Here is a 144,179-nt window from a genome sequence, read left to right on the forward strand (position 1 = left end):
TTACAATATAATATGTAAAATGTGAAATGATGCAACAAACACACTCAAATAGTCAATGTCTTACACCATAAATCAATAAAGGTATTCTGTGAGCATTTTATAAGCGATTATAAATAAATAAACATGTATATATCCATACATATATATATATTGGGTGGCCCACCCAAACCGGTCAGTATGGGGATTTCAAAATATATCACACGGTAAATATATAGAACCCGGTCATTTTGGAAAAAAAATACATTTTTGTTTTATTGCCATATTGATAGTGTAGGTTGTAAGGAGTGACTGTTGCTATGAAACCTTGTGTCTTAAATTAATAGATATTTATTTTTTAAATATTATTTTAATTTTTGTTAAATGTTCAAAATGGCAACCATTTTCTTGAATGCAATAGACAACTCGTTTAGGTAACGATTTTGTTATGGTGTTTTGTACTTTGAAGTTCTAGTTACGATTATTGTAATTTTTTGAGAAGGTGTCATCCAATATTGGTTTGTAACTTACATAGTTATAGGTGAGATGTGCTTGAGTCGTAAGTAGGCGAGAGGCGAGTGGGGTCGCGGCGGAAGGACACCGATTCCAAAAATTACAATAATCGTAAATAGAATTAGATTAATTAATTAGATTGTATAAAAATACGCAATTATTTTTATATTTTTTAGTGCATATTATATTTATTGTTTTGGGATAGTGTTTTTGAAGTCTATTGATTTTTTTTTTGGTAAAATATTTTTATGCTATACAATTTAGGAGATTTTAAAATATTCATAATTATTGTATAAAGCATCATATTTATATAAATAATCTACTATCTAATCTAGGTTTTTTTTGTCAAGCATTTTAGTAAATCGTTTTTTGTCTCGCATTTTTAAATTTGGACGGATAATTTAAATATTGATAATAATAACGAATGTTTGAGTTTAATTGTTTTTATAAAGAAACAGTTTGATTTGTATATAGATACAATTTTTAAATTATGGCTAGATTATGGGTACCACAATGGTGCCTATTTCTGCCGTGAAGCACCAATGTGTGTGTTTCTGTCTGAAGGGTGCCGTACCTAGTGAAATTACTGGGCAAATTAGACTTGAGAACTCATGTCTCAAGGTGACGAGCGCAGTTGTAGTTCCGCTTAGAATTTTTGGGTTTTTCAATAATCTGGTACTGCATTGTAATGGGCAGGGCGTATAAATTACTATCAGCTGAACGTCCTGCTCGTATCGTCCTTCATTTTCATAAAAAAAATTAAATTGAAATTTTGACTTTTTTTGAAAAAGCTTAAAAACCTAATATAGCTATAGCTGAAAAATGGTTCACTTTTGCATTATGTAATATGAGGGTTAAAATTTTTGCAAATAGTCACCTACTAACGGGAATACGTCGAATTACCATTAGCCCTGTTTATCACCATTTTTAAGTCAGCTGTAAACTATTTAAAATAAATCTCAGAAAAATAATATTAAACGAAACTATTTAAAACAATATTTAAACATCTCGACGACGGTGAGATTAAGTTTTCGAGGCAGGAGTCTAACTTCGTGCAAGTTCGTCGCCCCTCGTGTGCCTCTGACACTTTTCTTAAACTAAAAGGAAGAGTAATAAATCTTACTAGTTGATCCGTGACAATCATTTGTAGACAAAAACCGATCACACTGAAAGAATCTATAATTTAAAACGCATCTATATTTATAAAATTATAGGCCTGCTGCGTCTGTACACTAAAACAATTAGGTAATAAATTGGAGCGTTTCCAAAAAAAATAAAAAAGTTTGTCTGTTCAAAATAAAAACAACATGTGCTTGAGAATATACGGCAGAAGCGAAAGCAAAAACAAGACGTGATTAGCAAAACTTAATACAATTTTTTTTTATTCTAAAGCTGTGTATAAATACTCTAATAAATTTTGCTCTTACATTGGGTACGAGCAAAATTTGGAGTGATTGCACTTGTATCATGTACGAGAAAGATTTAATTTGTGGAGACTGAGATTTGAGATGAATGGTTATGATTGAACATTTGCTCAGTATCTAAAAAACGCCACTAAACTTGCTGTTCCATATTTTGTTGTACTTTCATTAATTGTTTATTTCATTTTATTCAAATCAACTCAAACGAACTTAAACGAGACGACTCAGTTTTATTTAACACCCACAAAGTGTTGGCTGTGTATGTATAATTGCATTCATCCATGCTTTCAGTTCCAAAATTTAAGTTAAAATTGTAATTTAATGCCTAGATTTACTAGGGTAAGTCTGTTTGTACTTATCATGTCATAAGACCACAATATAACTAATAGCACAATAGCTTAACTCATCAGTCTCCTTGAAATTTATACCTACAACCTTTTATTTTTCAGAGAAGGAAAATACACATACTTATTGAAGACCCCGAAACGGGGCGCATATGTTGGACTCACTAAAAACCTCCTATATGCTGTCAGCCCTGAAGGCGATGATTACAGTGACATAGGACGTGGGCCGTGGAGACCGCAAAGACTACGCAACAACAGTCACGGGACGTCTCTTAAGGAAATTCGAACCTTGGACCGACTGTTTGCTTGTGGGAAGCAGAGGAAATGAAATGAAATGAAGTGGGATGAAAAAATGTATATAATACAAATACTTTTTAACTTACTTATTTAACTCGGCCAGTGACGACCAGTCTCCGCAGCGTATAGCGTGGCACTCAATAATTTTGTCATCCTAAGATTGCTTAGCAGTTGTATTAGTTGTGTGTATGTGTGCGACGATTCAGGCGCTCCAATATGTAGTTAAAGTACTATTCTATTACTCTATTATAATAATAATAATAAATCCTTTTATTTCAGGCTACAAAGCCCATAAAATAAATACTTTATATAACATATAACATACATATTATATATATCTTAAATCTATGTCACATTTTCGCGGCGATGTGAGGTGCGGGCTCGGTAGCCTCTGGCGGTCGGCGACGTCCGCGATACTTGCGGAACACGACCCCCTTCGGCCACAGCTTCATGTCCAGGAAGGTCGATGTTCTGTTGGGACGCGAACAACAAAAGAGTTGAAGTCTACTGCGTGACGCGTCACCAACTTTTCGACCCCCAACCGGAACCTAGTTTTCTCCACCAAGTCCTGAACAATGTCGGAGGCCCTGATGGTGTGGTGAAAGCGAGAGACGTAGATATACGTCGCTGGGATAACGGGACGCAGGAGCTGGTTCTGTCCTATCGGTGCTGTGCGAAATTGGTTATGACTAGTTGGCCCCCTCTTCTTCCGCTCCACCTTAATGATGCCATCCTTGTCGGTCAGACCCTTCTACAAGCGGGTTCGTTGCGTGCCCGCTTCCACTTATTATTAAAATACGCCACTTTAAGAAAACAAGCATTGGATCTACAGACAAATGTTTTGTTAATTTGTCATATTATTTAAGAGCTATCAACATTATAATTCTTCTATAGAAATACCTACCTAATAACCTCACTATTAATTATACGCAATATATTATTAAGGTTGCAAAGAATAGGGATTTATTACGGGCGGCAATCTCACGACCGGCTATAAATCATGACGGGAACACTTTATCATAGAGAATATCTTGGAATTATGATGCTCATAATTATTATTTTTAGATGGCGATCACGATTTTCTCCTTCTTTTGTTACTTCTGATTTTATTATGGACTTTATTTGTAAGTCGAATTTATTCATATTTCATTGGTATTTCCAAGGCTTTAGTAGAATTAAGTGATAAAGATGCCACCAGTCAATAAAATAATATTCGTTGACTGTAGGCCGCTATATTCTAGCTCCCAGTCATTGTAGTTTACATGATTTTAATTAGGTAGTCTTATTTTGTTATATTGACAACCCGTGAGGCCCAGTGGGTAGTAACCCTACCTACTGAGTTAGTATAGTAATAGGTGCTGGGTTTAAGTCCCAGTAAATATATATATATATGATGAATAGCTTTTTTGTTTCCGAGTCATGAATGTTTAAATTATGTATGTTTAAGAAAGCATATTGAATTAAATATATTGTTGTCTATTAGATATTCTTAAGTATATTCAAAACAAATCTTATAACTATATTTACAATACTACGACTACATACAATTAAAACTATCACTACGTGGAAGCGTACCAAGAATACTGGCAGCATTACCGCGTTGGATAACAAGGCTGATCCGTTGACCGAAATAGCTGCCAGCGCTTGGGTTTCCAGTAGCCTTATTGAGGCGCGAAGATAGTATTTTGAACATTCTCCGCGCCTCTGTTGTTGTCTTGTACCATTAAGTGGTAAGATAAGTGAAGCGTAAAAGTGTGTCAATGTTATTATTTAGGTCCTGTAAACGAACACTTACGGGATTATTTCGTTTTTCGTCTATACATCTGTGAAGAAGTAAAGTAATCAAAGTGAAATTATCATCAATATAAACCTCTTGATGTCTTGCAGCTTCAAACATCAAATTTAATCTTTGATAGTAAAGTGGACATTATTTCTTAAAAGTGATTTTTTCAGAACCTCCTAATTTCAACAATTTTTTCATCATATATTTTAGTGATTGAAGCAAGCTTATTTTTGCTATAAAATGCATGATGTTTATTGAAAATACAACTGCAATAAAGTACAAGTCTTAGTAGTTTTTTTGTTTTAAGTATTCGATTTATAAGTAAAAACCATACCTGGTTGATTCTAGATGGTAAACCCAAAGTAAACTGATCTAACTTCCATTTAGATTCGTTTTACGTACAATGCAATAAAAGTAATTTTACTACAAAATCTGGTATCAGTTTATACTAAACAAATATTATATTTTTTAAGTAAAAATGAGGACAAACCAGCGTACGGGTCACCTGGTGTTAAGTGATCACCGCCGCCCACATTCTCTTGCAACACTAGAGGAATCACAGGAACGTTGCCGGCCGTTAAGGAAGGTGTACTTTTTTTAAGGTACCCATGTCGTATTATCCTGCAAACACCACACAAGGAAGCTCATTCCACAGCTTTGTAGTACGTGGAAGAAAGCTCCTTGAAAAAACCTATATAATGAAAGTTGGAAAGTTTAACAAGCATATAAGATATCCTGCCTTCTCTGCGATTTGGAGATAAAGTTTTCGTCGTGGGAGCGTAACTTTATGCAAGTTAGCGGTCCCTCGAGTACTACTGACGCAGTTTTTAACATTATATGAAAGAGTAATAAATCTAACAGCCACATTGCCAGGCACATGACTAAATTGCTTTTTTATGGGATTAGGAAGTCAAATGAGCCTACGGGTTGCCAGATCGTAAGCTATCACCGCCGCTTATAGTCTCTTGTGGCACCAGAGGTATCACAAGAGAGTTGCCATTCTTTAAAATACTAGAGTTTTTAGAGTTAAGCTAACCAAAGTCGTATCTTCTTAGAAATATTGCGAAAGAAACTTCCGATTCATATTTGAATTCAAATACACGCCTTTTTATTCGAAATAGGATTTCAAAATAACTGATTGAACACAGAAATTACTATAGATTACATTACATTTGATAATAGATACCGCAGACCTGATGATTAATGGTTAACTCGTTGTTCCATATTTTGTTGCTTAGACAATTTATACATAGATAGGCTATGACAGCCGTAAAAACGTCGAAAAAAAGTGAGTTTAGACTTAACCTCTATTTTGACCAATGCGCGCACACTAACACAAATCGTCATAGAAATAGACGTTGCTTGTCACGTACACACTTCCCTTAAAGCCTCGCCTAGTATCGGAATACTGGGTCTCGAAATCTCGAGCGATTGCCAATTTCGTGGTCATCTGGAAGGCAAATCCAAATTGGCTTCAAAGAAACTGGGCATCATTAATAGAGCACGGCAATACTTCAAGCCGGCCCACATACTAGCGCTCTACAAAGCGCAGGTCCGGCCACACATGAAGTATTGCTGTCATCTCTGGTCTGGCGCACCCCAGTATCATATCGATCCATTTGACCGTGTGGAACGCAGAGCAGCTCGAATTGTCGAGGACCCAGTGCTCTGTGAACGGCTTGATCACTTGGCGTTGCGTAGAGATGTCGCTTCATTGTGTGTCTTCTATCACGGGGAGTGTTCCGAAGACTGATTCCTGCCGCAGAATTCCACCTTCGCACGACACGCTACAAGTTAGGATATCATCTTCACTATCTGGTTCTGTGGCGGTCCTCCACAGTGCGGTTTTCAAGGAGCTTTCGTCCACGTACTACAATGCTGTGGAATGAGCTTCCTTGTGCGGTGTTTCCGGGACGATACGACATGGGTACCTTCAAAAAAAGTACACCTTCCTTAAAGGCCGGCAACGCTCCTGTAATTCCTCTGGTGTTGCAAGAGATTGTGGGCGGCGGTGATCAGGTTAAACAACAGGTGACCCGTACGCTCGTTTGTCCTCATATTCCATAAAAAAAAACATACATTAGAGTATTAAACTTAGCCTGTTTTCATCGGTTGTGTAATATAGCAAGAGACTCTATGTAGACGTATAAATTATCAAAGGCTTTTCGCTTCATTCCGTGCCCCATATGTATCTTGCACTTTCTTAGATTATTAGTTTTTAGAGATTACATCAACTATTACACTACCATTCATCTAAATTACTACACTAAAATCAATGTTGAAGGCTAGCTATGATGTCTGATCGAATGCTATACTAGTACTTAAGAACCTATATCTAATATATAAAATTCTCATGTCATGGTGTTTAACTTTGAAATCCTTCGAAACGGCTTGACCGACTCTCATGAAATTTTGAATGCATATTGGGTAGGTCTGAGAATCGGACAACATCTATTTTTCATCCCCCTAAATGTTAAGATTTTTTTTTAATTTTTTTGACATTCTTTTTGACTTTCAATAAGTGATGTCACATCCTATTTTGAATAAAAATATTTGAATTTGAACTTGAAAGTATACCATTAATAAAATACTATCATTTGTAAGTGCTACCTATTGATAGGTTCGAAGTCGGTGCCAAGCCAAATGTAAAAGCATAAAAAATACCAATCGAATTGAGAACCACCTCCTTTTTGAAGTCGGTTAAAAAGTAAAAGCAGGGATGGTGAATAAAGTTAATATTCACTAATATTGTTCAATAAATCTTAAGTCCATTAAGGGAGTATAATCTTTAATGTAATAAAATTAAAAAAACATTTGGGGAGATTTAGCGGTCAGATTAAATGCTAATTTATTCATTGTAAAATAAGGCCGGTAGGCTTAAAGAATAATTATAGTCTGTCTTTGCAATGGCTTTGATGTACTCGTAACGTTAAGGCTTTTCAAAAATCACATAAATAAGACCACATTTTCAAGACATTAGGGATTGAATAGTTTTTTTTCTTGGAAACACTTTTGTAAGGTAAAATATGTCTATTTAATCGAAAATGAACATTTTTAACTATTTTTTATACAATTGTGATAGAATTTTTGGGATTTCTGGTAGCAATACATGCGTTGTTCTGTAATTGATTGCTTACATTGCCGTATTAGGCTGGCAACGCTCCATGAATCATCTGGTCTGGTATAAGCAGAGGCGATCACTTACTCATTAAAAAAAACCTAATCAGTAATGCTTTATTATTTATGATAGATATTCCTATAGTATGATTCCTAAAGCATTCAGCGACTTAGTCGTATAAACGAGTCTTAAGAGAAAATATTTTAAAATGGCGTTACTTATCATTCCCACTCAGCCCAAGGGCAAGCCCTTTATACACAAGCATGCGGCAGTACTGCATGCAAATAATCTCAGAACTAAAACAATGTTGCAAAATCTTAATGTCAATCAAAAAGTGGAATTGTTACTGATAGCCTAGTATTGTTAACATTGTATATATGCTCATTGTACTGCTGTTATTTCAAGTACAAAGTACGAATTACATATTTTTTTCAAGTGAAATCTTCTTAAGCGGTGTTGAGCACTTTTCTTGAGATGGGTATAAAATGTTAAATTCACGTCAGGACACGTGACCTGATCGAAAATTCGTTAGACAGTCGTTGAAATTATGGATGAAGTTGATTTTTCGAGAGATAAACTTTTTAATGTAAAATAATTGTAATAGTTCTGAAGTGTCAAATCGTTTATCTACATATATAAAAGAAAGTCGTGTTACTTACACCATTTATAACTCAAGAACGGCGAGACCATTTTTCTGTTGTTTGATTTTTTAGGTTACTCTTAGTCCCGAATCTTCTTTCCCGACATAGACGTAATGCAACTAGGATTCGAAACATTGCGAATTGGACTGACGAAGAACAAGAAATTGCAGGTAAAAAGCACCGCGTATGGGCTCGATGTTGTGTTTCTGAATCACAAAAGCAAAGCGAGGCAGCCAGTAAACCTCAGAGTTCAACTACTAGATAATTTTCGTCGCACAAGAAGAAATTTATGAAGTACTGATTTGAATCGAGCAGCGTTTCGATACGATTGCAGTACTGATTACCGCTTGCATATGAGCGTTCACATTGGGTCGATGGACGTTGTTTTCAAGTATTTTCCGGAGAAACGCCAGGACTGTGCTGCCTTAGTAGGAAACAACCGAATCACGACATTTTCTAGCAAACACTCAAAAATACAGTGTTTGTTTCCAAATTTCCTCATTTGGGGCAGACATTGCCTAAGAACGACGATTTAATCCGATATTCAGGGTATTAATTTATTTATATTCTTACACACAATGCAGTAGTTGAATAACCTACCTACTATACTTGTTCCTATGTATTATGTATGCTAATTCTAAAATTTTTTTTTAGAATTAGCATACATAATACGTTCTAATTCTAAAAGACTTTGCTTTTGATTTTGTAGATACAAGGACAGATTCACCATCGAATTGGATCATTGCAATCTCTCGAAGATGCACACCATAAATTTTAACATTTCATAGGCACCCTGGAGGAACGACATGAAGAGATCAATGCAGCAATGGTAATAGCAATTCTTCATGATCTGCAGCAACTACTTCATGAACATTTTGCATGTCGAGTTAGATCCGTCTTGCATTCGCCATGACCATTAACAAATCTCAAGGCCAATTTTTGATAGTTTGTGGTCTGAATCTAGAAAATCTATTTCCCATGGTCAATCTATATGAATATATATATAAGAGATTTCCACGTATATAGTCACTCATCACGATATCTCTGGAACCATAAGGTGTTGAGACTTGAAATTTGGTAGGAATTTTCCTTTCGTCGAGTAGAGGTCAGCTAAGAATTTATTTTACGAATTTTACGAAATTCCGACGGCGAGTTTTTTTTTTTTTAACAGAACAACGTCTGTCGGGTCCGCTAGTATAATATAAATTGTCATTTTTGTGTATGATAGCGCATTAATATAGTATTTAACCACATAAATTAAATAATAAATAAATTGTCGGAGACCCAGTGCTCTGTGAACGGCTGGATCACTTGGCGTTGCTTAGAGACGTCGCTACATTGTGTGTCTTCTACCGCATTTATCACGGGAAGTGTTCCGAAGAGCTGTTTAACCTGATTCCTGCCGCCGAATTCCACCTACGCACGACACGCCTCAAGTTAGGATATCATCCCCACCACCTGGATGAGTGGCGGTCCTCCACAGTGCGGTTTTCAAGGAGCTTTCTTCCTCGTACTACAACGCTGTGGAAAGAGCTTCCTTGTGCGGTGTTTCCGGGACGATACGACATGGGTACCATCAAAAAAAGCGCGTACACCTTCCTTAAAGGCCGGCAAAGCTCTTGTGATTCCTCTGGTGTTGCAAGAGAATGTGGGCGGCGGTGATCACTTAACACCAGGTGAACCGTACGCTCGTATGTCCTCCTATTCCATAAAAAATACTAGTATTTTTATACAGCTAAATACAGCAATTAGTGCGAAATTGTTCCCTCACAATTCCAAAATATACAAAAATGCACAACGTTTATGTTCTTGTTTTACTTCTACGGGCACTCGCGGAGTGCAAACCCGATTTTTTTTTAATTAGCTTATTTTTTTCGATTAAGAGATTTTTAAAGAATTTAGATTAAAGATTTTCTATGGTGAATATGATGCGACTTGCTTTTTAGTTCAACGATTATGAATATTTATCATAAACTAAAACAATTTTGTACTTATATTGCATGGCTTAAAATATTTAAGAGGTAGGAATATAAAATATCATGTAAAGAATTTAACTGAACTGCTACTCGCGTTAAAATCCTCCTTTCCAACGCAAATGAATTGCTTTACTAACCGCTTCGAGCAAACACTTTTATTTAAAATTGTAACTTCACTTAAAAACTCATTAAACCAAAATCACCCAGTTTTTCGATTTAACATAACAAAACGTTAATTTGTATTGCGTTAAAGTTTATTTGATTTATCTACTGAGTACTTTGCAAAGAAGGAAATAAAATAATATTCACCAAAATAATTTCCGATTGAAAATTAGGGTTCTTTTTTGATATTTAATTCAAAATAAGGTGAAGAAATAAATATTTCAAATCAAAAATATTACAGTGTATCTGTGATATAAAAAGGTAACTTTACACCGAATTATCACCCCCTCACTCACTTGCACTTCCCGACCTCTGATAACCCGTAAATTATTTTTCCTTACAACTTTGTTATACTCTCGTCCTTTTCCCTTGAGATTTATTCTACTATTCTTTTTCACTTTTTATCATTTTCAAAGGCTTCAGCCTTCGTCTATAAATGCAACTCAAAAGTTGTTTTTGATTTTTTTATAACGGGCTAAGGCTCACGTGATAGACAGTCGTGAGACAACCGCCCATGGACATCCGGAACACCAGAGTCAAGGAATGCGTTGTCGGACGCCATGTCAATATTATAAATAAAACAAATGCTAGCGTACGAACACAATATAATATGTCTATTGATAGAACTATTTACAATCCCTGAAGGTTATCAATGTAATTACATAAAAATGGAATTTAATTCTATACAAAACATTGTAAATGTTAACACACATAAAATAACATCTAATTAATGCCTATATTATCTTAATACTACTCTTAGATATCACAAAACTAGAAGTAGCTAGTAATTACTACTGATTTGATGATCTTGCGTTTAGGATAGCTGATGTAATCAAATGAAAATAATATATTTTCATGATTATAATTTATAGTTAATACGTTACTGAATATGGGTACAGAGGCAACGCAGCAAATGACATTAAATGTTAGTGATGTAAACAATAATGGGCTTTATACACACATGAATATATATATTATGGATCAAAATACAATCGAACTTTACTACGCATACAATTTAAATAAAACACTTTTAAAGGATTCAACCGCATTTAACTGTTTTTTTACATTACATTTTTGCGTAAAAGGTACATTTTATTATTATTTTAGCAAACCCGACGTTTCAAGAGCTTTCCAGATCTCGTTTTCAGGGGGATCCTGACTGAGATCTGAAACGTCCGATGAGGATTCAAAGCTACGATTCCTCTCTGGAACCAGAGTAGTGGCGCCTTAGGCTGGTCCTACATTGGAAGCGGAATTTCCCCCGACCAGACAGTCTGGTCAGGACTGAACGAAACTAACCGGAGCCAGTGCTCGCTCCGGGGAGTCTGACAAGTCTGAACTGGTCTGAAAACAACCAAACAGATTTGTTTTTCGTCTATATCAGACTTACACACTCGACACCTTTCCACGTCAAGATTCCACATAGTACTGACTCTGGAAATGGATTCTGACTGGTTCGTCCGCTCCTGTCTAGCTGCAGTGTAGGAGCGCCGAGTCTAGACTGGTATGGTCTGGCCGGGTCGGGCCGACCGACTCCGCTTCCAATGTAGGACCGGCCTTAGACTAGTCGAAAACGGACCTTGAAAGCAATTGGAATTAATATTTCATCCCTACTCTGTTGTGCGGCTGGCTGTTACGCGACATGCGATAGATGGACGAAAATTGGGGCGATATAATAAGTGTATCACTTAAAAAAATTGTGAAAGTATTTAAATAGTATATCGTATTATATTCGGTAATTCACAACTCTTCATGTTAAAGTCCGTTTTGTATCCCTTTGTTTCATTGAGAAGTGTGGATTCATTAAACAATACATTTTACCAGTAATTGTGTTCAATAGGTACTGAAAACAGACAGATAATATTTCAAGCATCATTAAATTTATATTTCCGTTTGTTTTTTGCTTACAATGCAATATTATAACAGCTTATAATATTGAGACAGCTTCAATGGATCTGTAAATCTGTCAATAATTCAGGCATATCATGTAAATTAAATTATTGCTACTTCATGTTACAAATAATTAATAAATTAAATAAATATATTTTTGGATAATCTCATGTGAAAATTTTCTTCTACATATTCAAGCAAAACATATCATCATAAAATTGGTCGATTCCCAGATGCTTCGTAGCCAAGAATTCTTCTTACGTCCAACCGGTCGCTTACCATCTATGATTATTGTATTGAGAAACAACCAATTAATATTTTAAGTTTCATCGAGTATGAATTCCCAAATTTTTGCCAATCCCAGAATTTGGCGAGTCAACATCTCCTGAGGATCCCTCGTGTAGAGGCGAAACCCGTGTCGAATTGATTAGAAACAAATCTTAGAGGAATTTACACTCAAGACAACTCACAATTCACATTTGAATAATTATGAATTTCTGCAAAATAACTCAATTCAATAAATTTTAATAAATTATTTTAAAAAACTTCCTAAGGAAAATTTTTGTTGTTAATAGCACCAACCTATTTGAAAACACTTTGGTGGTATTTATATTCGGTTGATTTAAACTGTTTGCAAAACTATTTCGTTTAATTATCTCCATGAAAAACATTATATAAAGTAATTAAAAATATGCCTTAGCGTAGTAATATAAACAGCGTTTAAGTTGTTGAAAAAAAAACAGTTTGTTAAGACTTGGATAATATACTGTTTACAAGAACATCTTATCAAAAGCTTGTATTTACAAATACGTTCACAAATTAATTAGTTATTTATTATTTCATATTGCGTGAAGACACCCGTCACCTGGCTTGAGCACTGTTTGTGGGCTTGGCCAGATCTTGGCACTAAAACCAACTGCTCCAAGTCACCCTGGGAACAAATATAATTATTTTACTATAAATGAAGGATAAATTTACTAAAACTTATGCTAAGGAAGCCACAACCTAAGAGTTGAACAAGGCATACAAGAATTATTAACGATACTTCACTCGCACGGTTGGCTCAATGGAAAGAGCGCTCGCACAGAACGCGAGCGACCTGCATCGTTCATAATTTTTGTTTTCAAATTTAATTTTTGTAATTAATCCCAGAAGTACTTTAAAAAATAAAAAATTGTTTAGATTTGAAAGAGCGACATCTCAAGTCAATTTCCTAGTAAGCAAATATTGGGGTTTAGCAGGTTGGGAACTGTAAAGTAAATCGTGTAGAGTGTAGATGAAGCCACAAACTCTCAGTTGAACAAGACATACAAGATTTATCAACGATACGTCAATCGAACGGTTGGCTTAGTGGAAAGAGCGCTTGCACGGAACGCTAGAGGTCGCGGGTTCGAGTCCCGCATCGTTCATAAATTTTATTTTCAAATTTATTTTTTATAAATAATCCCAGAAGTGGGGGTTATCACTTTAAAAAATAACAAATTGTTTAAAAATTATGCTATAATACCTCTGTATTTATACAAAACAAAGTAATGTCTGGTAAGTAAGTTAAATTTCTTGATTTTAATAAGTGAAATTCATAAAAACGAAGCATTATTTACTCGTCCAAGCTATAGTTAAGAGTTAGAAACAAAAAAAAAAGAATCACGCTATAACATAGAAAGGAAGTAAATAATGTTCGAAAGTAATTGTAAACATTCCAGTTGGAAACAGTTTAGTAAATCAAACAAAAGATAACTCTAATTAATCAGAAAAATAACCCAATTACCCAACTATCCACTAAAATGAACTAAAATACGTTCTGAGAAAATATGGATTAAATATAACTATTAGTATTGTAGTAATAGAAATGTTTAATATTACATTTTTACAAATCTCCATTTATTTAAGATTATGGCGAATATATTATGTTGGTTCTGAATATATGCAGCTTATATAATATAAACGATGAGACTGCTAATGAATACATAAATTCCTAACGAGCGAAATATTACTGCTAATGACTAAATTTCTGCTCGCTCATTTGGAAGCAAAACATTTGCTAAAATGATAAAAATGCCTATTCACGCCTGTGGCTTCATTATCAAAATCACTGTTTATTTTGCTGTATTAATGTCACTTAGTGATAATTAATTAGGCTGCATTTATATCCCTTATCTTACATTGGTGACGCAACGTCATAAATCTTCTTTCAAATTATTCCTTGGATTTGTATACTTTAAGTACATTTATTTTTGCGATAAAAGCCTCAGAGAGCGATCACGATTCATCATTTGTTGCGAATGTATCTGTTTATTGAAATCAAACGAATTCTTTTATGTGAATATTTTCAACTCTAGTATTTGTTTGTTTTCTCTCTTTATCGATGAGAATATATATTCTGCACTTGTCAGTTATAAATTTAATTTAACTGTTTAATTTTGATACTGTTAACTTGTATTTACTTTTTGTTATACCTTCATTCATAACTTCCTGTTGCGTTTTTAAGCGGTTCACTTTCTATAACTTTGTGCTTATTGCTAATTTCGTCCGTCCATGCTAAATAAAATAACGACTTATTTAAACACCGGAGTTTTTATCAATAAAGAGAACGGAATACGGATAGGAAGAGTTTAAAACAAATATAAGAAATAGTAAGTGTTGTAATGCTATCGCTTACAATATCGCATATATATATATATATATATATATAATATTAGGGGATAAAGTATGAAATTGCCGATTTGTACCGAAAAAGTCAAATTCGTTTTTTTTAATTTAACATATTTATTTATTTAAAATAATTACTCTTATTTTTATACATTGCTCGCATCTAATAGGAAGATCACTTATGCCCCTGCTGCAGAAGTGTGGTGATCTAGATTCGATAAACCGTGTGAAATTGAAAGTTGAAAATCGAATGTTGCACATTTTTTAAAAGAAGAACTACGTAGGTACCATGTGAAAAACTGTTTCACGCCAAAATCTCAAACCATGAAGGTTCTATGTCAATTCGAAGTACCTATTACATTCATACCTTAACCCCTATTATTTTGTTACATTTTTGACTTGAAAATGTCCATTTATATCTTGCAAATATATATTCAAAAACTTTTTTTGTCAGCATATTAGAGTAAAACATTATTGATAATTTAAACATTAATAATAAACCACCAATACACATGGTTAAGTCAAAATAATATAACCCAAACAAACATACTTGTGATTGATGTTTTAGGATTGTACATTTATTCCAAAGATTGAAACATCTAAATTCCTTAAAAGCAATACAATTTTATGAGCACATACAAACGTAACAAGTGTTCAATAAAGGGTATGAGAAGGGACTTAGGCAAATGTTTACGATGTCCCGATATATTAAATCAATTGTCCACTTACAGAGAAGAGATATCCAATAATGAGATCGGCGTCCCTCGGAGTATCGAGCGCGTCCTTCTCGAGAATATCTGTTCGCAGCCAGCGGCAGTCGACGTATATTCGAACTGTGTTGTCGTCATGTACACTGCGGATATGACTTCAATATAAATTAAACATGCAAAAATAAAACAATTTCAAAATGCACTTCCCTTTAAGATTTTAATAAAAATACTTATTCAAATTTCAAACGTAGTAACGCTGCAGATTACTGCATATAGATATTATTAATTTTCGCAACACTAGGGGTCAACTATAGCGTTTCCGGTCTTTAAGGAGAATGTATACTCTAATCCTAACTCGTATGCAACTGATAATTCCACAAACTGTCTGTGCGATGCAATAAATTTCTTGCAAAACGCTCGCTTGTAGAATGTCAGACGTCAAAGTGATGCGGGTCGAATAAAAGTGGCCAAATAAAACTAGACAGTTATGAATTCTAAAAACGAAAACACATTAGTACGTGGTGGGCTTTGCGTATCCGACGTTGTAAATTATAACGAAGGCGCCTTAGATTAAGGATTGATCTCTGCTGAGCTCCAACTACAAAACGCACTACCTAAGAACAAAACAGCCTTTTTATTACGGCAACTATTAGGTGCTTGTGTGCCTGGCATCTTAACATTAAACTTAACTTAATTAAACTTAAAAATTTGGTAACATATGCTTCGTGTTATTTTACGTTGAAATTAATAAAATATAAAATACTTACTGATGATTTTATGTTAGTGTCCTTGTAATTTTGTTGTAGTATTATTTTTACAAAGTTGTACTACGCAACCAGGCATTTTAGTTTCAATTATTATTAGCAATAGTTTAACAGCACATGTGGCACGTCAAAGTTACAAATTGCTCGAGAATGGCTCGAGAACGCCCACTTAGGCGTAGTATTCGTTGCCGCACTTTGCGACTTCGTCCGTGGTATCTAATGGAGCGAAGCGGAAGACTAATTCTTAATCTAAGGTACACGTTATAGATTCATTTATAAACAATCTCTAGAACCTTCATGTCCTTTATTCTTACAATCTCGGTATAAACCCAAAAGATAGACTAGTTATGTTTTCAAACTTTTATCATCGCGGAACTTTAACATAAGCAATTATTATGGCGGGTATTCACCGCCGATATTTCGATCCAATTGCATGAATCGCGGTCGCGACGGAATTTCGGAGGCGGCGAGAAACTCTGGACAGATTGAAACTAATACTACATCTGTCCACAAGGCGTCTAATTCGTTTTCGGCATCAAATTAATAAAATAAATATCGTGACTATCCGTCATAGTAATAATTATATAATAATATTTTTATAATATTGACACAGCTTTACACAAGTTATCTAGCCAAAACTAGGCATAGCCTGTAAGGTACGACTTTACCAGTGGGAGGCTCCTTTGCACAGGATGCTGGCTAGATTATGGGTACCACAACGGCGCCTATTTCTGACGTGAAGCAGTAATTTGTAAACATTACTGTGTTTCGGTATGAAGGGCGCCGTAGCTAGTGAATTTACTGGGCAAATGAGACTTGACATCTTATGTCTCAAGGTGACGAGCGCAATTGTGGTGCCGTTTAGAATTGTTGAGATTTTCACGAATCCTGAGCGGCACTGGACTGTAATGGGCAGGGCGTATAAATTACCATCAGTTGAACGTCCTACTCGTTTCGTCCATTATTTTCATAAAAAAAAAACTATGGGTACAAGACAATGATATAAATAATAGAATAAACCTACTAAAACATAAATAAATACATAAATAATACTATCAATTAATTATTTATTTCAATCTAAAAGAGGAATGTACATTAACTCTCTGTTTAATCTAGAGAAAACATATCACCCCTTTAAACTTGAACGATGCCGAATTTCAGATTCATTGTGCGGACAATGTATAAAACGAGTTTCGAAGTTTTTCACATATTGATACACGAAAGAGGAAGCAATATTCTCAATAGTTAATATCAGCCAAAACCCACATCCTGCTACAAATACCCCAGGGCATTCTGAATGCAATATCGACTTCGATCTAGAGCATGTTTGCCTTCAAATATTTAACCGAAACTATTTTGAATATTTAACTTGCATTGTGGGATTTCTTTTACAAAACGTAAAGTAGTTCGATATTTAGGTTACTGTTGTTTATATTTTAAGTTCACTACTGAAGCGGTATGCAAAAGGAGGTCACAGAAAAATTTGTTGGTGGATGAGAATTTTTTTTATAATTGAGCAACATTTTAGCAAACAAAATGACCGTATTTATGCTCAAAGCTTAGCGGCTTCTCAGTAAGTCGACAGAATGCACCAAACCAAAAAAGGTTTGGTGGGGTAGTAGCTATGAAGGAGTGATTGAGCCTGCTTTTGTGAAAAAGATATAAAAACATCGGCAGAAGTGTATGAAGATAATAAATTCTTGAGAAGGTAACGAAGCCCCTTAACAACACCATGCTCAGTAACCAAGAATGGTCATTCCAGCAAGAGTCGGCGCCTTGTCATTAAGCTCGGTATACGCAGTTTTGGACTTCATCAGAGCTGAAGACTGGCCGTCGTCTAATCCCGACCTTAACCCGCTGAATTATGATTTTTGGTGAAGAATTTTCCCATAAAAAAAGAGTGCGTGCTTCTATTGTTAACTGGCCTCAAAGTATAAAGGACTGTATTGCAGCTAATGGAGACCACTTCGAATAAGCTTTTTATACTTTAAATTGTTTTATATTTATGTATTAAATAAAACGCGTAATATAAAAGTTATTTGCAATAGAATTTTTCTTTCTTGTCAGTTTTAGTATTTATGGCAATAGTAGTATATAAGTTACTCAACTTTTTTTGGGTCCCGATATCCACAATAGGCCTTCACCAATGATAATACAAATACCTGAAATTATATTCAACGTATACCTTATAGCAACATGATGCCATCGGAAGTCGTACAATGGTACAGCAAGGTAGATGGATCTTGAGGAACCCCCACCGGCATGAACCAATCTGGCTGCACCTCGACCGGCCAGCTCCAGTGATAGGAAGGATCCCGATCGACGACGGGATCGCAGCGAGATTAGGGTTCCTTGACCGTAGCCACCGCTCTACAAAGTGATTTAAGTGACATATCAGAATGAAAAATACAATAAATGAAATCAGATATAAATCAGGAAAAAAGATATGAATTTTAATTGTAATATACTTTACTATATTCGCGAGAAAGGTCGAGCTTTAATGTAAAGAAGAGAAAATGAATTTATTGCTATTCTATTCAACAATTATTTACAGCTTAATCATTTTATCAATTATAATAACAATATTTTGATAGTGGTGCAAGATTGATCATTTTGTATAATAGGGGTTAAAGTATGAAATTGCCGTTTTATAGGTACTACGAATTGACATAGAACCTTCGTGGCTTTAGATTTTTGAGTGAAACTTATTCACACGGTACCTATGTAGTTCTTATTTTAAAAAATGTGCAACATTCGAATATTGACTTTCAGTTGTTTTTTTATTCAGCTGAGACAAGAAAGATGGATGCTTCGAAAATTCTATTGATTTTTGAATAAGAGCTCCGACGCGGAACTTACGCGGCACCAACAGTTCACAATATCAATATTGCGTTTGGAGAGGGGATCCTAATGAATGCACCGATTTTGTGCTGGAAAATTTGAGTTGAAAACCGAACCACATGGAAGACCGCCCACACAAGTGAATAAAAATGAATTGAAAAAGATGGTGGAAGCCGATCTGAGCCAAACTACCCATGATTAGCGGCATGGTTTAACGTTACCTTATCAACAATATAGAATCATTTGCGTCAAATCAATAACAAATTATGAAAAATGGGTGCCTCATGATTTGACAGATCTGCAGAAAGAAACACGTGTTGAAACTTGTCTTGCCTTGTTGAATCGATACAGAAATGAAGGAATATTGGATCGAATTGTGACGTTACGTTATCCGTAAAAAACGTGGATTCTTTATGATAACCGAAAGCGAAAAATACAATGGCTGACCATAGGTCAAACGCCGCAAAAGCAAAGTTTACTAATAAAAAAGTAATGGAAATGGTTTGTTGGTCTCAGCATGGTGTTATTCACTATAGCTTTCTCCGATCTGGTCTAGCGATAATGGCAGAGATCTACTATGCCGAATTCTGAACTATGATAGCAAAATTAGCAGTGACTCATGAATATTGATCACCATTATTACTCCATGATAACGCGAGACCTCATATAGCCTTAGAACTGCTTCGTCCGTCAACCTCCGTATTCGACAGACCTTGCTCCAACAGACTACCATTTATTTCGTGATTTGGACAATTTCATAAGTCGTCATAAAAAGTTTTCTTCTCAGGATGCAGTACAAATGCTTTCACACAGTTTGTCGAATCTAGATCACCACAGTTCTATTGCAAACCTAAATAACCTTCCTATTAGATGGCAGCAATGTATATTTAATAATGGCAATTAATTTGGTTAAATGAATTTGTTTAATCAAAAACAGACGAATTATAATTTTTCAGTACAAATCGACAATTTCATACTTTAGCCCCAATATTAATATTATTATAATAATATTTTTACTAAAAACAATTGAAAATTATGGCACTTCATACCTTATTAGCTATTTTGTAAAACCAAACGAAATTATGAATATAGGTAGTATGATATGATCTGTCCCATAGTCTAGCATAATTAGCCTGAAATTGGCCATAAACAATAGATAAGCATATGGCTCGATGTATGACAGATTAACATTTCTATAAATATATATATATATTGTAGTATTTTGCTTCGACTGTAACCAGGTACAATGTAACTTCTACTGTGTGATTGCTAATATAATCAAAATCAGACTCGATTGTTAGGATGTCTAATCACTTAGATGTATTGTTGAGTTAGTGCCGGACTAACCAGGCCCTGCGTAAAACGGGGCCCTAACTAAACTGAATTCTTAAGCATAAATTGCAGCTGGTACCTACTTTAGGTCAAAAATTAATTTTAGTGTATCCGCAGGGCAGTCAGTTCAACTCTTTACAGCAAAGTCCTGGTCATTAATACTAAAACTGTATTGACACTTTCGTAGTTTCTTTAAGTTAATATTAGTTGTAAACTATATTTAATCCTAAATCTGTATTTTAAAATTTTGTAAATCTTTATTTCCAAACCCATAGTAAGGAAAATGCTTATCTGTCACATTTTTAAATAAATTTACATACCAACTGTATCACAAGGTAAAACAATTAATACGTCAATCCATCGATTGGTTGAAAAAGAGATCAGCTAAACTATTCCATACATAGTATCGTATGAAATTTCAAATCAAAGATTATAATAAATCTCCGATCACCATTTTTTCATTGCTTTCGAATAAGTAAATCGGTTGAAAGTTGCACCTCTGAGATACAATCAACTCAATAGCATCCATCTTAATATTAACACAAGTTAAATACGCTCTTAAATATAAAAATATATAAATTATATGATAAAATGTTCTAAATAGAGATTTTCATTTTCTTTATTATAACACTAGAAAAAGGCATTGCTTGTAACTATTTCTAGTAGGGTTCATGAGATGCATTATATCTTTAAGGGTAAATGTATACATTTTTATAATAAAATCCCAGCCACTGTTCAGACATTATCAATAAATAAATTTAAATGTTTTATTAAAAAATGGCTATGTCGTAAATTCTACTACACAGCTGAATATCCAAGTGATTGGACAGCCTGGGTCTGGATTTTTTATAGCAATAGCAATGACAGTACAATATTGTAAATTTTATTAAAAATAGCACAAAAAAATGCTGGGAGAGTTTCTAGCGCCACTTCTTCTCTCTCAGAGCGCCATTTGTTTCTGAAGCGAAGAATAGAAATGACATTTAAAATAATTCTAAAGGAAACAATTTTGAGAAAATAAATGCCTTTTTATGATTACGTAGCAGACTATTTGGTCAGTAGAGTCACGCCAATACAGCCTTCCAATAAACTTATAATTATTTAATCAGCATCTATATCTGCAATAAAGACTTTTCAAAAGAGAAATGAACGATTGGATTCAGCTGCAGATAATTGATTAAACCTCAACTGGGGCCTCGATGAAACCATAATTAATTGAATATCACTTGTTGAATAAATAATATTTTATGACAAGCTTAACTTTAAATGCCTTAACGAATAATTCAATTTTAATTTATGTTATTTTATTAGTAAAATAAATAAATTAATGGTTTTGTAAAAGCTAAAATGAAATACAAGAAAATCAAATATATGTTTTTCCTATTTGTGCCAGTTGTCCGCATCAATAACATATCTCGCAATGCAATGCAATTAGGAATTCAAATTCAAATTCAAATATTTTTATTCAAAATAAGATGTGAAATCACTTATTGAAAGTCAAAAAAACTACTACCCATTCCAAAGTGAATGCCTCGGGCCTGAGAAGAAAGGGCGCAAGAAACTCAGCGGGCTTTTTTTTGTCATCAAAAATATGTTTTACAATTAAAGTAACATTTACAAAGTAACATTGTACAATTAAACTTATTATTTAAGGGCGGTCGCTCCATTCCCAATCAGTGGTATCATTAAGAAAGTCATTTATGTTATAGTAACCTTTACCACACAAACGTTTTTTAACAATTCTTTTGAATAACGTAACACCTTTGTTTTGAACATTTTCTGGGATCTTGTTGTAAAAGCATATACATCGCCCCACAAAAGACTTACTAACTCGACTAAGCCGTAGTAGGCATCATCAGTTTATGTCTGTTCCTGGTGTTAACATTATGGTTATGACAGTTTCTGGCAAATTCACTTATGTGCCTATGAACATACATTACATTATCAAGAATATATTGAGAAGCAACAGTCAAGATGTTAATTTCTTTGAATTTTGCTCTCAAATTTGAAGAGCGAGGCTTCCCACCAATTCGTATCGCCAAGTCCAGAGTGGCGTGCCCTGTCCGTCGCCAATTTTTTTTGCGAAAGCTGCATGTTAAACGTTCGAAATGTGTGTGGTCGTACCAAGTCACTGCAGCTGCTCTCGAATAAAGTCAAAGTAAAAAATATTTTACTAACATTGAATCAAAAGATTGCTCGTCAACATCAATCACGAAAAATACCATCTCTGCATTCCAACCCGCTATTTAGTACGTCATCGCTGAACTTGTAAAGCCACCACATTTATTAAAATTCTTTTGATTTTTTTGCATTATTTATAAAAATTAATATTACTTATATTTAATCCTGGCGTGTTGTTGACTTAAAATTACAACTCACCCGAACAAAATAAAAAAAGTCAAACAACACAATTTTAAACAATAATAATATACAAATGTCCTAACGAAACAATTATGCTATTCCTAGGACCTCTAAAAGAGGATAAGAAAAAGAAGAGGTTCTTATAAAAAAATTGAATTAGCTACTTTTGCGGAAATTCACAATTCCAGATCTTAGTGGAATAACACCCAAGAAAACTCATAAAATTTCGATAGTTTCTCATATAAAATTAGACTAACAACCCGTCTGTCTGTAGCATGTCAAAATTTCCTGATATAATCGTATAAATAATACAATAATAATTATAACCCATAAACGCAAAATTTCTCGATTCCAACCCTTCACATGTATAATTCGAAAACTTTTCATTGAACATTGCCAAAGAAAAGTTTTAATTTTCGTAAAGTTACTGAATAAAACATACCTCGGGCCGCAACCTCAATGAGAGAAACAGTGTGAACTCGGTCGGGAAAGTATTCTCAGCGGGAAAAAGTTCAGAAGACGCGATCCAAATGTATGAGTTCGGTCGCAAACTAAAGGCGTGAGGTCGATCCGAAACTCGGCCCCAATGCGCTTGTGCTGGGTGAAAATTACGTCTTGCATCTGGTGCGAGAGGGTTTATTGTACCTGCCGACAAACTTAATATTAGATAATATAATAAGAGTGGCGAAATATTATACACTTTCATAAAAATTGTTTCTTGTCGCTTCCATGCGGCACTGCTACGATTTACGCTTTAATTGCCGCCGATTTTATGAGATGTACGTTAGAACTTATTGCATAATATAATAAGCATTATTCCATTTATTCTAAATCCTTTACCAATACACTATCTACAGATAGAGATAAATTACTACCTTCTACAGTCAGTAATTAGTTGTCAATAATCTGAAGCTGCCTCAATATACCCGATAAGTCATTCTTATCGCCTTACATCGGGACGCGTGAATTGCCATTTCCATCCAAACTTTTTATCGCTGGTAAGCTATACGTCGTCCCATTGACAGACAGCGTGCACGGATAAGGTGAGTAACCGTCGATTAATTTATTGGTACAGAAAAATCAACGATAGTTACGATTTTTATCTCAAGTAAGAGATAGACTGAATATTGGGAACGGCCGTTAGGTGGCTTAGATTTGACGTTTTAAATGTCACAACTACAGATACACTTTCGGGCCATTTCAATAACCTATCTACCCTTAGTTTAACTTACGGATATATTGCTGTCACCGTTTAATGACAAGATCTTATGTATCCATAGTTATGTCCAATATAGTTATAGTCCAATGCTTAATGTCGATAGGTTATTGAAATGTAAGTACGCGTAAAAGGATAAATTTGTCTACCTCTAGTAAGATAAACTAAAGATAAATAGGTTATTGAAAACGGCCGTTAAATGATTTATATGTCTAGATAGAGTCGCATGCTGTTAGACAACCAATAAAAACGGGCGAGGAAATTAATTTAATGTGCGTGACAAGCTACGACTTACACTCGCGATTCTCTTGATATCTAGATTGTTAGTGTGAGTGATTTGCTCAAAATAAAGATTGGTCTAAACTATATACCTAGAAGAATAATCAATGATCTAAGACGATAAATGAGCTTTTGAATTGATGTGTTTCTCAGTGAATTAAATATGTAATTTTAAATTATTGTAAAATTTGAAATAAGTAATGGGTTAAGATCTGAAATTTACCAATCTTTTATTAAAACTGCCCTGTTTTTTTTGTTATAAGAAAATATACTTTAATATTAGTAAATTTTGTTTCTCCAGTACCTAATAAAATAAGAAAAGTTTCAGCTCTTTTCGTATTTCCTGACATTTACTTTTGATGCTCAATATAGAGTTAAAGAATATGAACAACTATTATATATTATTATTGGTACGTCATTTTCTATTTCATTGGATTATTTTATATAATGGGTGTCCTTAAATAAAGTAAATTCACCTTTACTTTTTAACGGTCAACTGCCCATGCTATCCTGTTACACCAAAAAAAATCTTAGGAGAAAATGGGCTGCGTCGATCACAAACCTTTAGATGACCCGTATGCTCGTTTGTCCTCTCCTACCATAAAAAAAACATAAGTAGATAGCTGGCCTTTATGGTAGTACACCTGTTTTGAATGAAGCCATTTTTAATTCACTTAGAAACATTGAGCAAAAAAATTTATGTTCTTAACTTATTCCAACAATTTGGGTGTGCGTAGCAAATCGCAGTGTGGTGAAAACATACAGTTGATGAAGACGATATTAAAGTTAAGCTTAGACTTTGCTCAGACTTTACTTACGTAAAACTTAGCTGAGTGTGATAAAACGCGAACTTGTCTTTTGCATTGGGCTGTTTCAGCTTTAACTCAGTATAATTTGAGCTGTCAAATTAGAGCAACGTAGAGCAGCTCGAATTGTCGGGGACTCAGTGCTCTGTGAACGGCTGGATCTCTTGGCGTTGCGTAGAGACGTCGCTTCATTGTGTGTCTTCTACCGCATTTATCACGGGGAGTGTTCCGAAGAGCTGTTTAACCTGATTCCTGCCGCCGAATTCCACCTTCGTACGACACGTTACAAGTTAGGATTTCATCCCCACCATCTGGATGTGTGGCGGTCCTCTACAGTGCGGTTTTCAAGGAGCTTTCTCCCTCGTACTACAAAGCTATGGAATGAGCTTCCTTGTGCGGTGTTTCCGGGACAATACGACATGGGTACCTTCAAAAAAAGCGCGTACACCTTCCTTAAAACGAAAAAAAACGTTTTACGTAGATAAAGCGTAGCAATGTTTAAGTACGCTCTAATGATCTCAGCCTAAGAGAGCCGTTTGCACAGTATTCAATCCATCCATTGGAATCACATAATAGTTGTATGTTATCGTTTAATATAGGTGAACGCATTTTATTAGTCATGGGATACTCATCCCAACTTACCTGTCCGGAAGTTGTGGTATAGTATACGGGTATGCGACCCCGGCTCCCCTAGCTATTACTGTCCTAATCCTTGCCCTCCTGGGCGGTAATATTCTACATTTCCTATTTCCCACTTTAACTTACCAATCTTCCTTTCACACCACCTATCTTTCCCTTTCCCTATTCCTACCCTCTCCGCCAATCCAACGTCTGCCGCGTGGATGGATGCATGGTTAGGGGCAAGCCTAGTCGTTAGCGTACCACACTGCCCTGGGACCGGGCGACTCATAATCAGGCTAGCCTTACCCTGGCATGCGGGGCTCTGCTGGGGTGGACAAACCTTTCCCTTGCTATTCGTGGGAACGCAATGGAGACTAATAAAAATAGGTTATTTCACCAAAATGGCGGCGATGTGGTTCGCCACCCATCACGTCTCGTTTCTCGCGGGGGCGAAAAGCGGCCCATGGAGAGCCGCTTTGCTACGTTGAATGTAAGAGGAGGAGTGGATGATAAGGTAGATGAAGTATTTCAGATGATGGATGAACGATCCATAGATATTCTGTGCGTGAATGAAACGAAGAGGAAAGGATGTGATACCACGGTTCATGGTCCCTACACGGCATACTGGTCCGGAGTCCCCCAAACCAGCCGAGGCTGTCAGGGAGTTGGTGTGATTCTTTCCGCTCGAATAGTAGAATGTGTGATAGAGCATGAATGTGTTAGCCCAAGACTCCTCTGGATTAGGTTAAAAGTCGGACTCACTCGCTTGTTTATCCTTGGGGTCTATGCACCGACGGATCTGTGCGGAGGTGGGTCATTAAAAGCCAAAAAAGAGAGAGAGGAATTTTGGGACAGTATGAGAGAGGTCTTGAACGAGAGAAAATGAACGGATCGTGATGTTAGGGGATTTTAATGGGTGGGTTGGAGTAAAGCGTGATGGGTATGAAGGAGTTCTAGGTACGTTTGGGGACGAGAGAGTGAATGAAAATGGGAAAAGCCTGCTTGAAGTATGTTGGAATGGAATCTTTGCGTGGCCAACACAATGTTTAACCACAAAAAGATCCATTTGTATACAAGAGATGAGGGTGAGTCTAGAAGTATGATTGATTTTGTAATTGTAGATGAAAGACTGAGAAAGAAAGTACTAGATGCTCGGGCATACCGCGGTGTAGGCCTCGATACAGACCACTTCCTGGTCATAGCCCGAATGCGCGGCCTTTTTAAACGTTGCCGGCACCGATGAGCTGAGCCTACGAGTGTTTTGGACAGAGTAATAGTGGAAAATCTACAAGAAAAAGAAAGGAAAGACGAGTATGTAGAGAAACTGAAAGAAAGTTTTAAAGGCATAGAAGAGATAGGTGTGATTGAAGATTTGTGGGAGACATTTAAGAAAGGGGTCGTGAATGTTGCTGTTGAGGTATGCGGGGTAGCTAAAAGAAGGAAAGGAAGAAAGAACTATAATTTGTGGATGGATAAAGAGGTACAAATGGCGGTTCAAGAAAAGAAGAAAGCTTGGTTGGATTGGTTAGCAACAAAAGCTAACCAAAAAGTACAAAAGGCAACGGATGACGAGATAAAGGAAGCAAGAACGAAGTATAAAAGATTGAAATCAGCAGCGAAAGCAGTTGTGTATAGAAAGAAAGAAGAACGAAAGGATGATTTTGATAGGAGGCTCACTGAAGATTTCCAGTCAAACATTAAGTTCTTCTGGAAATCCATCAAAACAGCCAGAGGAAAAACGTCTACCTCGGAGCTCAGTATAATCAGGAGTCAAGATGGGAACATTATAAGAGGAGAAGAATGTGTGCTAAAGAGATGGAAAGAGTATTTTGAAAGTTTGTTTGAAAGAGAGGAAGTGCATGAACAACATCCGGCAGCTTCTATTGAAACTAATATAAATGTTGATGATAGTGAGATAAGCATGGATGAAATAGTGAAAGTATTGAAAAGTTTGAGATTAGGTAAAGCTGCAGGGTATGACAGGATTACCGTCGAGATGCTGAGGGCTGGTCAGGGCATAGTGGCTAGCCAGCTGTACCGCCTCTTCAATTTGTGCTGGCGAAATGGGCAAGCACCAGGAGACTGGTGCAAAGCTGTAATCGTGCCATTGTATAAGGGAAATGGGTCACGACAAGACTGCAGAAATTACCGCGGTATAAGCCTTCTCAGCGTCGTCGGTAAATTGTTTGCAAAAGTGTTGATTGAAAGAGTTGTGAATGAAACAGACGAAAAAGTATGCGGTGCATAGCCAAAAAGTTTTGGCTAAAAACAAAAAGGTCTATTGCGCGTTCGTGGATCTAGAAAAGGCCTATGATAGAGTGGCGAGGAATGAATTGTGGTCAGCATTGTCCACGAGCGGTGTGAGCAGTGTCCTCATACGAGCATTGCAATCTCTTTATAGACATTCTAGTGCTTGTGTAAGGATAAACGGGGCATACACTGAATGGTTTAATATCGAAAAAGGTGTTAGACAGGGATGTGTAGCGTCACCGTGGCTGTTTAATCTGTTCATGAACAATTGCTTGATAGGTTTAAAAGAGAATGACAGTGGTTTGAGAATGAATGAGTTACTCGTCAAATGTTTTCTCTATGCTGATGACCAAGTATTACTTGCATCTTCAGCCGAGGAGTTGCAAGAGATGGTAACTGCTATGAATGGAGCTTTTGGTATAATGGGAATGAAGATGAATGTAAAGAAGACGAAAGTGATGGGGCTTGAAAGAGATGAGGTAGTGACAGACTGCAATATCGTGATTGGAGAAGAAAAAATTGAACAGGTGAATGAGTTTGTGTATCTGGGTTCTAAATTTACAAGAGATGGAAAGTATGAGACTGATATTGAAAGAAGAGTGAATGCAGAAAACATGGTGAATGGAGCTTTGCACTCCTTTATGAACAGTCAGAAGGTGTCTAATAAGGCTCGCTTGGCTGTGCATGAGGGGGTGTTGGTTCCAACACTCATGTACGGAAGTGAAAGTTGGGTATGGCAGACGAAACATGAAAGCAGAATCAATGCAGTTGAGATGAGAGCGTTGAGAAGTATGATAGGAGTTAAACTGAGTGACAGGATAAAAAATAGTGAGATAAGAAAACGTTGTGGTCTGAAAGAAGATGTTGTGACAAAAATTGAGAAAGGTATGCTGAGATGGTTTGGACATGTCGAGAGAATGAATGAAGAACGATTGACGAAGAAAGTGTATAAGGCCAGTGTGAATGAAAGTGTTGGAAGGGGTAGACCTAGGCGGACGTTTCAAGATCAAATCAGGGACGTCTTGAAAAAAGGCCAGGTCAAGAGTACCCTAAACCGGAGAGCATGTATGAAAGGAATAATGAAAGTGGACGAAGCGAAAGAAGTATGTAAGGATCGTAGCAAGTGGAAAGAAGTGGTCTCTGCCTACCCCTACGGGAAAGAGGCGTGATTTTATGTATGTATGTATGTACGCATTTTATTAAGAATTACGTGACCTCAAAAAGGCCTTAATCATAAATAAAAACTTCTAGAAAACATGTAGTCTTTGATATACATCATAAAATTAAACAAAACTTTCTTAATATTTCTAATTCTAAGAAATTTATTAACTCTTTTATTATTTGTTTGATTCAGTTTCTTATTAACATTAAAAAATAGCCACGAACTTAATAATAAATATACAAGCTGAAGCATTAGTTAGGTCTGTAAATAAAACGATTAAAATAAACGATTAAACCTGTTCCACATCTCACTAATATTTCGGAGTGATATAGATAGATATCCACTCAATGTTGGCTCGTCAAAGTTGATTAAAATGAAGTTTTTTGTTTTTAAATTGAAAAAGGCTTTTCAAAACTGCGATTGAAATCAAAACCTATTGGGTAGACGGATTTTATCCCGTGAACGATTTTTTTATTAATAAAGATTTAAATGCGAAAATATTCATATTTATTTTACGTATGGTTATTCAAGTAAGTGGAAAAGAGTATTTAAAGCACAGCATATAGATTTCAAAAGCATTATAATTCAGGAAAATAAGATTTTATTTTTAATTTCGCCTACACTTCAGTTTTTTACGAAGGTATAACTATAGCGAAAGATTTTACACCCGCGATTCGCTTGTGTAAGATTAATTTTCATGGCCGTTTAGTTCTAAATTACGTGGGTCGATCGTCATGGCGATCTGACAGCTGAAAATTAAAATGATACCAATTAAAAAAAAACATTAAATCGTTTTTTGAATTTGGTGGGTATGATTATTTATTAGTATTATTATTATTAGTAGTACATACACAAAATCATAGCTTACAATATCAGAAATTTGTTCCCTCATAAAAAAATTGTAATCATAAAAATACATTAAATATCACATACCTTCACAATCAAATGAGTTACATGATCTCCATTCTTCACCATAACCCTCGCAGTTAGATTTGGAACAATATCGTCTTCTTGTTTGCCGTCCATTGCCGCATGTTGTACTGCAAGCTCCCCATTCACCCCAACCTGCCCAGCCTTGAAAAAATTAAGAGATTTAATTTATATTACAATTCAAGCAAAACAAGTATGGGTTCGATACACCTACCAGATACACCTAAATAAAATTATTAGAGTAAAAGAATACAATGAATGAATATAATTGCTTGTTTGATTTCTTAAACTCATACCGTTATCCAACACTTATCCTTCCCCTATTTTTCCCAGAGATAAGAACAAAAATAGGTTTTGTCTGTTTGAGGTATATAAAGAGTCAAATGTAAACAAAATACTTAACATTACACATAGGCACGTAGACAACTTACGTAGGTAATTCTTTCTACTCTTATCGTACGAGTTGTATGTTGCTTTGGCCTTGTGTTATTGGTCATCGGCCATAAGGAAGTACAAAGAGATCGTAGTATGCGTAAACTAATTATTATCAATGTATTATAAACCTACAACAGCTGCGAACTATATATAATAAGCTGGCAATTAAAGTGGCTATTTCTTCTAAGGGTGTTGACTAGGTGAACTTTTTGTACCATCTTGTTTTGTGTCCTCTTTATTCTGTTACCACGATATGAAATCACCGGGTGGTTGCACTGACACACTTCGGAATCACCGCGTGATCACGACCACTTGCTAAGGATTCTCCGCGTGTCTTCACCGACTTGCTTGGGAATTACCTCGTGAACGCGAAGACTTGCTATGGAATCTCCGAGTGACTTCACCGACTCACTTCGGAATCACCGCGTGATCACGACCACTTGCTAAGGATTCTCCGCGTGTCTTCACCGACTCACTTGGGAATCACCGCGTGAACGCGACGACTTGCTACGGAATCTCCGAGTGACTTCACCGACTCACTTCGGAATCAACGCGTGAACACGACGACTTGCTACAGAATCTCCGATTTACTGCACCGACTCGCTTTGGAATCGTTGCGTGACAGCGAGCGCTCGCTATAGAATTTGTATTAGCACCTGACATATCATAGCACATTCGCCGCAACCTTCCAGTGAGTGTCCAGATGTGGTTGGCGAACCCGTAGAATAATCTTTTGCTCTTTAAAAATAAACCATTGCCAATGAATACAGCCTTAAGCTTCTGTATCGAGTAGATTTTCAAACTTGGTAGCTTGCCATATTTTCCGATAGACTTACTTTGAAATAAAGTTTATGGTTCAAATCGAACTCTAAGATTTACGTGCAGCTGATACTCAATATCTTGAAATATTTTACCAATTTTATTGGAGTAGTTTTCAACTTACTGGAAAGTCTTGCGATGAACTAAACTTTCACAAGAAATATACTCTAATGAGCTGATATTACGTTTTTAATAAGAATATTTTATATTTGCTCTTCAATAATTTGGAATAAGAAAAAATAGGTTTCCACCGTAAACGACTATTTTAATGTATATTTCAAGTAGAATTTGATAAACTGAAGCAATTTCATTAATTATACTTATTCTTTATTATAAATACCCGAAATGGGAATGAAATAAATGTCAGCAAATTAAAATACCCGTCGCCTCGTGAAATAGATAGATTTATGTAAATATGTAGATTTTAGAATACTCCATTTTAAATGTTACTACTGTATTACTAATCTGTATCATTAGACTTGAAAGTCTTATAAATTATAAAATAAGATTTATTTTTATTTTTCTATTATCTCTATAATTTGAATTATTATTATGCTAAAGCAATATTTTATTTCATCACTGAATTTATTATCGGTTACATAAATTCCTTCAATTCGGAATTTCTAAAATATTTTTATAAGAAATTGTAAACTTTTTTTTGCTTTATTCATTTTATATTTTGAGAATTAAGACTATCTCTAGTGGATCAATTGATTTATGTTATGGTAGGAAGGTGAGAAGGGTCGTCGGCATGAGAGGTAAATACTGTGACGTCAAAACCAGTAACATGTTCTGTCATATGGTATAATTCTATTAAATTTATTTAATTAAAAAGACCACAAAACAGAATGTTCTCAGAGTTTATTGCGAAATTTCTTCTCTCTCAGTGCACCATTAGTTTCCAAACCGGTGGTAGTGTTCGAACTGACATCAAAAAGAATTCTAAAGGAGATTGAGAAAATAGATGTTTTTATGTATTAAATGCATCATTAAAACTTTTAACAGACGATCGATTAATGAGACATTTTCTTCTAAATTTTCCTTACGCTTTGATAAAAAAACGGCTTTTCTTTTCAAGTTTAGTCATTGTGAATGCCGGTTTCATCTAGCAAAGTGACGTGTAAAAATATCTAAATTTTTTTTTACTGAAATAAGCATAATTTATCAATAAACTTACCAACTGCACTCCATATAGCAATATCGACACCTAAGCTCCAAGGCACAGAAGCAGACGTAGCTTCCAACCACGGTCCATCTGGAGGTGTCGTCTCCAGATCAACTGCTGGATCACTTACTCGTGCAAACACCACCAACTCCTTCTGTGTCGCTGTACTCCAGTTGAAACATGGTGATATTTGCGGACTGATCTTGAGGTTCACTTGCCTACAAAATTATTTAATATTTAAAGTAAGGGTACAATTTAATGTTACATTTTAATGGATTTCAGCCCGTAAGGATGCTTCATGATGGAAAAGGGGCTTCATGATTAAATAATTAGGAAGGTATAACGAAGTTGTATGTTACTCTTATATCAACTATGGCTTAGTTCCATTGTGATATTTAAAAAAAAAAACAAAAGAACTATAAATGATATAATAACACCGTCGCATAACCTATTTCTATGTTCTATTTATTACAAATATTATATTATTAAGACCATTTTAAAATTATGAATACTATATGTTATTACGAGATATTTCTTATATTCAACCGCGTGCATGCCACCCGAGCCGAAGGTTGAAATGGCCTACTTCTCTCCCTAGTGGCGTAATATACTATATTAATATTTAGAAAGTTACCTACCTCTGAAGTTATATTCCCACTAAGTAGAGATTAAGTACTAAGTGTATATTTAAATCAATTAAAAAATATAATAAGTTATTAAGATACCTTAAAAGTTTCGCAAACATAGATATATTCACCGTCTGAAATTTAATCTTAGACGAAAGATACAGTTCGTTTATAGGTACTAAAATAATCCTCATCTATCAATACGATTGAGATAATTGCTAACAGATATTAAGGGCACCTTTGCGATATTGATGTCAATGATCTGAATGTAATGACGAAGCTTAGAGTTGGTCGGCCTTCGTCCCTAAAGTAATAGCGGCTACCTTCGTCGTCCACTACAACGTGGAAAGGATAATTAACATCTGCGGACGTGCCCAAACTTTAGCAATTAGAACTTGGCTCAACTGTTCAGCCGTACACCGTTATTGGATTCTCCAGTTGATCTACACGAAGCTGAAGTATGTGTTACGTTCTCATTGTTATTTAAATACTAATGGATAAGCCTGGCCAACTTTCGGTCAGCTTCAGTTTAACGTTACATGATTCGAAAATTGAATTAGGATTTCTAACGAAAATAGAGTTTATGACAAATAGTACTAACCTTTCTGAGATTGACTTGTATTTTTACACGCATTTTATTAGCTCTCTTGTATGTTTGTTTGTAACCGACTCATATGCGTGCGATTTTGACCCACTTTTAACGGCCAGATTTCGTTCAAACTTCTTAGATTTATCGAGGACCGATGACAATACATTAATTTGATAAAATTATTCCATTTTTCAATTTGCAAAATAAGATTTTTGATAATATATATTTTCATCTATCGTCTATAAGGCAGGAATTGATGTTAATTTTAAATTTCAAAATAAATTTTCTATTCTTAAGTTCGGCTTTCTATAAAAAGCGTGTTTTTTGGTTTTCGTAACCACTATTTAGTATTTTAAATATCGAACTAGGTCTATTTAAATAGAGGTTAACTATTTCAAGTTTAAATTTATTTTACTTTAGACCGGCGCGTATTTCAATATAATATTACAATTAAAAATATAAATTTAATCAACTAACTTAATAACATAATATGTATAATATATACATTATTCAAAAACTATATGAGCAAAATAAAACACACACCTTCTATTTAAAATATTAATTGAAATCTTTAATGCAAATTTAAATAAAATAGAAAAAATTCTAGAAATATATAAAGAACTTTCCTGCTAAACGGAGCTGACTAGTACATTGTTGTGTTAGTGCAGAAGACACCAACACAACACTGGTTTTGAGCAGCCCCTCGTGACATTGGAAGTTGAAAGTTGCTGTAGTCTTTCCATTGTAATTATTTTTTGTGTCAAAGAGATGAATATTATATTATATAGATTTTATTATTTATTTATTTTATTTATTTAATATATTATATTGGTACAATTTTATATAAATGTAAATATATTTTTTGAAATGACTACCTACCAATCGTTACATGCTAAATATAAAGAAGTTATAAAGTTATTGGAACCAAACGAAATAATCATTTAAAACTATTTGGTAATCACGCATTTTATTATCAGCCTGGTACAAGTTTTAAACGTAAGCGAGGACCCATATAAATCCCGTGGTTAGTGATCGTGTTGGTGCAAGCGATATATATTAAAATGTATATTTGTTTCCAAATTCTGAAATTTGCATGTGTTTTTGTATGTTTAAGTATAGTTATCGTATTGTCTACAGTATTGTCACAGCACAGGGTATGTCTAGTTTGAGTCTACACAACTTATATAAAAGTGTGTCAATATTATCATATTAAGTATCTATCCCTTCCATCAACAGGATGTAGATGAAGCCACAACTGAGAGTTGAACAAAGCATACAAGATTTTATAACGATACGTCACTCGACGGTTAGCTCAGTTGGTTAGAGCTCCGGCACGTATCGCCGGAGGTCTAGGGTTCGAGTCCCGCATCGTTCATAAAATTTTGTTTTTGAAATTTTATTTGTGTATCTATTCCTACTCTGTGGTACGATTAAAGTATGAAAAGACACTTCTTTGCAACATAGACAGTGTAAATAGCACGCATAACATTTTTGTTGTTTATCTTACCAGTTTGAGCGTGAAGCTTTTATCGGCTACAACGTAAAAGTTCTAAGTTTAACACACTTCTTATGGAACTTTGACCGTAGAAAACCTGAAGAGGCTATTATGTCTGTTTTGTGAGCGCTTTAAGAGTAATAAATAGCCATGAAAGTTTGATCGTTGGCAAATGTTTTGAATAATGGCTATTACACTTTTGATTCTGAGCGAGAAACAAACGATATAATCAGTTGAACCAAATTTAATACCTTACCATTGTATTAATATTTTTCCTGATTTTAATTTATTTACAACATCACAATCTTTAGAAGTATTATTTACAATACTTTACATGATTACATTTGGTAAAAACTACAAGTATGAGAATTTGTATCAAGTATACCTACGGGCAGCTTCTCCGCGTTAGAAAGCAAGGCTGATCCGTTGGCCGAAGTATCTGCCGGCGCTAGGGTTTCTAGTAGCCCTATTGAAACGCGGAGATAATACTTAGACAACCGACGAACCTCTGAGCTCTACGAGCATCGAGGTAAATGTGTAAGAGTCAGACCGACATATTTGTCACGTTTGCTACCTTCGGCAATCAAAGCAGAATCTTTACCATATAATGTAATTCAAATAAAATTAAATCAAAACCATCTATTCAGTTTGATAAAAACAATGGGAAAGCTGAGCTTTAATGAGAATAAGTCGCAATGAACCCACACAATCAAAATAAACATTAAGGTATTTTGTGATATCTACATGCCAACATTTTAAATCATCCCTAGTAAATATTTACGGCCTTACAAATAAACTTGGTATAAAGTTATAACTGATGATAAACAAAGAAAATGCAAAATGTTTACAATATCGTTGACAACACTGTCAACGATATTGTAAACAACAATAATTCTGAAGTTTTCCGAATGACAAACTGCCTTGCAAATAAACGCGGGAAACGTTATACGTCCGAAGAAACCATTCGTGTCTATTTGTAAATATTTTACATATTCTCGGTTTATGCTTAGTTATAACTTTATGCCAATTTTATTTGTAAGGCCGCTAGAGTTTTTATAACCTTCAAAAGTAGAGGCTTCAAATTCAGGATCGACTAATCACTACAAGCAGTGGATGTTCACAGCTATTTTTATATATTTATTTGTTGTCCAATCAGCAAGGCAGTGCCACTTACACTAATTATTAGACGAAACACAAAAAGGTAAATTACAAAAAAAAATAATGATGAAAGTTTTTTTTAAATTTTCAATTATGACGCATCGACTAGCAATCTTAGTGAATGGAATAACCAGCATATGCCTGACACGGCAAATCTTTCTTCATATTTATTCCTTCGATCGTTTCGAAGCTTTGTTTTGGAATGAAGATTTGTTTTAACGAAATCTTATCTAAATTGGTTGAGTTTCTTTAGCGTGGGTGTACAATGAACTTTCAGCTATACAAACATTTTCATAGTAGTACATACCTGTCAGTTGTATTATACGGCGAACCAGAGTACTGGCTAACTGAAGCAAGCTCCACACCTCCTCTGTATATTGATACCAAAGCTAAATCTAATGTTTTTATCTGAAACATAATATATTTATTATGAATTGGTTACTGTTGTGTTTCTAGTTTGATTTTACAACTGGAATGATCATCATGATCATAAGGAACAAACATAAACTTGTTATGCCTACTACTCGGCTAAGTCGAGTTAGTTAGTCTTTTGTGGGGTGATGAGTATGCTTTTACAACAAGATCTCAGAAAATGATCGAAACAAAAGTATTATGATATTCAAAAGAATTGTTAAAAAAAGTTTGTATGCTAAAGGTTACTATAACATAAATGACTTTTTTAATGATTCCACTGATTGGGAATGAAGCGACCGCCCTCAGGCTTTTAAAGTTTAATTGTACAATAGTACTTTGAAAACATATTTTTTGATGATAAAAAAGCCCGCTGAGTTAGTTGGGCACATTCTTCTCAGGTCTGAGGCATTCTCACCGCTGCGCATGCTGGAATCGAGCCTATGGCGCATTTTAGCTTCGTGGATTCATTGGTTCGACAACGTAAGACTACGTTTCCACTGCAGCACACACTGTACAGGAATATGAACCCACCACTATGTATAACTATAGCGTAGGTCATCACCGTGGAGCACGGAGAGGCTACGCATATTCCACTGCAATTAACGGACACATTATGCATGAATTGATTGCAGTCTGCTGTAGTTAATAGTCATGTATAGTTTGTACTTCAGTGGAATCGAAGACCCACGTTGTCAAACGGCAATAAGACACGCTTTGTATATGTGTACCGCATGCACAGCGTGCATGAAGTTAACAATGTTGAGCTATGTAAGCGCCTATTGTATGAAACGCATGTATCAATGAGGTCAATTGATGCTTAGCGTATCCGTGGGCATGGAACACTTAAGCTATAATATGCTCGATGGGTAGTAGTAGGTCTTAAAATGAGCATGGGCAAGAAGAAGATCATGTCAAATGTCCATGTGGCACCTACTCCCATAACAATTGGGAACTGTGCTCTCGAAATTGTTGACGAGTACGTCTACCTTGGACAAAAAATTCAGTTGGGCAGGTCCAATTTCGCGAAAGAGGTCACTTGTCGAATCCAACTGGGATGGGCAGCGTTCGGGAAGCTCCGTAAAATCTTTTCATCCCCTATACCACAGTGTCTGAAGACGAAGGTTTTCAACCAGTGTGTGTTGCGAGTGATGACTTACGGTACGCAGACATGGTCGCTAACTATGGGCCTTATGAGAAAGCTCATGGTCGCTCAGAATGGAGAGGGCTATGCTCGGAGTTTCTTATGCTGCGAGATCGAATCAAAAATGAGGAGATCGATTGGAGAACCAAAGTTACCGACATAGTCCAAGTGATTGCGAAACTGACATGGCAGTGGGCAGGGCACTTAGTTCGACGGACAGATGGCCGTAGGGGCAGTAAAGTCCTCAAATGGCGACGATTAGGTCAAGATCGCCGGAATACATTGGATGAGGGTAGCGCAGGACCGATCGTCGTGGAAATCTTTAAGGGAGGCCTTTCTCCAGCAGTGGACGTCTTCCAGGTGATGATGATGATAATGATGTGTCCGTGGGCTGCATTGGACACAATTAAATACATTTACTTGTAAAGCGAATCTTAACACACGTGCGTTTCTCCTTGCGACGCGGTGGGACAGCGGCTTTAGTTCCCAGAAATTGAACAAAATACCTGTTTTCAACAATTAATAATTGTTAAAGACCATTTGTGTTGTCAAAGTTACTATAGCATGAATCACTTTCTAAGCGGTTCCATTCCTGCGAATGGAGCGATCGCCACCAGGTTTATTTGTGAAATAGATTTATTTTTACAATAAAAGATAATATTTCATGTAACACAATGGCAAGAGGCCTGATGGTATGAAATTGATTTCATGGAATCTTGGAAGGCCACTGGTGTAGCATCTTATGCCATCGCACTGAGCACGTTAAAGGCAGTGGAACAATAGTGATAGCTGTATAATACCTTATAACCTAGCGGAGGAAATATTCTTCTCAAGATGATGGATACATAATACTTCTTCCGTTTGTAGTGGAGAGTTGGAATACATAAGCTCCGTCAGAAAAAACTCTCATAAGAAGTTCCCCATTCGACTTAAATTTGACATATCACATATCTAAAGGTGATATGGCACTTATCTTTGCCAAAGAATAAATATAGAAATTCAAAAAGGCGACATTGCCAGCTTTTCGGGCACCTTACCTGCAGACTGCGAACTATCTTATTGCGCTTTTTTTTATTTGATAGTTAGATTAAATTTTATTTTGATATTTATATTACAATTTGAATATTTAAAAAATGCTGCTGACTTTTATGCGCCCGTTCTTCTTAGGCCTCAGGCATTTCTTAAGTTAGAAATAATTTCCCACAGCATGATCCAAGTTGAAACAAATCGCAGAATGATGCATTAAAAACACTCAATTAAACTAACGTTCATAAGTGAATAAATTTAAAATATAGATAGGTATCATTTGAGTTGCTTATACAATATCATTCACAAACATTGCTCAAGCCTGATTCTACTAAAAAATCTAGAGATTCAAAGTTAAATCTCAATTAACAACGAAAGGAGGCTTGCGGTGCCGGGATTGACCAGGCACTCCAAATATCTCCCATTCATTCATAAGTAGCATAATATAGACTTTAAGAAGTTGGTTGTGTTTGAAGTAGTATTTTATAGCCTCACTTTTGCAGATAATTTCTTATCAGTCTTCTGAGAGAACTTACGTGAAAATTTGCTTCAACAACGACCGCCCTAAAAACAATCGAAGCGTCCTGAAGCCTTGTCTCAAGTGGCCTCTCAGCGAACTTTGGACACTGGCTGTCACAAACTATTGCCTGACACAACAGTACAACTATAACTATCAAATCTCTATTGGATACTTTGCCCAGCGGACGTGTCGATGCCATTTTAGTTTTCATTGCACACACACTTAAGTCACACATTCCCTTAACATCATTTTATTGCACTACGCTCTCTTCTACTCTTTCGCTGCCGTTTTCTGCTTGGCATTTTATCTGAAACAATGAAAATAGTAATGAATTAATACTATGTTTATTCTGTAATGTAAATTATAATCTACAGTAATTGTGCTTGCTTAAATAACTCATTTAATATAAATATATTATAGAGCGTTTTCCAAAAACAGTTTATGTAAAAAAATGAAATACAATTTAAGTTGATCCGACATTATAAAATTTAATTTGTGACAATCTCAAGTATTTCCACTAATTGTACATTTAGTTCAAAATTTAGGGAATGCATAATACAAGTAATTTATAAATTTTACCATTCTCGTTTTGTTCTTCACATATTTCCATCCGTGAATATTTTTTATGGGATCAAGAGGACAAACGACTAGTTTGACCTGATATTAAGTGATCACCACCGCCCATGTAAATGGCCACCCCCAAAAAGCGTTGCCGGGCTACCAAATGGTTGTATACGCTTTTCTTAAGAGTATCAATGTTACATCGCTCTGGAAACCCCGCCCAATGAAGTTCATTCCACAATTTGGGTGTACGTGGCAGAGAGTTTTATAAGTATGTTGTGGCATTACCGCAACGCATTGTGCCAATGAAGAAAAGCCCGGGTATTAATATTATATTCGAACGATTGGCTCAATTGGTAAGAGCGCTTAGGCGAAACTTCAGAGGTTGCGGGTTCGAGTCCCACATCGTTCATAAATTTTGTTGAGAAATTTAATTTGTATAATCAATCCCAGAAGTGAAGGATATCACTTTGAAAATAACAAATTGTGTAGAATTTAAAAAACCACATCTCAAGTCAATTTCATATTATGCAATTATTTGGGTTGAGCAGGTTATCAACTGTAAAGTAGATCCCGTAGCCATCACTTGAGAGTTGAACAAGACATACCAAGATTTACGAAAAGCGCGTACACCTTTCTTAAAGGCCGGCAACGCTCCTGTGATTCCTCTGTTGTTGCTAGAGAATGTGGGCTACGGTGATCACTTAACACCAGGTGAGCCGTACGCTCGTTTGTCCTCCTTTTTCCGTAATAAAAAAAGAACCATGCGTCAGTCGAACGGTTGGCTCAGTTGGTAAGTGCACTCAGATGGAACCCGAGAAGTCAAGGGTTCAAGTCTCGCATCGTGGTTACAAATTTAATTTAGATAATTAATCCCAGAACTGAGGGATATCACTTTAAAAATAACAAATTAACCACATTCATCATATAAATGTGTGCACATACCGGGATTCAAACCCGGGACCTCTAGCTCAATAGAAAGGGTCGCTAACTATTGGGCTTTATGGGGTCATCGTAGTCGCATATAAAACCAGAAAACGTTAATATACAATATTAGTATCAGACATCATTATTGTTCCGACATTCCTCTCATCATTATTATGAACCACAATTAAATATAATTATGTCTGCCTACCTGATGGAGGCAGAGATTGCGCACCCTGTGTTTCATCAGTTTATTGATTTTAGGAAACGCAACCCATAATGCCTTTGTATATTATAATTGGAAGCATAATTATCCCTGGTCAAGATCGAATCTTAAATGATAGCTATCTATCTGATATCATTATAAGAAAGACTATATGTATGTGTTATAACTAAAAATAAACATAATCTTGTTCTGATTCATACAAGGCTAACAAAAATAGACAAATAATTGAGGGGACAATGTGACAGCTTTTATTACAATCCCTGAAGAAATATTTAAATTATTATAAAAGATTCGTTAAAGAGAGACTTTAAAAAAGCTTATTATAAAATTAAAGATTATAATATTAATTAACAGATAAAAGTGCATTGGATTAAAGTAATGTAAATAATTGCAAGTCCTGCATATTTTAATTTATTAAGGACTTAAAAAAATCATCCAATTATCATATTTTGAGACATAAACAATTTGAAATTTAATTTAATGTAGGTAGATTTATATTTATTACTGGCAAGTATGTAAGTCTATAATAATATATTATGTGTAGTTATAATAGATGTACCTACATAAGATCGGTCATAAGATAGCTCTGGTATGGAAAACTTGACTTTTGTTTAATAATCCCCGAACATTTAAATAACTTACACGCATTGACGTACAATAACCAATTACGATCAAAAAATTGTCTGAAGCAAAACTGTGCCTACGCGTCTATTACGCAGAGTTTTCGTACAGTTGTGTTTCGACCGCGCTTTGAATACAACACCACGCAATGAAAAAGTGTTCGGTGAAAAATTGTCAAAATAACGGCATATCTGAACTTAAACATGATGGAATGTCGTATTTCAGGTAAGTGCCCCTTTAAACTAACAAAATTGTATAACGATCTTGACGATTTTAATCATTCTGCTAAATAAAATTTTTAATTGCTAAAAGAAAATGTACATGCCTCGTGTTCGCATGCGAGCTTCTAATGAGCATATACAATAGACTTTGAACATTACTGCCACGAAATAAGTTGTTAATTTGAATGAATGTTTTAATGTTATCCGTATAAGTTGATGTATATACACCGCGTTACTTTTTGTATAATATATGTAATGTAAACAAAATGATAACCCTCACTTCTGGGATTAATTACACTTTAGTGGTAGTAGTTCTGGGTTTAGTTTCTAGTTTAATTAATCCCAGAAGTGAGGGTTATCACTTTAAAAAGATCTCAAATTGTTTAGATTGAAAGAGCGACATCTCAAGTGAATTTCCTAATATGCAAATATTGGGGTGGAGCAGGTTATCAACTGTAAAGTAGATCCTATAGATGAAGCTACAACCTGAGAGTTGAACAAGGCATGAAAGATTTATCAACGATACGTCACTCGAATGGTTGGCTCAGTGGAAGAGCGCCCACACGGAACGCGAGAGGTCGTAGATTCGAGTCCCGCATCGTTCATGTCGTTATCAAATTAATTTTTGTGATATAATGTAATTGACCAGAGTAAAATTCTAGCAGTCAATTATTTCTGTGTAATCTCGTAAGCGCCAAGTTCGTCGTATCTGTAGACACAGCTAAGGGTCTTAAGGATCATCTATGACGTGAACACGAGGAGGGTGATCTTGATTGATGAAGGACCGGTGTTTGATGTATTGTGTCGATTACGTAATGGTATATTTTATAGTTTTAGCCTCTGACATTCTGTGGAGATAATAGGATTCGATATTTGTAGTTTTTATTAAAGTTAGCTTGGTTATTCAAGAAAACTTGCAAGGAATAGCAAGCAGTGCATAATTAAATGGAAATAAACGGACGCCTATCACAATGTGTCTGCTGTCCGTAAGTCTGTCAGCAGACTGTATATCATAGATCGTAACACTTAGAGAGCTGAATGTATAATTTATTATTATTATTGAATTTATAATTAAAGTTTGGCAAGATATATCAATAAGTTAAGAGTGTACTTATTTAATTTAAAAAAAAATAAGTTGCTATTTTTACTACGTTGGGGCAGTAAGGTCCTCGAATGGTCATCACGTACCAGAAGCCGCAGTGTTAGTAGGCCCCCCACTAGATGGCCCTACGATCTGGTCAAGATCACCGGAATAGGTTGGATGGGGGCAGCGCAGGACCGATCGTCATAGCGATCTTTGGGGGAGGCATTTGTCCAGCAGTGGACGTCTTCCGGCTGATCATAATGATGATGATGAGGACATTTATAATAATAAAAAAGCATGGAGAGCGCAATTAGTGCCACTCAGAATTTTTGGATTTCAATTATCCTGAACGGCACTGCATTGTAATCAACAGGGCGTATCAATTTCCACCAGCTGCACGTCCTGCTTGTCTCGTCCCTTATTGTCATAAAAAATGGTAAATTGAAAATAATTAATTACGTACATAGTATGTTATGTTACACGATGGTACCAAACTATTACATTTTATGCTGAACCGCACACTAGAAGTAGCCTGTGTTGTGGGGGAAATAGTAAAATTAACAGAAAATAAAATTAACTGACTTGCAATTTACAGATTTTTTAAATATTGTATCCATCGTAAGAACCTGTACAAATATCACGGAAATTTTTTGAAAAAGTTCCTTGAAAACATGATTACCTTCACTGTGTGGTGAAGGTAATCAAATAAATATTTTTATTTACTATATTTTTTTAATGAGAAAAACTAACACACGAATTGATTGATTTTTTATCTACCAGTCATGAAATAAATCAAAATAATTTGCTATTTGCTACCTTACTTTGGGAGTAACCTTAACTTTTATAATAGACAGAATATGACAATTATACTACCTAGATAATAGTAAAGCTTAGATTAAGGATTGGTCTCCGCTGCGCTCCTACTAACAAATATAAGATTATATGGAACATTAATATTAAAAATAATTCAGTATCTAACCCCTAAAGAATAGCAAATGAATTTAATAATTACTTTATCGAATTGACTGATGACGTTTTGACTACAAATGGACATCCACAAGCACCTACCAATCAAAGCTTTTTGCGAACTATTTTTTTAAGACCTATGTTGGAAGTTGAGGTTTGAAACGAGATTATGTCATTAAAAAATACTAACTCCGAAGGGTATGACGAGGTGTATACAAAGGTTTTGAAGGCAAGTTGTGGTGGTCTATTAAGTGTTCTGACATTTTTAATAAGCTTATCTAGCCTATATATAAACTTATCTAGGCATATGATAAAGCCTATATTTAAGAAAGGTATAAGTCTGATATTAGCAACTATCGTCCAATAACATTAATTTCAAACTTCTCAAAGGTTTTTGAAAAATGCATTCACAAAAGATTGATGGAATTTTGTTTCAAATGTAATGTAATTAGTACTGATCAGTATGGATTCCAGAAAGAGAAGTCTACGACTCAAGCAATGTTTTCTCTACTACAGAATATCTTATCTAATCTCAACAAGAAAAACTGGACTACGGGCTATGTTTTGATCTTTCAAAGGCTTTCGACAGAGTATCTCATCCTATATTAATTAAAAAACTTGAAGATATTGTATAAGAGGAACCACCCTTGAATGGTTAACTTCATACCCTTCAAATAGACCTCAATATGTTATCATCACGAAACCTGATGAAAATAACGAGATGAATTCATAAGCATCTGACCATAAATTAACTAAATTATGGGTTCCTCAGGGAAGTGTTCTTGGCCCGTTTCTATTTCTAATTTGTATAAATGACATCATAAACATAACAAGATACAAATGTGTCCTCTTTGCAGATGATATTTCCATTGTTGTGGCTTCTGAAAAAAAATGCCTCCGTAAGTGATCATGAAGCTGACATAAACATGACGATGAATTCAATTAGTCAATGGATTAGACATAATAACCTTAAGATAAATCTGGCAAAGACAAATTATGTTCAATTTAACACAACTAAACGCGAAACCCCAATTCTAAATGTTAATTATAATACCACCACTGTTAACACAGAAAATCAAACAAAGTTTTTGGGATTGCTCCTGGATGACACCATTAGATGAGAATCACATATTTCTAACGTTTGTAGCAAGATCAACAAATTTGTTTATGCTCTTCGGCAAATAAAAAAAGTTACTTGTTTACAAACAACATTATTAGCTTATCACGCTTATATTGAGTCAGTTTTGCGTTACGGACTGTTCTTGTGGGGTAATTGTACAAATATTTCTAGGGTTTTTATAAAATGAAAAAAAAAATGTGTGAGAGCTATTTGGAACGTGCCACCTGATGAGTCTTGCAGAACTCTGTTTGGAAAACTTGGACTATTACCACTTGCTTGTCTTTATATCTATGAACTGTGTGTATTTGTGAAATTCAATAGTGATTTATTTAAGAATGTTTGTGACACTAACCCTCAAAGAAACCGCCGAGATCCAAATAGACTAATTTTTGACGAAATCCCACTGACCTTGCAGTATGACAAGAGTTGTCTTGCTATGAGTGTCAGAATATACAATAAACTGCCCATTAATTTAAAATTATTAAATAAAAGACTTTTTAAGAAAAAACTTAACCACTGGTTAAGTGAACGACTATTTTATACGATAAATGAATTTCTGAACGCGAGTAATGTCATAACATAAAATGTGAAACTATTTATTATTATGTTAGTCTGTTATTATTTTATTATTATGTGAGTCTGTAATTCAATATTATTATTTTTTTGTATTATGTTAATTCATATTTATTATTTCTGACATGTACACATATATCATCTAATCTGTTACGTGTTATTTACCTTATACTATTTACTGTATTAAATTAATTTGCAAGCCTAGTTAAGCCTGGCGCAACATGTAAAACTGTAAGATTATACTATCGTAACATACCATGTTTATACCCAAATAAAGAATTTGATTGATTGATTGATTGATAAATACCGCAGGCGTAGTTGCAAAGTGCGGCAACTAATACTATGCCCAAGTGGGCGTACTTGAGCCAGTCTCGAGCAATGTGGGAAGTTGACGTGCTACATGTTCTATTAAACTTTGCTAATAAAGGAAACTAAAATGCCGGGTTGCGTAGAAAAACTTTGTTAAAGTAATACTACAAGAAATAAGAAAGACACTCGGATCAAATATAATCAGTAGGTATTTTGTATTTTATTAATTTCAATGTAAAATAACACGAAGCATATTTTAAAAAAATTTAAAGAGGCCATTGAATATCAAGATGCCGCGCACACAAGCATTTAATAGTTTCCGTAATAAAAGAGCGATTGTTATTAGGTAGTGCGGTATCTAGTTGGAGCGCAGCGCAGACCAAACCTTAATCTAGGTAGTAAACATTAAATCGAGATTCATATGGCATCAAGCATAAAAGGAATTTATTTTTTCTCAAAATTGATTCCTTTAGAATTCTTTTTGATGTCATTTCTAATAACTACTAGATACTACTACCGCTTGGGTAACAAATGGCGCTCTGAGAGAGAAGAAGCGGCGCAAGAAACTCTCCCAGCATTCTTTTTTTTTTGCGCTCTTTTCAATAACAATATACATTTCTATCGCTATAAAATAATCACAATCTAGTCCCAGGCTGTCCGATCACTTAGATATTCAGCAGTGGAATAATAAGATTTACGTCAGAGCCATTTTTTTATATAACATTTAAATTTATTTATAGATAATGCCTGAAGAGTGGCTGGGACTTTATTATAGAAGTGTATACATTTACCCTTAAAGCTATTATGTATCTTATGAAGCCTACTAGAATTAGTTATAAGCAATCCCTTATTTCTAGTGTCATAATAATGAAAATCACTATTAAGAGCAAAAAGGTGACGATGATCTGTGATTTATTTTAACAAGTTTGCAAATAAAAATAAAAATGTTAAAATGACATCTATGCACCAACCTATTGATCTATAACATTTCCGCATTTGAGTGCGTCGACCTATTGACAATACGACACGAAACAAGGCTTCTAAAGCCTTCTCGACCTATAAAGCTAACTGGATTTAATTATAGACACTCAATCAGTTTTCAATCAGGAGACTTTCAATTAAATAATTCATTTTGTTCCCTCAAATAACTTAAGACGAGTAATTTATTACATTATCAAGAATGCGCCCCCGTTCCTTTTTTAATTTAATTTCAAGTAGATTCTCAGAATATTTCACAAACCAATAAATAAGAATTATAATTTATTAAAATAACTAACTTACTTTTATAAATTTATTGTAAAACACGTTGACAAAATTCTTGGTTTTTGTGAAATACTGGGAGAATTTATTTTATATTTTTTTTAAATTTTAACTAGTCCTAGACTATTTTAATAGTTTAATAGTCGCCATATTAGTCAAAGTCTGAATCGAACAGTCTCGATTGTAGAGATATAATTAGTGAATTGCCATTATATTCTGACAGTTAAAAATAATTTTTCAAAGGTTTGGAATTACTGTTTATAACTTTTTAACACACAGTCCTTACTAAAGTAAGTACTTACTTTTTTAACTTACTTACGTTACTTAAATAAGTGAAAACTTCATCGAAGAGAGGATTTATTATATATGAAAATTTTCACAGCAACCCACAACTTTTCATTTCATATTACACATCAAAACACACAATAACATAATTTCAATTTGCACAAACACTGGTAAACTGCAGAGGAAATATTGACAGTATCAGATGATGTTTAGGAAGAGATGACGTCACAACATCACATAATATTCTGATTGGAGTTTATTGTGATTCAGGGCTGACGTAATTTGATCACTTAATTTACCTTTCTATTGTTCATACTTCATAGTAGTAAACATGCCAATTGCGGATATTTCTAATTCATAAAAAGGATTGTTTGAATGCATGTTTCACAAAATTTTTAAAGCCCTTGCTCAGCATATAGGGTGACTATAAACTGATTTGTTAAACCTATAACACAGGCTATATATATGCCTTATTTGGGGGAAGATAATTTATGTAAAAAATGTGTCAATATTATTACTATTATTCAAATTTTTGAAGTGATAACGTCTTTTAAAGTTCGTGAAAATTCCAGCACCACAACCCTTTCATCATAATTTATTTTTTTCTTGTCAATAGTTATTTAATTACTATCTAGCAGCTGCCTTTGTGTTTTACCATACTATACCATAGTTAGTTTGCTATATGGCAATGGATGAGTCAATACTTAAAACATAAGGTGGCAGTAATATAGAATTGCCACAACCCTGGCAGCGGTCTTATTTCGCACATCAAAGAACCCTAGTTTACCATTTCTAGAGGAAATTTAAGCGATAATTATTACCGTAATAGGACAGTAAGGTAGTGGGATCATATTAGTCTCAGTGAGACAGGAATTTGATGAAGCCACTTTATAAGTCATAACCATATTATGTAAACAAATATTAATCCATGATTTCAACGACTGTCTTACGAATTTTCGATCAGACCCCGTGTCCTGACGCGAGTTTAATATTATAAATTAATATTTTATACCCCATCCGAAGAAAAATGCTCAACGCAGCTAAAGAAGTTTTCATTTAGTAATTTCTTTGATTAACGCGAGTGTTACACATTTAAATAAAACACTTTTAAAGGATTAAAATGCGTGTAATAGTAACCGTTTTCACATTTGGTTTTTGCGTAAAAGTTAAATTTTTATTTTAGTTAACACGACTTTCATGGCGCTAAATTTCATAATGACAACTATGACAAAAACTATCTTTGGCTCATTTCATATGTAGCCCCCCTGAAAACGAAATCTGGAAAGGTCTTGAAACTTCGGGTTAACTGAAATAAAAATGTAACTTTTACGCAAAAATTTAAGGCAAAAACAGTTAAACGCGTTTTAATCCTTTAAAAGTTTTTATTTAGAAGTTTTCACTTCAAAAATATTGAAGAATATAATAACAATGTACACAATTTTATTATGTACTAAGAGCCTAAACAATAGTGTTCCAGACGTAATAAATCAAGCCTTAATTGGCTGTGATCGATGGATCTGGTTGCTAGTGTGGCGGAACGAGCCTAATTTACTTCAACTTGACGTGCTAATGTTTCTTACTTTATCAGCTTAAGTCACGTACAAATAACATTCGTACAATTAATATGGCTGTATCGGATAACCTTATCCAAATGTTTATAAGCTGTCTTAAGTCTTAAGACTCACTCTCATTTTAAAGTTTGGCAAGTCAACATCTCCTGAGGATTCCTCCTATTTTTTATGACAATAATGAACATAAGGGTAATGCTCAGGAATCTTGAAAAATCCACAAATTGAGAGTTGTTTTTATGAAACTAAGGAACGAGACGAGCAGGACGTTCAGTTGATGGTAATTGATGCGCCCTGCCCATTACAATGCAGTGCCGCTCAGGATTCTTGAAAAACCCTAAAACTCTGTGCGGCTCTACAGCTATGCTCGTCACGTTGAGACATAAGATGTAAAGTCTCCTTTGCCCAGTAATTTCACCCGCTACGGCGCCCTTCAGACCGAAACACAGTAATGCGTACACATTTCTGCTTCACGGCAGAAATAAGCACCGTTGTGGTACCCATAATCTAGCCGGCATCCTGTGCAAAGGAGCCTGGTGTAGAGGCGTTTCGTACATAAGACAACTTATAAACATATGGATGATATAACACGTAAACCAATAATTTTTAAGTAACCTTACCTAAGTGATTTTTCGAAGCATGCTGTTATATTAATATTTTTATTGCAATTTATTATTATATTTATAAGTGTAAGAGTGTTACAACAAAAAGCGTCTAGATAACATTGATAGTAAAGTGTACATTGAAAATTTAAAACAATTTGTACGCATTTTTTTGTAAATGTTTTAATACGAAAGTTTATTCATAATTTTACATATTTAATGCGTGCATTTCTCATATAATGACTATATTATGAGTAATTATTTGTTTTATTATTGAGGCGGTTTTGTAAGCAAGAATGGATGGAAGTATATTGATTGCGTGAATAATTAAAATCAATGTTGATGGCGAAAGTTTTGGGAAAGGTCGACGATCTAGGTGTTAAATTGAATAAAATTGTTGGCGTGCTAATGATTAAACATCCCTCATTTCTGCTTTCCCTTTTGCGATAGGTGTGAGTGTTATTTGAGTGTTTTTTTGTCAATATTTTAAATAAACTTGCCTTTTAAGCCAATTTATATATGTTGAGTTGCCTCAAGCGTAACTATGCAAAAGGTTTTAACTTTAGTCAAGGGATAAAATGTCTTATGAACAATTTATGGACGGTGCGGGACTCAAACCCGCGACCCCTCGCGTTCTGTGCGAGCGTTCTTCCACTGAGCCAACCGTTCGAGTGACGTTTCGTTGATAAATCTTGTATGACTTGTTCATCTCTAAAGGTTGTGACTTAAACGTTTCGGTGTTGAAATAGTTTGACAAACTATTTCCACCCTATTGCCCCCCTAACGTATTAGTGTGTTTTCAGTTTTAGAATTAGTAATAAAAACTTGTATCTATGTATTTATTTGAAACTATTTCTATTCGGTTTTCGAATTAGTAATAAATACTAGTATGTACCTATTTAAAACGGTTTCCTCACGGTTTATCGGTGTAGGTACTGACTAGTTAATACTGTATATAACTATTGCATTAAAATTGGTAGGGCGTACCATCAGGTAAACATCTGCTCGCGTCGTCACTTTATCCTACAAAAAAACTTTTTTATATTTATTTGAATGGCAAATGCCCAAGCGACTGGAAGGCGGCACCGGACTAATATTGAACAGTGTATAATGTAGCAGAAACATTTGAATAATTTGCTATACCAAATGTTAAAGAAAATGCGTTAATGTCCTAAAATTCAAAAGATTATAAAGAGATTACCAATTAAACGGACTATCGAAGGAAGTGTAATTATAATACTGTAAAATATTTTAGTTTGATTAAATTTTTAGGGTTCCATAGCCAAATGGCAAAAAACGGAAAATTTATTGAAGTAGGCGTTACTTAGCGGAAATCCATAATTATACAAATGATTTGAGTTTTCTTTAGTGTTAATGCAGTCTCGTGCCATATTTTGGCGAGACAACACGTCCTGAGGATGCCTCGTGTAGATGCGAATGCGAAGACAAATATTGGCGGAATTAACACTAAAGAAAACTCAAATCATTTGTATAAAAAACGGAAACCTTATAGATTCGTCATGTCTGCCTGTCTGTCCGTGTATGTCATAGCCTCTTTTTCCAAAACCATAAGAACTATACTGTAACTAACTTGTATAAGATGTATTCTGTTAACTTTTATATTATGTTACTTACTGTCATGGAACCCTTCATGAGCGAGTCCGAATCGCACTTGGCCGTTTTTTACTATATTAAGTGTAAATCGTACCAAAATTTAAACTTATCATTTGTAAATTTAATAATATTAAATAAATTATATATTTTGATTGCTAAACAAGGCTTCACGCTGTATAAATAGGTAGATTTGTACTAGGATAGCATGTTGATAATACCCCGATGTCGGCAATGAGGTCAGTTTACAAAAAAATACTAAACTCTCCTAAAGTAGCCTTCACTATAGTTAATAATGTCTCTCAAAGTCGATTCTAGGCAAGTTTACACGAAATAATTTTACGCCATAGAATGACGGCCCAGACGCACTGAATACTTACATAATAAAATGTTTTAAGTCTGAAGAAGAATTTTAATTAAAATAATGCACAAGATAAATAGGAGAGGCATGAAGAAAAAAAAATATTTTTTCATTCCTTTAACAGTAACATAGCGAGCACAATAATCATTTTTCAAAATATCATGTTATCGAAAAAATACAGCGAATATTTTTCCGCAGTCGGCAATTCTTCAGTTATTTACAAACTGACGAGTTATATTCTTGTTTTTTCATGTTTTGATTTCAATACTGCACTAATTGAAAAACCTTTTAACTTTGACTTGTAAACAATATTACCTTTCTACGTAATGTTTTAAACATAAATCATTTATAGAGATATAGAGAATCGCATAGAGTTAATGTGAAAGCTGTGAGATCGTCGAGGTTGATAGTTAAACTAAAAAAAAGACTAACATATTTTAATATACACATCTTGAGCCAAAGATGAGATTTGTTGAATTTGATGTTTCTTTAAGAGAGTCTTAACAACATCTATGATCCAGATTTAGTTTCCAAGATTAAATTTAATATTCCCTATCGATATCCCCGCAAAACAATAACACTTCTTCAAAGACCTTTTCGAATAACTGTTCTCGGTAATAACTCACCAATTTCCAGAATATCTAAAATAGTAAACGATATTTGCAAAAATTTGGATCCTTTTGGGGAGTCCCCAACTCAAAACATTACGTCCGTTTTTTCGGTATTTGATTATACTATATAAATATTTGTAAGCTTCAAAATAATTGCACGCTGTATCTGCCTTAAAAGATAATGCATTTAGAATTAACTTTAGATTAAATATTGTATTGTTGCTTGAGTTAATGTTATTATAACTGGTGGATTGAATAAATAAATAAACTCTATTTTGAACAATGCACGCACACTAACACAAAGTGACATACATACAAATCGCGAGTGTAAGACGTAGCTTGTCACGCACCCTAAAGTAATAAACCTGGCCTGATTTCATCGGTTGCCTAGAAGCAAGAGGCTCTATCTCGAACTTTAAATATATAATATAATATTGACACGCTCTTACATAAATTATCTTGCCCCAAACTAGGCATAACCAACCTGTTGGTTATGAACAGAACACTATGGGTGCAATACAACGATATATTTAATACAATATACATTCATGACTCGGAAATAACCATTCATATTCATTATATAAATGATTGTACCTACCGGGATTCAAACCCGGGACCTCTAGCTCAGTAAGCAGGGTCACTAACCACTGGGCTATATGTAAAAAATAAATTAATTACGTAAGGTTTTAAACATAATGATAAATTTCCATTTCATGAAGGAGAATAAAATCGTAATACGATTTCACAATCACTATTATTGTTCAATCCTTCACGGGACGCAAATCAAATCGCTTAACAATAAACTTATTGAATACACAATTTTCACAAATCCTCAGTTGTATTAATAGGTAGATGTTAACAGCGGCAATGAAATCTCCGTTCCAATACATAAGGAGCTCTTGAGTCTATTGTTTCACTGAAAATTTCTAAAGATTCCGAGAAGTGAAATTTCTAAGCCACTTTCTCTTAGAATCCGGAATGTTATTCAGTTTGAGTTTGACGTCGGAATTACAAACAGTTTAACAAATTTCGGTCTGGGACAAAGTTGGGCGATTGTTTTTGACTCCGCGAAATGAGCTTCAAAGTTCTTCGCTGGCAGCGAATTGTCAATGTTGAGATTGTGCGATATTAAATTATCTCTTACTTTATATAATGAAAATGAGGTCTTTGTGGGTATTTTTGAAGTAGAACTTCTTGACTTGGAAAATAGACTGGTAAATGCGTGACGAGAGCGCTACAAAAAGATCGCGCGAGGCGAAGGGAAGTTGAGTTTTTTGAAATATGTTTTGAAATATTTACATTTGGAATGTGTTGAAATAATTTTATTTGAAAAATGTATTGAAATAATTTTTTTTAGAAATATTATTTAAATAAAATTTTATTGAATTTTTTTTTTATATTTTTCATTAAATTATTTCTTTTTAAACTTTTTCCGTGAAGTTTTTACTTCTACTATGTGTTAATAATCATGGACATCTATTACCTTTAAATATATTCGGATATTTTAAGTACAATTAACTTGGTTATATACGGCATAATATGTATGTAGGATAAATACTCAAGAATAATTGATACAAACCTAAATAAAAAGAGATTTTATTTCGATTCGTGACCCTTTAAATTTTTTAATTTCAAATTTTATTTCTGTTTAAAACATTTTATGAAATAGATAATATTTCACGCACAGTTCGACAGTTAAAGTTAAAAAAACATTGAAAAGTGAAATAAATACTGTAATGATTGAACTTCCACAAATTTGGTGATCAACAAAAAAAGATTAAAATTTTTGATACGAAGTTTTGGATAGGTATAATTTTTTTTTTATGGAAAAGGAGGACAATCGAGCATACGGGTCATGTTATTATCATTAAATCATGCAAATGTTTAAGTGAAGCGAGGAGCTACCAGCTAGTTAAATATTATAATACAAAAATTTAATTATTTGAAACACTCAATGTGATCAACATCAAAAATATAAATTAAACCTCGAAGCTGTATAAAACAATCAGCCATGATTCGAAACTCAGTTAAATTCCTGTCAAACTTTGATGAAATTGGTAAATACCTTAGAACTTTTACTTCACCAACAATAATTTAACTAATCTACGTTGAGGGAACAGCTTTTATTATTCTAAATTTTTCGAAGTATTTTAAGTTGAATGGGCACATGCTTGAAGGCTTGAAGATACAAAAAATTTTTTTTTTTATGAAAATAAGGGACGAGACGAGCAGGACGTACAGGTTATGGTAATTGATACGCCCATTACAATGCAGTGCCGCTCAGGATTCTTGTAAAGCCCAAATATTCTGAGCGGCACAACAATTGCCCCCGTCACCTTGAGACATAAGGTGTTAAGTCTCATTTACCCAGTAATTTCTCTAGCTACAGCACCCTTCACACCGAAACACAGTAATGCTTACACATTACTGCTTTACGGCAAAAATAATCGCCGTTTTGGTACCCATAATTTTGCCGCAGTCCGTGCAAAGGAGCCTCCCACTGGTATATATAGTTTGAACATAATGTATCCATCGAAAGATTGAGTAGCATAGTAATATTGTAATAAATTGATAATCATACGCGTAGTTATTTGGGTAGCCAATCGTTCATAATAATATTAATGTGATCTAGTAATAACATGCTGTGATCTCAATTTGTGTATTCAACGGAATAATTAATTGCTGTTAAGAGCAAAATAAACACTCCATTAGGTAACCTATTATGAATTGTATCCTAGTTTACATCATGATCAAACCCGTTGATGGCATCATGGCTAGTCGTAACCGTGCTTAAAATATGATGAGGGAAACGATAGCTGGTCAAGCGTCAAGCTCGTTATCGGTTTGTACTTTCGGTTCCCCGGCCGATCATTTAACCGAGGACGGGTTTTTCATTAATTTCACTTGTTTGATTACGCGTTTGCATAATATACATATTTATATAATATTTTTAATGATTTATTAACTTTTTTTAAGTAAATCAAGTAACTTGCATAGTTTGTATAAATGTTATGCCTAAATTAAAAAAGCTAAAGCTATAAGACATTGTTTTAAAAAAAACGGCAATAAGTTCCTTGTTATTCAACTTTTCCGAAGTGTTGGTTTATGGTAAACATTGCCAGATGATAAAATACTTACCTACACGTGCTTACATTCCATTAAAGCATTAATAATTCTAAAACACGAAGCAATAGGGTTGTCATGTTATTTTTTTAACCGACTTCAAATAAGAAGAGGGTTTTCAATTCGACTGTATTTTTTGGAACGATGTTCCTTTTGGGGTATTGTGGAGGGTTGTAGCCGGCTTACAAAGTATTATTACAACGTGACCAGTGCCTCGTGTTGGCGCGACACCCGCTACTGCAAGACCGCGAATACCGCTTAGGGTCGTCGATTCGCATCTTTGTGTGAGTGTGTCATTTCGAACGTTTGTAGGTAGTTTTGATACTGTTACATATCTCTACTGTGACATTGACCTTCTTAAGAGTCATTTATTGATTTAATTGACTTAACGTATCCTTTGGGCAACTTATGGTAACCGTTTAGTAAAAATTCCGCTATCCGTCTGTCAATCTGTCTGTAAGTAGGCTGTATCTCATAAGTCGTAGTAATTACAAAGCTGAAATGTGGACAAAATACGGCAGAAAATAATAACTTGCACTTTATTTTATTGTTACTGAATGAGACTTAGCCGTCATGCGTTGTATATGTAACGCTCTTGGCCAGCTTGAGTCGGCTTAATGAGTGTGAACATTTCTCTTCTTTAGTGTAGTGAACTGACAGTTTTTAAATATAGATTTTGTATATGAAAATCTATTATTTCATTTATGATTTTATTAAAATCAGTATTAAATATAACAGTGTCTCTTGTACAATATCTCAAATGTAAATTAAGTTAAATTGTAGCAGGCAAGAATAACTCATAAATATGAAACAACCTCGATTTCCCTAGCGGGGATCTTTTCAGCTCTAAATAAATCTTCATGGAATGATGTAATAGTTTTATTAAAATATTTTGTAAAATATACGTAAAGAGGATTCTACATTTCTCTTTTAATAAAGGCAAATCAATACAACGTCGGTAAGATTGTTTTTTTTTCTTTTTTATTAAAGACAAGTATAAACGAGCGTACGGGTCACCTGGTGTAAAGGAATCACAGGAGTGTTACCGGCCTTTATGGAAGGTGATAGTGATGTGTATTTTAACTTTAAGGTTGTTTTGAATAATTTATATTTACGTGTTGTATGTTGTACGTGTGTAATAATTTCCATCACAGAACAGTTTATGTCTTTTACCTGTTCTGTGGTTTCCATCGTCATATGTACGTGTGATATTTCGTGTTTTTGTTGTACAAAGTTTGAGAAAAGGCATCACAACAACCGTGGTGTTTCGTATACGTGTATGTGTTATATGTTTGTAGAGATTTTTATAATAAAATTCGTCATCATTTTTGGGGGTTTCACTTCTAGCACATGTACACATGTCTTTTTATGTACTAAAAAAATAATTGAGCTCTAAACTTTCAAACGATTAATACTCAAGCTTTATCATTATTTATTGTATGAACTATGCAAGTAGGCAGGAATTACTGTCCTCAAATGTAAAAACGGTCATTAAATTCGATTTGTTCCTGTTTCGACTCGAGTTTTCGTCCCACTTTACTTTTTCGTCCCAAGTTTATTTTTATTTCTATTTCGGGTCACTTCATAAAATGTTATTTTTGTACAGCCAGAAAAAATATTTAATACTTTATTTTTAATATATATATGAGCAATAGCTTACTCGAGACTAAACAATGGCATGGAAAGAGTTCATAAGCGTATTGCAGGATATGTTCCTGCAGATTACGGCACAGTTATCTCATGTTTTCTCAAAAGTAGAACAATAAACTTGGCAAACATATCATAAACTGACTAAGTACATAGTAAAATTAACTTGATTCCTAAATCCATGCATCAAGACGAAGATCGAGAAAGTGGCAAATAAAAGATAGGATTTTAAGCATAAATAAAATTGTTTAATGATCATAAAATAAAGAATGTTTATTAAGAAATCACAATTCGAATAACAGACCATTCTATTAACTATTCTATAGACAATTTAAAATTATCATCCTAATATAGACAGCAGTCTACAATATGTACAATGTGTGCCCGCTAGAGGGTTTTACACGTTTTTTTTAAAGAGAATGATGATTAAATCCAATTTATTTTACAATTTGAATTTTTATATTTTTATAAAAGTATTATATTGTATGCATTTAACGGTTAAAGAAGGCCAGGAGCCTTCTTGCTATTAATTGAACGAGTTAGTGATAGTCTAGTCAATACTAATGTTGTTGTAAGTTGATTAATACAATTGTCAAAGATAAGATTAATTAAAATATTTGTACGCTGTCTGTACAAAACATGTTGCAAAACACATAAATTACTTAATTAATTAATATTTTCGAGACGAATAAGGAATACAATCTAGTTCGAAAAAATATTTTTTTGTGTGGGATGAAACTTTGCGAGGCGAATGAGGAACAAATCTTAAATTAAACTAGAACTTAAGCCCAGTGATGGTTCTTACTGACTAATTTATAAACCTTCAACCAAAAGTCTTCCCCGCACTGTATTTAAAGATCACAAAGAAAATGCAATCTCAGAATGAAATTAAAAATCGTTATTATTCTATGATTAATGCTTCCCATTCATAAAATGCAAATATCCCGCCGCTTCCTTTGAATTTGACCGTAATTTGTCGTGACGTGGCTCCGAACAAAAGGATTCAGTTTTCCGACAGCGTACGGGGTATTACAGCGTCAAAGCCTTTCTTGTAAGACATAACGAGGTACTATCTACTGAATTTAGATGATATTATGTTTACAGATTACTCTTTCTTTTGTCAATGTATTTTGATCTTCAGATATAAGAGCTGGAAAATTATTGAAGGGTTGTGTTTGTTCTTTTTCTCTTATATTTTTTTTGAGCACAAATAGAGTATTTATGTACCTATTGTTCTTATAATATAATTTATTAATATTATTACACCTTGCAACGTGCCAGACTCTATACTTTTTGCAAAAAAACTTGCTGTGCTGCTAAAAATATATTTTGCAACTTCGATCCAAATTAAATTTAGGAAATTCCAAACCTCCACGGTATACAAGCTTTATTTCCTATTACTATTTCGTCTTCGATTAAATTCGACGCCCGAACGAATCAACTTTTATTCCTGTGGGATGACCCGACTCTCAATTTTGGCAGGATTTTATTTTTACATGTAATCATGAAGCGATCTTTTGAAACTAACGCAGCTCAAAATGTCGTTTATATTCCGTTCAAGTGCTTATGCAATATTTAAACATTTAAGTTTTAGCATTAACCATTTTTTTAAATATAACTAAAAAAGTTAGGATAATTCCAGTTTCCATCATCATTTCAGCCGGGAGACGTCCACTGCTGGACAAAGGCCTCCCGCAAAGATCGCCATGTTGATCCAACCTATTCCAGCGATCTTGACCAGATCGTTGGTCTAACGTGTGGGGGCCTACCAACACTACGTCTTCCGGTACGTGGCCATCTGTTGAGCTATCCGCCCTGCCCACTTCAGTTTCGCAACCATCTCGGCTATGTCAGTGAGTTTGGTTCTCCTACGGATCTCCTCATTTATAATAAGATCTCGCAAGAAAACTCCGAGCATAGCTCTCTTCAGCTCATTCATGCTTCCTGAGCGACAATGAGCTTTCTCATAAGGCAGTTTCCATAATTTTATAAGAAAAACATTATGTTTTATACATTCCGGCAGGTCATTACGTCGCTAGCCATTACCTCTGGAATACCTTAATTAGGGTTATTATATTAGAGAGCTCCTAGATCAAGTGTCAAACAAAGTTACAAACAACGGGGACTTAGATAAACAAGTCCGAGGTCTCTGAATTTAATTAATTATGTTAAAATACACACAGTTTGCAGTGACGTCACTTAGTGTTGTTATGAAATGATAGTGATGAAGTGATAAGGTTTGTGGATATTTTTGGATTGTAAATGAAAAAAGACGTTCAGCTGATGGTAACTGATACGCCCTGCCGATTACAATGTAGCAACACACAAGATTCTTGATAAACCCAAAAATGAGCGGCACTACAACTGCGCTAGTCACCTTGAGACATAAGATGTTAAGTCTCATTTGCCCAGTAATTTCACTAGATACGGCGCCCTTCAGACCGAAACACATTACTGCTTCACGGCAGAGATAGGCACCGTTGTGGTACCCATAATTTAGGCAGGCTCCGGTGCTAAGGAGCTTCCACTGGTTCAATTAATATTGTATTTTTCACCAATATCCAACTAATACTACTTATATTAAATGCCATTATGTATTATTACTATCTAGTTTATGAATTGTTTTTTTACTTTAAGTGATTCGGTCACTTATAGATACTATAATGTATAGATTTTCAATGTATTGACGGAGGATGCGGGATAAGAATGCAAGCACCTGGAGATGATGTTTATAATAATTTTATTATTATTAACGTATTGATACAAATTGTATTGTGATGCGGAACCCATCGTAGCGGTCGTAAAGGTTTTGATATACTTACCAGCACAGATGCTTAAAAAATAGATTCAACTGTTAAAAATTATTTATTCCCAAGCGATCATTTTTTAAAGCTGAAACACGAGTTGGACATGCCCACCGAGGGCTCCCTACATTTTATTATAAAAAGGGAAAAGGATTTCTTTCAGTCTTGGTCATTAATCAAAATCATTATCTGTCTAATCTTGTGCCAACTAAGCCCTTTGATACGATAACCCACATGACACAGTGAAATTAATTCAAAACTTTTACCGCATTCCTTACATAAAGAACCTGTTTTTTATGATTTGATTACAAATGTATACACAAATAAAATTTGATATAGAAAATATATATTAAAATTTGAAAAAAAAAAAAATATTTGTGTAATTAATCCCAGAAGTGTGGGTTATCACTGACCAACGCCAGACCAGAGATGATAGAAATACTCCATATGTGGCCGGACCTGCGCTTTGTAGAGTGCAAGAATGTAAGCTGGCTTGAAATATTGCCGTGTCTATTTATGACGCCAGCTTCCTTGGAGCCGAATTGGCTTTGACCTCCAAATGACTGCGGGATTGGCAATCGCATTGGAAAACTGGGTCTCGAAATTTCGAGACCCAGTTCTCCAATACTAGACGAGGCTTTGTTGAGGGAGGTGTTGTCGAAGAGCGGTGACGAAAAATTGAGTTTCTTAGTGATAAACGCGCAATTTTGAGTTTTCTGGGATTTAAATTGGACAAGGTTCATTTTACCCCATTCCTCGACCTTCTGAAGAGAGCACTCAATAGAAGACACAAGTGTCTTCGGGCACTGGCTAACGATTTCCTGAGAGAGGCCTGCATGGGCCGTGTATGCATGAATCCCTTGTACTATCGTTCGCATAGCAATTTTGCAAGTGTCCAAAATAATATCTATATGCAGAAGAAACAGTGTAGGAGATAGCACACAGCCTTGGGGCACTCCAACATTCAGGGGCTTCGGGTTCAAGCAATAACCGTCGACAAAGACCTAAATCTAAAAACATCGACTAACTCAGTAACCGAGCGAGTGGAAGTAGCCAGACCCGTATGTCAGGACAACGCTTGTAAATCTCCAGATAATTAGTGAATTACTAGTGACCCTACTTACAGTCTGGTGATATAGTTGACGCAACTGATGGTATTGATTCGCCCTGCCCATTAAAATGCAGTGGAGCTCGGGATTCTTGAAAAACCCAAAAATTCTGAGCGGCAGTACAATAATTGCGCTCGTTACGTTGAGACATAAGATGTTAAGTTTCATTTGCCTAGTTTCACTAGCTATGGCGCTCTTCAGACCGAAATAGTAATATTTATACTCTACTGCTTCACGGCAGAAATAGGCGCCGTTGTGGTACCTAAAATCTAGCCGGCTACGTGTGCAAAGCAGACTCTGGTAAAAAAATCTACAACTATAATTTGTATCATTTTTATTCAAACATAAAAGAGTAAATCATAATGAATAGAATGAAAATTTTAATTGGATATTAATGTCAAATTTTAATATCCTATTAAAATTTAACATAGTTTAATTTCTTACAAAAACATCAAAGCTTCCGAAAGAGTAATATCTAATACCCTGTTATAAGGCTCCTCAAAGGCCTTTCGCTAAACCTTTAAAGAATTTTCGACGTAAATTTTCATTGCGGACTAAGGAAATATTACACAAGCTTGTGTATAATTTCAAAATATTCTATTAATGGAAAAATTAAAACAAATAATTAATATATGTTTTTTTAACATGTTAGCGTAGGTTTAAGGGTTATGTAGATCTGGGGGCTGCTAAAAATCAGCGCTGTGTTGGTATTATTCCAATGCAGCATGACGCTGGGTCAGTTCCTTTTGATAACAATAACTGCTACACCTCGCTTTTTACCTCTAAGTCTTTTTTAGTTGTATTATTCTGTGTGGTTTGTGGTTGTTATTAATAAAGTTTTCATTCATTCATTCATCTAAAATGAAGGAGATAATATAATAGGGTTACTTTATCTGTTTTTCTATCTATCAAAAATAGTATCAAATATTATGTCTGCGGCACCATAAAATCAAGTTTCTACAAAAATTCATTCAAAAAAGTATTTGAATTTTTAATATTCGAGAACATTTAGCAAATTGATAATAAAAAGCAACCAAGTGCGAGATGGACTCGCTCAAGGGTTCCGTAGCAGCAAGTAATACGATTTAAGACGTATTAAAAAAAACTCCTTACTAGATCTCGTTTCAAACCAATTTTTGGTGTTATCTGATCTGATCATTCTGTTATTTTACAAGTTACAGGGAGGGAGGGAGGGGACACACAAATTTTACCACTTTGGAAGTGTCTCTCGCGCAAACTATTCAGTTTAAAAAAATGATATAAGAAAACTCAATATCATTTTTAAGGACCTATCCCTAGATGGGTATGGGTACGTATGGGTTTTATGAAAAAATAATTTGAGTTTCAGGTGTAAGTATGGGGAACCCCCAAAATTTATGGATTTTTTTCTATTTTTCACAGTATTTTTAACAGTATTGTTCTTATCATTTCGGAAAAAAGTGGCTGTAACATACGGACGGACAGACAGACATGACAAATCTATAAAGGTTCAGTTTTTTGCTATTTGGCTACGGAACCCTAAAAACGAAGACCGCCTATAATAATATTTATTACAAATCATACATTGTGCTATTTTATTACTTTTTGGAAAAAACAACTGATTTTATTAACTAAATCAAAAGTTTCTGTACATTAGAGGCTCTACAAGGACTCTTAATAGTGGATGTGCAGTTATTTTTTTTATATTTGTATTTATTTTTTTATTTTTTTATATCTGTATTTATCTGTATCTGGTTTCGATTACGATGTTACGAAAGTTTACATGAATAGATTTACTTTCTTTAAGTTTTATTTGTAAATATAATTATTAAAATTAACTAATTAAAGCTTACCAATGTCCATGATGAAGAATCGAGCGGAAATTGTGAAGAATTTCTTTTCTTATGTCCCTCTTATCAATTTACAATCATATGATCATAACTCAATCAAATATTCACACTCACTCAAAAAAAAATTAAGAAATAAATATTATGACCGTTCATTGTCAGTACATTTATGAAAATTTAATATATTATTATGTTCACAGAAATCGTTAACTTTTTGCTCTTAAAAGTGATATTCATTATTATAACACTAGAAATATGAGATTGGTGTAACTAATTCTAATAGGCTTCATAAGAAACAATATAATAGCTGTAAGAGTAAATGTATACAATTTTATAATAAAGTCCCAGCAATTATCTAGTCCCAGCATTATCTATAAAAAAAAAGTTTTATTAAAAATGGCTCCGTCGTATATCCTACTACTCCTACAGCTGAATAACTAAGTGATCGGACAGCCTGGGACTAGATTATGATTATTTTATAGCAATAGCAATGAAGTACATTATTGTATATTTTATTAAAAAGAGCGCAAAAAAATAATACTGGGAGAGTTTCTTGTGCCTCTTCTTCTCTCTCAGTGCGCCATTTGTTTGTAAAGCGGTGGTAGTAGTATTAGAAAAGACATCAAAAAGAATTCTAAAGGAATCATTTTAAGAAAATAAATGCCTTTTATGCCTTTATTTTATATCAAGGACACAAACAAAATACGTACACTGAAAAACAAGAATTCCATAATATCATTTTCATTTTTAAAATGTATTTCGTAGCCTCTGCAAATGTGATTATTCCAATGTTTCTTGGAAAAATACAAGATTAAATAATAAACAACTGAGTCCCATTAATCGCAAACAAGATTAATGCTTTTAGGACACATCCAGTGAGTGATCATATTTTAACTTTGTTTCCCATGCCATTTATCATCTAACTAATGAATTCTTCAGAATCTCGCATAAAATATATTCTATGAGTTTATTATTATTTTCACAACCTTGTGTTTTAAATTTCTAATAACTCGGAGCTTTAACGATAGTTCAATGGCGGTAAATACTTATTTAAGAAATATGTTTTAAGTGGGAGGCTCCTTTCCATAAGCATTACTGTGTTTCGGTCTGAAGGGCGCCGTAGCTAGTGAAATTACTGGGCAAATGACATTTAAGTTCTTATGTCTCAAGGTGAAGAGCGCAGTTGTAGTAGCGCTCAGAATTTTTGGGGTTTTTCAAGAATCCTGAGCGGCACTGCATTGTAGCAGGCCGGGCGTATCAATTACCATCACCTGAACGTGCTGCTCGTCTCATCCCTTATTTTCATAAAAAAAAAATTCATTTAGTTTTTCAGTATAAGTTTACTTGAGTAGAATTGTTTTATATTATGTATGTAAATTACATTGTTTGTGAATGTATTTTTCTTTGCACTGCATTTAATTGTACTTAATTAAATTTTAAGGACAATTATATGGACATAAATAAAATATAAAAGACCTATGGGGCCATTCGACTAATATAGTTAAATACATACATTATAGCACCTGAATTAGCAATAATATTTAATGATGCATTCATAGATAGATGAGGGTGTGTTCCCTGACCTCATGAAATACAGCAAAGTTATACCTTTGTTTAAATCGGGCAGTTCTTTAGACCCTGCTAATTTCAGACCTATTTCAGTGCTGCCTGTTTTTAGTAAAATTTTTGAAAAACTTTTGCTTCAACAGCTACAAATGCATTGTTGTAAATTAATGAACAAAAATCAGTTTGGTTTCACTAGGGGCTTATCAACAATTAATGCGGGTACTAGACTCATTGAGCACATCTTTGACGCCTGGGAAGAGTCACAGGATGCATTGGGCATTTTTTGTGATTTGTCAAAAGCATTTGACTGCGTCCACCATGAAACTTTACTCCTAAAACTAAAGCATTATGGAGTGAAAAATAGAGCCCTAAATCTGTTAAAATCATATTTAAGCGAAAGAGTTCAGATAGTCGATGTAAATGGCAAACGGTCTTCGGGTAAACCTGTGGGAATAGGTGTTCCACAGGGTTCTATTCTCGGTCCTTTCTTGTTTCTTATATATATTAACGATCTACCGTTTGTGGTAGATGATAGCCATGAGATTGTATTGTTTGCTGATGATACTTCACTTATTTTTAAAGTGAAGCGACGTGCGGATATTGATGACGAGATAAGCAATGCACTCTCAAAGATAGTGCGTTGGTTTGAGACGAATAATCTGCACTTAAACAGTAAAAAAACAAAGTGTTTACGGTTCATTACACCAAACACAGCGGAGGTACAAACCAACGTACTTATAAATGACCAGAGATTGGAACTTGTGGACACTACGGTCTTCTTGGGTATCACGTTAGATAAAAAGCTTCAGTGGGGTCCACATATTACCCATCTAGCAGATAGACTCAGCTCTGCGGCATATGCAGTTAGAAAGATTAGAGAGTACACGAATGTTGCGACCGCTAGATTAGTGTACTTTAGTTATTTTCACAGCATCATGACGTACGGTATATTACTATGGGGTCATGCTGCTGACATTGATATAGTGTTTGCACTGCAAAAGAGAGCTGTTCGTGCTATATATCAGCTTGGTTATAGACAGTCTCTCAAAGAAAAATTAAAAGAAATAAATATTATGACTGTTTATTGTCAGTACATTTATGAAAATTTAATATATGTTCACAAAAATCGTCACCTTTTTGCTCTTAATAGTGATTTTCATTATTATAACACTAGAAATAAGGGATTGCTTGTAACTAATTCTAGTAGGCTTCATAAGATACATAATAGCTTTAAGGGTAAATGTATACACTTCTACAATAAAGTCCCAGCCACTGTTCAGGCATTATCTATAAATAAATTTAAATGTTTTATAAAAAAATGGCTCTGTCGTAAATCCTATTACTCCACTGCTGAATATCTAAATGATCGGACAGCCTGGGACTAGATTGTGATTATTTTATAGCGACTGTACAATATTGTATATTTTTATTGAAAAGAGCGCAAAAAAAAGAATGCTGGGAGAGTTTCTTGCGCCGCTTCTTCTCTCTCAGAGCGCCATTTGTTTCCGAAGCGGTAGTAGTATCTAGTAGTATAAGAAATGACATCAAATAGAATTCTAAAGGAATCAATTTTGAGAAAATAAATGCCTTTTATGCCTTTTATAATTTACTAGCTTTTACTCGCGACTTCATCCGCGTGTAATAGTTACTTTAGGCGGCATATTGGTTTTTACACGATTTTTATTAGCTTCACCTGTATGTTTGTAACCGACTTCTTGGGCGCGATTTTGACCCACTTTAAACGGCTAGATTTCGTTCAAACTTTGTAGATTTATCGAAGACCGATAACATTACACTAATTTGACAAGATTATTCCATTATTCAATATGCAAAATAAGATTTTTGCCAATTTATATAATTTTAGAATAAATGAATTTGTGTTTCACGCCATCTAGCAGCATTTTATAAACTCTTAAGGCAATTATGAAATGATATCATGGAATATACGCGTATACAAATGATTCTGTAATGATGAAGTAATGTTTATATTTACGAAAAGATGACGCTGCTTAAGTATTTTGTTTCCATTTTAAATTATTAATGCGTGATTTAACTGAGCTACTTATTATAAGAGCTAGTTCGGTAATCTCCGGCTAGCTGAATTAAGTGATCTTCCAATTAACTTAAATATTATTCTTCGCTGTTATTAAAATCCCTACATTCAATCTTAAAAATTTAACTAAAAAATAAAAAATAGTTTTAAAAAAACTAAAAAACACGCTGTAAATAAAATTCAACAAAAAAATAGAAAATAAATTTTAATAAATTTAAATTGAAAATATTGTAAAGAAATATATTTAATTATAAACAAAAGCGTGGGGTGTAGAAAAATTATTATAAAAAAAATATATTTCTATGTAAAAAAAAGCGTGGGGTGCTTTTTAAGATATTATTAAAATAATAATTCTTCTACACCCCACTCTTTTGTTTATAATGAAATATATTTCTTTACACTATTTTCAATTTAAATTTATTAAAATTTATTTTCTATTTATTAGTTGAATTTTATATAAAGCGTGTTTTTTAGTTTTTTTAAAACTATTATTTTTAGGATACTTTGCAAATAATACACATACAAACTGCTATTTCCACTACTGGTAGCGCTCTTCTAAGATACAGCGGATATCCTTCTATGATATTATGTCATTGTGGACAGTATTTCCCTACGAACTTTAATATCCTATTTCAGCCCCATATAAGTCAAAGTTTCAAAAATGCTCGAACAAATGTTTATAAATTACTACTAATCAAGTGCCTAAATATAAAATTTATGGTTTTATCTCGGAAAATGACGGATTCCCATACAAATTTCCATACCCTACTTCAAACCCTCCATCTATTTTTTCGGAATTAAAGGTAGCCTTTGTCCTTTTCCAAGCTCTAGCCTATCTCTGTATTAAATTTCCTCAAAATCGGTTCAGTTGTTTAAGCGTGACAGCGTAACAACTTACATTCACATTTATAATATTCATTTGGGATGTACAAGAAATATAAAACTCCACCCAAACATGTCATGCTGGTTTATACCAAGCTTAGCAAAATGTATTATAAATTGAACAGTAAAAAAATTATATTTATATATTTTTGACTTAAATAATATTTATGTATTTGGGTACATAATATATTATTTCGTTATTCGTTAAATAAAACGTTGATCTTGTTAAGTACTGTTATTTTTTAATTTGTTTAGTAAGTTTGGTTATACATAATATATTAATGGCAATTTTAAATATTTGAAGAAATTGTAAATTTTCTTGAGTACCTAGGATATGTATAATTTTTAAGTTATTATGAAAAATATTTGAATTATTGAATTTAAAGCATCCCTTAGGCTGAGCACTTTCTTTGTGGGTATTGAATGAGACTAAGCTATCACGTTCAGCTAAGTAACTCGGCATGTATGTCGAGTCGAGTCCACTGAGGTAAAGTTATTGGTGAGGGTAAAAAATTGCACATAGAGCAAAATATATACAATAATAGTGACATATAGTAAATATTTTCTATACGAAAAAGTGACGAGACGAGAAGGTTGAACCTGATGGTAAGTATTCAAAATTTGTTCCTGTGCACATGATGCCGGCCAGATTATGGGTACCACAACGGCGCCTCTTTCTGCCGTGAAGCAGTAATGTGTAAGCATTAGTGTGTTTCGATATGAAGGGCGCCGTAACTAGTGAAGTTACTGGGCAAATGAGACTTAACATCTTGTCTGAAGTCGTAGTGCCGATCAGAATTTTTGGGTCTATCAAGAATCCTGAGCGGCACTGCATTGTAATGGGCAGGGCATATCAATTACTATCAGCTAAACGTCCGGCTCGTCTCGTCCCTTATTTTCATAAAAAAAAACACTATTGCGGTGCATTCACGTCCGAGTAGTTCTGTCCGATATCGGCCGGAAAATTCGGTTTTGATGTACGCGTAGCGTGTTACTATCTCAGAAAATCGGAAAAGAGAGCCGGCCGAATGACTCGTATATTTCTTAGATATGATGGTCTCTTCCAGGTCTTATAATGTAATTTGTGTCTAGATCATGTTGCTGTGCAGAATCTTGTTGTACCAGTTCCAAGCTCGTAAAATGTATCATTTGTTTTTGTGCATCGGTAAGCATTGTGGGCTCCGAACGCGTGGTAATTTTTCTTCCCTATTGGTTTGTGGAAAATACTATGGACATTACCAGAGGAAATCTTTAAGTCTTCGGCTAAAAAACTCACTGTGATGAAATAATCTGCTTAAAGAATTTTTTCAACTGTTTCAACTATTTGTTCGGTCACTATTATTGGGCGAGTTGAGCGAGCGTCTTCTTTAAAGGTCTTTCTTCCATGTTTAAATACGGCACACTAACTTGCAACTATAGACGGTGGAGAACTCACACCTAAAGTTATCATTCATAATAATTAATAATCTCAGATCAAATGTTTATATAATATTCAGTAAAGAGTGTCCATTGTCCAAATGTCCAAGGTTGCTTTAACTCTCTTGCTTTTAACTTGTAGTAAGGCAAAATAATTTGAAATCGGAGCAATTTAACGCGTTTCTTAAGAAAAAAAATCTATTCAATGAGAAGCTAAGAATTCTGGATGAAATTAAATGAATTTTGTAGAAAGCTTTTCGTGCTATATTATATTTGTACGCATTTGTCATGTCAGCTTAAAGTAAGGGTAAGAAATTACACATATTTTTAATTCTGTAGAGATATATCCTAATTCACCATTAAAATATCTATCTGAAAAATATGAAACAGTTTGCTAATCCTAATATTACTATACCCGTAGTATTATTCAAAATATCCATGCGATAACTTAATAATCATCGATTTAAATATAGCCATTGCTTGCAAGAATGGTTGTGGTGCACTATACTATGGTTTTTGTTCAGTTTTAGATTTCAAAATAAATACTTTAATATAGTGTATGAGTGAAAAGATCAAAGAGGTTCTTATCATTTTACATAAATTATTAACTTAAAGCGAGCAAAATAATGAGTTGGGGAAATTGTGAGTGGAAAAGTTTAAATAAAAAATAGTAAAAATAAAGATAATAACCAACCACTTGTAGGCATAAAATTGATGTAAGAATATTAGGTACTTATTAATGAATTTTATAAACAAAGATATAGTATTATATGTTTTAAAACAAATGACTTAGTGAATCGCTATTTATATGGTTATTAAAAAAATAATTGTTACTTAACTATGTGTATCTTTTATTGGTTACCTATAAATACGGGGGCTAACTCACTCATACTCAACTAAAATATTTTGTTCATAAATTTAATTCGTTTCATGTCAAAAGTAATACAATGGCCTTCAAAAGTAAGTATCACACTTTTAAAATTGGGATAACGTTTTAAGTACACAATATATACTTTCGAAATAAAAAGGACTCCAAAGAGAATTTAATTTTGTACATAAAAACTTTATAGTCAGTAACATTCTTTTAAGAATTAGCTGAAAAAAAATGTTCAAAAACAAAACCATTCCTTTTTCAAAGTGGACGCTTCCGAATTACAATTTTACCATTCACATTTTTCTTTCTGTTTTAAATTTTTTTCAAGACCGATGGGTCTTGTTTTAAAAATTTATGCTAAAAAGCACATAACATTTATTTATTATGCCTCTTTCAGTTGAAGAATGTGCTAGGATCATGGCTTTTCTGGAACTAGGCATCAGTATGCGTCGCACTGCAAGAATGGTGGGTGTGACGGTACGAACGGTCCAGAAGGTAAAGCGAAGGTACGAAGAGACTGGACACCATCTGAGGAGACTTTGTAATGGTAGACCCAGGTGTACCAGTGCCCGAGAAGATCGTTATATTATTTCCACTGTGTTAAAAAATCGCCACCAAAATGCAAAAGCAGATTTGAAACCCCGAAGACCAGCGAGTGGCCCAAAACTCGAGAGACAGCACCGAGTAGCGAGACTGCGATACGCCCGTGAACACATGCAGTGGGATGAAGAAGAATGGTCAAGAATTTTGTTTGCAGATGAGTCTCGATTCTCCCTTTACACTTCTGATGGAAGGCGAAGTGTTTATAGGCGACCTGGTGAGCGATACCTTCAATCCTGCATCTCAGAAAGAGTCCAATACGGTGGAGGTAGTGTACATGTGTGGGCTGGCATATCTTCAGAAGGTCGCACAGAGCTAGTAGCCATAGAAAATGGCACCCTCACTGGGCAAAAATATGCCCAAGAGATTCTCAATGAGTATGCAGGGCCGTATTTAGCAAATATGCGTGATGGATCGATGCTGATGCATGATAATGCCCGGCCACACACGGCTCATATCGAACAAGAGTATATTCAGGAGGTCGGTATCAGCGTGATGGCTTGGCCATCACGAAGTCCTGATTTCAACCCGATTGAACACGCCTGGGATGAGCTTGGGAGGCTAGTCAGAAATCGCAGACCACCACCTACTACCCTCAGGGCACTAAAGCAGGCCCTGGTAGAAGAATGGGAGGATATTCCCCAACATCGGCTCCGAAACCTAGTGTTCAGTATGCCAAACCGGCTCGAAGCTGTAATCAGAGCTCGAGGAGGCAATACCAGTTATTAAAAATTAAATAACATGTAATACATTTTAGTTGAATTTTTTTACACTAAACTAAAAATGTCAATTTTCATTGTTTTATCTTTTTTAAGTTAAAAATGTTACTAATGTATAATTTTAGTTTCTAAGAATTAAAGCCTATAAAATTTGCAACAAAACGTTTTTAATCTTAAGTCTCTACCTTCTATAGTTAAGAAAAAAAAAATTGAAAAGTGTGATACTTACTTTTGCAGGCCAGTGTATTATAATGTTATAATTATGTATTAATTTCAAATATTAAAAATATAAATAATTAATAATGATAATTTTATGTACATTTAATGATTATGAAATATATTTGACGTAAGTTAAATAAAGTGCATTCCATCCACAGAAAAGGAATGTCTGTTCCGTGATTCCATAAAATACTTCACATATAATTTTAGTTAAAACCTTTTTTGTGTTTAAAAAAAGCAGAAACGAGCATACATAGGTTCTTCTGATTAATTGTGATCACCGTCAGCCGCGGAACCCATTATTACATTTTATTCTCACTTACACCAAGTAATTAAAAATAATGCAGGCTCGGTCTATTGAGTCTCTATTATTAAGGTTTCATAAAAGGTTTTAAATATTATAATCATGAAGAATTATTTAGTATCAATCTATATTTAACAATTAATAAGAATTAGAGTAAGAAGTATTTCTACTTTTTCTTATTATTTAGTTAAACGATTATTTCAACATTACAAACTTATAAAATAATTATTCGGTTTGTGAAATGATAAAAATGCTGCGTGAAGTAATTTAATTAAGGCAAATACTTACAAAGTACTGATATGAAAATCCGAAGAGAAACACTGATGATATATTTAGTAATTCACTAACACTTACACTAGTTTTATTACGTTACGTATGAAATTGTCCGCTACACAGAGTACGTCCTTCACGTCCGCTCGCTACTGTAAGACTGAACTCTAAAGCGCTTTACAGCTTTTGTAGGGGTTGGGGTAAAGAAAGACAGATGAATCGCTTAACAGAGAGGTAAAACTTTGAACTTTATTTCATGAATAGTGTTTAGTTTGATACTTGACAAAAACAATGAAGTAAACGCTTCTGGTAAAGCAGCTGTTTATGGATTATTGATTGTTATTTTGCCACTTTTTGTGTCAATGTCTTTTTAATCTCTTACCTTCTTTGCTCTAAGGTGTCAGATACGGTGATAGTGCCTATTTTTTCTTCTCTACAATAATTCTGGGATAATCATGCTTGGTTATAATTATAAATTAATATAAATAAATATAAGTTATAGTTAAAAAGTACTTTTTACTAAATCCTTCATTTATATTATGCAGTTAGCTAAGTAGACAACTAATTTGTAATTATTAACGTTTAGTCGACATTTTTTTTATACTACTTTGTTGATAATAAAATCCTTATTGTAATAACTGCAATTGAAAATAATTCTACATTTCTTTTTGATTATAATGTTATTTAATTTCAAACGGCTTCTCATACAGATTAAGCTTCTTACGGCCTTACAAATCTCACACACCTCGGCACAAGACACCTCGCTATAAAAATTATCTTATGCAAACTAACTCTAAATTAACATTACGCAGTTCTGGTCCCTACCCAACATCAGTTAAAATTTATAATAAGTTACCAGAACACTTAAAAGCCGCAACCAATATTAAAAAATTTATAAGTTGTTTAAAAAAAAACTTTTGGAAAAATGTTACTATTCTATTAATAGAGGAAAAATATATTTGAATGTCTGCCCCTCTATCGTTCATTGCTATGCCTTATTAGGAGGTGCATGTGATAATTATTTAGGACAACAATTTTGTTTAGTAACTAAGTCGCATGTAACGCAATTTAATTAAATAAATAAATAAAATAAAACAAATAAAATTGGCATAAAGTTATAACTAAACATAAACCAAGAATATGTAAAATGTTTACAAATAGACATTTTGCTTACGAATGGTTTATTCGGACGTATAACGTCTCCCGCGTTTATTTTCAAGGCAGCTTGTCATTCGTAAAACTTCATAATTATCATTGTATTGACAGTGTTGTCAACGATATTGTAAACATTTTGCATATTCCTTGTTTATCATTAGTTATAACTTTATACCAAGTTTATTTGTAAGGCCGTTAAAGTTTAAGTGTGTGTTATTATATTTTAAGCTATAAACTACATTGTCTTTTAAATAAATATTATAAAACAAATCTTCACTTTGTAAGATCTGAAGAGCCCTTCAAATGGCAGTGCTCTTATGCTGTTATGTTCTAGTTTATGGAGCACATAGGACGTTCAATCTATACCTAAGTCTTTATGACGGACGCAGACTGAAGTTATCGGATTTATTTTGTGATGCGTTAAACCCTCCCTGTTATGGGGAGATAGTGTCATTTCAGATCAAGGTGAGACTACCCTCTATCTTATAAAAAATCTCATCATCAAAGTCATAATTCTCATTAGGCCCCGTACTTTTGATTCAAAATATACATACTGTATACAATGACACAGTATATTTCAAATATATGTTTAATCTTTCAAAATAGTTAAAATATTTATTTTACTTTTATTTTAACTTATTCATGGTAAAATGTAAGTGAAATACTCATAATTTAATAGATATGCTTATTGATAGCAAATAAAAACGAATTAAGATGGGGGAAGTATTTTTTTTAATTACAGTTACAAAAGAAAGTATTTACCTATAAAATACCTATTCTTATTTAGATGCTCTCTATTCAACCCAAAACACTCAAAATATTATGACCATTCACAATCGCATTAAAGAAATGGCTTTAATCGCTTCATAATACTCAGCAATCTGCTTCAAATGCTGAAAATGTGCACATATTTGAGGTAACAGTTGTTTTAACAGCTAAGAATTTAATTATCTAAACATGGAGTGCTTAATTAATATTAAATATGGATTATTTGTTTTGAATAAACATGAATCCATTATTATTTACACAATAATAATTGCTTCTAAGCATCATTTATGCCTAAACAAATATATATTCTCTCAATGTCTATGTTTTAGTAATAAGCATGGGATCACTTGATAATAAGGGATCACCTTGTGACGTGTCTGTGATCATTTTTATAAGAGATCTCAAGAAATTAGGATAAAAAGTTATTTTTATATATTTTAACTCGTATATAAATTATATGTTAAAAACCTAGCTTCAAATATACATTCTAAAAGAACCAGTGGGAGGCTCTTTTGTGCATCGGGTGCCGGCTATATCATGGGTACCACAACGGCTCCTATTTCTGTTGTAAAGCATTACTGTCTTTCGGTCTAAAAGGCGCCGTAGGTAGTGAAATTACTGGGCAAATGAGTCTTGACATCTTAACATTAAACTTAACTTGACATTTTTTTTTAATAATCCTGAGCGGGACTGCATTGTAATGGGCAGTGCGTATCAATTACCATCAGCTAAACATCCTGCTCGTCTCGTCCCTTATTATCATTAAAAAACAGTTTAAATTAAATATCACAGTCTCTGCAACAATTTGATGTTGAAGACCTGGTAAGGCTGTTGATGACACATGATTTATTTACACTAATTTTGTTAATTCTTATAACGTAAAGCAGTAATGTGCAAATCTTAGAATAAGGATTAATCTCCGCTACGCTCCAACTAGATACCGTACAACCTAAGAACAATGGCATTTTTATTACGACAACTATTAGATGCTTGTGTCCGTGGCATTTTAACACTCAATGGCATATTTCAAATTAACTAACAGACGCTTCATGTTATTTTACATTGATATTAATAAAATACAAAATATTTACTGATGATATTATGTGAACCCAGTGTCTTTCTTATTTCTTGTAGTATTGTTTTTACAAAGTTTTATTATGCAACTCGGCATTTTTTTTTCAATTATTACCAAAATTTAACAGACCATGTGGCACGTCAACGTCACACATTGTTCGAGACTCGCTCGAGTACGCACACTTGGGGGTTTGTTCGCACTTTGTGACTACACCTGCGGTATCTAGTTGGAGCGCAGCGGAGACCAGTCCTTAATTTACGGTGCAAACTAATGTGTTTCATTTTAAAGGGCGCTACTTGAATTACTGCCTTGCCTGCCTAATTAGAGTTAAGATCAATTGTGTCAAAGTGACAAGCGCATCTGCATCTGCTAATTCAAATTCAAATATTTTTATTCAAGACTAGTTGACCCGACAGACGTTGTTCTGTATATAATAATTAAAATAATGTTTTTATATGATTTTGTCAATTATATTATCATAACATCAAAAATTACTTCGTAAAATATGCACCCTGCTGTCGTAATGAATTTTTTTCACAGCAGAACTGTCAAACCATGCGTCAATAAATTCTCTCATAGAAATTATGTATGGACACATCAAAGGAAAAACAAATTTGTTATTTCTATTTAATTTAGCAGCATTTTCCTATTTATTCACCTTTTAAACCTTCTCTGGACTTCCACAAATAATTCAAGACCTAAATTTTCCAAATCAGTCCAGCCGTTCTCGAGTTTTAGCGAGACTAACGAACAGCAATTCATTTTTATATATAAAGATAGTATATAATATCACTTATTGAAAGTCAAAAACTACCACCACTCATTCGAACAGGTATGCGTCAGACCTGAGACGATCGGGCGCAACAAACTCAGCGGGCTTCTTTTTTAAAATAAAAATATAGTTAGGTACAATGATCGCCATTGGGGTAGTAAGGTCCTCGAATGGCGACCACGTACTGGAAGGCGTAGTATTGGTAGGCCCCCCACAAGATGGACCGACGATCTGGTCAAGATCACCGGAATAGGATGGATGAGGGAGGACCGATCGTCATGGCGATATTTGGGGGAGGCCTTTGTCCAGCAGTGGACGTCTTCCGGCTGAAATGTTGATGAAGATTGTTACAATGTAAAATCGTAATGTAAAATTTATTATTTAATAGCCTATGGGCTCGGGGTCGCTCCATTCCCAAATTAACATAACAATTCTTTCGAATTTTGTAATACATTTGTTTTGAACATTTTCTGGGATCTTGTTGTCAAAGCATACATCGCCCACAAAAGGCTTACTAACTTGACTTAGCCGAGTAATAAGCAATTTTATGTTTGATTCTGGTGTTAAGATTATTATTAGAACTGTTTCTAGAAAATTCAATTACAATGCCCCTAATAATTTTAAATTCAATCAAAAATCCTGAGTGGCACTGTATACATTATGTATGCATCAAACAAACTTTCGAAGATTTTTTTATTTTATTAATTACACTTTTAACATAATGATAATTTTATATATCATCATAGCTATACTTTACTTTATCAATATTGAGTAGCATTAGTTAGGTAGACTTATTCAATGCTATTAAACAGCCTAATTTTCAGTTTAAATGTTACTGCATTTTTTTAAGTTTGGGAAAACTCCTCAATCTATACTAATATTATAAAGCTGCAGTGTTTGTTTGTTTGTTTGAACGCGCTAATCTCTGGTACTACTGGTCCGATTTGAATGATTCTTTCAGTATTGGGTAGTCCATTTATCGAGGAAGGCTATAGGCTATTTTTTCAAAATTAGGGATCCGTAATCAAATTGCTATTTTGTAACACAAGGTGTAAAATCGAAAAACTATTTTTGCGTGCGCTGCAAAAACTATTGACAATAGAACAAATTATGTACAGGCTAGAAGCCTTCTCTATTTAAAAGACATCTTAAAATTTTTTTAGTTTCAAAATGCTTCTACGATTTACCCGAATTTTTTAATAACAAGTGTGAGAATTAGTTACAATATAGTATAAGAATGTAAAAAATGTATATGACTTCTTTTTTTTTTATGTATAACGTTGCTGTGCCCTTGCAGGGCGTCACATATTGTCTACCTATTAATGTACCAACCATCCTACTGTAAAATGTGACTTGCAATAAAATATTTTGATTTGATTTGATTTGAAATATAGGCAATATTTTATTACTTATAAAACTATCGCGTGAATTATACTTTATATGGCAAAACAACGTTTGCCGGGTCAGCTAGTTATGTTATGCTATATTGCTGTTGCCGTATTTGCTGTTAGACAGATGAGTTTGGGAAAACTTAATGATAGTGTCATCTCCTTTTTTGATATGAATAGTTTTGCTTGTTATCTTGGAGATTATTGGATCCCAGGTGAATAATAATTTTTAATTTATATTCAACTATAAAGAAGTATAGAATCGGTTTAAAGAACTTTAATTTCTCATTAAGACTGTCGTCACTTACATGAGAACATAAAATCAGTGAGTGAGAGGCGAATTTGCTCATTGCTGCTTTCCGGTTTTTTAAGGCGGTGGTGCAAGTTACAAGATATAGTTTATTGTTATAATGATAAGATGTTTTTATTCATTGCTTTGTAAGTGATATAGCAGCCTTTTTTTGAAGATGTTGAGTGAAGTCGCTTCTGTAACAGTTTTCGGTAGCTTATTGTATAGCTGTGCTCCTGCAAATGTTATATTATTTTTACCATAGTTGGTTCTAATACTAGGTAATACAAGGTGTCTGGCGCGACGTAATACATATTTGTTGGTATTGTGTTTTGTTGTGAATGTTGTATTTGAGTGAATGAGTCTATGAGTTATCTTATATATAAGTATGCATGTGTAGTAGTTGTAAAGTTTAGTAATGTTCAATAGTTTCGTTTCTTTGTAAATAGTTTCTGTAGGAGTTAAGTAGTCATAATTATGAAAAATTTTTATTATTCGGTTTTGTAGCGTTTGGATTGGTTTTATATTAGTCTTACCTGCATTACCCCATATTTCTATGAGGTAGAGTAAGTGTGGCTTAACTAGGACATTATATATCAATAGTCGAGCTTGTTTTGGAATACACCGAACTATTTTGTGTAGAGAGCCTACTAGTGATGAAAGTTTGTTTTTTATATTTATTAGGTGTGATTTCCATGTTAAGTGTTTATTGAGTGTCAATCCAATATACTTATCATATCCTTATACTTTACTTTATAGAATATTATTTAAATACAAAAGCCTTTTTTAAAAACGCTTACGTGGTGATGATAGCTATAACATAAATCACTTTCATAATGATACCACAGATTGGAAATAGAGCGACCAGGCATCAGGCATTTTAATTACTAAACTTTATTGTAACGAAATTTTATTCAAAAAAGCCCGCTGAGTTTCTTACGCCTCATTGTTTTTCTCAGGTCTGGGGCATTTTCGAGTGGGTCATTGCTTTACTTTCAATAAAATATATATTTTTTTTTAAACCATTTATTTCTGATACAACATTACAAAGCGATGTATACATATTATTCTGCCAAACTGCGCAGCAGTTTGTCGGCAGTAATTCTCGTGTTTCGCAAATTATCAAATCAATATTATGTTTTTGTGTGTGACAATTTAAAAGTCCCAAGCAGTATTTCTTAAGTCTATTTATTATGGACATTGTGCTAAGTAGAACTTTCGCAATAAGTTTTTCACCTGATTTTTTGTTTTACAATTCGACAATTGTGACGCTATATGGGTAGTTAATTCATTTATTAATGTAGGTATTACCCATTGCATGCTACGCATACCGTAATAATTACATATTTTAGGTACCACTAGCTTGTTTTTGTTAGATAGCCGAGTTGAGTAGGTATGCACTCTCTGTACTACAAATTTATTTATATCTCGATATTGTTCGATTAACGTTAATAATTTTACCTTTTTATCAATTGGAATAATATTACATATTTTAAACAAGCGTTCATAGTTCCTGTTAAGTTAGTTTTTTATATTTCTGTTCACTAAGAGCTTTAATGTTCTTATTTGCAAAGTTTTGATTTTATTTTTATTCGTAGTAAAAGTTAGTCCATAGTTACTCAATCCGTAACTAATTGTTGCCTCGACCAAAGAGTGATACAGGGTGTTCAAAATATTTTTACTCACCGATGACTTTAAGTGATAAATTTTACCAAATACTGTGCGGAGTTTCAAACATACTGAGTTAACATGTGCATTCCATGAGAAATTTTTATCAACAATGAGCCCTAGATATTTATACGACGTTACCTGTTCCAACTGACTACATTGACATATTTGTGAGGAATTATGCAAGCAAGATTAACTATGTCGTATTATTTTAATTTTAATATCTTTATATTGACTATATGGTGAGAATATAGACATACATTTTGTCTTTTCCATATTAATAATAATTCCATTGTCATGTGCCCATTTATTAATATTATTAAAATCTTGTTGCAATATGATTTGAATAAGATTTGGGTCTCTACTACTATACAATAAACATGTGTCATCAGCATACATATATGCTTTACAATTTTTTATAACTTTGCTCATACTGTTCACATGAATACTATATCCTATCGGACCAAATATGGAGCCAGTTGGAACACCATTTAATACTGTACCTGGATCACTCTCTGCTCCAAGGACATTTACTTTAAGTAGCCTGTTTTTGAAATAGTTTTGGAACCAGATTTTAATAGGCCCTCGCATTCATCCATAGACTGCAATAAGGCGTCGTGCTCCAGCGTGTCAAAAGCCTTTTTAAAATCTATAAAAATAGGTACCACCAATTGTTTTTCGTTTAAATAAGTATTAACATCATTAGTAAAAGAAGTAAGCGCTGTTGTTGTACTTCTATTTGGTCTGAAACCATGTTGTATGTTCGATATAATATTATTATTTTCCAGAAATGCTACTAATTGGCCGACAATGACTTTTTCTGTAATTTTATTTATTGTGTTTAGGATTGCAATGGGTCTGTAATTTGTATAGTCTGTATGTAGTCCTTGTTTGTAAATTGGTCTAATTAATGACAGTTTTAACTCTTCTGGGTACATTCCTTTCTTAATGCTTAGATTGATAAAATGCGCTATAACCTGAGATATGTCTTTTTTAATTAATTTAATATCCCGAACCCTTATACCATCCGAGCCTGGCGCCTTATTGCAATCTAATTGATAATTGACTTTTTGGTATCTAAAACTAATGTTGGATTCCTTAATATATGTTTGCCTGTCTAAAAACTTGTGCTGACATTTATGTTTTATTTTATCTATTTCATTTGTGAAAGTATCACAGATTTTATTACATATAGTTTTGGGTGTTTCATTTTTACCCATATATTTTTCTATTACACTATCTACAGATAAATTGTTCTTACCTAGCCAGCTGTTTATTTCTTTCCATTTTTTACGCATATCACCCTTACAGCATTCAATTGATTTTTTTCTTTGATTATCTTTAGCGACATTTATGGCTTTCTGTAATTTATATCTATATTTATTATACTTAAGTCTAAGTAGATTGTTATCTGGTTTAGCTTTCCATTGCCTAAAAAGTAAATCTCTGTATTCCATCATATTTTTCAGCTCCTTGGTAACCCATTCCTTAGTTTCACGTTTTTTTCTATTGTTGGTATGCATTTTTGAAGAGTCATATATTTCACAAAAGATTTCACTTATTTTATGATATATTTCGGTACTATTATTACACTGTAGCAGTTCTAACCACTGAACATCCTGTATTTTGCGTGCTATTTCTTTGTTATTGTAAACAAGATAAGGAGCTGTCGTGTTGAAAACCTGTTTCGGAACTTCGACCATAAGTCCAATTAAATAGTGATCGGCCACCTTACTCATTACAGTATATGAGTGCAGTGAAGCGGCTGTTGCATTCCGCACAAATATGTGGTCGAGGCAGGACGCCTGCCGGCGACCCGCAACAATAGCTTCTCGAGTCACATCTTGTATGCCACATTGTAAGCCTAGTTCCGATAATGTGTTTAAGTATTCATTTGCGGTCGAGTTTAGCTCGCTTTGAAGGATGTTAATATTGCAGTCACCAACTAGAATAATATTTTTAAGTGTAGAAGTACGGTGAAGTGTTCTTCTGATTTCCGTAATGAATTTGTTTTTGTTCATGTTCGGTGGTCTGTATATGACCATTAATTTTGTATTATAACAAGATTCGCTAATAGTTATTTGTCCGTATATAGTTTCAAACGATGAACAATGCACGGTTTCAGGTAGAAATTGAATATTATTTTTTATATACATGACAATACCCCCTCCTCTTCTATTCTGTCTTGTGTTCGAATACATAGTATAACCATCTATATTGTACATGCATGTTTCGTCTTTTCTAATATTTACCTCCGATAAACATATAACGTCTAGGCTAGATAGGCAAGGGTTTAATAACATTAATAGCTCGTTGTAATGTTTACGTAGGGAGCACACATATGAACAATATGTAATGCCAAATTCGCTTTTTGTATATTTTCTTGCCAATTTTGCAATTTTGTATAATTTGAAACATAAAAATCGTTTAATTCAATATCCATTGTAATAATTACTTTTACTTTTATAGGGTATATAATAAATATAACTGTCTAATTTAGATAAATGCGTGGACAAAAATAAATACCTTACTTTTGTGAGTTTTCCAGCAAATAAGTATTAATATCACTTTCACAACGCACTTGGAATATCTTCTTATCATTTACATCTTTTCTTATCAATATACGACCTTCTTGAATCCATATAAACTTGTAAATTGCTTTAAGTTTTTGTTTCGTGGTATAAAACAAAAGATGCTTTTGATAGGTCAGATGCTCATTAATATAGATTCGTGTGTTGTCATTATTGTTGTACAAAGTGTGCATAGTTATTGGTGTTTTACGGCATTTTAACCATTCACTACGGCCAGCTGTTGTTTTAAATCTAATTATTATTTTCGATCGTAAGTTTTTTTCGCCACCCACTCTCCAGGCATTTTCAATGTCACTTGTGCCGAGTTTCAGGTTCTGTGCAATTTTTATAGTTTGCTGCATTACACTTTCATCACTAATTTTTTTCAAATTCACTATTTCTAAATTTTGTTTTAGTTTTGCTCAAGAGCTCCAAGCCGTTCTTCCATCACGTTATTACATTTCTCGAGGTGAATATTTTTTTGTATAATATCTTTCATTCTACTCTCACATTTTTTGTCACTTTGGCACATTTTTGATTTAAAGTTTCCATTTCCTCAGTTTTAGAATGCAGGTACTCCAAGGATTTTTCAATTTCGACGTTCGTATTTTTAAATTCACTTATTTGGCTTTTTATGTCAGCCATTTCTGACTGTAGACTTAAAAAACGAGTGTCTTGTTCTTCTTTCATTGAGGCTAGCATGCTGTTCATGCTTTTCATTTCATCTTTGATCATTTTTAAAGTTTCACTCAGAGCATCGGTTGGATGACAGCTTTTATACCTTATCGGATCGGCCGATATGGTACTCGAGTCTGAATCCGTATCTTCCTTACTTCGCTTCTTTTTTGGCTGTCTCATATTTACCCATTTAGCCATAGAAACTTGCTTATCCTGTTTTCCCGATATACTTGAGTCTGACCCATAACATTTGTTTGTCTCTTTGTTGGGTGTGCGTTGTATATTCGGCATTGTAATACGCTCAGCTGGTAGATATATTGTAGGTACAGTAAAATAAACGCAACTTATTTTTACAGCACTCGACACACGTCCGTCCGCTACAGCGAAGCGCGAGAAACTTGAATTTAAAATCCTATTTTGAATAAAAATATTTATATTTGATAAATACAGAAAATGGACTAGAATATTAATCTGCAATTGGCATGCGTTTGACTGTTAAAGTGGGAGGCATAAAGCACAAGTTTTTTTTTATAAACCTTAGTATTTCATGCTTATTACTACTATCAGAATATGTAACAAGAAAAACGTAATATTCTAAAGGAATTCTAAGGATCGTACTTTTCAATCATTAAAATTTTAACAAGTAATCATTTCGCGATTTTCAGCAATTTTCCTAAAAAGGTAATTTGAGCCAAATTGGATAAAGAACGTTAAACAAAAGAATTGTATTAAAATGCTTTGATGGATTTATAATAGGCGTCCTTCTATGCCCACATAATACTATTTCATAAAGATCGTTTAAATTGGATTTTGAAATGAACAAACCGGCGAGCGATATTGAAATGTTTTATTGTGAACTCTTTGTGTTCAGAGTTGTAAATATTTCCTTTTATTGCGCGTTTTATAAAATAAATTAATACCTATTCATATTATTTACACTTTTATTTTCATGATAAATATAAATAAAAATCCTTCTATGCACAGGATGTCGGCTAGATTATGGGTACCACACCGGCGCTTATTTCTGCCGTGATGCAGTAATGTGTAAGCATTATTGTGTTTCGGTCTGAAGGGCGCCGTAGCTAGTGAAATTACTGGGCAAATGAGACTCAACATCAATATCTCAAAGTGATGAGCGCAATTGTAGTGCCACTCAAAACTTTTGGGTTTTCAAGAATCCTGAGCGGCACTGCACTGTAATGGGCAGGGCGTATCAAAAAATATCAAAATCACTTTATCCATGTAGGTCACATAAATACACTTATGAATGTCAAATAAAAAACATTTTTTTTCTTATTGAATCTTCCGATACTTCATAAAGGGTTGAGCTAATGAGAATAAGTAGCAAGAAACTCATTACCAATCTTTTTCATCAGATCAATCAGATTACTCAATTATCATCAGATGAACGTCCTGCTCGTGTCGTCCCTTATTTTTATAAAAAAAAAAAAACCTGTCTGTGGAAAATTATCGGAAATTTTTCCATCGTAACGGTCTTGAGTGCATTTTCCTTTGTTTTAATCCTAGATCAGAAAACAAATTTATTTTGTACTAAAATTTATGGAAGATATGGGATTCGAGCTCGCTCCTCTCGGGTTACGTTCGGATAGATCAAAATGACTCATATAGGTTGCTAATAAAAGCTTAGTGTACAAATAAAACACTCCAACAAGAATATTTCATTCCTATACAGTTTTCCAAAATTTCATTAAGATTCCTTAAGTCTTTACGCGACTGAAATAATAATAATAAATATCTATTTATTTTCTCCTCACAAAGATCTTATAGCTTAAACAGTACAGTAGTGTTACATTTTGAACAGCTGGTATTTTGTGAGGAGCTGGTGTCTGAAGTAGGTTAACCTTGTATTACACATCACCAGGACCTCACCCCTAGATATAAGGATCACAATTACTAAAACATTACACACCTGTACTGATTAAACTTGTATATTACTAGTAAAATAATGTGTGTGTGTGTGTGTTTGTGTTCGAGTGTTCGAGTGTGTTTGTGTGCGTGTAAGTATATTATACTCTCAGTTACTATCAGTTTAGAAGGTTTTCAGTGGGGGTATACTGGCTTACAATTTTTTTTTTGTTAGAATTCTTAAATCTGAGTTAGGGCAAAGCTAATATTACCTCTTTAGTTGTTCCACTTATTTTCAATAAAAATTACTAGTATTTCTGCTTTCCATGTGTCTACAAATATACTGTTTAACACCGATGTATTGTAATAAAGGATCATATTATATGTTTGTTTGTATATCGATAGTATCTCATTGTACTATTTGTACATACTCTCTATAAGTATACATTACTTTACTCATTTGATTTCTTTTCCAATAAAAATTATTAGGTTAAGTTTCGAGGTTGATAAGTGTGTGTATTAGTCACTGATAATTTTATTTTAAAAGTTTTGGTTAATACTATACTCTTTTAAGAGACTAAAGTAAGTTTTGATTGCTCTAATAATATTTTTAGGTGATTAAAATATGTCTTTATATCTAAAATAAATTAAACGAGCTAAATTAAAAGATTATAATATAAACCAGCGAATATAAAAGTTGACGCGGTTACTACCATGGTAGAAAATATCATGAATTCTTTTCGAATTAATTTATATTTTACTTTTGATATCAAATAATATATTTTAGATTCTTAACAATTCTTCTCGTTATATGCAGCTGGTGGAATTGGTTGTTTAACATTAATATAATATTGTGCCAAAAGTGCTTAAATTATGTCTTTGATAAATATATACGGTCACTCGCTCACAAAGCAGTATAAAAGTAAATATAATTATAAAATATACAGAGCGGATCCAACGAGCACGTTTCAAATCCCCCGGTCATCTTTGATGAGTTAAAACGTTCAACGAGCCGGATACAAAATGGAATCGGTCGTAAATCATTGGATTATACTCGCGCCAATTAACCCTCGTTTGTCGTATTATAATTCGCTATAATATCTCATGGTCAAACTATATCGTTTGAAATCCATTGTATAATTTCATAGTCTACTTTCTTACTAACCGTGTTTTTCAGACATATATTAAGATTAACATGTGTAAGGTCTTGAAAATAATAAATTATTCTATAAATAACAATAAATTTTTAAAAATCTATTCCTAATTCTACATTCTATAATGATCATTATAATGCAGTTACAATTATTGTTATTTTAAGTTGTAGAAGAATACGCAATTATTTTTTTACTTTTTAGTGAACATTTTAATATTTTGGAATAGATTTTTTGAGTTGGTTGTTTTTTTGGTAATTTTTTTTATGGTAAAGGAGGAAAATCGAAAGTATGGGTACCTGGTGTTAAGTGATCACCATCACCCACATTCTATTGCAACATCCGAGGAACCACAGGCCCGCTTATAAGGATGGTGTATGCGCTTTTTTCGAAGGTAGGTTACGGAAACCCCGCACAAGGAAGCTCATTTCACAGCTATGTAGTACGTGGAAGAAAGCTCCTTGCAAACCGCACTGTGGAGGACCGCCACAAATCCAGATGGTGGGGATGATAGCCATATTTGTGGCGTGTCGTGCGAAGGTGGAATTCGGCGGCAGGAATCAGGTGAAACAGCTCTTGAGAAAGGGGAGTGCCCCTTGATAAATGCGGTTACACACTGAAGCGACGTCTCGAAGCAACGCTATGTGATCCAGCCGTTCACAGAGCAGTGGGTCCCCGACATTTGCTCTGCGTCGCACGCGGTCAAATGGATCGAGCTGTCCGGGGTGCGCAAGACTATTATAAATGATTTTCAGTAAATCTGAAGTTCACTAACTTATTTTTCTATGCTGCTCATGAGACAGCATCATTTAAATGAAACAAATGAAGTCGGAGAAACGCCTCTCTCAACAGAGGATACAGAGGATAATTTCAAAAGAGACTTGTGAAGAGCGCAGAAATAGACGGTTGCCTCATGTTGCAATGCAGATACGAACGTAAGCGCATTGTAATTTTAGTACAGACAGAAATTCTGCCATAAATAACACTGTAAGCCGTTAAAGAGTTCCATTGATCATAATATTCAACTACTTCATAATTACTTGACGATAACAACATTACGGTAGGTGACTTAAATATAATAAATATATAAATATATATATATATATATATAAAAAGAAAATATAAATATATATAAATAAAATAAATATATAAAAGATTCGGTAGAGTATCATTAATTTGCTCGTAAGAATTAAAAATTTCCATTATTTTGTCATAGATACCATAGACCTAACCAAACTCTCATCAAACAACACTTGAAATACATCCTTTCAAATAAAAAAAGAATCATCGAATTCGTCTATTTGTGGCGCATATACTTAATGCATATTTAAGATTTATATGGTTTTCTCATTGATTATATCGTCAGAACTAGATCAAATTAAAATGAAAATGAACTCACGGGAAGCACCAACTTTCAAATAAAACAAGAATCATTAATATCGGTTCACCCAATCGAAAGTTCTGAGATAACAAACATATTAAAAAAAATACCATCGAATTGAGAACCTCCTCCTTTTTTGAAGCTGGTTAAAAATACTTAAAATATACTAAAATTGTTCCTGGCATATTTCCGCCCAAGAACTCAGACAGTGATTTACTCTTATAACTTGTGACAAAGATTCTTGCCGCGTACTTTTGTTTATAAGAGCCGGTTTATTTATCTCATTAGCATACACCAGTGGGAGGCTCCTTTGCACAGGATGCCGGCTAGATTATGGTTAGGTACAACAACGGCGCCATAATATGAAAGCATTACTGTCTTTCGGACTTCGCCGTAGCTAGTGAAATTAGTGGGTAAATGAGACTTAACATCTTATGTCTCAAGGTGACGAGTGCAGTTCTAGTGCCGGAAGAGTCAGTCAGAATGTTTGGGTCTTTCAAGAATCCTGAGCGGCACTGCATTTTAATGGGCAGGGCTTATCAGTTACCATCAGCTGAACGTCCAGCTTGTCTCGTCCTTTATTTTCATAAAAAAATACGTCAAATAAACTTCATTCATAATGGGAAATCATACTGCAAAATTTGTACATATATAATATATAGAACTTTAAGAATAAAGAGCACCAACTCAAAAATTTCATTCAATATAATATACTACAATTGATTATAGAGCTTAAATGTAACATGTGTATGAATATATTTAGAATAGCTCGATTTTATCTTTAACACGACGATATAAAGCGGATTCGAACCGTTGTGTTCTTTAATCTCCTAATCTGTATGTATAACCTTTTATCAGAGCTATGACCTGACGTAGCATCTTATTGCGTATTTTATAACAATAGCTTTGACACAATACCGGCTTAAGTAAGTCTTAAATTGAAAAGAAAAATAATATCAGGATGTTGTCTTTTGTTATTACGCCTTTTTCTACTGGTGATTGCTAAGCAAGGCTCTGTAAATAACAATTTTATTATTGGATTTTTCTTTGTAGACTATTTGTATGCCTATTCGAGTGGATATAAAATCTAAAATTGTGGAACTCTAGTTAACTGTATAGTACAAATAGAATAATAGCCTTTTATTGGAAAGACTATTTATAAATGATCATCATGTATCGTCATCATCACGTAGTGGACATTGTGGGTACATTCTGTGCATCCATGAACACAAATAGTGACACAGTGTCAGTGATACCGTGCTCGTAATCACCGGCGCATCCCGCACCCTCTGCGCTGGCCAGTCGCGCACTACGAGCCCAAGTCCGCAGTTAGAGGTGGGACGTTATCGCGAACCCATCACACTCACCCTGATGAAGGACTTCCGAATGGTCCAAAACTAGTCGGTATCGATACCGACAAAAACGTGAGTGAAGCCGTATTAATAAATAATTTAATAATGACTCACGAAAGTTTTAATAATTTAAATGGAAAATTATGGATAAGGATTCTTATTTTTTCTATCAAGTCCTTTGTTGACAGGTGGCAAAATGGGGTAAATAATCATTTGCAATTTAACCCACTAGCTGCGTGGATAGTCGGGTATCCAGTAATCAGCTCGACCACGTGACGCTGCGTAGAGACGTCAATAGGTTGTGTATATTCTACCATCGATGCCTTTTTATCCGAGCAGTGTCCTGAAAAGCTGTTTAACCTCTTCCCTGCAAAACAATTCCACCTTTACACATTCCTTAATCTTTTCGTTCCAGGAAACTCTGATTGCGCGCGGTATTAGTATGCCGTACGGTACTTTCGATTTTGGTTTATCTGAAAAATCTACTGCCCTGCCCTAATCACTGCCGATTTAGAATAATTTATTGGGGTACAATATTAGTTACATAGTTGTTACAGAATATTTGTTACAAAGTATACATTGGTACAAAGTAAGTAACTTTAATTTTACAAGTTAATTCTGGTCTCACACTAGGATTCCCTGTGTCGTGAGGTCCAGTCTCTTCCCCTATCTAAGTACAAAATAAAAATAAAAGAAATTCACGTGTGTGCGTGTGTATGGATGTGTGTGGATGTGTGGGTATGTATGGATATGTGTGTATGTATGGATGTGTGTGTATGTGTTTGTGTGTGTGCTCAGTAAGAAAAGACAATTGATAACGTTGGGATAATAATTTCAATTGTTTTTTAGTTTAGTACATTTATAAGTTTTTCTGTATCATCGTAGTTTAAAACTTTTAATCATTCAAATATTACTTTTTTACAACTGCTTTTAGTCTTATCTCTATAGATAACGAGTAATCTAGAACTATTTTGTTTGTATAAGTTACTGTAAAGGTAAGGCCCCAGGAAATAATATGTTCTTCGAGCCAAGAAAGAAAACACCCTTGGGCGATCCCACATTAGCGCCCTATGAGAAATTCGTGCCTGTTCTTTTGCATTTTTGTGGAATTTAAGTAGTGTAGCGGAGATAAATAATTGTCTTATTCGAAGATAGTTTAGTTCTGAGTAGAGGGTGTCTGTTGAATATCGCCACGGCTTATTGTATGCTATTCTTAATATTGCACGTTGGGCTGTTTCCAGTTTAATTTGAAGTGTCTTTATTGCGGCTCCCCATGAAATAAAGGATAAATTACGGAAAATTAAAGACCGGCAACGCTCCTATGTATATTCCTCTGGTGTTGCTAGAGAATGTGGGTGGCGGTGATCACTTAACATCTGGTGACCTTGTTGTCCTCTTCTTCCATAGAAACCAAAAAATACTGGATGTGTGGCATAGAGATGCATTCAAGAAACGTCCTACGAGCTACTAAGGAACTAAGGAATAATTATAAAAATAATATTCCTGCCGTGGTTTTCCCCAGGTGACAATGCGACGCCTATAGTTCGCAGCAGCTGACCGTGTAGTATATAGACTATTACTCATTTGTGCTCCACGCTATTTTGTTTATTTTTGTCAGTTTTTAATGTAAATGTTGTTTGTCAGTGTTTAATGTAAATGTTGTTATTTATTAAAGTGAAACTTTTATTTGCTTTTGGTAAACAACGACACAGCTAGTGAGTCCAAAAAACTGATCAACGAGGAAAAAACAAAGAATAGTGTTTAATTAGTTAGTTTCACCTTGACCGTGGTTTCATAAAACCACACAATTCTTTCTTTTATTATAATATAAAAAGATATTTCTCTAAAAAATCTCAAAAAATATCTTTTAGAGACCTATATCTTTGAAATAGACTTTCGAGAATTTGCAGAGGATTTTATACTATCACATTATGCCGGCCTATTCATATTCCTTGTAACAAAATTAACACAGGCCGTATACTTACATTGAGTACGGTTGTAAAAACCTTGTCACATCCGAGATTACGTAAATCGCTGGGTCATCTTTATTGTCTGAATAAGATCAATCAGTCATGTAAAAAGACAAAAGAAATTGTATAACAGCGTTTGGGGCTTAGATAATGATTGCGGAGTTTTCATGATATTTATTGTTTGAGATTTATTTATCATAGGGGATTTAGAGATATTGTTGTTTCTTGGGTATTTTGTTAATACTCTTGATATATTCTTTTATATAGTTATGCATGTCTGTTAGGATCATATAATAGGAGTTGGTATTTTTTTATTGAATTAAGTAATTATAAAGTTACAAAAATCCTCATAATTGTAGGCAATTAAATTGAATGGGTTATATATACTACTAATAATTATAGCTGATGAGGGTGAGATATAAATTCGGTGTTATATTGTAATAAAATAATTGATAAATATTAGACTTAATCTAATATATAAAATTCTCGTGTCATGGTGTTAAACTTTGAACTCCTCCGACACGGCTTGACCGATTCTCATGAAATTTTGAGTGCATATTGGGTAGGTCTGAGAATCGTACATCTATTTTTCATCCCCCTAAATGTAAAGGGTGGTCCACACGAAATTTTGTTTTGAAATTTTTCGACATTTTTTTTTAATTTGTTTGATTATGAGTCAGCATTAAAAAATACATACAACTTCAAATTTTCACCCATCTAAGATCAACAGTTACTTTTGTATCGCGATTTTAATATCGGCAATACAACGTTTGCTGGGTCAGCTAGTAATAGATAAAATATTACATTTAAGGCATTTAAAAAATTATAATATTTTTCAGGATGGTTATAAGCGGTATTTTCTTGAAGTTGTATACTTTTTCCTTCCCAACATAAGCTAGTTCAACCGTCCCTGAATCAAGCACCTATTTAGTAACGTAACCACTTTTGTAACCATCTCTTTGTAAATACGAGTTGAATCGTATATGTACAAGGTGACCCAAAAAAAAAAACGGAAAATAGATCGTCACCTGAAGTTGTTTTGCTATCGCCAGATTGCTCTATAGGCCTGATCCTGACGATTTTCATGACTCTTGCCAGAAAATAAGGCCGATAGGTTCTCGCATTATCAACCGATATTCTTCTGTGAGGGCGTTAAGATTTTAAGGCTTGTTAACAAAAGACTCGTAACTTCAATAAACCCCATAAAAGGAAGTCAAAACTTCTTTTTCATTCTTATTATTAATATTTATTATTCGGGAAACTTTGTCAGCTATTAGATTCAGCCTTAATAATTGGTTGTGGTTCTTGTTGTGCATTTGGTACGGTTTTGGAGCTTGAAATGATTGGATAAATTGCTGGAAATTACATAAATCCATGGCAAATGTCAGTTTTGGGGTAATGCCTCCTGCTCCGTTTGCTCGGGGGCAGGTGAAGACTGACCGTATGAATAATTATCAGTGCGTGAAACTTTTTTGTAGTTCTTATAGTTTCGGAAAAAAGTGGCTCTGACATACGGACGGACAGACAGACAAACATGACGAATCTATAAGGGTTCCGTTTTTTGCTTTTTGGCATCGGAACCCTAAAAACCTATTAGTTTCTTGTACCTATTCTGAGAAGTGAAATATGTTAGACAGGTTATGATAGCTAGGGCTTCTGCCCTAGGCAAGGCTTCTGCCTTTTAATGCAAGTTAAAATGTACTCTCACACTTGACGTATGTCATCCAAAACTACCAGGAAAAACAAAGCTTAATTATTGTGTACACAAAATACACCACCGCTGTAGAGCCGGAAGCTACGACGTAGCACTGCGGAGTTCTTGCCAAGAGCACTCTTATGGTGCGTACAGATTGGTGCAATGTAACATGAAAATGTATAATGCAATGGAAGAATTCGCCGTACACATCACTGCAATGTTTCATGAAAGGTAATTATTGTGTAACAATTTCTTATAGATTGGACATCTGGTCCGCGCAAAACGAGCATTTCACGCGCACCCTACGAGCTTTACAAGCCGCGCGCGGAGCGATTGGTTATTTGTCGATTTTTTGAACGAAGAACAGGGGCGCGTCTGCATCTAAATGGCTTCATAGTGAGGTTCGTAGTGAATGCGCGATATGAGCGCGCTATGTGTCCACGCTTCCAGCGAACATGCAATGAAAGATAGAATGCTACATGCCATGTTACGTTTCACGAGTCTGTACGCACCTTTATAACAAGCTGTATTATTGTAATTCGTTAACTTTCGTTACTAAGAGAGCATTAAACACCTTAGTAAATTTGTTTCGTATACAATAAGATTATTGTGTTTAATTTAAATAATTATTTGACTAATAGCTTGAATTCAATCAAAAAAGCGTAGAAGTCTTAAGTTTGTTATTATATTTAGAATAGTTGTAATTATATCACTCTTTATTGTATTTTTTGGTCAATTATGCTCTTACTGATGTCACTTAGACTCGACTCACTCCAGCCTAATAAAATAAAGTGGTCAGCTAAAGGGGTTTTCACATCTATAATAAAGATAATAGAAGTTTCATTGATTGCTTAGTATTGTCGAAATAGATATAGTTGAACTGATCCTGCTCGCGAATTCCACCTTCGCACGATTTAGAAAACCATCTGTCAGGGATGACATCTTAATTGGATCTCAGGCCTGCACTGTAAAAGTGCAGTTCTCAAGCAACTTTCATCCTCGTACAACCAAACTGTGGAATGAGCATCCCGCTATTTCCAGGATGATACGACATGGGTACCTTCCAAAAAGGGCGCGTACACCTTTTCAAAAGCCGGCAACGATCCTGTGATTCTCCTTGTTTTGTAAAAGAATATAGGCGAAGGTGATAACTTAACATCGTAACCCGTTCACACTTGCGTCCTCTTTTTACATAAAAAATAAACGAAAATTCGTGCAATATATTGCACGAATTTTCGTTAATAAAATAAAGTATACCGTATACGGTACACTTTATTTTATATTCGAATGAAATTTTCTTGGCTACAATCAAAACGACTTCTTAAAGAAGATGTTCGAAACAATTGCGGGCAAAGTTTAAAATATCAACAAACCTAAGTAAAGAGCTGAATCGGAATTGGATGTAGTAATATGTAGATTCAAAGAAAAATTTACATAATAAAGTATAGCCTACCTCTGTTCTGAGTCAAGCAAACGTTAACAATTTCAATATGCATGTATTCAGACATCCATGGCTGGGTTTATTTGAATAACTTTATAATCATCAGATTTATTATAATCAGATTAACCTACAGACATTGTGAAATGATAATATATTTGAAATCTGTTTGTAGACCTACATCTTTACCCATATTATCTACCATAAGGAATTGTATTCTTACTTAATATTTTATCAAATGACAAGCCTTCCGATATGAATTTATTAAAATAAAATACTAAATTACGAAAATATTTTTAACAAAAAAATTTTCAAGTAGGTTAATTAGGTGGGAGGCTCCTTTGCACAGGAAGCCGGCTAGATTATTGGTACCACAACGGCGCCTATTATTCTGCCGTGAAAAGCAAATGAGACTGAACATCTTATGTCTCAAGGTGACGAGCGCAATTGTAGTGCTGCTCAGAATTTTTGGGTTTTTTAAGTATCCTGAACGGCACTGCATTGAAATGGGTAGCGCGTATCAATTACCATCAGCTGAACGTCCTACTCGTCTCGTCCCTTATTTTCATTAAAAAAAAAGGTAAGAGTTACATTTCATTATGTTTTATTTAAACCGACGTTAAGTAAAATTTGCAGCATCACGTTTTGGGGGGGGTCATACAGTAGGATACGGGTTATTTTTACGCAAAAAGCTATAAAATGAAATGTGTTAAATAAATACTCTATACCTGTAACGTTTAAAAAAAAGTGTGTGTGTACTTATGTATGCACGAAAGAAGTTATACTTCTTTGGCCTAACGAAGCAAAAATCATTAAAATGATTTATTCCTCAAACTATAAAAAGAACAATTTTGTAAAAATCTTGTAAAGATGGCTTTGACAATTAATTATTAAATAATGCAAACGGCTGAATATGCTTGAACACTTTCCCTGTCCTAATAATGGACAAAGAAACCAAAAAATAAAGATTGACGCAAAAGTCAGAAAATCTTAGGAACCAACTTCCTGATGTGCGCGCATCTTAAAATTTAACTCTCATCATTTTTTAATTACGCGTCTTAGAAGAATAGCTTCAAAAGTAAAAAATAATCATAAAAATCGACGTACAGTTACCGAAGAAATGGGGTACTTTATGTTGCGTGAAAAGCGTATAGAATATGTACATTTCTCAAACCTTTAAATGACTGGCTTAATTATTTTTAATTATTTTTCTAATGAATTAGTTTGTTACCCATTGTCTCGTCACTAACACTAACTAGATTAAAACTCGGCTCACAGAAGCTAGACTCCAAACAATGATTTTAAATCAAAGCGCTAAGAGTGGGAACGCTGAATCCAAGGAATATAATTGGAACAAAAGATCGTCGCGCGACTTCTAAGAGTGGGAAAATAGGTTAGCAGTTTCATTTACACCTATATACATTTATTTAACAGGAATTGGTATATTAATACAATGAAGTGTAACATTACGATATAGTACTTTATTTACTCCCACAATTACAAAAATTATGTAATGAATATAATATGTATAACTTGTGGATAATAAAATGTAAAAAAATGGAACTCAACCCTTCTCGTCGACTTCCTATTTCTCAGGCGGCCATTTGCATTACTTAACTAACAGGAATTGGTATATGAATACAATTAAGTGTAACATTACTATATAGCTCTTTATTTACTACAAAATTTTAATAAATACTGCAATTTTGACGAAGGAAATGAAATGCCGAGTAATCTATACATATATAAGAGATTTCCACCTATATATTGACTCATCGCGATATCACTGGAACCATAAGGCGTAGAGACTTGAGATATGTTAGGAATATTCCTTTCGCCGTGTAGAGGTCAGCTAAGAACGGAGAGTTTTTTTTTATTATGAACAGAACAACGTCTGTCGGTTCAGCAAGTCTATTATATTAGAGAAGGTATGTGTGTATGTTTGTTCAACGAAAACTTGAGAACCGTAAGCCAAATAGAAATGAAATTTTGAACATTTAAAAAGGGTGACATGAACACTCCTAAGATTAATACCGGATAGGTGGCGCTGGTGTAATCGTAGACTTTATTTATTAGCGCAGCGGGTAAAACCTTTTTTAATTAATTAATTCTTAATTATTAATTGTCTCTAATAACGAACAATATTAAATCATTCGCAAAAACACTATTCTCTTCGTCACTGCTACTTCAATAATCATTGTAAATATTTTTAACCGACTTCAAAAAAGAAGGAGGTTCTCAATTCGTCTGTATTTTTTTTATGTTTGTTACCTCAAAACTTTGGTCCCATTGTAATTTGGTCCAGATCTGACAATGGCATCCATGAGAAAACCATAAAAGTCTTAAATTTGCTATTCAAATGTGGATGATAAATTTACATTTATTTTGAGATTTTTCATTGCTACATTGAAAAATTTAGTATATTTACACATTTTTAGATAATTTCTTGTTGGTTAGTGTACTTCAAATTAACTAAAAAAAAATAAAAAAAATTAACAAAAAAAAAACAACCGATTTTAAAAACATATTTCCAAAACAATAGATTATAATATGCACTAAAAAGTATTAAAATAATTGCGTATTTTTATACAATCTAATTCTAGTTACGATTATTGTAATTTTTGGAGTGGGTGTCATCCAAGTGTCTATCTTATTTCTTGTAGTATTATTCATACTAAGTTTTACTACGCTGTTGTGTTCAAAGTTTTGCAAATGTTAACAGAACATGTGGCACGTCAACGTCAAACATTGTTCGAGACTGGCTCGAGTACGCCCACGTGGGCGTAGTATTAGTTGCCACAGTTTGCAACTACGACTGCGGTATCTAGTTGGAGCGCAGCTGACACCAATTCTTAATCTAAGACTGTAACGCTCAACATAACGGTAATAAACTTAGTAATATCTGATAATATTTCTATTACTACAGTCAGTGCTTAAACATAATCCTATTATATCCGAATATAGTATAAATTCTTCATTTAAATCGATTCAGAAAGCCAACATTATCTTCAAGTCGCTTCAATAGTTAATTTTCCGTTCAATAGAAACACACCTGACCACATTTAATGGAAAACGTAATGGCTTTAAACAGTTCGAGTCAGGGCATTCAATTTTATATCTTATTGTTCTATTTTTAGCTGAATAAGGTTTCTGTTTTCCGTAGCTTTATCAGACTCTTACAAATACTCTTTTTTAAATAGCATATACACCTTCCTTACAGGCCGGCAACACTCCTGTGATTCCTCTGATGTTGCAAGAGAATGTGGCGGCGGTGATCACTCAACACCAGCCACCAGGTGACCCGTACGCTCGTTTGTCCTCCTTTTTCCAAAAAGAAAAAAAAATACATGACACACCAGCTGCGTGACAGAAGTGTAGAATAGTGTTAAAAATAAAGTTTTAATTTTTTCTCCACTTTTTTATTCAAGCGAAGGAAATTTTTTACCATATTGAACCAATCTCATATTATCGTTGGCAATATAGATAGACTGACGCACTAAAGTGGGCTCGAGTTGACTAAGAGAGTCTCGCTCAGTGATCCTAGTTGTATTTTGTATATTAAAACCTCGCTTTGATTTAGTTTTCACGTCTTTTTTGTGCTATAAAGAATTCACCGTTAGTATATAATGTTAAACTAAATACATTACTGTTACTAAACTATTTTAATTAATTTATACTATTTATACATAATCCCCAGATTTCACGTGTTTTACAGCTAACCCGATAATTGTTAAATTTATATTATACAGTGTTATAGTTATAAGTTATAGGTAGTTGCGAATGTGCACCTAAATGTTATGTATGTGTGTGCGTGCTGCGTCCCGTGCGTTCCCACCCCTAATTACCAATAAATCAGTGTGCAACCGGCTAGCATCCTTACCATAACTACTGGGCAAATACTTGACATACAGTGAACGAATATAAAACATGGAAGCATTTCTGACGCTTTAAAATAGCGCAACTAAAACTATACATTTAGTGGGCAGGACTCACAAACTATAACAGCACGCGGATCAGTTTGATTAGACGAGTGAGTACGATTGAATCCCAGTCAGATGAGGTTTTAAACACAGATAAAACAAGAATTTAAAATACATTCATGTGTTATAAAGTGATGCAATCTCAAGAGGAATTCAATCAATTTTGACGTGTACATAGACCAATTACTTAAAAATATGATAAAATTTCTTTTATTTGAGGGATGGCATTATGCATGCTGTAGGTAGTAGCAAATTTTACTAACTTTTTATTACAGAACTTAAATATTTATTTAGTAAATAACAGATTTGGTATTCTTTTTGGCTTTTTGTGGGATGTTACTCCGCTATTTTCTTTTGTTTTTCGGTAATATTGACTTTTTTTTTTGGACTCTTTCTACTTTTCCTTTATAAAAAAATGTGTACAAGCTAGTGCCTTCCTTATTACACTTTATTTTTAATTTAGATTCCTACAAGACTAGAGTCGTAAAGATTATGGTTAAAAGCTTTTCAATTAACAACATGGAAATGATTACTAATGATACCTAACAAGACATCTTAAATGCGATCACTCTAATTTAAATATGAAGATGTCTTATGTATTTTGAAGCGCTGTACCAATTTGAAACAGGTGCATTTATTTGGCTCGATGGCAGTACGATCAGTTTTTCAAGAGTTTGTATGCATTGCAAAAAGAAACTGCTTGATATACTCATCTCGCCAATAACTTAATTTACTTACCACTTTTCATGGATTATAAATTATATGCTTGTAATAAAGTGAGTCATTTAAATATTTCAAATATCAAATTATATTCATTGTTGTAACAATATGTTTCTCTACATTTTTCTTTTAACCATAACAATTTCATTTGTAAGTTTTGTGTGCATTCGTTTTGTGTTTTAATTAATATTCCGGTGACAGTTTATTTATTATTGACAGTTCATTTATTAATATTTAAAAACAAAAAATAACAATTTAAAAAAAAAATTAAACCATCGCCAGCTATTACAGAAGCGTTATCATCCTTTTAGAAAAGTGTACGTCTTTTTTTGAAGGTAAAGGTACTAATTTATCTGATATGTATAGTTCAAATATCCATTTCTTTTATCATGACTGATCCCCTTATACATTTGCGTACATCGTCCACATATCTGACAAACATTGACAATATGTCAAGCAAGCGAACCAATCACGTAAATCACGTTGCGCAATGACAAAATCACTGACAAGGCACATCCTAACTAAAATTCAAAAAATTCAAAAACACTTTATTCATCTAGGTCACGGAAATTACACTTATGAATGTCAAAAAAAATTAAAAATATTGTTTCTTATTGAATTTACCGCTACTTCGTAAAGAGTTGAGCTAATGAGAAGAAGTTGCAAGAAACTCATTGCCACTCTTTTAAGTCAAGATTTACATTTTAATTGTTTTACAAATCATTTCAATTACAATACAACACAAAAAATATTCAAATGTCAAAAACTGAAAGGCTTACATGAGTAAGTAAATAAAAAAGTAAATTAATACTTATAAACACAAGAGTTGTTGAGTATAGAAGATGCATCAATCCACACATACCGTAAATAAATAGAGGCATTATGTGAGCATTTCATAAAATAAAATATTTAATAACTTTAACTTCAAAGGAAATAATAATAATAAAAAACACATCAAGCAGACCTCCCGGTAACAAGACCATCCAGCCACCACTAGCCTAGATCCAATACTAATAACACTCGTTTTTATGTAGTGATATTTTACTGTATTGTGACTTAATTGTGTGAAATTTTGGCGCTAATAATGAACGGTAGATAGTATGACAAGACTGCTTCCAAATTTTTCGTTCATTGATATTATACTCTTGTGATTCCTCTTATAAGAGAGTATGAGCTGCGTTGATAACATACCATCATGAGACCCGTATGCTGGTTTGTCCTTCTCTTCTCTAAAAAAAACATAGTTCAACTATTTAAACCTATTCACTGGCGATGATTGAAAAAAGCTTAAAATGAAAAAATACGCATCTTAACCCCTTTAAATCTACAATTACTAATATTTTACCAACATTTTTAATAATAAAGGCCGGCAACGCTCCTGTGATTCCTCTGGTGTTGCAAGAGATTGTGGACGGCGATGATCACTTAACAACAGGTGACCCGTACGCTCGTTTGTCCTCATATTCCATAAAAAAAAAAAAACAAAAAATTGAGACACCGCATACTGCGCCACGCATTAGAAAAGAGGTGCTGGCAACAATTGCTATTCATAAACTGGAAAGAGTTCTTAAATAAAGTATTTTAGCCATTATATGCTCCAACATAGAGATTCATGTTGTTAAAAATTGAAGTAAATCTCGTGGTCTCGCTGTCTAGCTTGTGGAATTTCGTTCCCACACGTAACTAGATGTAAAAATATCTACTAAATGTTTTTCACGTATTACCGCCAATTTTGGCAATCAGAATATGTCTGGGATCAATTGTATAAATCTATTATTAATTCCATTAATTAATTATAAATATTATAACATCATTATATATTATCAAATAACAGGTTCAATGTTTACATTTTTTTTAAAGAAATTAAGGGACGGGACGAGCAGGACGTTCAGCTCATGGTAATTGATACGCCTCCCTACTACAATTACAATGCTGTGCCGCTCAAGATTCTGGAAAAACACAAAAATTCTGAGCGGCAATACAATAGCGCTCGTCACCTCGAGACATAAGATGTTAAGTCTAATTTGCCCAGTAATTTCACTAACTACGGCGCCATTTAAACTGAAACACAATAATACTTACACATTACTGCTACACGGCAGAAATCAGCACCGTTGTAGTACCCTATTCTAGCCGGCATCCTGTGCAAAGGAGCCTCCCACTGATATAATATAATACTAAAATACAGTGAATATCCGTTCCACCACACATCCTGTTATATTCATATACAGAAGTTTCTTGGCTAGAAATGAAACTTCTTTTTAAACAAGATGTTTGAAACAATTGTGGTTAAAGTTTAAAATATCAACAAACTTAAGTAAAGAGCTGAATCGAAATTGGATGTAGTAATATGTAGATTCAAAGAACAATTTAAATAATAAAGTATAGCCTACCTCTGTTCTGAGACAAGCAAACGTAAACAAATTCAATATGCATGTATTCAGACAACCATGGCTGGGTTTATTTGAATAACTTTAGAGGATTTGGTCTCCGACTAAACTATTGTCCTCAATAGAAGGCGTATTCTTTAAGCTATTTACCCATATAATATTGGATGTGGCTTAAGCTGTTTTTTATTCATATCACGTTGTTTTTTAAAATTTATCGATTTATTTTCTGACTTTGCAGTATACTATACATATAGATATATTAAATGGAATAAACGGCACTTATTTCTCAAAATTGGTTCCTTTTAAATTATTTTTGATGTCATTTCTAACACTACCACCGCTTCGGAAACAAATGCCGCCCTGAGAGAGAAGAAGCGGTGCAAGAAACTCTCCCAGATTTTTTTTGCGCTCTTTTTAATAAAATATACAATATTGTATTGACATTGTTATTGCTATAAAATAATCATAAACCAGTCCCAGGCAGTCCAATCACTTATATAGATATACAGCTGTGGAGTAGATTTACGACAGAGCCATTTTTTAATAAAACATTTAAATTACAAAATTATACATAATGCCTCAACAGTGCCTGGGCCTTCATTATAAAAGTGTTAATTAAAGCTATTTTGTATCTTACAAGGTCCACTAGATTTAGGTACAAGCAATCTCTTATTTCAAGTGTTATAAAAACGAAAATTACTATTTTGAGCAAAAAGGTTGTTTTCGTAAATGTGCTGACAATGAACAGTGATTATAATAGAAACATTTGAAACAAAATATTTTTATAATTATTAGAAAAAATATCCGAGTAAATTTATTCAAACAAAACAATGCTTATAATTACATTATTTCATATTATGATTTTTAAATATTGACATTCGTTTTTTTTTTTAGTTTCTTCGTCCTATATTAGGATAGGCAAAGGGTTCAAGCCCATACAGCCATATTCGTTATTTAATAATTAATTGTCAAAGCCATCGTTGCAAGATTTTTAAAATATTGTTCCTTCTACAGACTTAGAATTGCACGAGGAATATATAATTTTAAGGATTTTTGCTTTGGCCTAACCAAGTAAGTATTACTTCTTGCGTGCATACACACACTTTTTTTATATATTTCACCGAATGGTTGATCATCAAAATTTATAAAAAATACTTATTTAGTGCAGTAACTAATAAAAATAATGCGATGTCATTCATAAGTTTAAAGAGTTTTAAAGTGAAATAACTTATCTCAGGCTTAATTTTTCTTAAATATGTCTGATACTAAGTATAGTAATTCTCTAATAAGTACGTCGACTTTTGATACATTAAAGCAAAAACAATATATATGAATTTTTCAAAAAAAAAAATAAAATTTAAAAAGAAATAAAAAAAATTCAATGAGATATCCTCTACTCAAATAAAATATACATTATTAAAATTGATTCACAAATTTCAGATAAATCGGATAATATAGAAGAAAAATATACAGACTATTTGAGAATCTGCTTCGTTTTCTAAGTCGGGAGAAAAACATATGGTATAAATTATAATTTACAATAATTATCGTGTATAAATGGCAATGTACAGTTGTAATATTGAATGTTCTTGATCGAAGCTGCACCCAAATATGTCCCATAATAAAATGTAAAACAGCCTTCGCGAAACGTCAATATGATGCTCTCTCGTCTAAGCTTTACAATAAGATTCATGAGAACACTTTTATCTACACACTAAGCAATTTTGAGGTAAGAAAGAAAACCACCGCCTTCTTATCATCTTAAATAATTATCATATTCAGGAAAGGAAAGTCTACTGTAAATGAAATTACACACACACACACACATACATTAAATTTTTATTTATTTAATTTTAATTGTTTCGTTTGTCATTGTCTTTTGTCTAGGAATCACTGACCCAAAACAGTTTTTTAATGGTAGTATTCTTACAATTAGGGATAAAAAGATGTAAATAATTAGTATTATTTAATAAATATTGTATATTTAGTAATTTATTTGCAGTGGGTGTATAAGAAAATGAAATAAAGTATTATTATTAATAAAAAGGTTTGTAACTATTGGGTCACGAACACTGGATTAGAACTTGGTTCACACAAGCAAGACGCCAAACAATGCTTTTCTTTTTAATCAAAAGCTTTAAGAGCGAGAAGACGGCTTTCAAGGAATATAATTGAAACAAAAGATCGTTGCACGACTTCGAAGAATAGGAAAATGGGTTGGCGGTTTAATTTTTACTCGCTTATTTGTTTCATTAGATTTTCTATTAACAAGATTTGGAGCGTATTACAATAATAAAATGCAAAATTACTTTATCTAGTAAATTTACTAATGTAGAGACCATAAATAAATATAATTTAAATCTAGTTTGTAATTATGAGATTGGTATACTTTAAAGTCAGATAAATATTGTTTTAGTTTTAAGTTTTAGTTCTATTTCATCCGTTATTTTTAAAAATGATCATTTTCTGTAAGCCCGGCAAAATTGTTGAGGAAATTAATTTTTTGCAATAATAATTGTATATTTTAAAAAGGATGCCAAATTCGATATTTTCTCAAACCAAGGAGCTTGGAAACAACATCCATATTGTTTCAATAATAATTTTGTGCTTCATTCACAAGTAGCGTGTAGTGTAATTATAATACTCCTCGTAAACCAAATTTTCAAATCAGGGGCTGTAACTCAAAATTGTTTTTTTTTTTATGACAATTTGGGACGAGACGAGCAGGACGTTCAGCTGATGGTAATTGATACGCCCTGCCTATTACAGTCCTGTGCCGTTCAGGATTCTTGAAAAACCCAAAAATTTGATTTGATCGGCGCCACGATTGCGCTAGTCACCTTGAGACATATGATGTTAAGTCTCATTTGCCCAGTAATTTCACTAGCTACGGTGCTCTTCATACCGAGACACAGTAATGCTTACACATTACTGCTTCACGGAGGAAACAGGCGCTGTTTTGGTACCCATAATCTAACCGACATCCTGTGCAAAGCAGCCTCCCACTGGTAAAATTGATTCAATAGTAACACCCAAAATGCTAGAATAATTATTTGAATAAACATCTTACTAGATATTAAACTTTATAATTTTCTCTTGTATTTTCAGACTCGTTTGAATTGCGTAAATGTGTTTAATACTCTATACGTTGTAACATGAAATAAAATTACAGAATTACAATAAACAACAATACAGCTAGTGTTAAGAGTGCTCTTGTAAAGAGCACTCAGCGGAACTACGCCGCCTACGTAGCCTCTACGGCTTTACAGAGGTCTTGTATTTTTTGTAAAACAATATAATGCTGTGTTTTTCCTGCAATTGTTTAGCACATAATTATGCTAACATTTTTCACCTCAATCAGGCCAGACATGTCTGTGGGCGGTGGTCATTTGGCTGATATACTTTTTTTTTACTAAATCTATACTAATATTATAAAGCTGCAGTGTTTGTTTGTTTGAACGCGCTAATCTCTGGTACTACTGGTCCGATTTGAATGATTCTTTCAGTGTTGGGTAGTCCATTTGTCGAGGAAGGCTATAAGCTATGTTTTTTTTTTTTCAAAATTAGGTTATCGTAATATAATTGCTATTTTGTAACACAAGGTGTAAAATCGAAAACCTATTTTTGCGTGCGCTGCAAAACTATTGACAATAGAACAAAATGATGTACAGTCTATAATATAGGCAATATTTTATTACTTATAAAACTATCGCGTGAATTATATTTTATATGGCAAAACAACGTTTGCCGGGTCAGCTAGTAGAAAATAAATTGAGGAATCTAATTAAAGTATATATCCAATATGAGAAAACCAAAGTATTTCATTCATATAAACTACAACCAAAGGACACATTTTACGTCACCTTGTACGGATTTCTTGTTTTGATATTGTTAACGAATTTAACCTTTTCAAATCAGCAAGTGCCCCCACGCCGCGGTACGCTTTAGATCGAGGTTGGATCGAGGAATTTTACGTGTATTAGTGCTTATAATGAGGATGATTTGAGTGAATGTATCAGAAAACTATTGAAACAAGCTATAAAACTATGTAAAATAAACCATTTTTTAAACAAAATAAAGGCCACAACTTGGTCAGGGTGACGTGTGCCGCACGGCACTTTCTATTGTGGTGTATCTGAATAATCTAGTGTATTGCAGTACTTGCGAATTTCAGAAGATTAAGGCGTCTGTGAAAGTGATGAGATTCTGTTCTGATTACTGTGAAACATATGATTTTACCAATTACGATCTTAAAAAAGTAAAAGTTTAAACTCTACTACTCCGACTCGGTGTGTCTCAGGTTCACTTCATTAATTATTTAAATTAATTTCTTTCTTCCACGTAAAACCAAACTGTAGATTGAGGTTCCTTGTGTGGTGTTTCCAGGACGATACGACATGGGCTTCTTTCAGTAAGTTGGTATACCTTTCTTAAGGGCCTTTCTTTCTAGTGTTGCAAGTCAACGTGGGTGACGGTGATCAGTTAAAATTAGGTCAAATGAGCGTACGGGTAAGCTCAACCTCCTTTTCCATCCTTTTCCCACGCCAGTGGGAGGCTCCTTTGCATAGGATGCCGGCTAGATTATGGAAACCACAACGGCGCCTATTTCTACCGTGAAGCAGTTATGTGTAAATATTACTTTGTTTCTGTATGAAGGGCGCCGTAGCTAATGAAATTACAGGGCAAATGAGGGTTGAAAACTTTGTCTCAAGGTGACGAACGCAGTTGTAGTGCCGCTCAGAATTTTTCAATAATCCTAAGCGGCACTGCATTGTAATGGGCAGGGCGTATCAATTACCAGCTGAACGTCCTGCTCGTCTCGTCCCTTATTTTCATAAAAAAATAGATCTTGAGTTGCAGTCCATCGTTCTTAACTTCAAGCTTCTTTGACAAGGCGCCAAGCGATCCGAAAATCTTGATGAGGGAGGCGTGCGGCTACACGCCGCTGCACCACAATCTGAACCCACTGACACGCCCCTGGTACGGTAGACCACCACGAATGTAGTTGACATTAGAAATTTAGAACCTCAAACGAGACACCCACACACACGCATACACACCGTCAAACCCAGCAAACTGCTGGCACTTGTGACTCGGACGACGGCCGCAAATTAGAAAACAACCAATTGTTCGATGGTCTACGAGAGAGTCCTCGTCCTGTAATCGCTTCCAATTCGCAATAATTCTGGGCATTATTAATAATGCTGTTTTTAGGAAGCCGTGGCGATATATTTTATATATTAATTACAAAATAACAACAAAAATGACTACTAACGTTCATTCAGACTTTTAAATAGGAATCGAAATCAGTTACAAATATAAGCATTCTAACGTATGACAAACTTAAAGGCATACCAATCTAAATTACAATAAGAGGTTGACTTTCCAAACAGATATACTGGTCCACAGTACATCAAATTATGGTTATAGTTTAAGAATCTTTATTTCTCAAAAGAATTAACAATACTCTTACTGAGAAGACTTAAATTATCTTAAAAGTAAAAAGTAAGTTATTTACGTACAACAACGTAAGAAAAGAAAGATTCACTAATATCTAATAGTACAACAAAATATAACAACACACTAATGTAGTCACAATTACAATTAGTTAGAAACCACTAGAACAATAAATGTAATATGGCAGCACGAACAAAGTGAACAGAACCGGATCGCTAGTCTACAGTACATGAAATTCATCTCAAATAAAGCGCGCATTATACTCGCCTTACTAATACTTACCCCAATCCGAAAACTTTATTTCGAAATTTTTATGATAAATACGTCTCAAACAATAAGAACCATGAAAGTTCCGCAATCATATTTTAAAGCCCCAGGCGCTGTAATACAAATTCTTTTGTCTTTTAACATGACTGATTGATCTCGTTCGCACAATTAAGATGACCCAGCGATTTACGTAATCCATCTCGGATGTGACAAGGTTTTTACAACCGTACTCAATGTTAGTATACGGCCTGTGTTAATTTTGGTGACAAGGAAGATGAATTGGCCGCCATAGTATCGTATTAGATTATTTGCTCAATTTGTAATTCTTGAAAATATATTTGAAAAGATTCAGTATTTCAGCAGATTGAATCGAATTATATTATATTTTGTTTGAGGGAATAAGTTTTAAGATGAAAATGCCTTTTAGATGAAAACTCAAGACTTTTTTTAAGTATCTATATTTAAATTTAATTGCAACCTGTATGTCCCATTTTGTTCGATCGACTGCCATCTCGTTAGTGACATGACTCCCTTGTTTCTGAAATTTCAGACATCTGATAAAAAAATATGCGATGCTGGAAATCTGAAGGTTCTCAGGACTATATGACAGATGCATTGACCCATCCCAGTCGTATTCTATTATTTTTTGCTGCGATGCTAAAGATATGAGTGGTATAACGTTATTGTAATGCGTGCCTGCGATTCGCTCGTTTTGACAGTGAGAGAAAAAAATATTGTTGCAAACTACATTTTTCTAATTCTAACCTCAGAACTTTCGACTGGGTGAACCGATTTTGATAATTTTTTTATTGTAAGCGTGGTCATTTCCGTCATTGTAATTTGGTCCAGATTTGGCAATGGCATCTGTGAGAAAACCATAAAAGTCTTTTATTTATAAAGAAATACAGTAATGCCACAGATCGTACATCTACGACAGAATTTATAACTGTCTGTAATCAAATTGCAATGCGTTTACGTTCATTGATGCATTGCAAAACTACTTTAATTTAGATTTACTAAAAATAATTACAAAAAAAATAATTACAAAAAAAAGGTCTGACTTGAAAACAAACTATTCCAAAAAAGATTACTATTGACTATTAGACTATACGTTAACAACACTGTCAATATAATGATAACTGTTATTTTTTTCGAATTTGACGCAGCCAACCAATCATAAGCAAAACGTCTATTTCTAAACATTTTGCATATTCTTGGTTTGTTCTCAGGTATAACTTTATACCAAGTTTATTTCTTATGCCGTTAGAGTTAATATTAAGCGGTGGTAAACAGATATAAATGATACCATGCTGGTTTTAATATATTGAGACAACATATCTAAATAACACATTTCTTAAAATCGGCCAAGTGTGAGTGGGACTCGCCCATGAAGGGTTCCGTGGCTACAGAACGATTTATGACGTATTAAAAAAAAACTACTTACTAGATCTCGATCAAACCAATTTTCGGTAGAAGTTTGCATGGTAATGTACATCATATATTTATTAATTTTATCATTTTCTTATTTTAGAAGGTACAGGGAAAAGGGGACATATTTTACCTTTTTTTTGAAGACCTATCCACGTACGGGTTTGATGAAAAAACATTTTTGAGTTTCAGTTCTAAGTATGGAACCCCCAAAATTTATTGTATTTTTTCATTTTAGTGTAAAAATCTTGATGCGGTTCACAGAATACATCTTCTTACCAAGTTGTATAGTTCTTATAGTTTCTGAAAAAACTAGCTGTGACATACATTTCCATAAGGGTTCTGATTTCTGCCATTTGGCTACAGAACCCTAAAAATGAATTCAAATATTATATTTGAATAATATAATGCAGAGTTTTTAGTTTGCGAAATATGATCGAAGTTATATTATAGCCTGAGATAAATTTCCTTTATTGTATTGTAGTAACAGCTTTGGAACAGAAAGCCAATATCCTGATGGATTTTTATTGGCTGTTCTACATTTATTAAGAATGATCTGGAATATTTATGTTGTAAATTTAGGAACTTATTATTTATTGTTATTATTTTTAGTAACCAAATCTAACAATATAACAGAATATACTAACAGATACTAACTAAGATACTTTAATTTAGTAAAAGTTGTCTTGGAGGGAATATTCCGTTGTACTACAAAAAAATTTGTTAATAATAAACCGATAGTAAATTAATTATTCAATCATCAAACATTATTAATTCTTCCAGCATGATTTCTGACATTTATTTCTTCTTAAAATAGTCCCAGAAATAAACAAGGTTGTCCATATTATCTTCTCTCTAAATTTATTGTGGACTTCGACTTGCATAATAGGTATTGTACCACTCCGTAATCCTATTAATATTATAAATGTGAAAGTTTGTATGTCTGGATGTATGTTTGAACTTCTTTAACGCAAAAACTACTGAATGGATTTTGATGAAACTTTACAATAATATAGCTTCCACGTCACGAGAATAACACATAGGCTATTATTTATAAAACTATGGCGTGAATTATACTTTATATGGCAAAACGACGTTTTCCGGGTCAGCTAGTTATCTATATAGATAAAAATGAATTGCTGTTCGTTAGTCTCGCTAAAACTCGAGAACGGCTGGACCGATTTGACTAATTTTGGTCTTGAATTATTTGTGGAAGTCCAGAGAAGGTTTAAAAGGTGAATAAATAGGAAAACGCTGCTAAATTAAATAAAAACAACAAATTTGTTTTTCCTTTGATGTGTCCATACATCATTTCTATGAGAGAATTCATTGACGCACGGTTTGACAGTTCTGCTGTGAAACAATTTCATTACGACAGCAGGGTGTATATTTTACGAAGTAATTTTTGATGTTATTGACAAATTCATATAAAAACATTATTTTATTTATTATATACAGAACAATGTCTGTCGGGTCAGCTAGTTTATTATATTATTATGTACCTCACTTATCTGCTAACAAAAAATAATTCAATCTTGCGAGCTAGGTCTATTGAAAGCAAAGTAATGAAACTGCTACGTAATTTAGATATTTTTAACCGACTTTTCAAAAAGGAGGAGGACAAATAATAGTATGTTATTAATATTAAAGGTAAAGGTTTGCATAAGAGGTGTATTATATTACATTTTTAGTTATTTGATACTTTTCAGTTTTTGAAGTCGGTTTTTTTAAACGTAGTTTTTTTTATTAAGTCATCTGTTAAGACAAGAAATCAATCCAATGTACATAATAATTCTAATTGTTATGAGTAGTTTTCATTCTTACTACTTCAAATTTTTCTTTGATAATATTAATATCTGTACATAGTTCTAAGTTGTTTATTGTATTTTTTATTACGTGTAAGTTATTTTTGATACTTTTGTAAAAGAGAAGTTGAAATATTTCCTAAAAAATTAGAAGTTCGAAAAAATTTATAATTTGTTGTTTTCGTTTTCTTTATGCATACTTACGTATATAACCTTCAAATGCAGGAAGGAGGTTTTTAATCAATAAGATGAAATATGCAAAAAACTATTATATGAAATGCCTTTTTTTCAGTATACATTTTATTAATGCATGAATTTAATTTAAAATATCTTTTCATATAATGCGAATTAATAACGCAATTAAAATTACTATTTTGGATTAATATAATTTATTGTTTTTTTTAAACTACCGATCTAATTCAACTACGTTGAAGAACTAAAACATAAACCGCATTCAATATAATATATTCTAATGGGAGAATAAATAAGGGAGAGGTTGACCAAAACCTCTGGAGTTATTCAAATAAAACCAGCCACGGTAGTCTGAATTAATGCATATTGAATTTGTTTACGTTCGTTCGACTCAGAACTGAGGTATATAGGCTATAGGTACTTTCTTATTTAAATTGCTCCCTGAATCTGCATATTATTGCTTCGGATTCCGGTTCACATCTTTATTTAAGCCTGTTGATATTGTAAGCTCTAACCGCAAACTCAATAATTCCGATTAATACTTTATAGCTGGCATGCTTAAGAATATTTTGTGGAAAATTATATGAATATTTTTTAACAAAATATTGCACTATATTTACTGTGCCAAAATTTAAGTGTGGGACTCGAATCCACACTCTCTAGTTACGCCCCACCGCTTTTACCAACTAAGTCAACCATCCGAGTTATGCATGATCCGTAAATCCGGGGTATGTTTGTTCAACTCTTGGCTGTGGCGCCATCTACATGACCTTCACTACAGCTCTTGAAAACCTGCTCTAAAATTTTTGTAAGTGATTTTGTCCATATCTTTTGGTATAAATCATATTTGTCAGAAATTAGGAAGTTTTTCAAATTGCCTAGTTTGGTTAATTTTAAAACCTCTATAAAAATGATTCTGTTTGGTCTATAGATTTTGCTATACCCACGTAAGCCTAAATGAAAAGGTAGAAAAAAAATTATAATCTAAATTAAAACACTAAAGTTGACTGGAAACTGAAACTTACCAATAGGATACAAGAAATGGTTCAAAATTTAATTACCAGATCGTCTCAAAATAGAGTAACATACAAAATTCAATTGCCTGATTAGACTCTTAAAAAGTGGCATCCATTTGTAGTATAAGTGATCAGGTGTTTCTATAAAGCTGAATATTTATCCACTATCGCAATTTGGAGGATGACGCTAGCTTTCTGAATCGATTCATTGGAACAGATTAAAACTTATCTTTACTCAGGGAGATAAATCGATTTCAATTTAGAATGGGATTATATTTGAACACGGGCCCGTCATGTGAAGCTAGTTTTATTTGCTTGATAGAGTTAACTCGAGATTTTCTATCAATAAGTGAAACTTCATCTACTGACGTTTTATTTATTTATTATTTATTTATTTATTTATTTATTTATGATTCCTTACAGCTAACAAAATGAAAAGAGTATATTAAAAATTATACAGAATAGATACGCCAATTAAAAGGAATACTATTAACAGTACAATAAGTATGTGACAAAGTAGTTTAAGACAAAAACGAAAAATACTAGAAAAACTTACAAGAAAAAATTACATAGAAAGAAAAGAAGAAATCGTATCCATATTGAGTAACTGAAACGGTGAGTAGGTTGTGTGGTGTGAGTAGTGTGAGTGAATGTGAGTAGTGTGAGTGAATGTGATTGGTGTGAGTGAATGTGATTGGTGTGAGTGAATGTGAGTGGTGTGAGTGAATGTGAGTGTTCGAATATAATGTTTAAATTACGATGTGAGACTAATAATTTATCCTGAATATACTGATGATTAACTCCTGCAATTTAAACAGTTTAATATCAGTTTTTTGAACCTCAGACGTGATAAGTTGAAAATGTCGACGGAAGAAAATTTCTTATTATATATGTCAGGAATTCGAAATAGAGGTGAATATTTAAGATACTTAGTAGAAGCAAAGGGAATGTTAAATAAATTACTATGCCTAGTACGTAATGTTGGTACCTGGAATGATATTTTATTTAAGATATCTGGACAGTCAAATTTATTATGTAATATATCATAAAGGAGTAACATATCAATTACATCTCTTCTATCTTCCAAGGTATCGATTTTATGATAATTACAGGCTTCTTTGTAGTCTATAGGAATGAATTGAGATTTAAAATTCAATTTTTTTATAAATATCTTTTGTATTTTTTCAAGGCGGTCAATATAACATTGATATGTAGGCCTCCAGATAGGACTTGCGAATTCAAGGATGCTTCGCACGTAAGCATAATATAGCACTTTTAGGCACAAGATGTCATTGAAAGGTTCGCAAGTGCGAAGAATAAACCCTAGATTTTTATAAGCCTTCTGTGTTATTATTTCGATGTGGTTATTATGGGTTAGTTTGCTATCATGGATCACACCTAAATCCCTTATTTGAGTAATTTTTTGAATAATTTCGTTATTTAAAGTATAATCAAATTTTATGTTATTATGCTTTCGTGAAAATGTAATAATTTGACATTTAGCAATATTAACTGTTATTTTATTTATTTTATAATATTGTGACAGTCTATTTAAGTCATCTTGTAACATAAAGCAATCGTCTATTTGTGAAATCTTTTTATAAATCTTTTTGTCGTCAGCATACAGCAAGAAGTTTGAACTAGCAAAACAATTACTGATGTCATATAAATATATATTGTATAACAAAGGACCCAGGTGCGATCCCTGAGGTACACCAGAAGTCACCTCAACAAAGTCTGATCTAAAACCACCGAGGACGACGGCCTGACAGCGATTTCTTATATACGATTCTGTCCATCTAAGAAGGTTCCCTCTGATTCCAACTGCGTAAAGCTTCTTTAATAGTATACTGTGGTTGACTCTATCAAAAGCCTTTTCAAAATCTGTGTATATTACATCTATTTGTGATCTATCATTCATGTCGCACTTAACGGTATGAGTGAACTCAAGCAAGTTAGTAAGGACACTACGAGATTTAATAAAACCGTGTTGGTTGATAGGGATGCATTGTAGGCAATTTCTATAAATATGATCATATACAATTTTTTCTAACATTTTACCAAATATATTCAAAATGGAGATACCTCTATAGTTACTAATATTTGTTTTTGATTCCTTTTTATGTATTGGTACTATTCGGGCTTCCTTCCAACATCTAGGGAAGGTCCCTTCATTAATGGAGCGCTTAAAGAGTGTTAGTAGCGGAGGTAATAGGCCCGATTCACATTTCTTTATAAAAATAGCTGGTATACCGTCAGTACCGGCGCCCTTTCGGATATCCAATTTACTAAACAACCTCCTAAGTATTCTTTCATCGATCTCAATTGTGTGAAGATTTTCGGAAATATTTGATTCCTCGTTCAGGGTCTCATCATTTAGGTCACTAGGTTGGAATACACTTTGAAAGTATTCATTAAATGCATTGCAGATATCATGTCCATTCGTAAGTAAACTACTTCCGTAGTACATGTTGTGAGGAATACCAGAATCAGTGCGTTTATTTTTAATAAATTTCCAGAATTCTTTAGGCGAAGTTTTGATATTACTCTGACAACGATTCATATATTTTGTATATGATTCGATTTGCAACCTCTTTACTCGGGCTCTCAGCAAGGAGAACATGGCATAGTCTCCTGGATTTTTAAACTTTTTCCACCTAGTGTGAACTTTGTACTTCTCTTTTATTGAATTAATTAGAGCTGGAGTATACCATTTCGGGTATTGATGACGTGAGGAGATTTTTATAACAGGTATATGAGATTCTATGAGCGAATGAATAATTCTGTAAAAATTATCCACGGCCTCTTCAACGGAGCCATTTAGGATGTCGGACCAGTTTGTATTTTTTAATTTTAAATTTATCGTCTCATAGTCACCCTTAAAAAATTTCTTTATTACGCAAAAATGTGGTTGTAGGGCTTTCATAAAAAGGTCTTTTACGACGATAACCAGGGGACTATGAAAGTGGTCAATATTTACAAGTGAATCGCTACATATGTTACACTGTAAGTAAATATTTGATAAGACAAGATCAAGAATGTTACCACAGCTATTTTTGTTGAAATTATATTGTTTTAATCCCATCAGATTGTAAGTATTTAGTAAACTCAATGCCGATTCTAATAATTCTGAGTTACAGTATTTTGTAATGCTGTAACTATTATCATTACCATACCATGAAATGAAAGAAAAATTAAAATCTCCTATTATGAGAAAATTATCATTCGAATGTTTATCGTAAAATGATATTAGGGTCTTATTAAAGTTACGTAATAAATTATTCGCATCCGAGTTAGGGGGGATGTATGCCGCTATAATATGTAAATCCTTGTCACTACGTAGCGAGCGATTGCTTAAATATATACCCTTCGGAATAGTTAGCCATATACATTCTACTTGCTCGCAGTTTGAGTCCTGTGAAATAAACGCAGCAAGTAATTTCTTAATACATATCAAAACGCCCCCGCCCCTTCTCTTGTGTTTCCTGTCAAATCTGAATACATCATAACGACTGTCACATATTTCCGTGTTTAAAATTCCATCACATAGCCAACTTTCTGTTAAAATTATTATATCATAATTGCTTGTTTCTATATTATTATAAAGTGAGTGTAATTTCGTGCGTAACCCGCGAGTATTTTGATAATAAATTTTGAGATTATTTAAATCCATCATAAAGAAACCTAATTATTAAGAAGTAAAAATATTTAAAATATAAGGAAATGTCAAAAAGAACACGGTTACGCAATATAATGTAAATACAATTACATAATTTCTAATATAAAAATTTGTTGCAATAAAAAGCAATTGATAACTTATTAAATGCATAACATGGCTAAAAACAATAACAGATAAGAGGGTAGATATAAAATCATTTACTAAAAATTGTACGGCAGTGATGTGAGTACTGAGTGTCAGAGGTTTTAAACAACTTAAGTTTTTGTTTCTTAAGATTAATAATAATGTGTAAGTGTGAATGAATATAATTAGTTTGATTTTTTTTGAGTGGTAAAAGTGTGTGTGATGAATATGTGTGTGTGTGATGAATATACGTATTTCTGGTACAATGAACTCTAATAATAAAAAATGGTAACTGAGCATTAAACCTGCGAAGTGTCTAAAAAATCGTTCAATTCCTCTTCTGACCTGATCGCCTTGGGTGGACATTTTTCATTGCGACGTAAATAAATTACGCAGTTCTTCACCCAAACAAATTTGATATTACGTTCCTTAGCTCTTAGTTTGCACTTATTAAGGAGCATCTTATTAGCAACTGTGAGGTGTTCGTTGATGAAGATTTTCATGGAATTGTCATCAAAGCCAAGATCACGTGAGGTTATCCCTTTTTGTTTATTATGCTTTTTGAAGTTAGCTAGGAGTTCATCTTTACCTCTCTTATCCTTAAGTTTAGCCACAATTTTCCTTGGGTGTCCTTGTTTCTGACGAATTGAGTGAACTCTTGTTATAAATTCAATGTCGTCTCTTCTAAGGTCGGAACCAATAGCCGTAGCTAAGAGAAGAAGTAATTCAACCAAATTTTCTTTCGATTTCTCCGGTATGCCAACTAACTCAATATTTAAGAAGCGGGATTTTTGCTGCTCGCGTTTGTTTTCTAAATCAAATGCAGCAATATTTTTTTGAAGATTAGAGATAGCAGCATCTTTCTTCGCAAGTTCAGTATCATAACTTTTTAATCTATTCTCGACGTTGAGAATCTGTGACTTAACCCGGTCGAGTTCTTGACTTAGAGATTCAACAACAGAGAGTTTTGTATCAATATCTGCCAGCCTCGTGTTAATATCTTCAATTACACTCGTATTTATCTTTGAGGTTAGTTCGTACATTTCATTGCGTAATTTTTCGACATGTTCTGGGAGTGAAGTGAGAGGGGACAGCATATTCTCAATTCTGGTTAGTTGCACCTGGTATGAAGCGTCCTCCGGAATTAGATTCTTGGAAGCAGAGCTCGTTTGGATAGGACTCTTTCTACATTCAGGACAAATCCACGAGCCCTGTCTTTCAAATCCCAGTCTCCGCCACCCAACTTCCGATAAGCTAACACAGTGGAAGTGATAGGTTAATCGGCAACCCGAACACGAGGCCCCATCCAGAACTTTTTCATTGCAACGCTTGCATAAATCTTCCATGCCGAAGGTTGTCAACGCCGGTGCTCAATTATGTGCTAAATTGTCGCCAAGTTGTCGCGTGTTAAATTTTTCGAATGTAAACTTTGTTAACTATTCCTGTAAAAAGGATACGAGAACTTACTGACATAGATATAACAAGAATTGTCTATTTTATAGCGTTATGTCGTATGGAATTATACTATGGGGCAGTGCAGCGGAAGTAAATAATATCTTCATACTTCAAAAAAGATCTATTCGTGCCATTTACCAAATGAGCCCACGAGAATCTCTAAGGGAAAAATTCAAAGATATTCATATTATGACCATGTACAGCCAATATATTTATAGCAATCTCCTGCACATACATAAACATTATAATTTATACAATAATATAAGCGAAAAACATAATTTAAACACTAGAAATAACTACAAACTTATAGTGCCCTCTAATAGGCTCTGTAAAATAAACAATTATTTTGCATGCAATCGTATTAAATTTTGCAATAAATTACCAAAAAGTGTATCTGAATGTTCAATAAATAAATTTAAATCTTTTATTAAACGCAGACTTGTGTCGAAGGCTTATTACACTATTGAAGATTGACAATGTGGAAACGATATTACAATGTGGAATTGAATATGTATTATATTTTTTTTTATGGATTTTATGGTTCAGCCTATTTATAGTTATTGTTTTACTGGATTGCATCATTTTGTAAATATTATTTAGTGATAGACGTGGACCAGCAATCTTTTGATTTTTATATCAATATAAATATTTTTGACTTTGACTTTGATATCGATAAAAAAATTAAATTTTGAAAATAAACTTCTTGATATTGAATGAGGTCAGGCTGTCACGCTTAGCTATTTAACGCACCTCGGGTAAAGTCGACTCGAATCACTAAAGCCGATTATCCACCGCCACCGTCACCGAGAAAGAACAAGCTTGCGTGACGGCGATCGTTTGTCCAGCGCTACGATCTCGGTGGTCCAGTCCGTTTGTCGTGGTTGTCGTGCGAGCTGCGAGCTAATGCGTAGAAATAAAACTATTTTTATACCGATATGAGAGGAGAGAGAACCCCTAAAATTTATTTTATTGCAAATCGTCCACTGCGGTTCATTCCTGTTTCAATCACAGACCACATACCCACATACTTACAATAAATTATGCAAATTTAATTTATATACCAACATTTTTGGTCGATGCAGAACCCGCGTCCTTCGGGGGTTCAAAGTATATTTTAAATTTCAATGCTACCAGCATTCAATAATTTAATTTGAAAATTTGTTCTCAATGAACAGTCTAATATTATGAATTTGAAACTAAAGAAAAATTTCATCGTTATCATTATTAGCCGGAAGACGTCCACTGCTGGACAAAGGCCTCTTCAAAGATTTCCACGACGATTGGTCCTGCGCTGCCCTCATCCAACGTATTCCGGCGATCTTGACCAGATCGTCGGTCCATCTTGCTACCTATCCTACCAACACTGCGTCTTCCGGTACGTGGTCTCCATTCGAGGACTTCACTGCCCCAACGGCCAACTGTCCGTCGGACTATGTGCCCTGCCCACTGCCACTACAGTTTCACAATCATCTTCCTATGTCGGTAACCAGCGGGAGGCTCCTTTGCACGGGATACCGGCTAGATTATGGGTACCAAAACGGCGCCTATTTCTGCCGTGAAGCAGAAATGGGTCAGCATTACTGTGTTTAGGTCTGAAGGGCGCCGCAGCTAGTGAAATTACTGGGCAAATGAGACCTAACATCTTATGTCTCAAGGCGATGAGCGCAGTTGTAGTGCCACTCAGAATTTTTGGGGTTTTTCAAGAATCCTGAGCGGCACTGCTTTGTAATGGGCAGGGCGTATCCATTGCCATCAGCTGTACGTCCTGCTCGTCTCGTCCCTTATTTTCATAAAAAAAAACTTTGGTTCTCCTGCGGATCTCCTCATTTCTGATTCGATCTCACAGGTAAACTCAGCATAGCCCTCTCCATTGCCCTCTGAGCGACAACGAGCTTTCTCATAAGGCCCATCCGACACGCAAATCCGACAACTCACTTGTTAATTTTGGGTCAATTTTTGATCAATTATTTTATATTATCTACACGGACTTTATTTTACGACAATTTGTGGCTGCAATACTGTGGCCGGCAACATTGCTAGCAATACCAGCCACACTATGCAATATTTTAAGGATGGCCCGGCATTATAGCCACATATTTTTTGATATGTCAAAATGTTTTTATGTGTAGCCGGCGTGTGGCTGAATCGAAAATACTGCAATATATCTGGGCCATCTATATTGTTGTTCTGTTTTACTGTATATGCGCGTCCCTTTCTCCCTGCGACGTGAAGTGTGCTGTGAGTGCTGCGACGTTAATCGTGTATAAATCTGTGGTGTGGCGACATTCTGTGCTGTCAGCAGCGGTCATTCTTGTGTTGTTTTGAAAATAAATTAAAATGACTAATACTTGGTCTAATGAGAAGACTCTTGACTTTATTAATGAAGTGTAATTACATTCTGAAATATGGAATGTGGAAACAGGAATGTATAAAGACAGAAATGCAAAAAAAGATGCATGGTCTATTGTTGCTACTAAGTTTGATATATCAAGTGATGACGCTTACAAGAAATTCCAAAGCCTGCGAACTTAAGTGAAGAATGAGGAAAGAAATGAGAATAAAAGTGGTAGTGCTGGCGGCAAACAAACAAAATGGTTTGCTTACGATGCGATGTCGTTTATTCTTAGTCAAGATACTCCAAATACAGGACTGGATAGTGAAAATGCAAGAGAAAATGTATGTACCTATATCTATTAATATATTATGGATTTCCTAAATATTTGTCCTGCAATGCCACTCGTCCCCGCTCTGTCATAAAATAATGCATAAATTCATCTCTAATCGCTTTTGCTCTCATTGTTGAGTTCCTTCCCAATACTCTTAAATCTGTTAAACGCTCTCCATCATCTTGCCATAATCCTGGGATCACCGTTCCAAGGTCAATATCTTCCCTGTCAAAGGCCCCAGGTGGTGAATATAAAGCTTGTGCTCTTGTATTTCGTCGCAAATGTTATGTAAATATGCACAAGCCATAACTATATTTTGTACATCTTTCATCTCAACATTGATAGTAGTATGTAGTATACGAAAAATGGATGCCAAAATTCCAAATGAGTTTTCCACAATTCGGCGTGCTCTAGATATTCTGTAGTTACATACTCGCTTAGGAGATCCTATGTTCAAATCTACAGTATAGGGCTTGCAAATATTTTCGGTTAATGGAAATGCATCATCTGCCAAGAAAACATATGGTGTAGATACTTCTCGACCCGGAAGGGGTTCACAATGTGGTATGTCAAGATTTTGGTTCAGGAGTGCTTGTCCAAAAGCCGTATGCCTAAAAACTCCCCTATCGGATATTATATATAAAAATTGTACCTTGCGTCTGTTACCGCGAATAGCACTATGCTAAAAAACTGCTTATAATTAAAATATTGAGTACCACTGTTGGGTGGACAAATAATTCTAATGTGCTTGCCATCCATTGCACCAAAACAGTGAGGAAAATTCCAACGGTCTTCAAAATCCTTTGCGACTCGTTTCCATTCAGTCGCTTGTGATGGCATCTGTAAAATAAAGGTTCCTTTTTAATTATATTAAATATTTCTTTCGTTTTCAGGGGACTGAAGCCCAAGAGACTAGTAGCATTGCTGACCAAGAGGTACTTTCAGAAACAACAGACTCTCTGCTTTCCTCTGTTCCCTCTCCAAAACCACGTGCTTCTAAGAAGTCCAAGACTGCAGATCCCATTTTGGAAAAAGCTCAAAACATTATACTTGAAGCAGGTGAAAAAAGAAGAAATGAATTTGCTGGTTCGCAGAGCATATATCAAACAAGTTAAGTAAATATGCTGACTATACTCGTGCTCAGGCAGAATGAAAATTTTATTTGACTGTGACATGGGAAAATACAAAAATCTAGCTTCGTTTACACAGAGTCCTGCTGGCGATAGCGGAGAAAGAGCTGGCACTTCTCAATCCCTGTATTCAGAGATGTCTCAATGTCCCAAGAATATAGCGCTCCTTATCAGTCTCCACCACAACAGTATGCTGATCTACACCACACCCAGTTAACTGCAAATATTTCTTATGAAGAACTTGTGACTCTAACTGTCAATAGTGATTCGCAAATTAATTGATTCTACGTCGAACAAAAATAAATGTGCACTTAATAAATACTTAAATATTTACTTGCCTTTATGTATTCCTTTAAGCCTTCTATAAGGGTTCACAAACCTCTGGGACAATAGTTGTAATTGAATAAGCGGACTCTCTGAAAAGGTACATTAAACTCTTGAAAGAATCTTCAGATAAATACGGTAGAGTTATTGCTAATCTTGTAGTCACAGGTATTGCATTCCTCATGTTTGTATCTTGCCTTTGTATGTTTGGTTCAATTCTGTTCACATGAAATTCGAAGTCGCTCTTAGACATTCTTGTAAAATTTTAAAAATAAATATTTATCCAGCATTAATTCCTTGTCTACGGAATCCAAAGTGTCACGCCTACTTAGGTAGGGTCGAATCCACATTCGTGTCCTTTTTTTTCGTTTTTCTGCCAAAACAATGTAAGCGGCTGCGATGAGCGTCATTTCGTCGGCCGTTGTTGCTGGATTGTGTGACTCATTAAAGGGTTCTGAATCAAAGGCTATATCATACTATTGCAGCCATATTGCAACATGTTGCCTTAAAATGCATTAAAATGTTTTTTTGATGGCTGGGCAATGTTTGCCAATAATTGCAGCCACAAATTGTCGTAAAATATGGCCCGTTTAGATGTACCTTACAAACTAATTCCTTAAAATATTTTCAGATCATTATTATAATACAATATGTTGCTTTCATGCCCAAAGTCATTTTGATATTGTTTGAAATTCTGACTAAATGTTAATATTATTGTGTATTTTATTATTAATAGAAAACTCAAGTGATTGTAAACTGAATATTTATACATTGCAAAGCGAATCTACGCAGTGAAAAACGGCAGTAGAATTAATCTTAATAATTAATGATGGTCTCACTTCGTAGTGGCGTCTTCAGAATTGATTTCGATTCTGATTTTAAACTTTGATAATGTCTACGGACTATTACTTTTGGTTTTATCGTAGCCGATCTTAATAGTTCCTACTAACTTTAACTTTGCTCTAGATTCTTGTGGCACTGACATGTGAATAGATTTTACGCTAAGTATCAGACTCAACCGGGAGAGTGTCGCAATTTAAAAATAAGCCAATTAAAACTTTGTATTATCCTAAAATAAATGAATGATTAGTTTTATCACCTCTCAGTTTAACCAATTCTACATTTTTTACATTTGGCTCGGTAAGTTTTATATATTTCGTTTTCTTGCAATTTAACAATAGGTTTTTAGCGCTAAACCAGTACAAGATGTCAGATAGAGTATCGTTTACTTTGACATATTATATAAATTGGTTACTTTTCACTTTGATTATGAGTGCTAAACTACGTGTAAAATGACATATACAAGTGTCATCCGCAAACAATATAACCATATGTGTTTTTTTCTATAAGGTTAGGAAGATAGTTTTTGTAAATAAGGAAGAGGAACGGTCCGATAATTGACCTTTGTGATACCCCCTTACTGAGAGGAGTCTTAGGAGATCTCCTGCCATTCACGTCGACTTTCCGAATTCTATTATTTTAATATGATATCAGAAGATCGATTGCAGTTCTTTTTATGCCAAAGTGCATAGCTTAGCCTGACCAGCGTTGAATGTTGAACACAATCAAAGGCCATAGGTAAGCCACAAAATCCACCCAGGTATCAAAAAATTGTTTTATATTTTCTGGCATCATGTCGTGAAAGCATATAAATAGTGCGAATAGTCCTCTTCTGCAGAACACCGATAGTTTTAAAATCGGCTATATTACCCCATAACAATATACCATAGGTCTTAATACAATAGAAATGTCTAAAAGTAATTAAACATAATCTAATAGAGAGACATCATAAATAATAATAATGCAATACAAAACATTTACCGAAAAATTTGCCTTTCGCATAACTGAAAAAAGTACTTCAGATTAAGAAAAGGCGCTATAAACAAACACAATAGCAATAAAATTTCGTGAATTCCATTTTCGCGAGTTCGCAAAAGCCATTAACTTGAAATAAAGGTAACATCAGCCGGTGGTCGTATGTTATCCGCACTGACGACGAAACAATGCATAGAAAGTAGTTTGCTTTCACTAAAACTGAATAAATTTCAGAATGTGACACGAGTTCATGTTGGCTGTATTTTTTTACAGAAAAGAAACGTTTCCGTGATCTATTTCGGAATTAACTTTGAGGAAAATAATATTAATTTTTAATTGATAAATTCGCAGTTGATAATTGATAGAGGAATGCGATTTGACAGAAAAACTGCAGTATCTAACATACACAAGTAAATTATCTGAAACTGGTATAGCGGATGACGTGGTCCTGTACAAACGTAATTTAAATAATAGTAATCATAACCCATATGTGATGATGGTAGTGTTAAGTGTTTTGGCAAAAATAAATATTACACATAAATAAAAGTTCCTTACAAGATTCCCTGCAAACTACGAGGAAAAAAAATGTTTATTAGTAAGTTTTTATGCTATATTTAAAATAAATTAATGCAAGTGGCGTAAATTAAAGAAGTTTGCTTAAGACGTGATGATGACGATAGAAGTGAACTTTAGTCTCCCTTCAACTTCAGAAGCCAGCAAAATTTACCCCAACCTGCATTACATAGCCAACACTGAGCCTTCACTTAGCTTCATTAAATACTCAAAAAATGAAGAACGCGGCACGTCTAAAACAATTATTTCTTCTAAAAGGCATACTAAATAAAAGTCTTTTTTACTTAATTTTATTTCACTCAATTTATTCGTAATATAAAGTTTCACACATTTCCATACATAATATAACACAAAAAAATACTAGCGATGAAGCTACAACTCTACTTGAAGTAAAAGTGTTCTTGCGGAGTACACTCTGTGGTACACGACGGCCCCGGGCTTTACAACGTTCTTGTTTTACTCTGCAAAAAAATATTGTTCTCGCTCTTGAGTTTTTTGCGTAGATTATTAAAATTATATGCAAATACTTTAAAATTCACGCTTTTTTTCATGTACATCTGATTAAATATTAAAATAAAGAGTTTTAGCTCAGTTCCAAGCATAACCTGTATTGATAACCAAAAATAAGTAATAAGGCCAGTCTTACCGATGCACTACGGTACATTCTATCTATTGCGATATAAGTGATCATAAAAAAAACCAAGTCTCTCAATTCAGTTCTTACCGAAAAAAGTTGTGCGATCAATTTAGTATCAAATCGGTCAATTTATTCAGTCCCAACGTAAGGGTACGTCTATCTCAGAGCTACTTAACATACTAACGTGACCATATCAATATTAAAAAAAATGTTTTTAATAAACAGATTATCCACAACGAAGCTATAGGGGGTCAAAGAAAATGGGCTAACTTACTTCGAGATGGTGCACTCGTGCCTCTTGTTTTCGATGGACTTGGCGGAGGCACTTCCGTGTCTCCAGATATTCATGAAAGTCGTTAAATCCACAATTTTAGGTAATATATTATTCAGATGTTTTTTTAGAAAATAAAAATGTTATTGACAGTTTTTCACTTTAATTGGGGCAGCTGGGGCATTAGGGCAAAAAACTTCTAAATGCTGGTGACAAAGGTAAATCATACAAATTACTGGAAGGAGAATGCACCAAATAACTCATGCTACGAGATGTGGATGTGGGCAAAACTTTTTTCCTTTGGTTCCAAATAAATGTCTTGCGTTATTTTGCCACTGATATTTGTTTTGATATGAAACGAGTCTTGTATGTACGATTGGTCAGAATGCCACCCCCCATATAACTTTAAAGTATATCAGTGCCCGAATCAGCCAACTTTGTAGCCGACGTTCCTTTGAAACGGTGTCCAGCGTAAAAATTGGCCTCAGGCATACCTAAATACTTCGCTGTTTCTGTTGGCGTATTACCAAATTTGTTAATACCGATTGTATTTACAGTACATTTTCTTTTCTGAAAGTTTTGGAAAAGCGGTCATTCTTTGTTTTTGTTGAACGGAGATCTTAGTATTTTTTCACTATTTTACGAAACGTTTCTTAGATTGTAAAGATCATGGAATCTTGGCTTTGATCATATCTCCGTGTGTTTCTACATCTTTTGTTGTGATATTATTCAGCTCTTGTCGTCTACAAGCACCAGTAGACAATTATTTACCACACAGTAACAAATGCGATACACAAAGATGATGTTAATACTAAGAGGCGGGACTGCCTCAGCAAAAATTGAAATTTAGTTTAGTATGAAACGTGCAGTCTGACTTGACATAAGTTAGAAATAGTAAGATATACAATATTATGGCGACGAAGTATAATCCGGATATGTTTGAAAGCGTACAGTTGTTTAAAACGTAGTGGATTATGGCTGTCTCCGTTTTTTGCAAGATTATAGGCGTCATCTGTCAATCAATGACTGCTTGTTTCATACAAAAGCTTTTTTCTTAGAGATTTTTTTATAGGCTGGCGATTTTTACAAAGTTTTTTTTTTGCACACGCCAAATGTACAGTGATTGATAACGTGTCCGCTAGCCTGTATGGCTGGCAGACACGTTATCCTACTTTAAAATTATAATTTTAGTGATAAAATTCATATATTTAAAAACAAATTATTTTTAATAATAAATAATTTGATGATAATATTTTTTTTTTCGTCTTAGAGACATATTTATTTGTTCCATTAATGTAAATGGATTTTCAGCATAAAACCTCTTTGTTATTACAAAAGAACAAAGATTGAATTATCCGGTTAATTTAAAAATATTCTATTTACTCTCATATAATTTGTAAGTATGTAAGTATATCTTTATTTAGAACAGAACCTACAAATACATGGAAATATTTACAAAATATATTAACAAAAAAAAAATTATCTAAATAGTTATGTACATATATAAAATGCATGCCTAATCTAATTAAAACTAATATTTAGTTATTTCCATAGTATTATGTCCTATGGTATATTGCTATAAAGCAACGCTGCCGATATTAATACAATATTAATGCTCCAGAAGAGGGCTATTCACGCTATTTATAACCGAGGTCCTAGAGAATCATTGAGAGCAAAATGCAAAGAAATTAATATCTTGACTGTTGCTTCTCAATATATTCTTGATAATGTAATGTATGTTCATAGGCACATAAGTGAATTTGCTAGAAACTGTCATAACCATAATGTTAACACCAGGAACAGACGTAAGCTTATAATACCTACTACTCGGCTAAGTCAAGTTAGTAAGTTTTTTGTGGGGCGAGGTATATTAACATTTGTGTGGTAAAGGTTACTATATATAAATGATACCATAGATTGAGAATGGAGTGACCACCCTTGGGCTATTAAATAATAAGTTCAATTGTAAAATATTACTTTGTAAACATATTTTTTCGATGAAAAAAAAAATGCCCGCTGAGTTTGTTGCGCCCATTCTTCTCAGGTCTGATGCATTCGTTTTGGAATGGATGGTAGTTTTTGACTTTCAATAAGTGATGTCACATCCTATTTTGAATAGAAATATTTGAATTTGAATTTGTATTTAAGGTGTTTGCAGTTTTTGGTTTAGTCCCAAAAAGGCTTTCAGTATCTCCTTCAAGAGAAGGCCGTCGCGATAATTTGCAGAGAGCACTAGTGATAATTCTATTATATAGCTCTTTTATGCTCTAGTGTGTAATATTATTATGCACGTTTGTGTTATAGTTCGGTTAACAGCCCCAAGAACGATGTAATAAGGCTCAGTTTACATGCAAGTGTGTTGAAACATTAGTAATGCAACAGTAGTCTTTGTGTAGAATGAGGTTTATTCTCAATTTATTTGAAACTAGCTGACCCGATAGACGTTGTTCTGTCAATAAACGGTTCGAAAGATATGGTAGATGCGTGGGTGAGTGCGTCGATGGGATCGTGACACGACAAGCTATATTAAAAAATCATTACTTTACGTTGCTACCTATAAATAACTCACTCTAAGAGAGTCGGATGTAAGCTTCACACTTTATTTTAAAATACATTAACGCTGTTCAAAGAAGAACGAGGGAGAGGCAATGTATACTTTATTACACCTTCATGCTGATACCTGAATTCCTTGAGCGTTTATCTTTTCTGGAATTTAGTGCCTTAGAAGATAAATCGGTTTTACGAAAATATACATAAAATCTGGAAATTACCTGGTTTATTACCAATTAATCGGTATTTATATACCTAAAATTCCAATTTACGTAATCACCAATACTACTATTGAACCGATTTTAAAAAATGGAAAGTTATTAAGTTGTGTAGGTATTTAAGATATATTTGCCTCTGAACTTCGTTGTTAAGCAACCGAATTGAATTTTTTTCTGACCAGTCATATTCTTACTGCAATTCTGTCACGGGAAATCGTGGATTCGTTACAGAGTAAGAAATACAAGTAGTATTTCTTTTTATGAAAATAAGGGACGAGACGAGCAGGACGTTCAGCTGATGGTAGTTGATACAACCTTTCCATTACAATGCAGTGCCCATTGGGATTCTTGAAAGACTCAATAATTATGAGCGGCACTACACCTGCGCTCGTAACATTGAGACACAAGATGTTAAGTCTCCTTTGCCCAGTAATTTCACTAGCTACGGCGCCCTTCAGAACGAAATACAATAATGCTGACACATTACTGCTTCACGGCAGAAATAGTTGCCGTTGTGGTACTCATAATCTAGCTAGCATTCGGTGTAAAGGAGCCACCCACTGGTAAAGATCGCGATCGTGATCTACGTTCCGGATAAACCACGGCGCTTCAGTGGCCGTGAGCGTGAATTTATTCTGCATACGGTACAAGAAGTTCGGTCGTGTGTGCGCGAACACGACGCTTGCCTATGATAGTATGGGGCGTTTGTACAGTGTGTTTGAGTGTAATTTGCTTCGCTCACACGCAAGTGGATATTAGCCAATGAAGACAAAACGGGCTCTTTTCGCTTAGGTTTGGTAATGTCACTCGTGAAGAGTGAGAATAGGGTGGGTGACAGCACTGAACTCTGTGGCACGCCAGACCCGATGGGTCGGACAGCCCTCTAGGCGGTATTGAAAGCTGCAGCGGCAGCAATAGGCGCCGTTGTGGTACACATAATCAAGCCGGCATACAGTCCAAAGGCACTCCCACTGGTGGATCTTGTATCGACACCGTGGAATGAAGCTCCATAGACACAGGACTGTTCAAGAAAATCGAATACGCTATAAAGAAAAGATTAATGTGTTTTCTGGTTTTACAAAGAAGTGTTGGCGGTAAATATCACACACAGGTGTTAGTCTCAATATTAAAAAAAAAATCAGATCTTTCTAGGAATGACTGCTTCCAGAACAAATCAATCAAATATACAGAAATTATCACTACGTGTTAGTGAAACTGATAAAAAGTTTTTCACTTAAATTTTATCCTCCTTTCACTGTAGTAGTACACCTATTCGAGATGTGTCGTTAGCGAGTAATATAACTCATTTATATTTAATACCAAGTATCTATAACCATCGTGAATGTGATGCAATTCCTATTGTACAGATTCGCTTTGTCCTTGTGAGGTACTGATAACAGATGTTGTTTATTGTTGCAAACACCGTGGTTTGTAGATCTGACTTTAATAGTGTGACCAAATTTGTATTCCAATATCTAACATACAAAGTTGTATCTTATCCATTGCGTACGACAGGAACTTATAAATTAGGAAAAAATATCGTTTTGCTGTGGTGGGATTATTTGTGCTAACCTATTTATCGAAATATTTGCAGTTACAGAGACGCACTTTTTTCAACGACGTAACAGGAAAATTTATTCTTTTGTTAACATGATGTTGACCCGGGAGAACTCATGCCCTTTACCGTTATATGAGCACTCTAGCATAAATTATTTTAATCAATTTGTAAATGAAATGTCTATCTGAAATCTAGCCTTAACTTAGATTAATAAGTAATTCTACTTTAACTTTAACTGTTAGATTAAACTAAAAATGTGTCCATTAACACATTTCTTAATGTCTCTATTAAGGGGAAGTCAATTTGTTCATGTGTTTTTTATAATTATACTATTTTTATATTGTGTTACACTTATTCACTAGCACTGCACTAACTCAAAAGGTTTTGTTCGTTTTATTCTTCTTACTATATCCATGTTGTCAAGGAGCTGGATTGCCTTGTTGATGAGCTACAGCGTATTTTTGGATAACTTTGTCAACAAACTCAATGTTAAAGTCGCGATGGAGTTCGCTGTTACGAATGTATAAAGGTGCGTTCACAATTTCCCTTAATACTTTATTCTGGAAGCGTTGTATGATTTGAATATTTTTGTTTGTTTGGTGCAGCGCCACAGCTGGATCCCATAACTCGTATTATATGAAGTAAGAAAAAACACTGTTATGTCTATAACCCATAAATTATATTTGAAAACAAAAAAATGAGTTGTAATTCAGTTGTTTTATAAGATAAATATAAGAATGTTATTAATAATATTTCTAACTTCTACATTGTAGCAATTCATTTCTAGTTGTTAATGACACTGTTCGTTCGGACATTTTTATATGTGTATTTTGTTCGGCAGTTTACATAGGAAATCTTAATTTTCTTAATATTTTAACTTGTTTATGCTATAAAATAGATGTCCTGTTTAAATTATATTTAAGCATCGTTTTCTTTTGCTCTGTTACGCGTGTAATTATGATTTTCCTGTTAATTGAGTGTTATTTAGGAATAGATTTTTTGTTCTCAAATTTAATTAGTAAAGCAACAATAGGCTTTGTGTAGACTGAGGTTTATTCTCAATTTATTTTAATAATACATTTCTATTATTTTTTTCCTTATTTATTTTCAAAATGTCTCTCAATTTTCATTTCGTAAGTGGAAATATTTTTTTAATACGGTTGCTCAAAAAGTGGCGTATTGTAGAGACGTATAGTCTTCGGGATGTGGGCTATTACATACTCGAGCTTTTTTTTTTATGGAATAGGAGGACAAACGAGCGTACGGGTCACCTGTTGTTAAGTGATCACCGCCGCCCACAATCTCTTGCAACACCGGAGGAATCACAGGAGCGTTGCCGGCCTTTAAGGAAGGTGTACGCGCTTTTTTTGAAGGTACCCATGTCGTATCGTCCCTGAAACACCGCACAAGGAAGCTCATTCCACAGCTTTGTAGTACGTGGAAGAAAGCTCCTTGAAAACCGCACTGTGGAGGACCGCCACACATCCAGATGGTGAGGATGATATCCTAACTTGTAGCGTGTCGTGCAAAGGTGGAATTCGGCGGCAGGAATCAGGTTAAACAGCTCTACGGAACACTCCCCGTGATAAATGCGGTAGAAGACACACAATGAAGCAACGTCTCTACGCAACGCCAAGTGATCCAGTCGTTCACAAAGCACTGGGTCCCCGACAATTCGAGCTGCTCTGCGTTGCACACGGTCAAATGGATCGAGCTGATACTGGGGTGCGCCAGACCAGAGATGACAGCATACACCATGTGCGGCTGGACCTGCGCTTTGTAGAGCGCTAGTATGTGGGCCGGCTTGAAGTATTGCCGTGCTCTATTAATGACGCCCAGTTTCTTTGAAGCCAATTTGGCTTTGCTTTCCAGATGACCACGAAATTGGCAATCGCTCGAGATTTCAAGACCTAGTATTCCGATACTAGGCGCGGCTTTAAGAGAAGTGTTCTCGAAGAGCGGTGATACGACAAATGGGGTTTTTCTAGTGGTAAACGCGCAAACTTGATTCTTCTGGGGGTTAAATTGGACAAGGTTCAATTTTCCCCATTCCGCGACCTTCTCAAGAGAGGACTCGATAGAAGACACAAGTTTCTCCCGGCACTGGTCGACGATTTCCCGAGAGAGACCTGCATGGCCAGTGTATACGGCATCACCAGTGCTATCGTCTGCATAGCAATGAATATTGGAGGTGTCCAACATATAGAAGAAACAGCGTGGGAGACAGCACACAGCCTTGGGGCACTCCAACATTCACGGGCTTCGGGTTCGAGCAATATCCGTCGACAACGACCTGTATGCTGCGCCCAGTGAGGAACCTGGAGGTCCACTTGCACAAGCTCTCGGGAAGCCCAAATGATGGAAGTTTGGAGAGGAGCGCCTTGTGCCATACAAGCCTGGATATAGCGAAGGCTAACTGCCAGGCCTTCCCCCTTGCTTTCAATAGCCGCTGCCCATCTATGTGTTAGGTATACCAGAAGATCACCTGCCGACCGACCATGGCGAAACCCGTATTGTCGGTCGTTGATCAACTGGTGACCCTCTAGATATACCAAGAGCTGACGGCTAATTATGCTCTCCATGATTTTGGAGAGCAGGGAGGTAATAGCAATAGGCCTGTAGTTTGCCGGATCCGAACTGTCTCCTTTTTTTTGGATCGGATGGACAAGGGCTGACTTCCATGAGTCAGGGACTACGCCTTTAGAATAAGAGTGCCGGAATAAACGCGTTAGCAGCGGCGTCAACTCAGGGGCACACGTTCTAAGCACGATTGGAGAAATGCCATCCGGCCCGCTCGACTTCTTGACGTCCAACAAAAACAGAGCTCGCCTAACAGTTTTATGTCTGAACTGTACTTCAGGCATAGAGCTCTGACACCACGGGATGGTCGGCGGTGTTTTTCCGTTGTCGTCAAGAGTCGAGTTGGAGGCGAAAAGAGTGCACAAGAGATCGGCTTTCTCTTTTGCCGTATGGGCCAGGGTGTCATTCCTCATGTGCAACGGCGCCATGGACGGCTGGCTGAAGTTACCAAGAGCAGCTTTCGACAACGACCAGAACTTGCGTGTTCTGGTCGGGTAACTGGAAAGCTGCTCGCCGATTTTGACGACGTGTTTTGACTTTGCACGGGCGATTTGCCGCTTTTTCTTTACTTTTTCCAAACTCATGCGTTCTCTTTCCCAACTGTCAAAATAATGTCATATGTAAATATGCAACCTAAAACTTCCCCAGTTAGTATAAAAAACTGTACCAATTTCATTGTATATGTGAATTATAATTTATATAAGAAATAAATGATTAGTTAGTTGAGTTCATTTTTTTTTATTATTCTATTAAATTCTTCTCTCTTGAATTAAATTCTTGCTTAATTTTTTCGCAACTGTATTAAAAATAGTTGTTCAGTACACGTGCGGAACCGCCATTGCAATTTGTTCCGACTGTTAACCCTCACCTTCGACTATGCCTCGGCTCCGTAGACATTTGTCGGAACTCTTTGCAATGACAGGCTTTCCGCAGCGTAATGAATAATCTTTATATATATAATTCTTGTGTGCGTGTGTATGTCACTGAACTCCTCCTAGACGGCTGGACCGATTCTAATGAAACTTTTTGTGTGTATTCAGGTGGATTCGAGAATGGTTTAGATTCACAATTGAACTACCTCCTAAACGGCTGGACCGATTTTGATGATATTTTTGTGTGTTCCAGTGAATTTGAGATTGGTGTGTGTCTTCAGATGGATTCGAAAATGGTTAAGATTCACAATTAAACTACCTCCTAAACGGCTGAACTGATTTTGATGACTTTTTTGTTTGTTTCAGTGAATTTGAGATTGGTTTAGATTCTCAATCCCGCCCATATAATATAATTCTCCTGCTCATGTGTATGTTAGTGAACTGCTCCTAACGGCTGGACCGATTTTTCAAATTTAAAACATGTGCACAGTACAACGTCTGTTGGGTCCACTAGTATACTATATTTTTACGAGCAAGCAAAATTTTATAGAATATTGTAGCCATATCAATCAGTATATATCATTTATTTGCTAAATTACGCTTCTATTATATTTATCCCTACGTTGTAAAAACATTAATTTACGTCGCTACCTATAAATTACTATCTCTAAGAGAGTCGGATGTAAGCTTCACACTTTATTTTAAAATACATTAACGCTGTTCAAAGAAGACCGAGGAGGTGCAATGTATACTTTATTACACCTTCATGCTACAATACCTGAGAGTTTATCTTTTCTGTAATTTAGTGCCTTGGAAAGTAAACTGTTTTTACACGAATACAGACAGGTAGTAAAAATGAATGAACAGCGTATATTCTTAATTACTTGTTAAAAATTTACAGCTGAGTAAAACATGTGAGGTTATCAAGTCGAGTTTTTATTATTATGTTTGTTACATCACAACTACATCTTTCATCAACCGATTTGTGTCGACGCCAGATTTTTTATCGTCGACTGTATTAAATTTAATTATTTTAGTATATCAAGCAATACCTAAGCCCATCAAATAACTGCTTATATTATTACTTATATAGTACTTCGTTTACCAACTCTGTCAATCATCTTTCATCAAACTGTCAAATAAACCCTTCATTCATTCATTTAATTCTACTTCAACTACTTGCACACGACACTGGAACTACACAAGAAATTTTAAATGTTATTCTGTTAAGACAGACGAAATACACATCTTTTAGAAAATATTCAATCTTTCTTTTACGACGATTAATTTAACGATTAATTTAACTATTCAAAAGTATAAATTTGGGCCTTCATGTTACGCATGTTTATCTTGGGAAATCGTTGGCCGGTGCCGGTAGTAACTTAAGTTTTCTATGTAGAAGACTCTTGATACGGTAACAAACCATTTAAAGTATTAAAAATCTCTAGTTCTTTTGTATTTGCCGAAAATAACAAATTTTGGACCAATACATATCTCCATAAGCAATATTATATTATAAACAAAAAAGTATTTACTTGCGAAATTAAAATTTAGAAAGATTTTCAAAAACAAGCAGAGAATTTTAACAAGTAACTTTTAAATCTTTTATAGCTTGTTTTAAAGCTAAAGTTGTGAATCTGTATCTTTTTATATGCCAATATAAAAATAAACATTACTACAATTTTCGACTCAGACACAACAACAAGAAATGTATTTGGGTCGAAAGGATTATAAAATAATTTTATTTAATATCACTTCCTATAAATTTAACATAATATTATACATTTATAACCGAAACCTGAATTTCGAAATCTTTATCTAAATAATTACTTAATTTTTCATTGATTCTATTCTATAAATTGTCAATTTACAAGAAAACATTGTTGGTAAATATAGATATTTATTACTTCTGTTTCGTTTCTAAGTTTACGCTCACAGTCTCGACAGATTTATACTAAAATCATTAGTTTTTTTTAATCCGGATAAAATATTTTCTCATTTCGCAGAAGCAGTGCACCAATTAGAGAAGTGCTGTTAGCGAGTAATTTAGTGTTACGATCAGACACCGGGAATGGCGACGCGAACGTTCCAAAGTAGATAATATTTCTTTTTTATCGTAAATTTCACTTTTATATCTACTATAAGCAATGCTCTTATGCAAACTTAGATACTTTGTTACAACATACCCCGTAAAATTATAGTTAATTATAAAAGCCAAACATTTTGTCAACTCTAGTAAACTGTCAGGGAACCAGATGATTAGAAAACATCTAAACGTACGCTTTTCGCGAGGATGGATCGGCCGCGACGGACCGATGCTATGGCCAGTTCGTTTTTCGGACCTTTGGATTCCATTTTGTGAGGTTATGTGAAGGACATTTATTTCTCAGATTGACACAATGGTTGCTGAGATGGAACAGCGTGTTGCATCGGATTTCACATCAATAACACCGACGATGGTGTGAAATGCCACACAAGCCATATCCCGACGAGCGAGGTTGTGTATTGAGTAAGGCGGAGCACACTTTGAGCCGTTTCGGTAAATTTGACGAAAAAGTAAGTCTTCGTATAGGTTGTTTCGTTAGGATAGGTTCTTTTAAAATTGTTGCCGTTCCGCGAATTAGGTAGAAATTTAAGTACATTATCCTTAGTTTACTCTTTAATTTTACTTATAGGACTTACACTTCAGTGAAAATAATAATAATTTTTATTTTTTTGGAGTATGTTAAGTATACAGCGTTACTACGGTTCTTAAATATTGTTTTTTTGGATTTACGGGTAGTTTTGTTCTATCTTTTAATAATAATAGAGCTAAGAGATCGAATCAGAAGTGAGGAGATTCAGTCACCGACATAGCGCAGATGGTTCTGAAACATAAGCAGCAGTGGGTGGGGCACATAGCTATAGGGACAGATGGCCGTTGGGGGAGTAAGGTCCTCGAATGGTGACCACGTACCGGAAGACGTTGTGATGGTAGGCCCCCCACGATATGCGCCGACGATCTGGCAAAGATCGCCAGAATGGGTTGCGCATCACCGATTGTCATGGCGATTTTTGGGGGAGGCGATTGTCCAGCAGGAAACGTTTTCCGGCTGAAATGGCAATGATAATAATATAATTTTAATGATATAATTGAAAAATGCGTACAATATTGTTTACCACTCTAAATAATAAGTAGAATTATTTTTATCAGGAACAATTATGACCTCTTGCTATCAATACCTGATATTATTTTCTTATTTTTAACAGTTTTTGCTCAGTATTGAATGGTGCAAGCACTTTTTTTTCCCAAGTGTCTTATACTAAATATATATTACTTATTTACGTTAAGCTTTATATATTATTTACATTATCAAACTGACGTATTGAGTAAAGTTAGCTTTTGACAGTTATAGTTAATTGGGACACTATTCTTGTTGTACAGATTCGCTTTGTTCTTGTGAATTTCTGATTACATATAATTACGTTATTTGTTGCGAGCACCGTAGTTTGTAGTGCTGACTTTGTGTGAGTTTTGTATTCCATTATCTAACTTACAAAGATGTATCTTGTCCTTAGATTAAGGATTGGTCTCCGCTGCGCTCCAACTTGATACTGCACTACCTCAGAACAACATCTTTTTTATTACGGCAACTATTAAATGCTTGTGTGCGTGGCATTTTAACATTCAATGGCATCTTTCAAATTTTGTAACATACGCTTCGTGCTATTTTACATTGATATTATTAAAATACTTACTGATGATAACATGTGATCCCAGTATCTTTCTTAATTCTTGTAGGATTATTTTTACAAAGTTTTAACTACGCAATCCGGCATTTTAGTTTCAATTATTAGCAAAGTTTAACAGACCATGTGGCACGTTAACGTCAAACATTGTTCAAGACTAGCTCGAGTACCTACGCCTGCGGTATCTTGGTGAAGCGAAGCGGAGACCAATCCTTATTCTACGATCTTATGATTTCATATAACAGTTATTTATAAATTGGGTAACGCGCACATTTTGCTGCAGTGTGATTCTTTGTCGATGTACATTAATGTGTGTATCAAAAATATATTTTATCCTATTTAAGTTATAATAATAAGTGCAGACGGATCAATAGACGAATATCATGATGTTAACAAGGAAAACTCGTTCCCTTTATCTGCTAATTGATTTACCAATCGGGCATTATTTTGGTGATTTTTGTAATTGGTCAAAAAAACACTTATATTTATGTTTTTACTTTATAAAAACACAACAAAGTAAATCAAAGCTACCCTATTTTACACAATACCTCAAATACTGTTATGTATAGCTATTCCAAAATTCTTGCCTAGACTGCTAGGTAAGAAGTTTGGAATAACAATTGTGTCGCAATTTTGGATCGCGTGGGGCGGGCAGAGAGGGGAGCAGGCACGGAATATGCCTTGCAAGAGCAGATTTAATTATAATGAAAATATTTTATTTTATTAGTTTATGTTGAAAACAACGATCACGGCTTACAAAACAGTGCTGGTCTTCTCGCTTGCTCGCAGTGGACCAAACGAGTTGCGGCATCGGGACCGAAACTCAGTGAGCATTTATTTAAGGAAACAGGGATTGTCTAGTAGTTAACAAAGAAGTCTTTGCAGTACCTACTCTAGGGTATTAGTACCCTCATGAAGAATTTGGTGGATCACATTTGAATAATCAGGTAAAAGCGTGTTAGACCGCGTGAACTACTAAGTTCTATTGTTGACTGATGTGGGTTATCTACTTCTGTTTTACCGAATTATTTTTATACCAAATTTACCAGTCAACTAACATTTTTAAGCTCACTCATAGAAAGTAAAAGTTTAGAAAACAGTTATTATATTGATTATAGTCATTACCTCTATAGACTATAGACTCTATAGACACTATTGAAATATTTTTATAGAATAGTTCTGATTGTGAAGAAATTCTACTTGTAATTTAAATTAAGTGTTAATATATCGTGAACAATCTTCAAGCGATTCGTTGGTTTATGTGACAAAGTGAATTATTTGGTGTTACGATCTACTACGATTGCTCGTAGTAATCAGTAAGCTGCTTGTCACTAACAACTACGAATTAGTAAAATAAAATATTTGTGGTCCATATGTAAATAGCTTTGCAAATATTAACAGCTAAAACCCAATTAACAGTCAAAACATCTGACATAACATTTGGTTCAAATTTACTTAATTCAATCCCAAAATACACAATTTTAAACCAAGAATGACGCAATGTTTTCTATAACGATGTTATAGTAATGGCTTCAGTACACACTATGAGCCACTATGAAAAGGTCGCGATTAAATTTTAATGCGATACTCTGGTTTCAGAGCATTTATGCTCACGTAATTTGTTGAGTAGATTAAAATGGCTGGAATGGTTACGATTCAAATAAAGTTATATACGAAATAAAATAAAAATTCAAATGAAATACGAACACTATATATAAAATATACGAACACTATAGAAAAATATACTGTTAACTGATTTTTTACTCCTTGCTAGGTTGATTGTTCACTTAAAAAGATTAGTAAATATACTATGCAATGTAAGCGTTAATTAATAAATGGCAATTAATCAAATTTAAATAACATTCATCTAAATCGTAGTTGTTAGTTGAATCTGCGTAAAAACAACCTCTTTGTTTGATTAAAACCCTTCGAATTGTTAGTTATCATCCATCAAAGTGTCCCTCCCTTCCAGCTTTTGTCGCATATGAAGTTGAGGACTTCGGAGTGTTACTAGATGCATCATGTGTTTTGTTTTTGAAAACACACGATGTCAAATACCAATATTTGAGTTATAGTTACCAAAATAAGTATTGTTATTTGATGAGTCTTTAGGGTAGCTAGTTTGACTGGTTTGCTTGTGCAATTACCTTGATTGGGCGATTGAACTAGTCAGTTAACCTTCTTATTCCAGCCCAGGCCTTCGCAGAAAGATTAGCAACCATTCCAGACTGCTTCAGGGATCCGGGAGCGATACTGGCGATTGGAACATTTGTGCCCGTTATTCGGCACGCTCCTGCACTCTGTAAACACATGCAGTGGCGGATCTTCGCCTCCATGCATGCCCTGCATCAACGACAGTCTATCACACCTATGGTAAGCAGTTCCTTGTTGAAGGGACAGTGGCCGGTTATAAAACCAATAACTTTGCGTATTTAATCTCTGTGTAGTCAGCTCAAGTTTCCAGTAAACCTCTTTGATGCCATCGGAACTGCATTGTTTATTCGCCTGCATCCATCGCCGTTTCTTCATTGTCCTAAGTAGGTTTTTTCAGTTACCGTGTGCAGCCATGCTTTGATTTGGGCATGTGGTATGGCTAGCAGTGGTTCTAGTCCATATACTACAGCCTCCAATTATTACCTCAATCATTTGATATGCTGGGTGACTCTGTTCGTAATTAGATTGCAGTGCATTGTGAAATTCCAGTATAAGGACAGAGGTTAGTCTCTAGGTAGCTTTCGCCTCATCCTGTATTACCAGACTTAAAGTTCTTAGGTTCAAGAGGTATTCGAGTGCAGATGATGGTGTGGTTCTCATACATCCAGTAGATGCTACAGTCACTAAGCGTTGTAGACTCTGGAATTTAGCTTTCTCCGTCGTCAGTTGCGTTCTGGGCCACCATGCAACTGATCCGTAGGTCAAAGAGGGTCTGATGACTAATGTGTACAGCCAAAGTAAGCTACTTCGAGTTAATGAAAACTGATTAAAAAATATTTATTGTTGTGTTCAACAAGAATGAGTTTCCCCTAAAAAAACTAAAGTGTGATATAGGGCTAATTGAATCTTTTTCAGAGTGAAGACTCTGTGAAGGGCTTGTTTGCTTGGCATTGCATAATGACGTCACATATGTGTCTTCGACCACATTTGTTGCTAGCAGCCATTTGCAGTCGTTCCTGTCTCCAAGTTCCAACTTGCCACAAACTCAAAAATGATTCCAAACGTCTGGACGTGTGGATTTCCTCCGCAGTGCAGTTCTGAAGGTTCTCTTTATACATCTTATTCCATAAAAATGTATCAATTTGAAGCCATAAGTTAATAAGTCCCTATTACTTTACAAAATTTATTCCCGTGTGTTTTGAATAAGTTTGGCATGTAAGCCTTAGTTCTTAGTAGGTCGTTATTGTTTCCCGGTTGTTTATGGAGCATAGGAAGTCTTCGTTAATCTTCATAGAAGTAATTAGAACTTTACCGTCTTATCCTTGTTCTGTTAATCGCTTCGAGTACCGAGATGTAAGATGTGGTGACGGAAGACAAATCACAAACAAAGTTTGTTATTTCAGTGGTTTGTGAATGATGATCCAATGTCGTTACGAAACTTACGCTGTTGAACTCAGAGGAATTTTCATCTATAGATAGACAAAATTAACTTCAGTATTTTTAATGCTATCGGAAGACAAATGAGGTTTGAAGACAATTAGTGTGACCGTGCGTCCGGTGAGTTGGTCAGTGATTTTTAAGTAACCGCTTTTACGGCTACAATTTTAAAATATATCAAAGTCCTACTGATTTGTAAAAACCATGATAATGTCGGTTATAAGCAGTCACTCACTCTCCAAAATACTCTTATCTCCTCAACATTTTTTGTTCTTATTTTTCAAAAGTTTCTGCCAGTAGAAACAGGTTGTTGTGTATTTACGATGTTTTATTATTTTATTAACTCCTTTCAGTGCGAAAGTTGAAATTGCGCTTATCGAAGGTTATTTATTGCCGTCGTTTATTTTACGTTCGCTTTTATCTCAGATTACCATAATTATACACCACAATATTATATCTAATATTAAAAATTGAATACTTAAGCTTCAAATCTAGAATGAATCCTCATGAATTGAACGTCTTACTTAAATCTGGTGAAGATTTTAATTGGACGTCTAATTTGGGTCAGTTATTGATGCTCTAGCGGCAAAAATTTAATTTTCAAACAGAGCAGATTATCACAACATATTATAAAACAAAGTGTCAGAAAAAATAATCCGTCTGAGAGCTTCATTGAAAACGCTGTCTGAACCCTTTGAGATATACCAAAATAATGTATGGTTGAATTGTGTATCTTATATGGGTCTACAGAAATGTCTTCGATGCCATATGACTATCTCGTAAGGATAACACATAAAATCCATCTTAATACTTAAAATATTGGCAATTATAAAGTGGTAATGTAAAGCTGTTTTCACAAATACGATATCGATCCTTATCATTTTAAATAAGTTAGATATTTACTCTTTTACACCATAATATAAGTGCCTGATACGATATGACCCTCCCCGCGCACTATATTCCAAATACTTTCTACATCTTATTTTTTTTTCTATTGGCATAACAGCGTCTGTTGGATCTGTTGCTAGTTATAAATAAAATGCACTTGGAGTAGCCAAGCGACTTGCGAATTTTTATGACACTTTTCATAGAAGTGTAAAACACAGTAGACAAAACGATTTAAAAGAACTAAACATTTTGAGTTAGTGAAATAAAAAGCTGGTGTAAAATATTACAGTAAGTAGTTAAACTAACATAATATCCTAAGTGCCCGTCATTTACCGGGTGAGACAATATTCATCATTTTGAAATTCGCAAGTTTTACCGAGTCAGTCAATATGAACCACTTGAAATACGAAACCACTCAATCGAACTCTGGTTTTAAATCCTCGATATATGTATACCCGGTTATTACTTTCTTTCAAGTAAAACTTGTTTTCTTATTATTAGATTGTAAGTTATATGCAGTTTATAACCTTAATAGAAGCAATAAGAATAGTTCAAATGGACTTTCTTAGTTTTACTCTACTTAATAAATTAATTTAAAATTAAATTGCCAGCCTCAGCCTATATTATATTGTAATTAAAATGATAAAACTTAGGATTTAACCATAAAAAGAAAAAAAACTTTTCAGAATAATTTGTAATTTCAGAAATCGGCCATTTATGAAAAATTTTAAAAACTATAATTGTTTGATAAAGAAGCTTACAAGGGATTTTTCTTAAATGTACATTACAAATAATAGAGGTTCTCTTTTGTTTTTATTTATTATTTAAAAATGTTGCAAAATCATATAAACATTGTTTAGTTATGTAAAATACGTACAGAACCCGTGACTGAAGATTTTTTGTGGCACTGAGTTCTTTGCTGCATTTCAAATTATAGCTTATTTTATATTAGCTTATTTCTAACCTATCGATACTAACACGTCCTACCTACCTGCCTTATTCGTTTAATCTGTGATTCATATTATTATTACTCTGCACATATAAAAAGAACAGCCGCAAGTTATATGTAAAGAAAGGTATCTGTAATTCAAGGCAATTCAATAAGTTCTCTAACACTAGATTTCAAGACAAACTCTGAAGGTAGTAGATCGACCAATAGTTTAAGACTACTTTGTAACAGAGAAAAATTTCTTGTAGGTTACTACAGACTATTATACAATTAATACAAGTATTATTTCTTACGAATGATATAATGCTTGTTAATAATATTTTCTACAAAGAATCATAATTTAGCAAGAAGTTTAAGGTCTTATGAATAAGTTAATTTTTTTTTATGGTATAGGAGGACAAACGAGCGTACGGGACACGTGGTGTTAGGTGATCACCGCCGCCCACATTCTCTTGCAACACCAGAGGAATCACAAGAGCGTTGCGCTTTTTTTGAAGGGACGATACGACATGGGTATGTCGTATGGTCGGACGGAAATGGTCGGACGTTCCGAGAGGGGCGTCGACAAAGACCTGGTAACTATTGGGATGTGTAGTCAGCAGAAGATCTAATAAGGACGGCATGTGGCTATCCACATCCGGGAGCCGCGTTGGCGACTCAACCAATTGGGACAGACCATACGCCAATGCAAAATTATGCACAGATCGCCCTGCGTAGTCTGAGGTACTTGATCCAAGCCATTCGGCATTGTACCCGTTGAAATCACCCAAAACTACGATGTCAGCGGAGGGGATCTGTGCAAGCACGTCGTCAATTGCCGCTTGAACGCAGCCCATGAGATGATCGGTTTCTGCGTTACCACTATGGGACCTGTAGACACACGCATAGATACGGACGCGGTCGTCTTAATCTACGCGGAGCCAGAGAGTAGACAGGTCGCTACCCTCAAAATTGACGAGACGGCGATAGCAGATATCCTCCCTAACGTACACACATACCCCGGCATGAGGCAAGAAGTTGTGCTCAATTTTGTACCCGGGGTAAGTTAAATATGACGTATCGCTAGGTCGAGATATCTGCGTCTCCGTAAGGAAACACAAGGCTGTCTGCGCCTTCTCAAGGTGGTGGTGGACGGCGTTTAAATTGGAGTGAATTTCCCCTGATATTGCAAAAGTCCACGTTGAGCGTGGAGCGGGGTGCCGTGGTGTTACTGCCTCGTTTGTCCTCGGTCATGCGCGGTTCTGTGCCCACCCCAGAATACGAAGGGCAGCCCGAGCGAGAGTGGTACCCTCCTGGGGTAATATCTTTTTACGGACTGCTCTCATATTTTGTTGGGTGGGGGGGAGGGATGGCCTCCAGTCCTCGACACTAACCTATGCGAAATATAGCGGCACTAGGCCGCTACTTCACGCCGGTATTCTGAGCGTATGTGGTAAATAACCCAGACGAGCCTGGCCCGATTGTGCTGACGTCATAAGACGGCAGCGTGACTCTCCCACTTCTAAAAAGCCCTTAGTCGCCTCTTACGACACCCATGGGCCTGGGACTCCCCTATTCTATTTATGCCCCGGGGAAAGTACAGGGCGTTAATTTCTGTAAAACTAAAATTCCTTCTAATTATAATTATTTGATGGTCTTAGTCTGGTCATTTATTTTATTCTATTGTTGCGTAGCAACGCTTCGAAGTATATGACGAGAGTTGTCAAACTTCTAGACATTGTTAATTTCAACTGTTTTCAACAATTGTCAGCAATACTCGTAGCTCAGCGGAAAAGTGTTTACTTTAGACGCTGTAGGCCCGAGTTCGATACACCAGTGTATGGAATTTTTTTTGGGTTTTTGTAAAGTTAATGGAAATTTCTAGTAAGTTCAGGATCAAATCGAACAGAAAAAAAGGGATGGAAAATGTGTAAGCAGTATAAAAATAGTTAAAAGAATTTTCTAGTACAATTTCAATTTAAAGATGGAATGGGAGAATCATTTTGAAAATGGAACAGAGAAAGAAGAAACAAAAGAAGAAGTAGTGAAAAGTGGAAGTGTTCCAAGAAGAAGAAGATAGAAGAGACTTATTGTTCGATGCGGTGTGACGCGTTGAAGGTACCGCCGCCCACAAGAGGAACAGCGGCAAACCGGCGAAGTGCAAGTTCAGAAAAAGTGAACGCAAATAAAGACTCGTTCCTATAAGCGAAGTATTATTTCCAAACCCTGACCCACTCCCGTGTCAATTGGTGTCAGAAGTGGGATTGGAAAGATGCCATTAGTGCCCAGGAACGAGAAGGGAGTGACCACGCCAGTGGGAGCAGCTGCAGCGGCAGAGGACGAGTCAGAAACATCTGGCTCTGGACTCAGTGTGACCGTGTCAGCATCGCAGGCTCCTGCCGTAGACATCAGCGCGCTCATGCAGCAGATGGCCGCCATGATGCAAGAGCAAGCGCGCCGACAGGAGGAGCAGCTGCGGGCCTTGCAAGAGGAACAAGCGCGCTGACATGAGGAGCAGCAGCGAGACCTGCATGAAGGCCTCTCCAAAGACATTTTACCCGTTGTGCAGAAAAACTCCACCCGTATTGACGCTGTTGAAAAAGAGAGCGCCCGGATTGACAGTGTGGAAATGAAGATGGGCAAAGTTGAAGAAAACTTTCAAGGGAAGATGGGAGATATGGAAGTAACCATTCATCAGCTCAGTGGTAAGGTCGTGTGTCCTTCAACCAACACAGGATTCACCTGCGGATCCAAATCGACCATAAATTTAAAAGTACCTCCCTACGACGGCAAGTCTTCCTGGGCTGCCTTCAAGCTACAATTGGAGACGGTCAGAAGAGCCTGCGGTTGGAGTGACCAAGAAGCGCACTCTGCCCTTATACTAGCTCTCTGTGACGATTCACTCTCTACGTATTGGAAGCACTCGGCGCTGGGAAGCAGGAAGTGACCTACACAGCCCTTCTTGACGCGTTGGAGTCACGTTATGGCGATCAAGACCTTGAGCATGTGTATCGGGCGCAACTTAAGGACTGCAGTCAAAGGGCCAACGAAACTCTGCAGCAGTGGTCCATAGAAGCTGAGAAGCTAGTGCGTAAATATGCATATCAGTCGTCGCCAGCTGCAATAGAAGAAATGTTGCTCCAAGTGTTCATCGATGCAATACGGGACGCCGAAGTAAGAGCAGCCGTACGATTGAGTCATCATACTAGCTTGAAGGAAGCGGTGGGTCATGGGTCGGAAGTGGAAGCGGTTCGCCATGATTCTCGGGCGTTGAGACTCCGCAAAATTGTACCAGCAGATTCCAGCCGAAGGCAAGCATATAACCCAGTATGTTATGGGTATGGGGAGCGAGGACACATTAGGAGCACTTGCCCCAAGCGTGAGAGCATAACGCAAGGTAGGAAGGATGCGGCGGTCTCAACATCACCGCTGGAGCAGCAGGAAAAGGCCAGGGCAGTGGGGTGGGCGCTGGCCGGTAGAAGCAAAGCTCCAAGGTTCTTCGTTAAGCAGACATGTGACGGAAACACTTTAGTCATAGAAGGAATGATAAATGGAAAATCTTGCCGCTTCACTTTGGATACGGGAGCCTCACGAACAGTCGTTAGCCAAAGAAGGCTAGAGAGCACGGAAGACGACATATGCGAGAAAATGTAAACTTAATACTCACAACAGCTACCGGCCAGCGCATACCAGTCCAGGGAGAGAAGATCGTGGCCATGAAAATCGGGGATACGTTGTACTGGCAAAAAGTGGTAATCGCGGATATCACAGATGACTGCATCATTGGGTTGGATTTTCTTCGAAATCATCATTGACATGAAACATGGTGTATTGAAGCATGGAGGTGAAGAAATTCCAATAAAAGGCGGAACTGTTGGGAAAGTTTTGTGCTTAAGAGACACTACTTTAAATCCGAGATCGCAGACCCTAGTCCCGGTAGTCCTGCCAAGGGATGACAGAGGAAGACCTTGTAAATGCGCTATAATAGAAAGAGAGACATCAGACACGACATGGATCCCAGCCAGGACTGTTGTGGGAAACTCCCAGATTGCGATGGTTCCCGTGTTTGATCTTCATGAGGACAAGCAAATCATTAGGAAGGGAGCAGTGATCGGAGCTTGTGAGGAGATAGCTTGGTTAAGAAAGTGTGAAGAAGGGAGGAAGACCGTAGCTGCAAGCCAGGATGTGAACATACAGAAACTTCTGGATGGCTGTAAAGACAATCTTACCAAGCTACAGTTAGTAAAAGCGATAAATTTCCTGCTATGCTACTACGGGATATTCCCAAAGAACGACGGGGACATCGGAAGAACTGGTCTGGTGAAACACAAGATCGACAGAGAAGACACTGTTCCGATACGGCAAAGACCAAGAC

The 144,179-nt window shown here is 34.5% G+C and overlaps 1 protein-coding gene across 1 annotated transcript; it reads right to left on the minus strand.

The window, feature by feature from the left end:
- Window positions 1–10,829: 10,829 nt before the first annotated feature.
- LOC126975071 (uncharacterized) lies at window positions 10,830–71,897 on the minus strand. The gene is made up of 9 exons (XM_050822880.1): window positions 71,764–71,897; window positions 39,447–39,737; window positions 36,637–36,737; window positions 32,474–32,679; window positions 30,046–30,186; window positions 23,221–23,423; window positions 18,430–18,614; window positions 15,500–15,623; window positions 10,830–13,052 (listed from the first exon to the last, which is right to left on the minus strand). Exons 2-9 carry the CDS (start codon window positions 39,663–39,665, stop codon window positions 12,945–12,947), a joined length of 1,287 nt encoding a protein of 428 aa, XP_050678837.1. The 5' UTR covers window positions 39,666–39,737; window positions 71,764–71,897; the 3' UTR covers window positions 10,830–12,944.
- Window positions 71,898–144,179: the final 72,282 nt, after the last annotated feature.

The sequence above is a fragment of the Leptidea sinapis genome, chromosome 34 (assembly GCF_905404315.1).
Source record: "Leptidea sinapis chromosome 34, ilLepSina1.1, whole genome shotgun sequence".
Lineage (NCBI taxonomy): Eukaryota > Metazoa > Arthropoda > Insecta > Lepidoptera > Pieridae > Leptidea > Leptidea sinapis.

What these genes read in the sequence shown, in the direction of transcription:
- LOC126975071 (XM_050822880.1), bottom strand. Translation starts at nt 39,665, where the DNA reads ATGTGTGACTTAAGTGTGTGTGCAATGAAAACTAAAATGGCATCGACA. An exon ending in TGGCATCATGTTGCTATAAG is followed by an intron (nt 15,624 to 18,429) that starts GTATACGTTGAA and finishes TCATATCCGCAG; the next exon opens with TGTACATGACGACAACACAG. An exon ending in TTATTGGATATCTCTTCTCT is followed by an intron (nt 13,053 to 15,499) that starts GTAAGTGGACAA and finishes ATTTGTTCCCAG; the next exon opens with GGTGACTTGGAGCAGTTGGT.